The sequence below is a fragment of the Varanus komodoensis genome, unplaced genomic scaffold (genome assembly GCF_004798865.1).
Source record: "Varanus komodoensis strain SLA01 unplaced genomic scaffold, ASM479886v1 scaffold21, whole genome shotgun sequence".
NCBI lineage: Eukaryota > Metazoa > Chordata > Lepidosauria > Squamata > Varanidae > Varanus > Varanus komodoensis.
This window is the reverse complement of record NW_025335589.1, coordinates 10,479,107-10,623,285: the sequence shown is the minus strand read 5'-3', so window position 1 is coordinate 10,623,285 and position 144,179 is coordinate 10,479,107. Positions and strand designations below refer to the sequence as shown.

Sequence of the window (144,179 nt, the reverse complement as noted above, 5' to 3'; positions counted from 1 at the left end):
CCCCCGGTCACCTTCTTTCCCATAATGCTGAGGTGTATTGCATTTCTATTTAAACTACAATAATAACATCTTAATTTGTATTACATATAAATTATCACATGCAACTTGTGTGCAAGTGTGTGGGCTTATGGCTGCTCTTTTTGTTGATACCAATCCTTTTTTTTGGCAGTTGGTAAGTAGCCACTCTAATCTGAAAGTGTACAAAATATTTCTAATAGGAAATATGGGCAAATGTTGTAATCCAGTAGTTAATAAGTTATTTAGACTATATGATTAAAAACATGTAAAGCTTCACAAAAGACCATTTTATATTTTGCTTTCAGGATTTGCTTTTTCAGCTTACACTGAAATTGAATATCCTCTGCCTATTGATGCAAGCTGTGTTTGTTACAGAACTTGATAATTCAGTCTTTTGCTGCATTTCTGTATACATGCTTCTCTGTGAAGGTTTATTTCATGAAGCGAAATTTTAAAGAGCTACAGTTTTAATTCAAATCACCTTTTGATATGAACTAGTCAATCCTAGTAGCAGACATTTTACTAGGTCAACACAGACAAGCACGTTCTATGCATTTTTCCAGTCCCATTTAGTAATATTTGTACTCCCACACAGATGACCCCAGAAAGTAACAAGTTTGGACATTAACTATTAGCATAATTTGGTGTGTCAGGACCAGAGAAAGGGCAAATTTTCCCAATAGGAAAATCCAAACGTGTCATTTTTTTTACTGCCCACAATTCTAGTACTTCTGTGTCCTTTCTAGTTTTTTCAGTCTCAAATAAGGGGGAGTTTTTTGATCACTTTGAAGATTCTGCAACTGGAATATTTTTGAACCATATGAGGACAGAAATTGATAAAGTGTTCCAGATTCTGTGATTTAGCAATTGCTATGGAACATACAAACCTCTTATTGGGGCATCTTTTTAGAATCTAGGTTGACATAGGTTGCAGGATAATATAGGTTGATCAAATGTCAGAACTGGTAGTATATCTTCTCATAGGATGCCAGTGTTGTTAGGTCCTTAGTCCTTGTGTGGTTGCAGGAGGGGATTTGTCCTTCCATCCCTGTAGTATGAAGGACAAGAATCACATGTTTTGCCTGTTAACTGATCTACTTATTCCCAATTTCTAGAAAAACAGAAATAATATTTAGCCTGGTTATTAAATTGCTGACACATGAAGGAAAACATTCAGCTCTATAAGCTCCAGGAACAAAGTGATCAAACCCATAAAACTAGGATTGGGTATGGATGAATTTTATTGTTAGTTTATAAAATGAATTGCAAAATCAATGTGGTCTTTGTGATATGAAGTACTGCTGAATTTAGAGTAACTTTTCAGAAGCTCCAGGCAATTTACCCACACTAACATTATTATTTTAACTATGTAAATAATATTTTAGCATAAATGAAAATGGACTATGATATTCACAGGCAAAAGTAGGTGTTTGGGTTTTTTCCCTTTAGGACCAGTTTTTACTCGATATGGGGAAGCAAATATCGGTACCCCTTTTTTCCTATGTGAAATGGTTAGTCTAATAATTCAATAATACATATAAATTACTGTCTGCTTTCTGTAATCTATGCTCTGGTAATCTCTAACCTAGATCACTACAATGTACTCTATGTGGGGCTGACCTTGAAGACTATTCAGAAGTCGCAGATTAGTAACAGGACCCAAAGGGGCTGAGCACATAACACCAATTCTGGCTCACTTACACTGGCTGCCCATATGCTTTGGAGGCTAGTTCAAGGTGTTGGTTTTAACCTGTAAGGCCTTCAATGGCTTAGAACCACAATGCTTGACAGAGCGCCTTTCCCAGTCATAAACCACCTACACACTGGTTAAAATCTGGGGCCTGTCTCTGACTGATGCCTCCAAGAGAGTCTCAAGTGGTGGCAACAAGGAGAAGAGTCTTTTCGGTGGCAGCCCTCCAGTTATGGAGCAAGCTCCCCACTATGGATCATCTGACACCAACCTTGATATATTTTTGGCACCAGATGCTTGTCTTCTATGACAGGGCATTTAAATAGTTTTAGATTATGTTGGGCATTATGTCAACAGTTTAACAGGTCACTCAATTTGGGAATGCTGTGACTTAGTTTGGTGATGCTATTGTAGCTTTTTAAAATTTTATGTCTTTTATTGCATTTTAATATGTTTATTGCACTTTATTTTATAGTATTATTATTATAATGCTTTATCTATTGTTCTTGTGATCTACCCAGAAAGTTTCATGCTATTTGGGTAGTAAAGAAATACACACACACACACACACACACACAGAGAGAGAGAGAGAGAGAGAGAGAGAGAGAGAGAGAGAGAATATTTATATTTGTATATTTGGCAGTATACTTGGATTTGAATCAACAAGTTCTCTCTAAGGCAGTATCTTTACACTTTTTTGCTACTTCTGTACAAAACTGTGAAACATTCATTATTGATTATGGAAAAATGATTATATTTCATGAAACATGATACATTGCTGTGCAAAAGAATGATTTAATATCTAATTTACAAGAAAATCAGACTTATCACAGTTTTGCACAAGCTGGTTGCAATTAATCCATCACAAAGAAATGAGGTGCAAGTTGAACATGATTCAACTGTTCAGCAGACAGAATTTTCTAGATTAGAACTTGCAACATATGTATGTTCATGTTTAGATTTTCCAAGTGTTACTAATCTCAGGTTTAAATCAAGCAGCAATATGGCAACCTTGTGCCTTGCTTAAATAATATTATCAACAACAACAACAACTCCCCCTCCGCCTCCTCCTTCATCCCCTTTGCTTGTTTTCTCTCCCTTAAAATTGTCTCAGTTCTTTTAGATGAACATAATATTGGAGAGTTCTGAGAGGAAACACACTAGATCAAGACTGAGTCTCAAGGACTTTGTAATATCCAGCTTCTTATCATTTAACTCGCATCCAACTATGCTAGTTCAATCCATCTCAGAGGTTTATTCCATTCCACTTCCTTAAGAATAAACCTATTGTTTATCACAGTACTGAAGACCACATGTGCAAGATGATACATCGCTTCCACATCTGCAAATGCAAAGGCATTTCCATCAGCAAATTGCATGACATGGGGCACACAGGAGAACAATTAGCTATGCAATACAGCTTGCGTGTCGATGGAATTTATTCCTCTCACACAACATTCTTGGGAAATTTTTTATGAGAAGTTAATATAACATTCTTGCATGCAGAAACTGTTCTTCCTTTTGCCTGCATATGCAGAATGAAATCTGGCTTTCAGTCTGAATCTTGGAGAAAGTAGATACAGCTCTTCATTAAAATACATGGAACTCATGTGCAGCAGGGGTGAGCAGCTGGTTGTTTTCTGCCAGGGGCCACCTTTTCTCATGGATGCTCTGTCACATGGTACATCATGGTGATGGGCAAGGAGAGATCCAAATGTGGTTAGGACACCCCTTTTCTTCTCCTTCTGTCATCCCTCCTCCTTCTTCTTCTTCCTTTTCCTTCTCACCTGGCAACTTGCCAGAGAATGGTCAGGTGGCTCCCCCCAGAAGTTCACATCCCAAAAGATTTTTGAAATGAGACCAAGAGCAACACACATCCCTAGGAGCAGAGGTTGCCCAACCAGGATGTACAGAATGCTGCAAGGTTTTCAATCACAGAAAAACAGCAGGAGATTATAAACTAGATTCCTATTATAGTTAAATTTCTAGAGCATATTAATTTTTGCCCACCCTGTATGAAGTTCCAGGATCAAGTCCTCACTTCCATCTTAAACACTTCTCAGGACCAAACTAAACATGGTCTAAGTTCTCTATGCTCAAGTTGTTATTTTCCCTTTTCCCTTACGGAAATACACATGTTAATCCTGCTTTATTGGGAAACAACACAGATCTAGAAGAAGCCTTGAGGAAAGGGTCAGTGACATATGATGTAGAGGAATGTAATAACCCCTCCTGTTGTTAGTTTAAAGAATCATGAGAAATCAGTGACATATCACTGGCCCTAACTGAAAGAACTGAGGCAAAGTTTGTATCAGTTCTGCTTACCAAGGAAAGGTGCTATTTGGAGAAATGACATTACAGCCATTCTTGAAGTTTGGGCTGATTGACTAAGACAGAAAGACAATTCCACAAACTAAAAGAAAGCAATGAAATCCTAGTCACCGATTACATCAACTCTGTGTTAAGCTGTTCAATGCCACATTAAACCTATTTATAGACTTTTCTAGCCTAAATAGGAGAAAAACAAATGCATACTGCATTATGCATTCTTCAAGTGCAGTTGACTGAGCACAGATGGGATCTTTGTGCTCCATCCCTTCCCTTAAATCTCATTGTAAAAACTTGATCAAGCAAATAACGTTCCTTTTTCAAAGAATGGCAGGTAAGTGGTATAAAATAAATGCGTATTTATGAAAATTGCAAGTGTCTTCCCTGCCAAATAACAGGAAAACAAACTCTGGCTCAAAGTTAAGATTCACAAGGAATCTTGTGTGAATATTGCTACCCTTGCTTTTAACAAACTTAAGAACAGTGCTGACAACTCAAATGTCAATAAAATACCCCCCCCCCCTTCGCACCAGAACAAAATAAAACTTCTACTACATATTATGCAGGAATCCAAGCCATAGCCTTACAGAAGTCTGCAATTACTAAATAAAATATTAATTCAGGTAAAGCAAATTTGCCACAATTAAGAGAAACGTGTTCACTCTCTCTGAAATAGACACACACACAGTTTGGGGTAGCAACTGACAGACACCACAGTGATTCTCTCCCCTTTTCTATACCTGTTGAACTATCCAGACTGAATGACTGAGGATGTTCAGTGTGTAGGACCCAAGTACATGATATGGGTCTAGGTTACAATGTTTAGATATGCATTCTAAGCTCCAACAGAATATGGTGGGATTGGGAATGAACAGTCAGAATCTGTCTGTGGTGGGTGTCTAGCATCTCAGGCATGTGGGTCAAATCCAGCTCTCTGGCACTCCCCTTCTGACCCAATGAGCCACCTCCCTCCCTAGTGCCTCACAGAAATATACATGTCAGTCCTAACCATCTAAATCTGGCTGGATCCAACCCTATCTAGCCCTCCAATATTCTCCAAATGGCTACACGTCTTCTCCTTTCTCCCAGCTATATGCATGCCCTCTACACAACTATTTTTTCATAAAATTTCACATGCACATCACATGCTCTTTTAAGGTTGCTTCCACCCTTTATTAAGTACTCCCCATGCAGGGGCGTGGGAGGGAGGTGGAATTTCTCAAACAAAGCTGGAGGGGAAGGTTCCATCCTCTGACCACGGCACCACAGTCCCAATCTGAATCAGGCCTACCTGTGAAAGTAGACAAAGCTAGCAAGCATCTATTCGCATCCTCTCTGTGTGTAGGTTTCCTCATTCAGAAAGGCTGAAATTCTCCTCTGAAGGCTACGTCACTGACAGTAACAGCTTTGTCCTAAAATATATTGGGATTCTGGATACTTCCTGATGATCTCAGCCCTGTGCACCTCATGTAGAGTCACCAGTTTAAGCTGTCTAAGTGTTTTGCCCCAGAGTGCTAGCAGAGGAAGTTGAGGTATCCCCAGGATGCTGTGATGCTGACCGCACTGGTTTCTTCCCTTCCCTCCCATCAAAACGGTGTCTTTGAAATGGCTCTTGCAACCTTGAGGTAGCAGCCAGAGCAGTTCTTTCCTTGATGGCTGCAAGGGAGAGTGGAGCCCCAACCCTGATCTCAGAGAGAGTTTCCAAGGTGGCAGCTGGGGCTCTGAGTAGTCCCAGGACCATCAAGATGCCATCTAGCAACCATGGGTCACAGCATAAATCGAGCATGATTGATAACTGCAGGTGAATAACTCTCATGAAATGCATTATAAATGAAATATGCAGGAGCTATTGTTGAAAGCTACAATGATCAAGTGATGAATACACCATCATGGTAGAATTAAAATAAGATGATTTGTTACATTTAGGAACAAATAATTCCTAGAGCTTAATGGTATTTAATCATGTTTTAAAATTCAGTCACCCTAAATGGTGTGTCATTGTCTTCCACTTTGAGTGTTTTCTAGAAAATCCAAATAGAAATGTTAAAAATAAATAAATAAAACAATATATAATTTCCCAAATGACCTTTAGCCAATACAAGATTAACAAAGTAGTACAGAAATACATAAAGAAGAATAATTTCTGTGAACACAACATAATCTTAATATTCTGAGGAAGCAAACCACTAAGCAAGCTTTTAAAAAGCCATTAATTGCACTTTAAAGAAAACAAATGAAGTGAAAAGTGCAATCTGTTCTCTAATAGGGCAAAAATATTTGCATAGTTTCTAAAACAGTGTAAAACAAATTCTGTATTTATTGTGAGTGCAACAAAACAGAAGTACCAACAAACAGGAATAAGATTTCAGAGAAGATGAATGAATTATTAGTGTCCATCTTCACTGCAGAGAATGTAAGACATAAACTTATGCCTGAACTTTCAGAACGAGGCAAAGGAAGTGGGACCAAAGCACCAAAACCACCAGTATCTTAGCTAAGCAGTTTTATTCCCAGTAACTAAGCCTTTTAGAATGGTGTCAGGGAATCCTGTACAAAAGCCAGGAAACCACCAATAAGAACAAAGGAAAGGGACCGTCATATTTTGAAAAGCCCTAGAGGACAGGAATGGGACTCTAGTCTCCAAAGGCTGAGGTTCAAAGGCCCTTATTTTAAACCTTATGGACCATCTGAAGCAAATCCAGGTGGCATCCATCCAAGAATTCATAAAGAACCCAAGTGTGAAACTGCTGATCAAAAATGTGCAACATACATCAGATTGGTCTCTCTGCCCAAGAACTGGAATGTGACAAATGTCATTCCTAAAAAGAGATCTAGAGGGGATCAAGAAAAGTGCAGGTTAGTTAGCTTAATGTTTTTTCTGGGCATACTAGTGGAAAATATAATTGAAGGTTAAATTATCAAGCAGATCCTTGTTGAAGAAAATATAAACATAGCTTTTGAAAGGGATGTCCTGTCTCGTTAACTTTTCAGAGTTTTTTAAACTCAAGGGGCCCTTTGAGTTAGGGCTTGTAAAACTAGCCTCTCTTGAAATTTAGTTCCAAGACTGGCATCTCGACTGAGTAGGATGTCTTCCTCTAGGCTTCCTATCCCATGGAAGACCCTGCTTTTTAATTGAGGATCAAACAAGGCATGCCATAGGAAATTCATGATTTTATTTTTCTTATGTAATGTTACTTCCCTTGAGCAGTTGGGGGAGATAACATAAACTCTGTCCCTCAGTGCCACAAATCTGCTCCCCATGATTGCTTTTGAGGTTAAAAAAAGATGTTTTTAGAAAACCCGCTGCTTACTGTCAGATCTTGTTTCACACTTGGCTTATCAAGTATTAGTTTATTCTATTATGACATTCTATTGTGAGTTTGTGTCTTCAGTATTTAGTGAATGTTCAAGGTACATTGCTAATATTACGATCAGTTCATTTCTTCACTCTAGAAAGGCCTTTATTTTGCTTTAATGAAGCCTCTTCGTACTGAAAGAAAATGCATATGTTCTCACGTACCTTGCATTTACCTTTGGCTCATTATCTTTCTTTGCCTCATTAAACCATTCCTCTAAGCACAGAAAACTCAGACTTGTGCTTCTATGCAAATTATGAATGATAAATGTTACTTAGTTTTCCAAAGGATGTAAGTGTTATGCATTTATTATTTACAAGAAAGAATTTTGATAGCATGGAAAGTATTTTAATTAATAGTATATTACATATGAATTGTAGTTCTTAAAAGAGGTACATGTGGAAAAAATGGAAGTTAGAACAATAACATGAAGGTAAGCATGAAACCGAAAAAAGCTGCTTTCATTAGAGCAAGTCTACAGAAATAAATCTGGAGACATTGGAGTAAACATAGGCAGATTTGTGGTTATTCTTCTGACTTCTGAAATGCACACTCACATTTTATCTCCATATTCCAGACCACATACTGCTTCCAAAATTTTTCCAAAGCACTCTCACACAGAGGTTAGATGCTTGAGGCTACAATGGCATCAAACATGATTGCCATATTGAAATTGCCTTCCTCCATGTATCAAATGGCAAGCAGCAAAAAATAGCAGGAGCAGTCCCAGCAATTAAAAACATAACAGAGAAATGGGAACATTATGTAGCACCATGGCCCTGATTCTATCCCAAATTCTGTTGCACTTTCAATATTTAGAGGAGATTCTATTGCCATTCACAGTCTTACCTAAAGTGAACTGAAATTAAGCATTTCAAATTCCTCCTTATACCATGTTTCTATGGCTTATCTTTTGGCAACATTACTCATTCCTTTACTGTTATACTGAAATATAGTTGTTTGTTGTGTTATATCAACCATCACTGAAAATTATGGCAGGACTGGAAAGAAAGAGTGCCATGTTGACACCAGCTATGAAAATAATTCCATCCTTTGACACAACGGTGGTAAAGCAGACATCATCTGTCAGGAAGTTACAACACTCCAGCTTCCCCAAAGATGGGGAACTAAAACATTTTCCCAGAGAAGCACAAGGGAAGAAACAAGCTAGCTGTAAGTATAGAAACAAGCTAGCCGGATTTCATTCTCTACCTAGGTTATTTATGCAGTGCTCAGCTGTCTTGGTAAACATGGAGAGCTAAACCAATCAATATTAATGTGTTAAAATTAAAAAGAAATGCTTCAGTTATCTGTATAGTTTAATTAATGCCAACTACGCAGGGAGTTTTGACTATTGGGCAGTATAGAAAAGGAATGAATCAATATATAATAGTTTGATGCATGCTATCCTGCTGAATTCAACAGGTTTAAAAACACATATTCTGTGTGGGGTGGATTCTGATTGCACTGAGAGATGCAATCTCTCCCACAGAGGAGGAGATGATCTAAAGCTGCACTAGGGGCATCCCTTTGATGAACTACCCTGATTGAACAGGCTTCTCAACCACTGGGGAAAAGTAGGTATTCACGAAGCATGCAGACCAATCTCCAAGATCTGGACAGGCCAGTCACAAAAGATCTGAACAGCAGTAGTGGTAAAGGCAGCAGAAAGTTAACAGCAGGGCTTGCATCAGGGGAGCCAGCGTGCCTTTGCACTCTATGTGGCCATACCTGTGTGTGCAATAATGCCTGAACAGGGCTCATAGAGCCATAAAGTTGGAGGTGGCTGAGCAGGTGGCCTGTTCGGATCCCTGCTCTAACCTACCAGAGTAAAAATAGCAACTGCTGGTTGGGTCCCTCAGTTAGGACCAGGTGTGATAGCCTCCCAAAAGCTGAGGTGTAAAACGGTTTTCTGTCCACCCAGGCTGGATCACGCGTCATCTCACACTAGCACAGCCTCCTGTTGGAAGCCACTCCTCATTTTATATCTCTGCTCTTTAGCTTAGGAATCCTCATGGCAAATTTTCCACACATGTCCCATCCTGTGTCATGGGGAGGCCAGTGTCCCTCTTTACAGTGTGTGTGTGTGCCTGCGCATGCACACACACAAACACACACAAATTTGAAGGGTGGGCAAAGGGAAGCCCTATATTTAAAATGTCCTCTGAAAGGATGCCCAGTCTAAGCCTGGTTTAAAGATAAAGAACCATCAGAAAGAAGAACTGGAGTGCTGAAGTTTCCCATTAACGGCATCTGGAAATTGAATGAAACCAGCTAGTTGTAGATTCTCCTTCTAGGGTGGGCATTATGTATTTCTGTTTAAAACATAGTAATTATTTTTAAATTTGCATGTATGCATATAGGCAAGTTTTGTGTCAATATGTCCTCTTTTGTTCTCTGTTTTGGTGATGCATTTCCTCTTTTTGACAATGAGAAAGAACTCTAACAATATATCCTCCAAGTCAGGCGATCCTACCCTAAAAGTTCCTAATTCTCCTACCAATAAATGCCTTTATGGAATTCACAGTCACAATGGCAAATTTAACAAAATAACAGTAATGAAGAGTGGGAAACTCTCAAAGGGATGCCAGCCACTATGACAGGACTACCACCTAACCTACTTCTCTCTTTTTCCATTTTGTATCACTCATTGTTCAAGGATCTAGTGATGTGTCAGTGAAGTGCCTGAGGATGGAAAATAGGCATTTATTGTGGCTCAGGTCACCATGCCTGAGCAAAGGTTTGAAGCCATGCCTCCCCAGTCTTAGCCACAACACCTCACTGTAAAACAAAGAACCAAGCAAAGGCTTTTTAACTCCTCCCACCAAGTGTATGGTGAGCAGCAATAATGGTTTCAGCATGCCATTCCCATAAACATCTGTTGCTTCAAGAGAAAGGGGAGAGCTACATCATAAGGGAAAGCTTTTGCCAAAAGGTCAGTTGCTATTCACATGGGAAGGGACAAGATTACAGTGTCCATATCACAGTTCTCATGAGAGCCAGACCCTCAGTTCAATGGTCTTTAGCAACACACAGTACTGCATAATTTATCCAATAGGAACCAGTTCTGATAATGGGGCTGGCTGGGATGCTGAACCTTCACATAATAATAGGAGGCACAGCTTGTTTTGTTCCATCAAGGAAATAATATCATATCCATCCGTTGGTTTGAAGCTTTCAGCAGAGAAAGTGGGCACAGCTGGGAAATAAAAGGAGCAAAGCAGAGACCTGCCTGTAGAAGTGTGACTAACCAAATAGCTAGGGACAAGAATGTTTCATGTGGTAAAATGAAGGCTGTATTCCCAAAATTATGCCTCACTTCCTATAACCGAATAAGACATTTTAGTGCATTTAGCTAGGAAGTAAGGGAACCACATCCAGAAAGAAAGGAAGTACATAAATCCATATGAAATATTATTCTTGGATGTCTCCGTTTCCTTAACTGGCACACAATTTATACTGGCTCATAATTTATTTGAGAAAAGGGAACTTTGATATAAAGCACTGTGTGGGGAGGGGGAGCCATTGCATGCAAACTGCCATGTTTCATCCTCAGCACCATCTTTTGCTCTCCAATATGCTCGGTCATGAAAGTAAGAAGGTCACATTATTCTTCAACAGCAGACAACGCAGCAGAAGCTGCTGGCTGATTTTCAGGCTTGGAGTGGCACATTGTCACCTCAACAGGGTGGCTAATGATGTTGCCATCTCTCCAGAAAAGTTCAGAACAGCTAGCAAACTGGAAGAGAAATGAAACAAAGAGAGACTGTGACACACACAAACTTTTTTGTGAAGGCTAGATTTAATAGGGGCTGAGAATATGAAGCATACCTGTGCCTGAAAATTTAAGGCAACTTCCATTTGCTCAAATGTTTGTGAGATGTCTGTCTGAGATACAGAGGCCTAATTATTGAATACTATGCTAAACTCAGCCAGTTTTCAGGTTGTATAAAGCAGCTTGGATGTATGAACTGTATTGCAAATACCTCTGGCTATTATATTCACTCCTGAGTGTAATAAAAAGATCAAAACCATACATGGTTTTAGAATATTAATAAACCTCATAAGAAGCCAGTGTTCTGCATTGCAGGAGATGCATTTCAGTTATTCAGTGCTTGTTGCAAAGAGACACATTCATATTGTATGGCATCTGAATTACATGATGCTGCCCTGACCATTGCTTTCTTCCTTATCCTTCTCCTCTTGGCTAGATTGCCAGCTTTCACCAAGCCAGCAGGCCTCCATCTCTGCCACAGTTTTGTTTCCCCATGAAGTAACCTTTTGTTCCCTGCTGGTATGATCCTGATATATAATGCATGTGACTGGTGCTTCCAGGAACAGAAGCTTCCGAAACCTCCAAATTTTACACTACCAGGAAGAAGTGTGATACAATTTCTTGACCTTTTAAAAGTTTAGTGCAATCACAGGCAGCAGCAAAGTCACTTGCAGCAGAGGGTGTGTTTGTAACCATTTCTGCCTGCATCATTTCCTGATCAAAAGCATCAAAAGCTGCTTTTACTCTAAGAAGGGTTGAAGGAAAATCCCTCAGGTGTCAGACTAGACAACTCAAGTGGCCAAAATGTACAACATAGTCCATTTGCAGAACTGTGGTTTGTCATAATCTTATGCACAGAGTGATGCTCAGGGCAGCTGGTTCATAGTGAACCATATCCTCCTTAAAACTGAGTTACTTACATAATTTTCTTCTGTAATATCTTTGCAAGGTACTTTGTGAATCAAAAATCACAGGGGTGGCACAGTCTGAGCAGAATCCCAGCCTAAACCGTAGAAAGCTTTCCAGTAGTTTTCACAGTCCCAGCCTGTTACAACATTTCCACTTTGGTTGGTCAAGGCTAGTTGAGGGCCAGGTTTGGTCCATTCTTACTAGGGGTTTCAATAGATGCGCCAATCATGCATCTTCCAATCCCCACCCCATCTTTGTTCTTTACGACCATTCCAATGAAAGAGCAGTCTCTGACATACCTGTCTTCTTAGGCATGTGCAGCTGCTGTCCACCTCTGTGCTTTCCTGGATGAAACATTCTTCCTCAACCAAGCTGAAACCACTTGAAGTCAAGATTTGGGGTTCAGACACTCTAAGTAGCTTTGGCAGATTATCTTTGTTTGAAAACTAACAGGAGAGGAAACATTTTCCTGTTGATCCTTCTTCTAAGTATTCAAAATATACAGTAGCCAAGCATTCGAAGGACTACATGGTGAAGCTTCACTTTTTCCCTTTAAAGAATGAGGCTCATGTGACCAAAGTAGGCAAATGAAGGATGGAATGGACTGAAACTGAATGTACTGAAGGCACGGTTGTCACTGCGTTTCTGGAAAAATGGGCAGATTGAAAATTGACAAGATCAGAATAAAAAATGATGGTTTAAAACTGAAAAGTCTTCCGAAACAGGAAGGTATGCAAAATAAATGATAGCTAATAAATGATGGCTAATATTGGCCTATTTATGAGTGTGTGACTGGGTGCAAACTGAATGAACACAATAAATCTGTCTGGAAACAGACAATTCTGTACTCTTAAAGGTCAGATCTGTGCTATCACTATTTATAAATAACCTGAAATAAAGAATGTAACTTGATTCAAAACTTCAAAAGGAAAATATTTTTTCAAATCTTACAATATCAGGATGGGGCTGTGCCAGGGTGGGGGCACAAAAAAGAGCCCCTGTAGACATTCAGTTTGTTGAAATGGGTATGCTGAAAAACCATTAAGGTAAATAGGAGATGAATCGAGTGCATGTTGTTTATCCTTTTTCAAATACATAACTCAATGTTTCAGAGATAATTTCTTGTAAGAAAATTCCAGGCATCGGATGACAAATAAAATTGAAAGATTAATTTCTTCATAATAAACAGCTACATATCTCTTTTTGATCTGCTGCTGTTACAAACTGGCATTTATCATACTTAGGCAAAATGAAACAAAACAAAGTAAAATGTTTTAAATTAACAGCTTAATTATGATTAATGGGGTCTATATATATCCAGTGAAAGAAAGAAACCCACTAATTTTGGACAAAAAGGTTTGTCCTACTTGATGAGCTCTTTAAAAGGCAAATAAATTAAATGACAAAAGGCAGTATTAATCCCTCTAAAGTGAAAATGTATAACTGCTTTAAGAAAAAAAGATGTATTACAGCTTGCTGATAACCTATTGACTAATAAAGAAGCAATGCTATCCAAGAGTGTAAGTAATTATGTATTATTATATTATTTCTTTATGGAAAATATTTTTCAAGTACAGTCAACCCTTCAGATTCATGAGGGTTAGAGGTACAGAACCCCCATGAAAGTGGGAAAACTGCAAATATCTCTACCCACCCCCCCACAAATTCTTAAACCTAGTCAGCGGCTAGGTTGAATTATTTATTCAACCAACTTTATTTATTTAACCTTATTGTCTAACATATTGGACAATGAAGGGCAGCAATATTGATAAATACTTTAATAAATTACTAAATTGTGTCTGTATACAAATTAAGTTCTGCCTTGTTATACATTCCAAACTGGTTACAAATCGCTGTCTTCCTGAAATCCTGGATTGACATCTTCTCTCAGCTCTTGCCCAATCTCTCAGCTTGAGCCACTGCTCCAACTAAGAGGCTGTTGTTAGAACCAAAGCTGAGTCATTCTATCTGCCCTGCCCAGAAAACCCTATGAAAGCTTGAGAAACTTCAGAATGCCTCTGCCCTTTGGCATTTTTTCTCAGTGGTTTTTGGCCATGTAGAAGCATGTGTTTAGGCATTACATGCTTTAGTTTTAAATATTAATTTGGTATTCTTGCTTTAAACATTGATTTTGTATTACTTGAATGCTGTATTTATATACTTTTGAAACTGTTGCATTTATATCATGTACTTATTTATTACATTTATGTTGCACCCTTTTTTCTTTCAAGGAGCCCAAGACAACCTACTTGATGATCTTCCTCCTTCATTTTAACCTCACAATAGGTTTAACGTGATAGATTAGGTTGAAAGTCAATTACTGGTTCAGATTCACCCGGTGAGCTTCATGGCTGAGAGGCGACTAGAACATGGGCCTCCCAAGTCCCAGCCCAAAGCTGTAAGCACACCAGACTCGTTCTATTTATATGTTTTTGTGAACTGTCTTGAGGATCTTTTTGGCTGAAAGGCAACAAAGAGAAAACCTGGAAGATAATGTAACACCACACAACATGACCTTCTCATACGTGCTCAAAACCCACCTTTGTCATGCTCTGGTTATCTTTCCACTCTTTTATCTCAGCACATCCCTCCCTGTGGACCTCACTCATCTAGCCCCACTAACTCTCAGCCATTTGAAAATCCTATATCCCCTGAAATGACATTAGACCTTCCCCTTTGTCCAACCATATTTCTGAAAAACACCTGTGTGTTCCAATACCCTACCACATCCAAGCCTCCTATTGCATTGCACAGAAGCCGTGACCTCAGCGGCTTGCAGTCATCCTATGCAGAATGGAAAGAACAGTGGAAGCAGTCTTTCCCTTCCTGACCTCCTTCCGTGCATCCTCTGCTAGATGTGCTTTTTCACCCATCTAGCTGGAATATTTCAGAACAAGAGGTAAGGAAGCTGAAGCAGCTTTAAGGTACTTGTGCCCTGGCTTCTTCTGGTTTTGTTTTTTGCCTCCCTGGCTCCAAAATGCCCCCTTTTCCATCTTTCCCAAATATGAAGAGCAGGCAGCATGGTTTTTTCCATGGCAGTTGCCAGAGGACATCAGAGCATTGAGCCCAGCTCCAAGTTCAGCATTTGATCTCTGGAGCTGGGGACTCAAATGATCCCCTGGCTGCCCAGGTGGTGTCTGTGGGTCCTAAGATTGTTCCCTTCCTAAATGTAACTGAAAAAAGAATCCAGATTCTTCCATTGCTTCTTCTTGTCTCTCTTTCCTTTCCCTTCTGTTGTTTTCATTGGGATATGAAACAGTTCTCTTCTTCTCTGAACAGTGCCATTTTCATCATTACACCTAATAACAATGGTGTTGTTTAAAAGATAAGGGCAATGAAGCTAATTCCCTGGGGTACTGTGCATCAAATAAAATAAAAAGCAATTTCAGTATTTGTTAATCTTTCCCATTACTATAGTCAAGATATTTGGTGGATTAAGCATTTAACAGCAGAACTGTAACAAATTTGATTAGAATAAGCAAATTAGGTCACCATTGCTGGACAGAAAAGGCATAATTTTCAGTTGTAAGTTCAATTTTACATCCAAGCTAACCAATTCATGTGTGGGAAATTCATCATTTCATTAGTGAATAGTGGGTATTTGGTAACATTTTATCTGACATTTGATATTTCCACAGACTACCTGTTCCAGGAAGTCATCAATCCAAAATGACAATTCAGCTGTATGAAAAAAGCATGATTTTTTTTTGTCATGAGATGCAGCAAACCACAATTTGCATATAATTTGGATATCATTTCGGTAACAGCTATTGGATTCACTTGCCTGCGCAGGTAGAGAAATTTAAATAAGCCAAACTGCATCATTCATAACTAGACCTGACACATTCATTCAAATAATTGTGTTTGTTAAATCAACAATACTTAAAGCAGAACATACAATTATGCACCACATTTCATCAATCAGGTTAGATAGACATGTCTAATTTTAACCTAAGTACATTGTCAATGTCATAATTTCCATTAGCGGAAATGTGGCCAGAATCTCCTTGCTCTACATAGAATGGGAAACTTTTACTAGTTTCTGGAATATGAACAGCTCAAAAATGGAGTTCTTAACTGGCTGTTATAGGCTATGCTATGTATTCTAGCTTGAACATTTGCACAAAGTTAAATGTAGGAAAGCACATACGCTTAGGTATCAGGTCTATTTTTAGACAACTGTTATATATGTAGCTATTTCTGGGAATGCTAACACAAAGAGTGTAAGAAGAATGTACACTTGCTATTTTCGCTTCAACAACCAGTATTAGAATAACTAAACATCAAGTGTCCCCTGATGCAAGCCTTGGACATGTGTCTCCAGTGACTGGCAAGCAGAAAATGTGTGCTTGCTCCTGAATTCTAGTATAAGATGGCTATAATATTAAAACTCTGTCTGGAATCTATTTTCTTATTTAAGTGAAATCTAACAGTTTGATCCCATGCATAACTATTCAAAAGTATGTCCTATAGAGTTCAATGAGACTTACTCCCAGGTCAGTAAGGGTTTGTAGCCTTACCCATTATATGGCCATGTGTGGTGATCCTCTTGATACTCATATCAACTCAGCAGAAGTGGAGTTTGGATAGATACCTCTACAATATAAACATCCATTTTTATCTGTTCATTGCCCAAACTGATATAATTGCCTATTTTAAATATGCGTCCTTCCCTGTATTAAATGTAACATACACAAAAGTGTTCCTTCTTTGCAGTCAGTGAGCTATTGTGTTTCTCTGGTCTGTTGCCGAGTCACCAAAAATAAACTGGTGATTCTTTTCCATAAGCATGTACATGTGTGTGTGTATCTAAAAGTTGTGTTTTTAAAGCAGCCTTCAGTGATCACAGTAAGTGAGCTAGCCTGCAGAAGAGTACAAACAGGAAAGACAGAGAAGGGATGTATTTATTTGTGGATTTGAACAGTTACCGTCTGCTGCTGCTTTGCACTGCAACTGTTATGATCCTGAAGAAGCACACCCCTGAGACCTTGTCAGACAAACCACTTTGGTCATGCTGCTTTTTTCAAGAACTGTCTATTTGTTTCTCAGCTTTCACAAACAGAACAGATTCTAATCTATGTTGGCAACGCAATGTTCACTGCTCACCACTAAAGTTTGTGCTTCAGCATTGCCTCTTTTGAAAATCCAAAGCTTACCTTCCAGAAGGAGGAAGACTTTTGAAAATGGGAACTCTTGAAAGATGCATTTCTCACTATTAGAGACATTTTGAAGGGTGCTCCATACATGTGTGAGGCACACTTCTCATCAATGAAAATCACCCAGGGAAAATAAAAAACAAAGAGGACTGATGATAACCCAGATCAGCATTTACAATCTTCAAGCACTTCATACACTTCCAATTATGAGAAATTTGTAGAGGACCTTCAGCCATCTCACAAACCTGGAATCTGCATTCGCATGCATCTTACACTTTACCTGAATTCATATTTCTATTTGGCTTAGCTTTTTTAAAATACTGTCTTACAAACAGTAAGCTCTTGGGTCTCCTGTCTTTTTTTCTGTGCTAACAACACCTGCACAGCCAGATGTTCATAGCAGCCTTCTTCAATATTCAAGACGCTTCTTCAAAATTCAAAATGTGTCCATGGTTCTTCAGAAGTTACCTACTCCTACTTTATACTCACACTGATAGTTTTTCAGTGACTAGAAACCACAAGCCATTTCTTTTTCCTATACATTGTGACTTATGCATAGGGAAATCATGTATATACCATCATGTATAAGGAGCATATCAATTTGACATCATAACTTCTCAAGGCAAAATGTCTTTGAGACCTACAACCAATCATGGCATTGTGCTGTGCATAGACATGGAATGAAATAGCCATGCATGTACTTGTCATATATACCTGTGTGTGACATCATGTGGAGTTGTGTCCATTTTAAATCTATCTTACTAGCCAATTGTTAAATATGAGCCTAGGATAAGAAAACCAGGTGCAAAAGGAAAACTTTTAATATTGACCAGCATTATAAGAACTTCCCCAAAACAACATTAGAAAGATAAGTCAATTAAACTGTCGGTCAAATACAGAAATAATGCTGTATATTTAATGCAGTAAAGATCACTTAAATGCACCACTTGGATGCACAAATGAGTGTACTTCAGTGGGTTTGAGTGTGTCAGAGAAGTAAAGAGCAACGCCACCAGGAGGACAGACCGACTCTCTCAACAGTGTCCTAGCAGGGACACCTGAGGCAGAATGGCGGAAGCTGAGATACCAGACCAAGGTGCATCCACCCTCTTCAGGAGTAATGGATAGCTCTACTGGTGATGGTAATGGCCAACTACTGGAGGGGTAGCTACCTGAAGGGCAACTACTGGACAGCAGGGGCAGTTAAAAGCTGTCCAAGAAGTTGGTGAAGGATCTTTCACAGACAGAGGCAGTGATGCTAAAAGAAGAAAGAGAGAAAATTGGCAGAAGATATATCAATAATTTAAGATATGCAGATTATACTGGCAATGAATTGAAATGACTCCTGATGAAAGTGAAAAGGCAGTGCAAAAGCAAGACTCCAGCTGAACGTTAAGGAAACAAAAATCATGAGTACAGAAGAACCACGCAACTTTCATGTTAAAAATGAAGAAATTGACATTGTGAAAGATTTTGCAAACTTTGGCTCAGTCATCAATTCAAAGACATTAAAACAAGACTAAGACTTGGAAGGCAGCAATGAAGGAATTAGAAAAGATCATCAGTTGTAAGAATGTTTCACTGGAGACCAAGGCCAGAGTTATCCACACTATTCTATTCCTGATCACTGTATACAAGTATGAAAGCTGGACAATGAAGAGAACTGAGAGGAAGAAAATTGAAGCATTTAAAACATGGTGCTGCAAGAGAACTTTGTGAATTTCCTGGATGGACAAAGGATAAACAAATGGGACCTAGATCAAATCAAAACAGAACTTTCTCTGGAAGCAAAAATGACAAAACTGAAACTGTCACGCTTCAGGCACATCATGAGAAGGTAAGCCTCACTGGAGAAGACAATCATGCTGGGGAGAGTTGAAGGCAGAAGAAGGCCAACCATGAGATGAATTGATTCCATAAAGGAAGCCAAAGCCTTGAGATTATTAAGAGCTGAGCAGGCCTAGGAACAACAGAGGATTTTGGAGATCATTCATTCATAGGTTCGCCACCAGTCAGAGAAAACTTACCACCTTGTAACAACAAAAGTCTCTTCTAGTTGTCCTGAGAAGATTCATTCCTCTCTTCCCTGATCCATATTCTCAAATGCTGATTTTAAAATGCACACAGTTAACTCAGGATCTCATCAGTTTTTCACTGAAAATCATTATTTAAAGTAAAATTGAAGTTTTTAATCTGAAATACAATCTTGGATGGTTGTTTTGCATACATATTTCCACTTGTTATGAATATGTGTGCATGCACAGAGCCCTGCAAAGCAGCGTTGGTGGAAGAATCATCCTTTTTTGTGATTTGTTGCCATTGCTGCTTGGTGGAGTCTCAAATGATGATTTCATTGAACTAAGGAAGTTACAGACACACATTTTGGGAATCTCTTATTAAGTAGAAAATTGCTAGAAAATTGTTTTATCACAGTATTATACTTTAAAACCACCCAGGTTCTCTGGACACTGTATGATACCTTAGAAAAAACCTGAAGAAGCACCTCCTTCCCTATGTGCCTTTCCGCCCCTTCAGATCTGAGGCAGAGGTCCTTCTCCAATCCTTGAAGATTGGGACAGTTACCCAGAGAAGGGCCTTCTCTGTGGTGGTGCTCCAATTATGGAATACACTCCCAGAGAGGTTTGCCTGGTGCCAATGTGTTATTCCTTTCAGCACCAGGCAAAACCCTTTTTATTTTCCCATTATTTAAATGTTTAATAGGTTTTTAATGTGGGTTTTATTATACTGGAAGTATTGGATGCCATGCTCCATTTCATTTGTGTTGCTTTTACTGTAAAGCCATCCTGAGACGCAAGTAGTTGGACGGGTCATAAAAGCTTTAAATAAATAAATATTTTTTCAAAAAATTTAAAATACAAATGATAAGACAAACAAGTAAAACAATACAAAGCAAAATCAAGGTAATGCCAGTGGCAGCAAGTACACACTACCCAACATAGAAACAGCAGGATAATCTAATACAGATGTGGCCAACATGTGAGCCCCACTGCCAAAACCTGCAGTGCCACTAAAAAACCTTCCAATGACAAACTGCTATGGAACAGCACAGTGGCCAGATTTAGCTTGCTTTTAGGCTAAATTTGGTGACTGCAGCATTCCTTAGCAATTTACCACTGAAAATCAGCTGCATCTGTGATTTTTCCCCAGGGCTCCACAGAATAGCCCAGGGAGCAACCAGTGGGTTGTGACCTCTCTCAGATGATTTGTTCTTCCTGTTTTGTTTGCTCTAATAAATTTTCCACCAATCACAACAGATACCCAAATATATATGTTATTTTAAAAATACTGTTTCCACTTGTAGAGTTAGTATCTTTACAGTCTAAGATGCTCTGCTATATAAATGAGCATTTTTGTTTTCTTTGGAAATAATGCTGAGCCCTGGCCTTTTTCATCCTGCTAACCATACACTCAAATTATGATTGTGCAGAGAGCCAGCAGATATGAATATTGGCAAGAGAATGATGTCTCATCTCCTTGCATCTTAGCATAATTGACAATTGCTTCAGTGGACTCTCCCTAGTGCATGTTAATTTTGTAGTTGCTATTGACACATATTAAACAAGTAGGCACAATAATAATGAATCCTTGCTAACCTGCTACAAATCATCAAGAGATCTGCCGATAGATTCTGATCTGCCCTCTGCTCACCTCTCCTCTACTGTACAGAATTATTTCTGGTCATACCTTTATTTCAAATGCAAAATGTTGTTGCCTTCTCATTCACCAATAGGGGCAGGGTTCACATGTTAATGTGTTGTCTGAAGCTGCACACACTTCCCAGCTACTGAGCTTATAAGCCGCCCTTAATTCATGGCTTGTTTTAGGGTCTTTTAGGGTCTGAACCCAGATGACACAACAGGCCTAGGTGGAGCCAAAACAACTGCAGAAGCACTTGGCAAAAGCTGCAAAAGAGGATTGCCATTCACTCTGGCCAAGCAGCTCTGGGCAAGCACCAGTGATAGCTACCTGAAATCCCAAGGCAGCTCTTGCAGAGGACTATCGGACACATCCAGTGCAGCTGCAGGAATGAGGCTGAGTGCCGCTTGCCCCCACCCCACCCCACTTGCCCCCATCCCATTGGAGCTGCCAATGCCAATCCTGGCAGAGGAGGTTCCTTGCAAGGAGCCAGTCTCTGCTAGGATTGACAGCAGCTGTCCTCCACTGCCTGCAACCCCAGCAGAGCAGGCCTGTACCAGCACCACAGCCACTAAGGACAGGGAGGCGAGCCTCATTCTGCTTGGACACCTCTAAAGGAAGTAACACCAGATTTGGTGGGGGTGGCATAAACCATGTTCTGCTCATCATCCTCCACAGGAAGCCAAACAGAATGCTGCTCCTTCCCACATCCCAGCTGAGAGGGCTTGCTTATAATCTCTCTCTCTCTCTCTCTCTCTCTCTCTCTCTCTCTCTCTCTCTCTCTCAGGAACACCAGCAACACAGGGCAGCTCCTGGTGATGGTATTCCTCCTGCTAGCACCACGGACACTTGAGGCAGAGGCACCAGGTGAAGGGACGGCACTCTGCTCAGCCTCCTGTATTGTCTGCTCACCTTTCCCACTCTCTTTAATGTTTAGTGGGATGCCTGCTGGAGGACTGAGGGGAGAAGAGGCGAGAGCAGATGCTTCAGGACACTTGGTGTCCCTGATCCTTTGTCAGGCACACTGGGGACCCCGGGCTACAAAACTGCCCAGCTTTGCATAGAAGCCACTAGGGCTTAAAGTGTCATCTTAAGCTGGTCAGGGATTCAATTTCAGATGCAACATGAATAATAAAGCCTGCTATATCCTTTCCATTTAACACCTCCTCTGTGAGCCATGCTGCTGCAGAGACAGAATGAGAGGGAGGGAGGGAGGAAGGGAGATCACCAATTATCAGCAGAAAAATATATGCTTAGCATGCATAAAGATAATGCCAGATTTCTATCAAAGTGCCAAAATTATTTAACAATACAATCCTATGCAAGTCTAATCAGAAGATAGCCCCACTGCATTCAGTGGGGCTTACTCCCAGATAACTAGTCACAGAATTGAAGTCCTTATTATTCATTACATTTATGCATTGCCCAACAGCTGAAGCTCTTACAGCAGCTCACACACAAAAACTTAAATACACTAAAATAGTAAAACATAATATAAACCTTGAATGTATTAAAAATACAATGTAAGACCATAATATAAAACCTGCAGCCATTTGATGATGTGTATTTAAGCTTAAGATTTTAAAAGAAGGTGAAATTCTAAGCCAATGCCATCTATATACTTCAAACCACATTTGGTGTGCTTGTCATGGCCTGAGTACATTTACTTGTACCTCCCTTTACGGAATGATATCTGAAAACATTTTTGTCCAAGAGGCTGGCGGCTGTGAGCTTCATATTCCTGTCGGTTTCTCTTTCTCCCTTCTTTGTTCCCATAGGCACAAAATCAATTTGACAGTCAGAACTGGAAAACCAACATACTTCAGCTAAAGCCAAGACTGAAGAGAGAAGAGGCATGCACATAGGCACAATCCTATGCATATTTAAACATAAAAATATACTACGATGTACTACCATTGCTGACTGCAGTATGCTAGGAAATGTAGGATTTTTCGGTTTAAACATGTATAGGATTGTCCCCTTGAATCAGTAGCAGCCTATGCAAAGGAAGCACTACATTTCTTTTTCTAACAAAGAAAAACAAAGTTTTACTCCACAAAATAATTATGGCAATGCAACATTTTGTCTTATTGTGGCAATATAGTTAACATGCAACTATACAACATGCTAAATGATTATCCCAAAATTATTTGTCATGCTACTATACCCAGAAAACACCTATAAATACATGTGGATCTAGTTTGTTCACTTTACTGAATAACATCCTAATGCATCCTAACTTCAAGTAGTTCTGAAAAGGTTGTGTTCTGCTCCTTGAAGGAAATACCTAAGTCTTGTGGCAGGCTTTGTTTTTGTATTGTTGAAGTGTTTTTTATTTTGACTTCAGATTTTTAATTCACGTGGTAACTCTGAGCTCTTTATAGATGCAATTTTATTAACTTCTCCTGTTAATATTCAGAATACATGGCTGAATAATTAATTGTTCCAAATAAAAATGGGATTCAATTGAAAGCACAGTAACTGAACCATAGAAATAAGGAGCTGAAAACGTCCCACCAGGCATTTTGCCCATTTGTCTTTTTTGGCAGGAGGCAGTGGGTGGATATGCATGAAACTCCTCTTCAAAAGTCTTGCTTTAGTTAACTTATTTTCTATTTTAGTTCTGTAATGTTTCTAACTGAAACTGTTGCTTTTGGTTCTTACAAATATGAGAGGGAGGGAGGGAGGGAGAAAGGGGGTAATAGAAGTCCTTGAGCTGAACAATGAGTAATGGAGGTTAGCTGTTGTACATCAGCATAAAGGAACTTTCTATAGGATTTGGAAAATATTCTCATCTCTCCAGTGGCTTCCTTAACTACTAACCTATTTAAAACAAGGACATGTTAGTCCTAATCATATGTTGGTAACTACGTCATGTAAGCTTGATGGCCACAAGGGACCCAGCCATATTTCCTTTTTGCCTTTTCCAAAATCAAAACTCATAAATTAAATAGAAAAAATGCCTCAAGACATTTCAATTTTGCCTTCAAACTATGCATAATAGAAATATTGTTTTTAATGTACTCCCCAGTACCTAAAGAAAGTGTGGAACCCAATAAATCTGGAGATTTTTAACTTCTCCAGTTCAAAGTGAACATGTTCCTATTTTGGTCAAAACACACTGGAGGAAGTATTCATTTTGAAACTGGCACCCAGTCCCAAGCAATGTAAGGCCTATTAGTAGCTGATTCATTTTGGCTTGTGACCTCAAGAGTTTCCAGCTAGCCTGGTCAAACTTCCAGCCATGTGGCTATACTGAAGTCATTACAGATGTGCTTTGGCAACCAGTAAGAATTTTTCAAGTTGCAGTCAGATGTCAAAAACTAAGCTATTTAGAACTCACCCTATCAAATCAGTATGGGCAAAAGTGTGTCAGCCATTTCCAGCTGACAGGTTGACAACAATCCTATGGTTTGCATGGATTGAAATACCATGTGAAACAGTCATATGAAAATGTCACTACACAGAGCAAGACAAAGGCACAAGGTTACAGAGTGGGCAACTACACCTAAGATTTATGTAATTGCCTGTATCACTGGCAGTATCATATAGTTACATATATCTGGAATATTCAGTTTGTAACCATGCACTGTACACGATATATTCACTGCCACCCAGCAAAGTCCTCCAGTGAAATTGTCAAGCCCCTGGTTTGCATGCAGTGGCATTAATACCTTAGTCAACCAGTGTTAGTAGATTTGGATTATACAAACATTTATTGGCCTGAAGAAATTCACAAACAAATGAACAAATCTACAATCGCATTTATTATTGTAGATTTAATATATCAGAGTAAATGAAATATATATTACATTCCTATCTGAATAGTTCACTCCTGTGAGCAACGTTAATATATTTTTTCCCAAGAAAGTAAGGTAAGACTCCATATCAGTTCTATGAAGTACAGTATGAAAGGCCTAATTTTCTCAGTTTGTATTATATTTGTTTGTATTTCTCAGAAGCTATTGTATTATCTTCCATTATACCAAGGCCAGTACAACCTTTATTCCTCATGCTATTACTCTGTTCCCACAAGTAAAATAATTTTGATACAGCTATATAGTTCATCCTTAGACCACCTTGACCCCAGAAAAAGACTGACTTCACTCTAGATCTTCTATTCAATGTGGTTTAGCCTGGAATCCATGTATTTTTCTGCTGTTGTTTGTTTAAGAACAGCTTGCTTGTTTCAAGGTACATTGCTGCCCCCATGTGTCTAGCAGAATAACTATTTTTACTTATTAAATTTTAAAGTCTTTGCATAGTTAAATTTCTACTATATAACTTCAAACCCATAAGGAATCTGGGAATCAGATGAAATTTCTTTGTCTGAACAGCACACACATACACAGAGAGATTAACATTTTTATGAAATAAGGGGATCTACTCTTTTGGTAAATAATTAGAGGTGAGCAATTTCTTCAGTGAGGGCTATCTTTGCTCACTAAAAGAGGAATACATGGATAAGAACTAAAATGAATATACAACCCACTGGGATGACTATATCAGTTACCAGTAACTTGCAATTGCAGCTGATCCTTTTATTGGTTGATGTGTCATTAGCAGATCTACATCAATCAAGTATGTCAAGTTACAGGAAACTCCTAACAAGTCTGATATTACCACTTCCAAGTATTACGCCCACAAATATTTAGACACATGGGGCATTGAGAAATAATGTTGTATATCTGCATTTTGTTTCTGGAAATGGGTTTCTGAGTAAAGATAACAGCCACCACAATTCAACACAGAATAAAGGATGCCGTAAGCCTACTTGAAGTTAGCTCTGTACTGGACAGCAGCAAATGTATGAAGCTGCCAGCCTGGGCGATCACAAGCCCAGGCTAAAGCTCCCCAAGCAAAAAGGGAAACTGATGTAGCTACTGTAACATAAAAAGCTGAGCAGGCTATTCTGTGTTCTTTCATCCACAGAAACCCCTTTTCCCCTCTGATCTGCGTATATTTAACTTTCACCAAAATAGCTAAAGTGGGAGATGAAATAATTACTTAGGTATTTGGCTATTTTCTAAATTGATATCTTAAATTATTTGAAAGCTGGAAGCAATGCTGCCAGGACACAGCTTTGGGACATAAGTCCAGTGGCTCCAGGGGCCCATTCAACAAAAGGAGCAGGAGCAGGCACTGGTTTAGCACACGCACAGCCTCATCGGATGAAGATGAAAAGGAGAAAGAGGGCTGTGTGTCAGTAGCACACTGATGGCAACACATTCCAGATGACCCTACTCAGAGGTTTCATATATGTGTTAAGTAGCACTTTGGTGCTGTGTTTTAAATAGCTAGGGGAAAGAGTAGACACCTGAGGAATTCTATCCTAGACAACTCATGGGACTGAACAAGATTCCCCAAGAACAACCTTCTGCAAATGGTGGAGAAATAGGACTGGAAGTACAGCAAGACAGTACCCCCAACACAGAATCCCTACAATATTAGACGGTAATTTCCTTGGGGCAAGGACCTGCCAGCTCCCACTCTGCAAAATATCCTGCACAGCCATGGTGCTATATCAAATAGGCATTGTGAAGTGTTTATAAGGGAAACAAACCCTATAGGAATTACTACAGCACATAGCAATTAATATGTGTGCATCAGATAGAACCTGGATGTTATTTTAAAAGATACTGTCATTACCAGCATTACCAATATTCAACACAGCCTGAAGGAGGAAAAAGTTCAGAGCATCCTGCCCTCCTTCTCAGAATCCAACAACATTGCAACTTTTCTGGTTTAACCTTCCCGGCACAGCTCTCTCGTGCACAGACGCTTGTGTGGCCTATTCACATTGTTGTCGTCCTCCAGAGACATTCCCATGTTTTCCTGCCTTACTCATGGCTGGGGGGGGGGGGTTGTTTTTGTTTTGAGCAAGAGAATTTCAAATTGCAAAAACAAGAACAAAAATCGTGAATTATAGCAAACCTGCTATACTGAAGCTATCGATGTTCACTTTTTGAAGTGCCCAGTTGAACAATGTCAGCAGCCTAGAGACAGATACTTGGAGCCCTCACATTCAGGAGTGTTAAAGGGCGGACCACCAGGGTTGAAGCCCCAAATCTCTGGAAGGCCACTTGCTGAAATAAAGGCACAGGGACACTGACGATCTCTATCGCGTTGGATCCCCCTGCATTAGCTAGCTTTTGGTGCACATGCGCTTCACCTCCTTCTGCCCCCCTTGAATCTTTCTTAAGTTTTCTTCCTGAAGTCAAATACCTTTCTCTGTCCTGTCCGTACATCCCTTTTTACAAACAGGTGACCTGAGAGAAAGCAGGGTTAAGGACACGCACACAAAGATATTTCAGGACAAATGTAAATCAGCACGTGCAAATATTCCTGCACCTAGCACTGCTCCGCTCCCATCCCGCCGCCCGCGCCTGGTCCCCTCCAAGCCGCCCAACTGCTTCCAAGGGGAGCCTGCGGAGTCGGGAGTCGCTGCGGATCGTGCAGCTGCTCCAGTCCAGCCGACAGCCGCTTGAGGGCCGACTGTCTCCCGGGGCTTGGCCGCCTGCCGCTCGCGGCCGAGGACGAGGACGAGAGGAGGGGCCACCAAAGCGAAAGGGAAACCCTTCGCCGGACGAGTGCCCAAGACGCGGCAGGCGCAGGAAGAGGCGAGAGGGATTCTCTGGCCGGCTCGCCATGAAGCTCTGGCGGTGGCTCCTCTCGTGCTTGCTCCGCTCTCTCGCGGATGGCGCCTGTGCCGAGCCTGCCGCGGCGGAAAAGGGCGCCGGAGGCAGCCCGGAGCTCCCCTTCCCTGGCCCCAGTGCCGCGGGCAGCGCGAGGGAGCGCGAAGACGCCTTGCGGGTAGGTAGGAGGGGGCGCGCCACAGGAGGCGAAGGCGCCCACCTGGCAGGAAAGGCGCCCGGGCCTGGCGCGGCCTCCCGGGGCACTCGGGCTGGTGTCGGGACCCCGCTCCCGCAGCCCCCTCTGGAGCTCCTTTGGAGCGCTCAACCCTAAGCGCGTTTGAAAGGAATTAAGCCCTACTACTCCCATCATTCCGCGGCGTACTGGCTGAAGGATGCTGGGAGTTGTAGGACTTCTCCTTTCTGTCCAGATAGGTATAGGTTTGTGAGCGAAATAGGTATATCTTGCCTAGATAGGATTACCCATGGACATGGCAGTTCATAGAGTCGTCCTGGGCGATGTCATCTGGAGGCTTTCAGATGAGACTTGTCTCTGCTTCATTGGCGGAATTTGATGAAGGGCCCTTACAATGAGTGCTCTCAGTTTTGTAGCATCTTTGCCATGCTTCATCCCTGGAATTTTATGGTGCCTCCAGACAGGATAATCTTACTCTAAAATCCTTTAAAAAATCTCTTTTGAAAAGATAGGAATTGCAATGCAATGCCTTCTGATTAGCCTCATGCATATGTATTTCCCCAGTCATTAAGAAAGAACACAATTGGAAAGGAGCCAAGAAAGCCATTGGGTCCAAATAATCCTTTCTGCCAGTTGCTCCCACCAAATGAAGGGATGAGATAGCCTTTTTAGTGCTGGCATTCAGGTACTGGAATAGCTACTAAGGATAGGGACTTTACTGTGGTAGCACCAAAGGTGTGGAATGCTGTTTCCAGAGATGCCAGTCTGGTGTCTGCACTGTGATCTTTCAAGGGCTAGGTGTAGACACATTTTATTCTGCCAAGTATTTGAGGAAGTGTTTTTACTGTTTCTACTACTAAATATTGCTAAACATCATAGTTTGATGTTGTGATAGTTTGATTGTTTGTATCGGTTTCTGGTTTTACCTAGGTCTTATTCTGTTCTGTTTTAATTTTTGTTTTAATGTTTATACTGTATGTTTTAATGTATCATACTCAGAGACCTCACATTATTGGGCCATTTAAGCATACAATGAATAATAGATATATAAATAGATAGTTTCTGTTGCCAGACAGCCTACAATTTGAAACAAACAGTTAAGAAAGCAACACAAGGATGGGAAGGAGAGAGATAAGTCAAGAAGGAGGGATATGGTTGGTGCAGTTAGGTGTACTTGCTTACAATTGAGATGAACATGCCATGTCGAAAAAGTGGGTTTTGAAGTAGAATATACATTTGAGTGCAGGAAAATAGACCGAATTCAAATTCGAAATGCATTTCTGAATGTAGATTCCTCTAAAGCTGATAAATGATGAAAAGCTGCCACTACACTTATTTTTGTTCCCAAGGCAAGAACTGCAAAACAACACAAGTAGCATCCATGTTTTTTAATAGGCCTCAGTCAAGTAAGTGTATTTGGCAAACATGTAGACAGATACAGCTACATTTCAGGAGTGTAGTTCTTTATTATTATTATTATTATTTTCAGAAAAGCTTTAAGAGAATTATGCATTTGAATTTATTATCCTCCAATGACAACATTACTGCTTTCTATGGAATAAATCAGTTTTCCCACTTGTACCCTGATGAATTTAAAGGTACAGAAATAATAATAATTATTGTTGTTGTTGTTGTTGTTGTTATTGTTGTTGTTGCAGCAATTCAATAGTCTCCCTAAAGTTCAAATACTTTAGATCATAAACTGCCAACATATTTCATTATGGATGTAATCATGACAGCATTATATACCATCATTTTCTCCAGCATTCTCGTATGTGATATAATTCAGATCCAAGAATTATGCAAACCAAGCTCTTGCACAGAAAAAAGATAGGTCAAGCTTAAATATTACTAATAAATTAATTCCTGTATCAGAAGAATGCAGCCTGGGGTCAGTTAGCATGGCAAGCAAACAGTATGAATTGATAAAGTGTTGCTATGTAAAAGGGGCTATTAATGTAATTACTAAGAAAGAACACAATTCCTAATGCAAGCCAACCATTTGGTACAACTCTTTATGGTTGCTAGAACATAAAGAGTTGTACCAAATTGTACCAACTGTTCTGCGGGACAAGTTACTAAACAATGGTTTGGTTAAACTCTAAGCCCATTCCTGGTTCTGTTTATTGAGTTAAGAACAAGTATCAGGCCCAATCAACTTTCTCTCAATTCTTCCTATCATTAGCTAGTTTCATGTCTGCTAGCAAGTTTTCTATCATTTGCTCTTTATGTCTGAAACAGAGAACTTGGCTAATGTCAGTTTATTAACCTGGAAATTAATCTCCGTTGAACTCAATAGATATTGTGCCTCAGTACAAATATATAGGGTTATGCTGCAAATCACAGTTTGTTCCCTAAGATCTTGATTAGTAAATGAAATTGAAGTACACTTCCCCATTTTAGATGCAATGGCAAACTGTGGTTTAAAGATACCAAGACTGAAGCACAGTTAACAACCTGTTACTGGAAGGGAGATGGGGTGAGGTTAGCGGGGTGGGGGGGACTTCTTCCCAGCTTTTTTCCACCCCAAATGTTATGTTTTAACATAACATAAAACTCATTTGTCAACCAGCTATTGAGATAAAAGTGCACAACATTTAGTGACTTGATGGAACTGGAACTGCATTAGCTGAATAGAAAGGAGACAACCGTCTTCTGTTTAGAAACAAAGTATCTGAACTAGTTATAGAAGTGTCAAAACAAGAAGATGATAAATCATTTGTTTTATTTTAAAGCAATTTACTTGCAAAGTAGACCTTTTAAAGTTCCCAAATATACACCAGGAGTTAGACTAAATGGAACAGAGACACCCTTACCAGCAAAGTTTGATTGGAGAGACCATAATGTCGTCACACAAGTGAGAAATCAAGAAACGGTAAGTTCTGTGTTTCATTTAGCTCAAATCTAGAACAAATCTAGAATTTGTTCAGGTATTTCCCCCTCAACTATGTGGCAGTCTTCAGATAATAAAATGAGGACTTCAGTGTCCTTTCTAGACAAGCATGTGTCTTCAGTGAAGTCACGGCAGTATTCTAATAAACCATATATTTGTAGTGCAGTTTCTCAGGTTTATGCAGACTGTCTTTTTCATGACTTGCAAAGAACTATACATTTTAGATTAAGACGGTATCAGTGTCTGTGTAGTCGCAGTAAATAGCTGCTTTGGAAAAATGAACACAGGATTAGTTTGTTTATTTTTGCATTTATAAACTGTTCCCATAGCCCTATTCAGAACTAAAAATGTGTGTGTGTCATGTGTGCTGTATTAAAATACTTTATTAAAAGAGCAAAACAGGAGCATAATGACAGTAATGGGTGGTGGTGGTGCTGATGATGGTTTTTGTTGTGCTTTTCCTTTCTAGTGTGGTGGCTGTTGGGCTTTCAGTGTTGTCAGTGGAATAGAGTCTGTCTATGCAATTAAAAAGAAAGTTTTGGAAGAACTCAGTGTTCAACAAGTCATTGACTGTTCTTACAATAATTATGGTTGCCATGGTGGCTCAACTGTTCAAGCTTTGATTTGGCTGAATCAGGTATTAATTTCTCACAAATTACAGTCTGTGTTAATACATGTAAAAATTGCTAAAAATTTTGCTCTGTTCGATCTGAGCGGAGATCTGCCATGCCTGAAATGTTATGTCTGGTGTTGGCCAACTAGATGCCTCACCAGAGGTCACAAGCAATACAATTTTGGCAATAGCTGTACCTTTTTATTTGTCTCCAGCGTCCGGTCATCAACTGGGTGTTCAGATAGGACTTCTTTCACTCCCTGCAATACTGGAATGCAAGTTGAGAGCAAGAACAGATCTAGGGCTACCTGATCCCTTTTCTATCCATAGTAGAGTTTCATTCTTTGAATGAAATATTAACAAAACCCTTCTATGTGGACCTTGCCATGTCAAAGGCAGCTTTTGTGACTGTAACTGTGCTCTTGGGTAAATGCTTCAAAGAAGTAATAGACCTTCAATAAAAGAAAAAAGAAAAGAATGTATGTTTTCTTAACATGCCTAACTTTAGAAAACAGATTTAGAAATAGATTTGCAAATCTATTTTGTATTGTTTAAAAAGAAACACACAATCCTAGTTCTCATGATTAAAAAAGGAGAAAGGTCTTAAAACATTGGGTAGAGAAGGTTAATCTACCCTGAGTTCAGTAAGATGCAAAGCTACTAGGCAGAACTTCCAAGGGGGAGGCCTTTTCGGTCCCACACAATTATTCCTCTGCCTACTCCTAGGATGTTTAATAGTGAGAAACGGATGGACACACTTCACTCTTGCAATGAAAGCTCATAAAAATCCAGGTTGCCCTTTTAATCTGTGCTAATAAATACAAAAACAACTTAGGGTGAACACTTCCAGAATTATACAGAAGGAAAAGTGTTATTTTCAGTAGCCATTTCCACTGATTTGGGTGATCAGAAGAGGAATATTAAGGTTGCCAAATCTATGCTATTTGATATTTCATCACATAGTCTAAAGCAGGTCCAGCTGTCATATTTTGTTGTAAACTACCCAGCAGCAGGCAATATAGAAATGAAATGAAATGAAATGAAAAAATAAATATAGTTTGGAGTTTGGTTTGATTCATCTTTTTGTAGACAGGTGAAAAACTGGTGAGAGATTCAGAGTATCCTTTTAAAGATCAAACAGGATTGTGCCATTACTTCAGTCAGTCAACTTTTGGAGTCTCGATCACAGATTATGTCTCATATAATTTCAGGTAACTAATGATTACTTTAGATGTTTCTTTTTCTAATTAGCTCAGTAGTTCTATATACAAATGACTAATGCACCAAATGCACCTTGTAAAAGCAACATTGTTATTTGAGGTTATTTAACTGGATGCTATAGCAAAAAACATGCATTCAAACACAGAATAGAAAAACAACTTTAGCATGTTTACAACAACTGGAAATCAACTGTTTACTTTTCTCAGTTCCATGTATACCAATATTAAGTAAGAAAAAATAAAGCCAGAGTGTAAACATAACGCAGTTATGTAATTGTTCCTGCTTTTTCAAAAAGCACTTTCTTAATTTATTTCCAGTTTATTACGTATTGTAAATCACTTTGTGATTTTCAAAAAATTGTTAATTCAGGTAGAACCATATGTACATAAGAGGGCTTCTGTACACATCCCTAGCTTTGCAAGGACAAACAAGAACTACTTGTACAGTTGAACAGATTACATAGCACTGAGTAGCTGTGCCTGTGAGCAAGCAGTCCTAGTCAGGTTTTCAGTGATAGCACGGACATTACTGGTTCAGGGAAGGGAGATCCGGGATCTGGAAGATCCAGCACTCTCCCACTACATTCGAATCATCTGCTTAGTTCTGATTTTGACTTGACAACTGATACCGTACAATCAGCATTGGCTGCTGGACGATGGCATGAGATCAGATCCAGTGCTATGCTGGTGGATCTCAGCTAGCACAACAAGACTTCTTCTGCCTCTTCTTCTTGTTCTCTGAAGGGGTTCCTAGTCTTCAAGAGCAGATTTGGGGATATGTGGGGGGATGGAGGAGAGCCAGTTCACAAGGATCAGGTTATAGCAGTGCGAAGCAGCCCATTGCATGCTTATAGCTAAACTGGGTGGGCCAAGGTCCTCTTACCTCTTTTAAGCAAATGATCAAGAGAATATCTGGCAAGTGTGTTGTGGCTGCATGACACTGGATGGCTTTGCTCTGAACCATGCATGCACAGACCACAGCTGAATATGCATATAGTAGATAAAAACTAAGGAATGGAACATACTCATATTTCCTGATTTATTTGAGCAAACAGAGAATTCTGCATAAACAGCTCTGCATCTAGCAGCACATTTACTAGCTACATTTTCACCAGCACAAGTGGTCTGCTGCTTTTTAATTTTTATGGATAACTTCTTTGACATTCTACTATTCCTGTTGGCTTAATCCAAGATCTATATCTTGGACCAGGGGTGACCAGTTTCTTCAACCTGACAGGCCAGATCCTTCACAACAAAACTGCTCAGGACTATTTAAACTCTTTCATGGTGCATTGCTTTCTGAATATGGAAGATCTTTCCTTGTCTTGCAGCGGCCAAGAAGATGAAATGATGAAAATGCTTGTTGAATGGGGCCCTTTGGCAGTGATTGTAGATGCAGTTAGCTGGCAAGATTACCTTGGTGGTATCATCCAGTATCATTGTTCCAGTGGAGAAGCAAATCATGCTGTTGTCATTACTGGTTTTGATCGGACAGGTAAATTTTAATCTGCTAGATACTTATTTTGTGTCCATTCAGGGACAAACACCTCAATTGCAACTAGATTTGTTCAAAAGTTTCAGCGGGATTTACTTCTGTCCAATTAAGTACATGCTAATATTCAATAATAATTATAGTACTTTAACATTTTGCCCATTTAAGTATCAGAGAGGAATCCTTTTCAAGACACAACAAAATAATGCTTAAATTTCTTAGGTTGGCTCAGACCATACCCTGAAATTAGCCCCAGAGTGTCCATGGACAACTTGCAACCTTTCTGAGTTGGCCTAGAACCCCCATCATCCCTAGCCAAATTAGCTGGTGGGAGGGAATCATGAAAGCTGTAAGCAAGAACATCTAGAAACCACAGGTTGTCCACTCCTGCACTACAGTATCCAGGGAACCAGGAGCTGCATGTATGCATGCCACACGTACGCACAGCATGGACTGTGATCAAGATAGCTACTTTCCTGCCTCTGTTACTGACATACAGAGCTGCTTCAGGATTAATGGAGGACCATTGTTTTCCTGCTACCATTTGCTATTTGGCAATATACATTGCAAACATCCAGCAATTGGAGTTAATCTAGATCAAGACCTGAGTAGAGTGCGAGAGGTAAAGGCCTCTGCCTTTCATTCTACGGTCCAGATTGGACCACCTGGACTTACTCAAAGTGAAAAAGAAAAGGTGTTCCTAGCTACATCTTTAACTGATGCTTTGGCACGCTGAGGCCAGATTTTATACAAGCTTCCATGAAGTTCTGCTTTAGCTTTCTACACCTGTTTGCCTAATGTAGCCTTTCCAAAACAAATCCAGAGATTTTGAACTATAGCTCCCTGCATTCAATGGCCATGCTGGCTAAGAAGGCTGGGTAAATGTCATAAAAGTTTGCCCAACACTTTAATCTTTTTGAAAAGTAAACTTACTGAACTCACTTTTCAGGTGACATTCCCTATTGGATTGTACGGAACTCCTGGGGACGTTCATGGGGAATAGACGGCTACGCTCATGTAAAAATAGGCTCCAATATGTGTGGTAAGTTGAGCAAGTGGCACTGTGGTTCATATTTAATGAAGAAACAGAGGACCATGTAGAGGCAAACTTTGAAACCCCTTCTAAGATCTTAACTGACTCTCTAGGCAGCCAAGCTGTAGAGTCTTGACTCAACTTTATTGTCTCAGAATGCAGTGGCAAACCACTTGCTCAAAGGAACTGTAACAAAACCCTCTTTCTGCAAGAGGAAAATGAAGATACCTGATCTAGTATAATCAGATCAAATGCCCTACATCCCTGCCTCTGAATAGTCACGCATATGCTATGTTACATTTGTTAAAACAGAAGGTTCTCAATTCAGCCAATTATGGTGATTAGTCATAAGGTGGGAAAAATTAAGTACATGCCATTATGAAAACACTGACTGTTTCTCTGAAGTAAATTTCCATGGACTTCTAATAGAGTAATTCACTCAGAAGAGCAACTTTTCTGATGGGATGCCTCTGCTGAGAAAACCTGAAAGACCCCTATTGTAAACATAAAATGAAATGAAAAGAGGTGATGTTTGTGAGGTGAAGTTAACGATTTAAGAGATGTTGCAAAAATGTTTTTCTTTTAAAAGGACAGAACATTAAAATCGCTCATTATCTAATACATTTGGTCTCCCCCCACCCTTTTTTTCTTTTTCCTTTTTTCCCTTTTAGGAATTGCTGATGAAGTTTCTGCTGTGTTTGTGTGAAATGGATGTTTAGATATTTCAATCACAATTTTACATAATGTGAAGGCATTTTATTCACAAGAAAGGACACTCTTTGTGGACACTGAGACTATATCAAATCTTCAGTCCTAGAAGAAGTGCTGTCCTGCCGCCATTACTGAGCCATAGACATTTCATTTTGGGCACTACAGACAACCTTTTAATGTACACATGATATGCACCAGATCCATAAATTATGCAGAAGGAAGGTATTTTATATTACCAGTTCTAGCATCAAGTTTGGAAATCTTGATTCTACTCAGGGATATGGTTTGGAGGATTGGGGGTTTTTAGGGGGGGGTTGGTGTTTTTCTTTGGTTTTTTTGGTTTTATTTTTTGCTACTGTGACACAATAGATAGGTTTGTATCCGGGAAGCCTGGGTTGATCAGGTGCCCTGTGGTATTAGGCAAATCATGCTTTTTACCTCACTTCTACATCTGTTAAATGTAAATACCCATTCCCTAAGGCAGTTGAGAAAGCAATTCAGTTTGCAATCCAGTGCCTGCTTAACTGGGAGTAAGACCCATTGAACTCCATGGTGGTTCTAAGCAGAAATAATTAGGACTGTGCTATTCAGTTTATAAGCTATTTTGCACAGTGAAGTCATAATTATGCATAGTTTAAACATTTAAGGAGCACCACTCTCCATCCCATGGTGAGTGTAATTATACTGATATAGCAGCAGTGCTGCAGAAAGTTTGAACCGGCCTTTAAAGCAGTCTTCCAGAACCTGTGTCCTCCAGCCGTGTTTAACTGCAATTCCTGGCATGGCTTGACCATACTTGCAGGGCATGGTAGAAACTGCAGTCAAACCCATCTGGAAGGTGCACGTTTGGGCAAGGCTGCTCTAGAAGCATCATTCAGTACCTGTATCTCAATGATGTTCTGCTATTCCTGAGCTCTCCTTGCATTCCTGTTCATAACCTTTATGCTGTACTAGAACACGAAATAACTTTTTCTATTTGGAGTAAGCTACAGTAGATCCACAGTGTTCTTTTCTTTTTCCACATTCTGAGCTTGAATCAAGCTGACTCAAGTTCGACTTGCCATCAGGACTGTAGTTCCCTCTCCTTTGCTGCTCCTTTGAAAAGTTTACAGTTATCACTTGATCACAGAATGTAACATATCTGATACGGAAACCAGTGGCGCTTTAATTGTTAGTTTTGATTAAAACATGTCTAAATGTTAGCTGAATTGTAAGACTATTTTATATACTGAATGGTTATCAATTTTTGCATTTACAATAAAAACTTGTTATCTATTTGCATTATATGAAATGGTTGATTTTTCCGAAACCAAATTAAATTCCTACTTATTGTCCCAGTATAGCTGGTAAGTGTCATTATGACATTGCCATTTCCATTTTATGGCCCTGGTGGCAATCTCCCCACAGTGTAGTAAGAGGCACTACATATTATTTTGGATATTCTTCTCTTGCAAAGAACCCAAGGCAACTTACAAGATTATTTCCTCTTAATGTTATTCTTGCAACAGATTTGTGAGATAGGTCAGGCTGAGAGTCAGTGACTGGTCCAAAGTCACCCAGTGAGCTTCATGGCCAAGCAGGGCTAGATCCAGATCTGAGTTCCAGCCCAGCACTCTTGACCATCACACCACACTGGCTCCTGCAACAAGATCACTTTTGTTTAAATAGATCATGTCATCTTATTTCTGGAATACCACAACATTAAAGTTTATTGATATTTATAGTATATTTGCCATCTTCTGTTCTGAAGACAGCTCCCATACAGAATTAACAGAAACATAACTGAAATAATATCTTTACAATTTCTTACAATATCTTTATAAAGCTAAAACAGCAACTTGAACCATACTGTAGGGCAGCATAGCTATCAGATAAAAAATTTAAAAAACTCTGCCATACTTTAAACTTTTTTGTTTTGAATGGTGGAAGTTCAACAAAGTTCAGTGTGAGCCAATGCTCCCAAGGGATACCTGGAATGCCAGAGGATCATTCAGATTCCCAGCTCTAACCCTGGATTTCACTTCCCCTACTCATAGCTAGCATGGAAAAAATATGTTGGCTGCATTTCCAATGTGAGAAGAGCAACCTTAGAGAAGGCAATGAAGAAAATGTTGTGGAGTCAACAAGGGAAGGAGCCCCAGCATCGTAGGACACATCACATCCTCTTTCCTTCCCTGTCCATAACACCCCAGATAGGCAGCAGAGATCAGACATCTAGACATTTTGCAGGGCAAGAAGAATGTGGAGGCAAAGGTCACATTCCTTCTGCTTTATGTCCCTCCTGCTCTGTGTAGGAGACCCTTAATTTTCCCATTTCAGAGTGTAATGGCAGCCAAATTGGATTGCTTCCTCAGTTAATTATCTCATCTCTAAACTTCATTTCTGATAGTCAATCTAAAATCATAGATTTAAATGATATGGGACATTGTGCATCATAGTGTGTGTCCCTTAGGCTTATGCATAAGTTATCCAATATAACAAATAAAAATGGGATATAAATCCAATATAAGACATAATATTAGGCACCAAGCTTCTCAGTTACAATTCAGTGATTTACAAGGACAGTCCAAAGAAGGTTTTTAATCTGAATCATCACTGCTGAAGTAGGAACTGTCACAATATTCTGCTGTGTAAAGGAATTTATGAACAGTTGGGTTCATTCTAGGAATCCAGTGTCTTGGCACCAAATATGTTGAAAGATTGAACAAATCCACAAACACTTTGTATCTATCACTGCAAAGAAAAAAGTCAGTACATTAATGAGGAGTAGTATTTTGTAATACACTGTTTTCTAATTTGTGTAGTGCTCAGTATATTATTATGCCTAGACACCACTTGGATTGATGGCTTGTGCAACCGGAAGTTAGCAGTTCTAAAGGCAACCTGAAATGAGCAGATACACTGGTTCACAGAATGAAGCAGATCAGCACAGCTGGGGCTCCACTGACCTGCCCCAATCCGGAAGCAATTTTTTGCTTGTTTCCAGGGTTACTTTTAGAACCACTGGGTTCATGTTGCACAAGCAGTCAGTCCTGCTAGATGAACATAACAGAAACACAGTGACCTGGTTAGATACTGCCCAAAATAAATAACCAAATCAGTACATTAACTTTTAATGGTCTGCCAACCTCCAGCTGAGAAGGTTCAATATAGAGTTAAGCATCCTTCAGATGGATACTCTCATTTTTTTGCTGTCCATTCCCATCAGCTGCAGCCATCAAGAATGGTCAGGAATGCTGAGAATTATGAAGTATCTCAAGGGCACCAAGCTATAAAAGGCTGAGCTTGAAGGGGCCAGCTAAAAAATGGTGAGTTAATGACATGATTATCAAGTGAATGCCTACCGGTAGGGATAAAAAAGATCATTTTGGAACTCCACATGAAAATCCTGCTCATTTCAGGTTTTGAGTTCTCCTTCACATAATTTTAACAAAGTTCACCAATAAAGCTATTTACCAAAAGCAGAAGCACCAGAAATAACAAATGACAGGCATATTCTGTTTAACTGCAATGTCATTCACTGCCTACCTTGAATCTTTGCCATATGTCTGCTTCAACAAGCTTGAGTGCTCATGGGCTTAGGTCAGGCTGCATAATTTTAGACTGACATAGAAAAACCTGACCCCACAGAAATGGATGGACTACAATTGCCATAATCCCAGACATTAGCTATTTTGGCTGGGACTGAAGGAAGCTAGAGTCCAATGCCATCTGTAAGGTCTCAGGTTTCCCAGCATGCATTAATTTCCCTGTATGTTTAGACACACCTAATGTATGTAAAATTAATTTCTGCAGTCTCTTTCTAAAACTAAAGTATCTGGTACCTTTCTTATTTAATTTGAAGTATATGTTCAGACCTCTTAATAGATTGCTGCTGCCAGTAAAGACAGCTTTACTGTTTAATCCATTGGTATAAGCAGCTGTTAAAACCATGAGGGTGCTCCTGTTCACACCATCACAAATCCTCTCTTTCAGCCTGAGTCAATAGCCCTTCCCATAACAGATGACAATAAATTAGCAAGGTGATTTATGCATTCCTCCATTATTCCCAAACTCATTGCTAATCATTTAACTCAATGACTCCATAGCAGTGAAAGTGCAATTTCATCATACAAATGTGAAGACTTTAAAAGAAACATCCCTTTTGTCAAGTTTGATGTTCTGAATCTTTCATGATGTGCATGGGTTCCTGGCCATGTACACCTGTAAAGTTGCACTTGACTTCCTATAGACTTACCTCACAGTTGAGCGTAAATACTGATATCCTGATGACCCTCCTGTCCCAGCTTTGCTGCCAATCATTCTGTGTACCATACACACATGGTTATCTAGGTATAAAAATACTTTGTTTTAGTGCATATACAATTTATGACATAAAATGATCCCCTAAAATTGTATTGTTTTATCTGTAGTACAACTATGAATGTTTTTAGAAACCATGCTTTTCTTCCCCTGTAATTTAAATTGTCACATCTATTGTGCTTTATAATGCAATCCTATACATGTCAAGTCATTCAGACATGAGCCCCACTGAGTTTAAAAGGCCTCAGTCCTATGCCATTAATCGCTATATAGGATTGCAGCTGACCCTTTGCAGGAACTGTAGACAAAGTGCAGATTGTTAGTATCACCCAGAGCTGTCCAGAGTCATACAACTTAACAGCAGGGAGTAGATATTCATGCAATTTCTCTGTTTCACATTAAATCATTAGCCACTCCCTTCATTAGCAGCACTCAGCCATAACACATTGTTTTATGACACAGTAGCAACCTCAGTTACAGCATTATGGTAGTTGTAAAAGAAAACTTACATCTCCATTTAGTCATCAGCACATCAATATCCATGAGAGAAGTAAGAAGCTGGAAAGGAATCTGAAAGCGAGGTTCCTCTCTTAACAGAAGAAAACAGAAGAGAACTCATTATCATACTTAAATTCTTCTATTTTACAGCATGTGCCAAATTAAAAGGAAAAGACATCCTGATAATTATATATGTTATTCCCTCATATATTTGTATGAACTTGAGCAATAGTGGTCTGCTACTATTGAATAGTTCAGAAATAGTCAATGATACAGTAAAAAGAGACTAATATGCTTTTCAACCTTACTTGGTTTTTATTGTTGCTAAATGTGAACAAATAAAAACTGAAGAATGGGAGTTTCACACTGATAGTCCTGTTGATTTAGATCAGTTTGCTTTCAAGAACTAAATTATAACTATATTCCATATGCAATAGAAAGATGAACAGTGCAATCTGATGCAGAAGAAAGGTCCACTTCATTCACTGCAGCTTATTCCTCAGTAAGTTTTCTTAAGATTGCACTCCAGGGCTCTAATCCTATGCATATGTATTTAGATTAAGGCTGAGAGTTATCTGCGACTTGAGCCCTGATACTGAAGGTTTTGAGGTTTAGAATTTAACAGTGGTTCCTTATGGGGTCAGGGGGATAGCAAGGTACGGACATCAACTTGACTATGGGGCCTTGGGAGGGGAGATTGATGGGCATTATTTGGGGTAAAGTGAGCAAAAATGCAAGCCAAGTAGAGAACAGCATGTTCTTTTGTTTCTGGTTCTTCATTCCTTTTACTAGCTGACCAACAGAAGAAGGCTAATGCTGAGACCTGGGAATCTTTACTGGGTTCAGTGGGAGGAATTTCTTAAGATGTCTTAGTTTGTCTGCCTTATCGCACACCTACAAATCATGAATGGAACAAAATATGAAACTCTAGGTTTAATTCTGAAGAACAAGTGAACACTGTGTACATTTGCTATTTGGAATTAAACTTCATATTGGTTCCAATAAATATCACTATAGAATCTTTGATTTTTTAAAAAATGAGTTGCTTCACATGAATATGTGGAAATGGTTTTATTTAAAACAAATTTCCTCTGGTATTTGCAATGGAAATTCAATGAAACTTGCAATGGAAGTTCAGTTACCAAGTTGCAGAATCTTTTTTTCCCCACATAGGATATTTCACACTACAAAACATCAAACCCCAAGAACACTTGCAAACAGATGGTATGATTTTGTTTTGTTTCTTAAAACACCATTCATATGGCTCAAATGACTTTTAATGTACCTGTAGAAATAAATCATTAAAGCGCCTTTCAGTGCTTGATAGGACAGCCTTCTTTCACCTGCAAAATTTAATATACATTAATTTTATCAAAAGCATTGCAGCTTAGTTTCATGTGATATATGAGAAACTGGAAGTTCACACCTGCATGAATTTAGATGCCTACCTACCTTTACTAAGAAGATGTTCATGGCGTTTTTCATCAAACAATGAAATAAGCACATCTTTTTGTTTCTGAAGTTCCATGAGTTGGTCTTCTTTTTCCTCTGAGTCTTGTTTGGCCTTTCAATCACAACAATGACTGCTTCAGTTACAAGATTTAGTTACAAACAACTAGATTTAGTTACAAACAACTAAAAAGCTTCAGTTTGTTTATTTACATAGTATATTTTCCCTTACATTGTCCTTCTGAAATTTAGGAATTAGCCCATTTTTTAATGTTTCCTATTTAATGCATGATAGGGACTGCAGGTGGCGCAGGTGGAGTTCCTGTTGCTCCATTCCAGCTCCTGCCAACCTTGCAGTTCGAAAGCATGCAGATGCAAGTAGATCAAAAGGTACCACTTCATGATACCCTCGTTCAGTGGTCATTCCATTAAGAGTAATTTAGTTATGAGATTAAAATCACCATTGTAGACAGCACAGCGTTGAGTTTACAAGAGTTGATCAGGACTGTGAAGGACAGAACCTTTTCTAGGGCTTTCATTCATAGGGTCGCCACAAGCCAGAGATGACTTGACAGCACATGACAGCAGACAGGATCTAGAGACTTCCCCACCCTCTGAGTGTAGTCCATAATTGGAATACTTCTCAATTTAGGTATTCAGACTAAAGTTCACTGCAATGCACCAAAAACTGGGCACCATTTTCATTTGTCCTGCAGTGTGTCAGCTCTTTTTCCTCCTGACGGGATGACTAAAGTATGTATTGGTTAGAAGGCAATACAATCTTGTCATTCATTCTATTTGGCCAAGCTTGAACTTGCAAATGTACTCCAGTTCTACACATCAGCTCATGGTAGTGAATGCATCAGTGGGCTCATGCATTCACTGGCAATTGTCTCCCTGTGCAATAGCTGCAGAGCTAACCATAGCATTCATTCTGATTAATAAGGATATGTGAATAGTATAATCCCCAGTATACACTCGGGAAATGCTTCCTCACTGAAACATGAATGGAGAAGAAAATGGACCATTTTCTTGCATTAACATACTCCCAATTTTTCCATTAATGTTGATCTCTATTTAGTTCTGTGACTGGACATGAGGAAAGATGATAGGTGTTTTGGCTTCCAACTCCCCTCAATGGATCTTCCAAATGGAAGTTCTGTAAATGGCATTAATGAACCATAGCAAAGTACACTTGGATTCAGTACTTTCACAGAACTGCATTTCTTTTGCAGCATGGGACTCCCTCAGGCAAGGTCACTGAAGTGTCACTGAGCTCACTTTCAGCAATACGAAGCCCTACCCAGGCATTCAGGACTGGTGTACAATCAGTGCTCCATTCCCACTCACCCTTCAACCAATTTCCATCCCTCTGTACTTGTGTAGCAGGGTGATGAGAAGCGGAAAGGCTATTGTACCCATGGAGGATCTTCACATAAGCCAAGATGTAGCTCTAATTCCACACAGATCCTACAGGTTTGTGGCTCTTGGCCTGAGGTTTGTGGCTCTTGCCAGTACATCTCTTGCAAGGGGAGGGGGGACAAGTTACTTCAGAATGCTTAAACTGCCTTCCCCACCATGAATGGGGAATTGCCCATACAATGGGGTTTCTCACATGGTGTCTCATGCACCTGCCCAAAGACAGTTTTGTTGGAATGGCTACCACTGGCTGGATTGATCCATCTCTCCAAGATAATCGCTGGAAATTATAATATGTACCTGCACTGTTGCAAATTCCAGTTCTAGTCCATTAAGTACATTCATTTCAAATTTTCCCCAGAAATTAAATCCTTCTGGCTCCAGTCCTGGTGTCCTTTCCAGCCATGCCTTTCAAAACAAAATAGATTCACTGTCAGGTTATACATTGCTTATTATTTTATTATTTCTATACTATTTAACAGCCAAACAGAATATAGCCAACCCCCTCCCCCTCCTCCACACACACACAATAACTGTATTTGATATTTGGGTTTAGTCATTGGTAATGGTGATCTTAAGAAGGGTTTGTGGAGATACATGAACTAGAAAACACATCTTCTAGGAATTTATATGCATGCTTGTCAGTAAATACGAATACCTCTACCAGACCTCAGAGGTGAAGAATGTGTGGGCCTACTACTGCACTGTATGCTGCACTGTATGCTACTGCACTGTAACTACCATGTGACAGATTTTATTTTCCTGGGGTCCAAGGTCACTGCAGACAGTGACTGCAGTCAAGAAATTAAAAGATGCTTGCTCCTGGGGAGGAAAGCTATGGCAAATCTAGACAGCATACTAAAAAGCAGAGACATCACCCTGCCAAGTTCATGTAGCCAAAGCTATGGTTTTCCCAGTTGCAATATATGACTGTGAAAGTTGGACCATAAGGAAGGCTGAGTGCCAAAGAATTGAAACCTTTGAATTGTGGTGCTGGAGAAGACTCCTGAGAGTCCCTTAGAGTGCAAAGAGATCAAACCAGTCAGTTTTAAAGGAAATCAACCCTGACTGCTCTTTAGAAGGCCAGATACTGAAGATGAAACTCAAATATTTTGGCCTCCTAATGAGAAGGAACAACTCACTGGAGAAGCCCCTGATGCTAGGAACGATTGATGGAAAAGAAGATGGCGACAGCAGAGGTTGAGCTGGCTAGATGGGGTTACTGGGGCAGTGGGTGTGGGCTTGGGTGGACTCTGAGGGATGGTGGAGGACAGGAGAGCCTGTAGGAAGGTTGTCCATGGGGTTGTGATGGGTTGGGCATGACTTTGCGATTAAACAACTACTTCTACCATGTGCTCAAGCCAGCAGAACCAACAGTGAGGGATGACAGGAGTTACAGTCCAACAACATCTGAAGTACCAAGCTTTATCCATCCTTGATATACAGAGTACCTTGCCAAGCCACAAGGGTACGTTCCGAGTATATGTGCATGTAGGAAGGAGTAATTCTTGACTAGCCAGTACCAGAGAAATTGAACTTTCGTAATACTAATATGTTCACAGGAGAGAGGAATGTCTGAGTATTATAAAAGTGTCAGACAAATAGTCATACTTATTCAGCATTATACTTGTCCACCTTTTCCCTGATCACTTTTTAAGTTCTTTTTTTAAATAAGTATTTTATCTGAGAAATGCAAGATAAAAATGTTGTAACAACAAAACCTCAACACATGCTGCTTGCTTTATATTCTTCATCTCAGGTTCTGTAGATAATTTAGGATTGTTATCCCTGAACATACCCCTGAAATTTACATTTTAAGTTCTGTTAGAGCCACAAAATGATCACTTTTCAATCATTTGCCTTGCTCATTATCGCATCCTTCCAAAAATAGGAATGTACACTTGGTGGATGCTCATCGGCAGACTTTGAACTAATGTATATAATTAAGTGGAACCATGTTTCTAAGAACAAGTCCTGGTTGACTATTTCCTACACTGGTTCTGTTGTGTTTGGTTTTCAGCAAGAGCCACCTTCCAAACACAGTGTGTCCTATTTTCATTTCCATTACCATGCTGTAACTATTCTTGATGCTGCTAGTATGATTAGGATTTTACCCCACCTTACTGGCAATTTTTTTAAAAGCTAGTTAAATGCCACCATCATGTGCTTTGATAAGTGCCCACCCACTATGTTATAAACATATTGTTACAAAATATAAAGTTATAAGGTTTCTATAGCTTAAAATGTAAGTTTGTAAATACTCCTGTGCAAGAAGCAAGGTGTGCTGCAAATGAATCTTTATTGTGCGATTGCCTTGCCTCATTCATGGAATTTCATGGATGGTCCAGTTGAAAGTACCTTAAATTTGTAACCCTCCCGTGTTTTCCCACAATTTCTTCCCTGTTTTTTCCTTGTATGAGAAAAACCCATTATGGAGAAAAGGGCAGATTTACTGCCCAATGGCCAGGACAGCTTCTCCAGTTTCCAAATGTGCCCACAGCCCTCAAAAGTGGTCCACCTCCAGGATAAGCATCTTACCTTACAGCACATTTATCTTAATGATTAATTATGAATAATGATTGGGGGTGGGCTTGCTTCCATATACTTGCAGACAGTGGTAAATTATTAGCTATTTCAAACTCCGCAGGCCAAGAATAAGTAGGAGGAAAATGCTTACTTCCACAAGCTGCAGCAAAGTTGGCTCTTGTTCAGATCTGAGCAACAATTCATTTTCTTTGCCCTTGAAATTATCCCGATAGTGTCTTCTGTTGTATGGGACTCTCAGGCTCTGAGGGACACCAATCTTATTCTCCAGTAATCGAAATTGTAAGCTCTGAAATCCTGATGCTGGGCTCAGGTAATTTCTTTAAAGACAGGAAGAGAGTACATCTGTAGCTCATTACAGCTTCATCCTCCCGAGCAGCCTTCCCCAACCTGGTGGCCTTCAGAGGCATTTGGACCACAACTCACAGAATTCCCATCCAGCAGGGCATTGACTGGGAATTCTGGGTGTTGCTGCCCCAACATGTCTGGAAGGCATAAGGTTGGGAAAGTCTCCTCTTGAGGAAACCACTTCCACCACCAACAGGTAGCACCATGTAATAACTCAAAGGAGATACTCAATCAAACAGTTACAAAGTATTTAACTTTAACATGAAGAAATACTTGGATGTAAAGGCTATGCTTAAAAAAAAAAGTTCCATGTAGAATTAAAAAACTGTTCCATGTAGAAGATCCAGAGTCTACATTTTAAAAAGCAAATATCCCGTAAATGCACTTATTAAAATTTATTTATTCATTCATTTATTTAAACAATTATATACCATTCCCTCAGCACATCACTCTTGGAATAGTTTACAAATAGCTAAACATTAAAAAAATAACAAGTAATACATAACAAGTAATTACATTAACAAGTCTATGGAATGTGCTCCCTAGAGAGGTCTGCCTGGCGCTGTCATTATATGTTTTTCAGCACCAGGTCATGACCTTGTTATTCAATCAATATTTAATATGTATTAATTGGATTTTATTGTTTGTAATTTATTAGATTTTCAGCCAGTGTGGAACAGTTAATGTATTTTATTCTGATTAATGCTGTAAGTCATCCAGAGATGGAACTAATGGACGGCATACTAATTTAAAATTAAAAATAAATAAAAAAGTCATACATTATGACTTCCAGGTATAATGTATTCCTGGTATATAATTTCAGGATGAAGAATCAGATACCATAGATCCAAACTAAATCATACTTAACCCATTGAAATGTCATTGATTTCAATAGTTCCACTTCAGCTATCACTACGAGGGGTTCTAACACTCATGTCATTTTGCATGTTTATCCAAAAGTAATTCCTAGGAAACTCAGAGGGGTTTGTTTTGAACAGAGCATTAAGCATATGTTCTGTGATCTTAGCAAATTGGGTTGGGTACATGGACATCAATACTTAATAATGCTTTGGCTTTAGTCTATTTAGGCCACTGCCCCATATATCTGCAAGCTGATGTGCTTTCTTTTACTTCATATAGATCCCTCCTAAAAGATTACCTTGGGAAAAAAAACTAGTTATCATGCCCTTCCACAAACCTGAAGTGAAATAATCATGCATTCATGTGTTTACCCCTTTCCCCCTTTCTTTCCCTCCTTCTGTTGCTTCTCCTGTGCCTATCACTAGATTATAAGCTGCTCAGAAAGACCTGTGTGCATCACAGGCAGCGTTAGGGAGTGGCCCACTAGTTCTCTAGCCCTAACTCTAAAGTCCTAAATCTATGGGAAGCCACCTGCCCCACCACTCTGCTGTCCATGGATACTTGCAGAAATAAAAGGCCCTGATTATCTCTGTTCCAGTTGATCCCCCTGGATTAACTGATATGTGGCCCACACATTTTTGCCCTCCTACTGCACCCTCCCTGGAATCTTTCTACCTGAGAGTTTCCCACAAAAAACACCCCCAAATGCTGTCATTTCCCCTGTCGGTACATCTATTTTTACAAAATAGTTTTAGGAGATGGGTTTCATTAAAGACAAACACAGAGAGACTTTAAAGCATATGTAAATTGCAGATTGTGCTTTTTTAGTCCTATGGGACTGAGCCATCCCATTACACTTTGATGACCTCATTATCATCAATTCCAGTCTGTCCCTTCAGCAGTGCAATCACTGTTGTCAGGAGATACATTCATTTGACAAATCTGAACAAATTAATCCAGCCTTCCCTAGAATGCTATCCTTCAGAAGTTGCTTAATAACTTGCAGAAAATCACACATGATTGTGTTAAGGACAGAGTACTGTTTACCTGAAGTCAAAGAAGTCCAGAGCTGTCATAGTTTCTAGAACAGAAAATTGTTCCACAAGTAATTTAAGAATTATTGAAATTCTATGTATCCGAGCAACAACTTTAAGCATGTTCCTTTCATCTCTCACCTTGTCAGAAAAAAAGGAAATGATTATTATGACTTAGCTGATGAGATGTAGCAAAGAACAGTAGGCTGCTTTAATTAAGAGCTGTCACTTGATTACATACATTTTACTTACAACTCTCTAATCATGAGAGTTTTAGTTGATTGACGGATTAATTTACAATTTATATCTGCTGAATGATAAATCAGGGGCACCATTTTAATTGATCCATTTAAAAAAATAATTTGCTATTACTGCAATTAAGGTTATAAATCTAGTTCTAGTCAGCCTTTAAGAATGAATTGTTCAATCAACATTCAATGAAAAACATTATGTTTGGGGTGCATAAAAAGCCTCACATTTCCCTATATGATTTATGACTGTCCTCCAAGGAAACATCTGAATTAAAAATTTGGAAATATAAGTGACACAAACCAGAGAAAGTTAGGTATGCCTGAATTTTACTGGTAACTAAAGGGATAGCTAGATGTAAGTTTCACTGAGATCGAGTTATTTCAAGTGAAATAGGGACATGGCAGAGAAAACACAATTTCCTAAATTCTGCTGGCTTGCACTGGCCAAGTCAGAAGATGGGAGTGAATATTTATTGTCATCTCCATTCAGCCTTGTTATTTTCGCATCCACTGACACTAACAAGGAGAAGGTCTAGCCTTGGCATGCCTTTTTGTCCTTCCTGTAGCCATGTTGTAGAAACAAGTAGCCTCTGAGTCTGGTGGATCCAAGGCCTTCCCCAGCCCCCCAGGAGGTCTTCTTTTCATCTCTGTTGCCCAGAGAGTACTGGAGGTGCTAGATTGATAGGAGCTGGGCTTCCCACTGTGATGCCAGGGAAGCCTCTAATAGTGGGCTCCTTTTTTAGTCCACAGAAGGGGAGGTCTTCAGCCTTCAGCAGCTCCTCAGCAGTTCCCTAGGAAGTTTAGGACTGCTCAGTAAGTGGGCATAGGACTGATATCTAAATAAACATGCATAGAATTTGCAGGTTGTCAATGAGTCATTGGCATACCTCCTCTAAAGGAAGCTATGCTGAGTGTACTGGGTCTTGTTCTCAGGGAAGTGTGTACAGGATTGCAGCCTTTGTTATTGTTCCTGTTGTTTAATTAAGCTCCAATTGTATAATGAGTGTCCTGGGATTTAGGAATGCTCAACAATTTCTAGGACATGCTGTGCTTCTGACAGAAATGGATGACTTTACTATCTAAAATATTTTCACAGATATTCAGGGTTTGATGAAGAACAAAATATTAAAGGAAATTTTTAATGAGAGTAATGAAAGTAATTTTAAACAATTACATTTATATCCTACTTACGTGACCATTTTGAAATATCACTCGGACAGAATCCAATTCCCACAGGATCTGCTTGAACCATAGTTCATAAGCTAAGATCAAAACACACTGTTAATTTCTCTTCTTAGTCATAGTAATATAGTTACATGTATGGAATATATTAATCAATTCCATAATTATTTTGGAATCATGCTATTAAAATTTTATTTATTTGCTTGTAATAAGAATAAAACAGCTTCACATCATAGCTTCATTTTTCCTTCCCTGGAATTATCCTTTTATTGGCTGGCTGGGGAATGCTGGAAGTTGTAGGGCTGCTTGCTTATTTGTTTGTTTGTTTGTTTGTTTATTTATTTATTTATTTATTTATTTATTTTGCTAAGCATACATAGGATTACACTCTTTGAATATATGCCGAATACCTACACATAGTGTATAAAACTACTGGAAATTTATTCTCACAAAACATTCACTTAATCAAAGTAGAGCAAATTGCTTGAAGGCAAATCATAAAATGCAAAAAAATATTTAGGGTGGAAAAGCTGACCTTTGGTTATAAATAATATCTGTCATTTAAAGTGTGTGAATTTTTCTTGAGCCACTTTGGCAAGCATAATTTAGTAAGGAAGTGCTAAGAATGTGGGAGATTCATGGATATTTCTATCCTGTCCTTCTGCCAAGAATCTCTGTGCAGCATACATACTGTAGCTCTCTCCTACTTTTAATCTCCACAACAAGCCTGGGAATGGGGCTACCTTTAAAAAAAAAAGCAACCGCCCCTAAGTCACCCAGTGATCTTCATGGCTAATGGGAACTGGAAATCATAGACTCCCAATCCTAGTCTGGTGATATCACCACTACATTACAATGGTCCTTTCTGTATTTAATAGCTGTCTCTAACAGATAATTCTCCAGCTTCCCTGCAAGTGAACTGAACTGGTTTGTCAGCTGAACTGGTTTAGTTCCTAGGAAACTAGGAGTTCCACCCACCCAGACTGAACCTTTGCTACATCTTTGCTATCCATGTATTCAGATATGACAGGTTCCTGAAAACGTAATAGTGGATATAAAGACCAAAATCCTGCATGTGTGAGCAGTTTCACAAAACAGCAGTTGACGTTTTTCCCTGTAGCCAGTTCTACATGCCCCCAGTTCTGTTCCAGCATAGTCCCCCGACCTTCTAGAGCAGATCTGGGGGAGTCGCAGGCTGCAAAAGGGAGCAAAAATATGTTTCATCAATGTTCTCAGTTCGACCAGCAGAACAATACCATGGGGTCCATGCCATAATATGCCTATGTGATCTTATTTGTACTTTTGTCTTATTTATGAGTGAACCAGCCTGACTTTGCATGGGATGGACTAGCCTCTAGTTTAATACAGTGGAGCTGCAAAGTTAGACAGGTCCCAGAATTGGACCTGTTGTGCCTGTCCCACCTGAGTGAAGCCATACCTGCTGGCATCCTTAGGTGTGACCTCTGCCATGATGCACCCCTGTAGGCCTCTATTCTCCTAAAGTGAGTTGCCTCACAACAGGAGGAAGGGGCAGCCAAATATCTCTGCCCCTTAGAGTACGCCATGTAGCTTCAAACAAAGCTATATGATAGTCAGGAAGGTCTGTTGCTTGAGCAGGGTACTTCTTCCTCTAGTGCTTGAGGGGGGCTTTTAATACAAAGGGACACATTTAAATATTTTATTTTGAAAATTGAATCACCATCAGGTGCAAAGCCCTAGGAGCCCTTTAGTATGCACTACTGGTTTCAAGTGTCTAAGCTTCATGGTCTTTATGCCACGGTGTTTTATTTATTTATTTATTAAAACATTTTTATGCTGCCCCATTCGCCGAAGCCTCGGAGCGGCTTACAACAATAAATTAAAATACCATTTTAAAATATATACAGTAAAATGCAAATATATAATACAAAACATACAATATATAGTGTTGACAGACAGCCAAAGCTCTCAGTGGCAGGATGCCTATATGCACCAGTTGCTGGGAAACATGTGCAGTGCTGCTGCATGCATGCCCAACTTGTGAGTGTCCCATAAGTCACTGTGAGGATAGAGTGCTGAGCTAGAAGGCGCTTTGGTCTGATCCAGAAGGTTCTTTTTCTATTCTTATATAGATCCTTGTATTATTATAGGTAACTGCCCATTTATGAAATATAATTTCATCATGAAATAGTACTTTTCAGAAAGATCACCTTGATGGGTCACAATAAACAGATGCTCGTCATGGATCTTGTTTCCCTTCTTTTCACTCTGAAGCTCCTGAGCATTCAATATTTTGTCCAGCTTTAACAGAAAGAAGAGAAGGCTAGACCTTAAAGATGAATGGTTACTTCCAACAAAACTTTCCTTAGTTAATGGTGCTTTTTAATCATCATACTTTTTAATAAATTTTAATTATAAAACAATCAACATATACATGCACAGTTCTAAGTTCAGGAATGTCTTAGGGTGTGATTGTTTATACTAAGAAAAGAGAAAAAGGGGAGGGGAGGGGAGGGGAGGGGAGGAACAATGTAATTTGAAATGACTCATGACACAGTCATGTCTGTAAACAAGTGTGCTTAACTTGGCCAATTTTATCTTGGAGCAAAAGGAGCTGCAGTGTCCAAATGCAACTATGACCTCAAGGAGAAATTAAGCGCACCAAGGGAGAGATGACTTGCCCCAGGGCCCTCAGAAACCTGGAAGAGGCATTGCATTCAAAACACAAAGAAAAACCTCAACCTGCCAACCTGCTTGTCCTCAGAAAGAGGCAAGTTGTTACTTTTTTCCTGGTAGGAATGCCACACTCCTTTATGCACTGCCTCAAGGAAGCTTCTGAGGGTCCACCTAAGCATCTGAGGAATTCTGTGGCCAACTGGATGACACCAGTTAAAGCATACTTCAGCGCTGAGCCTCTCTTTGGCTGTAGAGGGCTTAGAGCTTTTTAAGAATGTTGAAAATTTTATTTATTTATTTATTTATTTATTTATTTATTTATTTAAAGTTTTTATATGCTGTCCCCTTGCTTCGGGACGGCTCACAGGCTTCATTGTCTATGACATACTTAGTTATATTTCCCCAGTCTTACCATCCCATGCTGACAAACTGGAGTTGCAAGTATTTGTAATGTTAAAAAAAAAAACCAGAAGTAATTGCCCCCGGTTAAAGAACAAGCCTCACTGGAGGGCAAATGCAACCTGATAGGTATAAACAAAACTCACTGGGATGGCTCCTAGGACTGGAATTCAACTACTGAAGGGTATAACTTGCTCAAGAACAGATGGAGCAGAAAGGGCTGTGGAGTCACAATATTTATCAAAGATACATATCTTTGCACAGAGATAGAAGAGGATGAGCTTAGTAGCTCCATTGAGAGCATCTGGATTAATATAAATGGAGCAAAGAATAAAAGGAACACAGTGTTTGGACTATATTACTGCCACTCAGTCAAGGAGAAGACAAGGATACAAATTATAAAAAGCAAATTGCCAGAATTTCAAGGAGGCATGATATTTGTATTTATGTGGGACTTCAATTTCCCAATATCTGTGGGGAACAAATTCTGACAAACCCAGCTCCTCCAAGGAATTCCTAACATATATTGCTGTGAACTTCCTCTTACAGAAAGTAGAGGAAGGAGCTAGAAAAATGGCTATCCGTGTCTTGAATCTAACCTACAGGGAAGACCTAGTGGGCAAAGTGGCAGTTACAGGATTCCTGGGAGAAATTGAAAGCCAAGTGTAGACAAACACATACTCTGAATTTTAAGAAAGCTAATTTTAATCAATTCAGTATGATGATGAGGACACTCCAGTGCAAGTGACTCTCATGAGAAAAGGAATCCAAGAGAATGGGGATTTTTTAAAAAGAGAAATTCTAAAATACAAACAATTCCAATGATGAAAAAGAGTAGCTGACAATCAAAGAAGCCCATGTGGCTTCACAAAAACCTTTGAGATGATCTGAAAACAAAAAAAGCACATGTACAGGAAGTGGAAGGCCAGGCTACAAAGGAAAAGTATAGGCAGGTAGCAGGGAATGGTGGCATGAAGGCTAAAGCTAAGAATGAAGTGAGGCTTTCAAGGAACACAACATACAAGCTTCTTCAGATATGTCCAAAGTAAAAGACAGAGAAAAAAATGGGGGTTCAACTGCTCACCATGTATGGCAAAATGATAACAGATTACAAAGAAAAGGCGGAAGTGGTCAATTCCTATGTTGGCTCAGTCTTCTCCAAAAAGAAGACTTTGAGCTTCCTGATGAAGGGGAAATACAAGCTGAAGGAGCAAAATGGCAGCTCAAGATTGATAAGCAACTGGTCAAGGGCCATCTAATTAGGTTGAATAAGCTCAAATCTCCAGGGCCTGATGAACTTCACCACAGAGTCATAAAGGAGCTGGTGGAAAAACTCTCAGAACGACTGTCCATTATCTATGAGAAATCATGGATGACAGGAGAACTGCAAGATGTCTGCAGAAGGGCTAATATTGTCCCCATCTTGAAAAAAGAAGAATCTGGGAACTAGAGACCAGCCAGTCTAACACCAATCTCTAGGAAAATTCTGGAGCTGAATGCAAAGCAGTCAGACTGCAAACACATTAAAAATAATGCACTGATTACTAGAAACAAACCTGGGGTTATCAAGAACAAATCTTGTCAGATCAATCTGATTTTATTTTTTGATTGAGTAGCCTCCCTGGTGGACTGTGGAAATGCTGTGGACATAATCTAATTTGACTTCACAAAAACTTTTCACAAAGTACCCTGTGATATCCGGATCAGCACAATAGCTAAAAGTGGGCTAGATGGAACAACTATCAGGTGGATCCACAGTTGGCTACAGAATCGAACTCAAATAGTGATCATGAGGAGAGATAGCAAATGGGTTCATTCCTGGCCCCAGTGTTCTTCAACATTTTCATTAACGATTTGGATGAGGAAGTACAGGGAACAATTATCATATTTGCAGATAACACAAAACTGGGTGGAATAGGTTTCTATGGGTGGAATTGTTTCTGGAAGACAGAAACAATACTCAAGGTGAGCTTAATAGTTTGGAGCACGGGGTTGAAAACAACAAAATGAAATTATATAGGGACAAATGCCAAGTCCAGGAAGAAGAAGAAACCAAATGCATTGTTACAAGATGGGGGATACTTGGCTCAACAATACTGCAAGTGGGAAGGCTCTTGGGCTTGATACAGAACACAAGCTGAGTATGAGTCAACAATGTGGTGTAGCTGCAAAAAAGCAATTGCTATTTTAGGCAGCATTCATAAAAGTATCACTTTCCAATCCCATGAAGCCCTAGTTCCCCTTTACTCTACACTGGTTAGGCCTCTTTGAGGTACTGGGTGCAGTTTTGGGCACCACAGTTTAAGAAAGATGCAGACAAGCCAGAAAGGGGTTAAAGGAGGGCAGTAAGGATGATCCAGGGACTGGAAACAAAGCCCTGTGAGGAGAAATTGAAAGAACTGGGCACATGAGCTTATTGTTACTGTTTTATTAATTTTATTGTTCTACTGTTTTATTGGTATATGTTGTTTCTTTAACTTTGTTTGCCCAGACAGCCTTTCAGCTACTGGCTGGTAAATAAATAAATAAATAAATAAATAAATAAATAAATAAATAAATAAATAAATGTTCAAGAAGAGAGGAGAAATACAGCCAAGAGAAGAGAAGAGAAATTATAAAACTCTACAGGTACTTAAAAAGTTGTCACAGAGAGGAAGGACACAGAATGCAGGACACAGAATAACTGTCTCAGGTTATAGAAAGCCAGATTCTAGCTAGATATCAGGGAAAATTTCCTGACTCTTAGAGTGTACAACAATGGAACCAATTACCCTGGGAGGTTGTAGGTTGTCCCACACTAGAGGCATTCAAGTTACAACTGGACAGCCATCTGAGAGGGATGGTTTAACCCCAAGTCCTGCACTGAGCAGCAGTTGACCTGATGGCTGCCTTGCCCACTTCCAACTGTACTAGTTGGAAGTACAGTTGCAAGTGATCCTAATTTCAGAATTGCTACTTCTACCAGTACCTTAAACTCTTAAATGCTATATTTGTGGGCGAAAACACATTATTTTAAATCAATATTTAGCAACTACAACTTTTTCCATGCTTACTTGTTGGAGTAGGTAGGTCCCTTGAACCTAAGTCAAAATGGATTGCAAGAATGGAGGAAGACATAACTGCTATATGCAATATGAAAGTATTGTCTCTTTTGGCCTCTTACCCTGACGCAAACCAAAAATCAGCAACAACAAGGTCAATGCTACATTGCTTTTAGAGTGTTAACAACTGAGTATCTACTCAGAACCAAGTCCTGTTGAGTTCAGTGAACTGACTTCAAGGTTAGGGTATATAGGACTACAACCTTAGCTCAGATAAGACACCTGAACAAAATATTAAAAGCTTGTTTAAAATAAACATGCAAAGCATTCCAGATTTTTCCAGGGCTCACAACTAAAGGCGAAATATATTAGCATAGTAAAATGTTCAAAAAGGATATATGAACTATCCTAGAAGGTGGGGGAAACAGTTGCACATAACCACAAACCACCTGATCATTTGCAAGAGGAAATCCCTCTTCCATCATTTCTGAAGTGGTAACATGATCTCACACTTACTTGTAGATAGTCTCCATAGATAAGACCACCTTTGCTAGCTTTATTTAGCCCTTCTTGTGACTTGTCATCCTCATCATCTTCCAAAGACAACTTGTTAAAATTAAACCTAGAAATAAACAAATTACAGTAGCACTGAATAATACCAGTAGAAGTGATCAAAGCATCCGCACTTCTTCAGATGTTTTGATGGCATGAGCTAGAAAATAACTTAAGGAGACTGGTTCAGTTATTCAATCCTGAAGCATATGTAGCACTATAAATATGCCACATCGGTAGCTAAAAGCACCCAAAGTAGTTTCTTATGGTTGTTTAAAAATAAATTGCATAGTTAACCATATCCACATTAAAGAGTACATATTCCTTCTTTTTGCCAGTTTATGTTTGGCCATCCAAATGTGTCTACTCTAACTACTGTATTTTCTCTTAGAATTAGAAATTTACTTACTGGAATTTGTTCTCCCAAAATGGGCATCCACTCATGATTTCAGAATGCACTGAGTTACAATCCCCCAGAGGTAAAATATATTGTCATTTCCTAACCTAGAGCACACCCTTTTTGTGTAACCTGAATCCACATTTCAGGCCCAGCCCTTTCTTTGCCTACCCATTCCTACAGACATTCAGCTATCATTATAGCGGATATCCTGAAACAAGCCCCACAATGTATTGCTTTTGATGACTGATCATTTCCATGGTTCATCCCAAATGAGAGTTGCAAAAATACTCACAAAGGTCAAAGATCACAGATTCAGCTTTCACTGCAGTTCCTCCAGACAAGATAGTTTTCAGTTATACACAAAAACTGGAAGAACAAAATTTAGAAAGGAGAAACTCAGATTGGTGGGGTTCTCCCATGGGCATCTTTAATTGTCGAAGAAGGGCTGTCATATTTAAGATTATTGGGTTCAAACTCTGAAAGCAATTCTAGGAAAAAAGTCATAATATATATGCTGTGACACAGTAATGAGAACTTCCCGGTGCTAAGCCCATCTCAGTAAATCAAAAGCCCATATTTCCAAAGGAAAACTGAGTATAACTTCTTAATCTTGTCTTTATTTGTCTCTGAAAAAATAGCAGTTTAACTTTTTTTAAAAAAGTTTTGAACTCTCACACTAGTTTTCCAAGTCCTTGTTGTATTTGTTGAACATCATTACTCAATTCCATCTAATCATTAACAGAACACTTGTCAAAGAGAGTAGTTTTGCATCACACCCCAGTTCAGTTACATCTTTGACCTGCCACAGAGGACTCATGCTTATCTGCATTTCTTCCATGAGTTATAAGCAGAGGCAGCCCTTTCCATTTCTTAATATTTTACACAACACACATCAATAAAGCCTGTGAATTCACAATATACTGTGCTTTACCAGAACGCCAGGAACTTGTTTTTGCCCTTTCAGTAAAGGATGCTTGCACAAGGATGCTTCTACGTTCAAAGAAGGGGCATTGTGCAACCCTAGAGAGCATGGCAGTAGAAGCAAAGGGGAGCTTGAGCTGTAGAGCTGAACGTGGTTGCGAATGGACCTATTCCTGTCCTGCCCAGGCTTTGTGTCCTGCCTGTGACACCTGAACCAAAATCTGACTGTAGAGAAACAGACACAGTCTGCCACAATGGTGCAAAGTTTGTTCCCCCTTTCAGTTGCTGGCACTCCCTGCCTAGGGAGCTAACTTCTGGACCAGTCTCCCAGACTTGTTTACTTCTGATCCTGTTCATGCACAGAGTTTGGACATGTTTTTTTAACCAAAGTCCAACTTGCAGCCTTTCTGTTTTGAGGTCCAAACCATCTGGAGAGTGCAAAGCCAGGGAAAGCAGCTTTGCAGTGTCCAAGGGAAGCACCACACAATGCATGTAGGTCTACAGTTTCTGGGGGTGTCAATGGCAGAAGGGGCTGAGATTGCTTTTCCATGATATGGCATGAGGCTGCAATTACGCCTGCCATGGGGAATGCAGTGGAAAGGGAATTTGCTCTTTGAATTGCCTCATCCTGCCAAAAGCACAGGAAGCTGCCTTCCCATTGGGCAACAGAAGAAGGATGAGGCATGATAATCAGCTCATTTTGACACCTTTTTCTTTTGCTTTTGTTTACTTTTGTCTAAGAACTGAAAAACAGATTAGGAAACAATCTGGTGGCTTCCTGACATCACGTGTCAGGCCATGGGATTATTCGGAGAACCAACTCTGAACTCCTGTGTCCTCAGAGCTGGGTCACCAAAGGCTGAGTCCCTGAGTCCCAGCATTGCCTGCCTCTCCGAGGATGCCACTGGGCCTCAGAGAAGGGCAGAAGGGCTGTGCTGGCAGTGGGAAGGAAGCGGAAGCCAAGGACTTGAACAGGTGACAATCCACATCCCAGCTCCCTCCTTTCTGGCTCCCTGATGCTTAATGGAGATGGCCAAAAACGGCAATGGCAGCCTCAAGAAAAGGCCTGGCATGAGGCACAGTGTCGACGGCAATGGTTGTTCTGGGGATATTTGCATGCCAGCCAAGTTGCGGCACTTCTGTGCTTCAAGGGTGCGGCACATAGGAGTACACTTTTTTGTGTTACTGTTGGTAGAGGCGAGATCCTGTGCCAGTGTCCTTCCTCCACAGGCCTTCAGTCTACGTCTAAAATGCCCCATGCACAGCCCTGGCGGTGCCTGACTGGAATGCCTGGCCATGTCACACCACTTATGAGGACATCCTTGGGCTTTCAGATGAAACAAACCTTGGGGCTCTAGTCAGCTGAGCGGGTCATTACATAAAAGCTGGAAAAGGGAGCCTCCTTCTGGTTGAACCAATCAGAGCAGCAATTGCCTTGGAAGAGCAAATTGTTCCTCTTAGAACAAATGTTCTACGATGCAGGCGGTCAAAGCCGAAACTCATCAGAAGGCTCTTTATGGCACAGTCCCATGTTTAGACAGAAAACAGTCCTACAGTTCTCAGAATTCTCCAGCCAGTGGAGTTATTTTTTTTTCCTGTCCAAACGTACATGGGATTTCACCCCTAGTGCCCTAAATGCATGCAAACATGCACACGCACATACACAAATCTTGCTCTGGCAAAGTAGCATTTTGTCAAAAATTCTACCAAATTATTTTTCTTGGCCTTTTTGGTTCTCTTCTGCTGCTCCAGTTCAAAAATAAAACAAGCATAATGCACATGCCTTTGTTCCTAGTAATAGCTGCCACATAGCAATTTCCCTGAGTCTTTTAACCAGCATGCAGCAAACTAATATTGCCTCAGTGAAGGAGGCACCCCAGCAACACAGGATGTAATTCCTACCAGTCTCATTAGGCAAAACTCAGCTATGTTCCAGCCCAACTTTAGCAATCTGGATTCGGTTTACAAGATCATGTAGGGAAACTAGGCCATGGTAGCTTATTTCAGGCATGACAGCAACCCCTGCTCAATGACAGTAATTATACTAAGCAAGCAGCTCATGATTGGTGCGTGTGGAGAATCAAAATAAGATCTCGTGGCTTATTTTCATTCTGTGATTATGGCAATCTCCCCATTAGATACACTGTGTTGAGAAATATTAGCAAATATATTTTATTTATTTAGAATATATCTATTCCACTTCACATCCAAACACATTCTGGAGCAGTGAACTATATGAGGTAAAAACAAATGTTCAACTCTTTCCCATTCCCAATTGCAAACCCTTTTTGTGATGGTGTTTCAGTAGGAAAAGTGTGCACTTGGGGGCACACTTCCTCCTCCCCATCAACTGAAGCAGGAAAAACTATTTCTTTCCAAGAGCACAGTTTCCCAATTAATGTTTTTTGCAAATGCAAGCTTGGGAGTGTGCAAGTTTTGCCCCCAAAAGTTCTTGCAATGTGAAGCAATGTCATGAGTACCAACACAAAATGGCTGCCAGAATTAGAACCTACCAAGAAAAACAAAACAAACTTTACCTGCCCATCTGCAGTTCTCTCTATCACCCTACGGTCACTCCATTCTATCCACAATCAGTCTAGATGGAAATCCACCTACCTAATCCTACAGCCTGTATCGTAGGCATATGCAAATGCTTAGAAAGCCCATGCGCACGTCCCTTTTTCTACTTCCTCCATGATCTCCCTGCCACCCAAACTGCTTGTTTCCCCTAAATCCAGCCCCAGAGCCATGTGCTCCTGCTAGCCACATCCAGCACCCCATCGTTCTCCTCCTCTCCCATGGTGGGTTGCCACAGCAGCTCACCCCAGCCAGACCGTCTGCCCTCCCAGCCTAGTCTAACAGCAGGTGTGCATGCAGTCTCTGAGCTGCTGCCCATCCCCATGGGACGTGACAATGGAGACACAACGTTGCCCATCCCTGCTCTAAGGATTGCTGAGAATTGTCCAGAGAGCTTTGGCTATTGATGTGGCAGAGTTAAAATTAATAAGTGATCTGAGTAGCTTCATGCATTTTATCACATTAGGAAGAGACTGAGTGAGTGACTGGACCATTTCTTCAACAGCTAGAAAAGCAAACCTGCATGGACGAGTATCCATTCGCTTATATCCTTAATATGGTGAGTGTCTAGAAACCGAAGGACTTAATTATTATCTCTCACTCAAGTGCAACTTTCCTGTCCGTAACCACAAGGAAGTAGCCCTGAACAAGCACACCAGGTTGCATGGGATGGACATGGGACTTTCCACAAGAACACCAGTGACTGATAACTTCTCCAAAATGCTAACAGCAAGTGCCTTGTGAGCATGTTCACCATACTGAAAAAATATTTCCACCTTTATCTCATGGGAACTATGGACAAGGAAGTGAAATTATATGATTTGTTTAACACACATCTATTTACTGGCACATGCAGCTATCTTCCAAAGTTTTTCTCATTCTTTAAAATAAATTAATAAAATTCAGTCTAGCTACTCCACAGTGTCTCTTCTGCTAACAGGGACTATTTAAATATATTATTTTTGGAATTTTAACTGGAAGGGTAGACTATTTTAAATGTTATGCAATAAAAAATCTGCCCCCGCACACACACACTCACATGCTCTGCCACTAAGTTTAAATGTTTCCTGTGCTTCCTGAGCATTTTGTAATTTTTGCAGACACGGTGCCCTTTACTTGTAACCCCCATTTGCAATTAATAGCCTGCTTTAAGTAAATGGGAGATCCAATAACTCAAGGTTAGGCAAATATGGATAACTGGTGATGCAATATTAATAATCCAATCAGAAAGTCAATTGCAGTGGGAGGAATAAAGTTCAAGGTTTTACAAAGGACAAGATGATGCATAGCAGAGAAAGAGAGCAGCAGCCCACTGTTTTGATACAGTGTTCCTGGCTCAATAACCCAAATGGTATCTCTGGGGCATGGTCTCATCCTGAAGGAAGGGAGACCACCCTTGTTGCCCTGGACCCACCTCCCAGCAGACAAAGTCTCTGCACACTCTGGCCCCGCATTCTCTCCAGAGCTCTGGCTGGAACGTGCTTCCATATTCAGTCCTCTTGCAGGAGAAAAATTCCTGTACACAGCAAGCCTACAGAAGACTTTCTCACTTTGCATTTTTGACTCTGCTGTGTCAAGCAAAAAAATACTGTGATTATAATCTATCCTGATAACACCAGTAGCCTACACAGCATGCCAGTAAGGCATGGGTTACTGTGGCTAACTCATTCTAAGTAATAATTTGCCTTCATTTCCTTTTGAGCTGCTTAGAGTGGAATGGAAGACCTTAGTAATGCCTGGGTGAAGCAAAGAACATTGTTGCAAGTCTGACATTTGAAATAAAAGAGAAGCAGGTGCATCCTAGATATTAAGTGAGCTAAGTTATGGCAATTGCAGAAATTCAGAAAGGCCATAAAAATAAACAAATCAAATTCTCTTAGTTTGACAACTTTGGCATCCAGATAATCCTAATGAAGGCTCCCTTTTCAACACATGTTTACTGCAGAAATGCAGTAAATGATCATCTGTATAAGGCTTACATTTCTACCACAGTGTTGGCATCATTGTTAAGCAGTTTCACAAATACCAATGAAGGTGTTCAGCAGGTAGATGTTTAGACACCTACTTAGTATAGGCATCTGCATTACAGAGAGAGATTAATCAATACTTGTTTTCCTCCATTAATGGCCTCTATAATGTAGAGTTTGTCAAAGGATGGCCAATGTGCTCCCTCTAGTGTTGTTCTTGGAGATCAGCATTATTTTTCAATTTACTTTCTGGGAATGTAAATCAAAAGGAAGCCAACCAGGCCCATTAGGTACAAAGTATGCAGGGCAAATAGCAAATATTGATTTCTGAAGGTCTCATTCTCCAAAATAATTATCTGATGGACTATGACCATGTTGACTATATTTAGGGTGGGAGCTGGCGGGGTGAACAAGGGATCTCTTCCTCATCCTCCACGTGTTCAGTATATGTGTAGAAAGGAACAAGTGGAGACAACTTATGTGATTCCTGATTAGATTAAATCACCAATATGACCAGTCGAGGAAGCTTTGTCACCCACTCTGAATCAGCATCATTGCTCTGTTATATTAGCACGAAGCCAGATCTGATTTACTTATTCATTTATTTAAAATATTTCTATGCCGCCCCCATCTCAACAAAGCCTCAGGGCGGCTCACAAAAAATACAAAAAAAAAAAAACATACGTAAACAATAACAATATAACAATTTAAAAGAATTTTTTTTAAAAAACCCCTGGTGCATTCTCGGCTAATTTTAAAATCCTAATAAATACAATAATTTAGCAATTAAAATAAGTTTTAAATAAAAAGGTCTTATGAAAATAATGATTACCATTATTTTCTTTAGACGTGATTAAGGATGTGGTATCTGACTAACCATTACTTCTCGGGTGGGAGCTGGCATGAAAGATCGTGTACCCATGTATACAATTGCTGTGAACTGTGAAACGAGTGAATTCTTTCATGCATTTCAGTGGAAACAAGCCTCTTTGAGTACCCATATAAGGAACTAGAGATTACAGCTCCAGATCTCTTTTACAGTACTGAACCTCTTCATTCATATGACTGGTAATAATTCGGACCATAATGAGAATGATGGCTATCATATTGGATCTATCACTATAATGTTGTTTATACAACATATAGCCATGGGCTGGTCCTTCTGGTTCCCTTCTGGCTCTAAAAGTCAAGAGAGTCCTTTGAAATGCCACTCCTTTATCAAAGCTCAGCAGATAACAACATTGTTTGAACTCTGAATATCTTTATTGCCAACGTTAAAAGTGGAGCCCCTGCTCATGTAAACAGTTGAATCCAAACTGGAAACTTTCCATTGGTCCCTCCCTTTCAGTAAGGCTCTAACTCCACCTTCATGGTGGTTCGTGATGCTGGAGAGCAAGGCAATGTGAACAGCAAAGTCCTTCCAACCATGCAGTTCATTTCTCCTGATGCCACCTCATTGGATCAAGGCCTGGGTCTACCACCTGATTCCCCTCTCCTGATAACACTTCTGCCCCTTCCAAAACAGGCTGATTCTCATGCTGTGCCTGAGAAACTCACTAGGCAACCCTGAAGGAGCTTCAAAGGCTTTGCCCACCCCCTTGTCCTGCCTCTCCTCCTCCTCCTGTTCAAAACCCAATGATGCATGCAACTCAAGTCTGTAATGTATGAATGACTGGTCCACTCTTTGCAGATACACACTTATTTACAGCTGCTAATTCCATCCCAAACTCTGTGCTTTCACACAGTGGCAGTCAGCATGTGAAGCTGGCCCTGTTCACAGAAACATTTGTCCCCATGTTATACAATTATGAGGAATTTATCATGGTGGTCAGATGTTAAAAGAGAGAAAGTGAAATTTTAAAAGTCCTGCTGGCTGAGCAGAAAAGCCCAGTTTCACATAAACTACCCCCATTTCATACTGGCCTGACACTTTGGGAACTGACCTGGGATTAGGCATGAATAGTGAAGTGCCCGAGTTTGCTAATGATACCAAATTATTTAGGATGGTTATTATTAATTATTTATACAAATTATATTTATCTGTGTTTCATAGAATTGTACAGTGCTAGTGTTGGAAAGACCACAGGGCATCAGGTTCAAGCCCCTGCTCAGTGCAGGACTCCACTTTTGTCCCTCCCACTTGTCTGACAAAAGATTTAAGACAAACAGATGGTGAGGCAGTCCCAAATAATCTCTCCAAACTGAGAAAATGAACATCAAAATTGCAAGTGTGATTCAGTGTAAACAAGTGGAAAGTGATCCACTTTAGGACCAAAAATCCAACTTCGTGTAGAAGCTGATGGGTTCGCAGATGGTAGTGATTGACCAAGAAAGAGATCTTGAAGTAGTGGTGAACAGGTCGAGGAAAACGTCACGTTAGGCATGATTAGGAAGTCATTGAGAATAAAACAGCCAAGATCATGCTGTCTGTATACAAAGCTATGATGCTGCACTCTCAGAATACTGTGTACAGCTCTGGTCACGGTACCTAAACATGGATATTGTGGAGTTGCATAGAGTGCAGAAAAGGGCAACTAAAATGATCAAGGAGCTGGAACAACTCCCCTGTGAGGAAAGGTTTCAACAGCTGAGATTGTTTAGCTTAGAGAAATAAAGGATGAGTAAAGAGAGACCTAATATAGGTGCATGATGTGGAGAACAAACAAGTGGATCCTAGATCAAATCAAGCTAGAACATTCCCTAGAAGCAAACTTGACAAATCTGAATCTGTCATACTTTGGGTACATCAGGACAAGACAAGATTCACTGGAGAAGACAGTCAATGATAGAGAAAGTTGAAGACATAAGAAGAAAAGGAAGACCAAATATGAGATGGATTGACTCCACCAAGGAGTTGAATGTATAAGAGTTGGGCAGGGCTATCAATGACAGGACATTTTGAAGGAGACTCCTTCATAGGGTCACCATAAGTTGGAAATGATTTGATGGTACATTGCAACATCATGTTGTGGAGAAAATTGATAGAAAGACACTTTTCTACCTCTCTCATAATACTAGAATTTGATGTCAACTCATGAAGCTGAGTGGTGGGAGAGTCAGGACAGGTAAAAGGAAGAATCACACAGCATATAGTTCAACCATGGAATTCACTTCCACAGTATGGATGAATCCACAGTCACTCCACCGAATGGCTTGAAGAAGAAATTGGACAAATTCATGGAGAAGGCTATTAGTCCTGGCAGATATATGCTCCCTCCATTATCAGAGACGCTATGTCTGTGTACAGCAGCTGCTGAGAAACTTGGGTGGGAGGGTGCTGATGCATTTCTATCCCACTTGTGGCATCCCATGGGCGGCTGGCTGGCATCCCTATGAAGAGAAGGCTGGACCAGATGGACCCTTGGTCTGATCCCACAGGGTTCTTCCTATGCTCTTAATGGCTTGATTAGTTTTCAGTTCTAGCAGCTCTCCACTTTTATCTGCAAGGCGTTATGTATAGTTAAACAAGTGTGTTTTATCTAGTTATTTACTTTGTAAAAAAAGCTGAGAGTATAGCAACACAGGCAGGCAAATTGCCTCCTTGATGTGTATTTAATATAATCCCCACCCCTTTCCTTATTTTATAAAAGCAATTAGCAGCCAGTTCTGTTTTTCAATCTTCTCATATATGCCCAATGGAGAAACTTAGAAAATTAAATGGATTTAATGGCAGAGGTACGTAACAATAGCTTTTACAATGAGTTAGTTTTTCTTTTTCTTTGTTTTAAATGATACTATTCTAGATACAATAGTTCTGCATTTATTAATTATCTATTGACAAAATGAAAATACTGAATGTATGAATCCTTTGCACACAATTTGTAGGTAAAATAGACCATGGGGACGGTTCTAGACATACCACTGAGATGCTCTGATCTACTCAGTGGAACTTATGTCTGACTAATCATGCATAAGACTGGACTATGCACACCAGAAGCACACAATGATATGAGGTTGTACACTTTAAAGTAACAGGAGTAGTAGGAAAATATGCTACTTCTTTAGTGCTATTTATCATGTTTTAAATCTACTAGACTATCACGAGATAATCTTCTGGAAGGACACAGTCTTTTTGCACAATAGATGCTCATTTGTTGCTATTTTTTTGCATGAGGTCCAGACATCTTCCCTTGAGACTGTTTGTTTGAACTTTATATGTGATTGAGAGACATGCGTCAGTATGTAAACACTTGTAGAAATAGAAGAAAAAATCTGGTAATATTACTGTATGAGCTGATATTAGTAAAGAGATAGTGTTCTAGATTATTTAGAATCTACCCTGAAGGAGTCTTTTCATTTGGTTTTGTAGGAAACCTATTTGCCAATAATTTTTCTTCTTATCAAATGTTAAGGATTTTTGGAAAAAGTCAGGCTCGGTTTAACAAGGAAACCACTGCCATCACTGGAAGAAAGGAAGAAGTATGATTATGAATTTGCAACTTCCACTTCATTCCACGGGGTGCACAATATTGTTCGTACCAAGAGCAAGATGCGTAAGGCACTATGGATGTTAGTTGTCATGGGCTCCATCGTCCTTGTTGCCTGGCAAATTTGTAATCGCTTCATCAATTATTTCAGCTGGCCCACCACAACTTCAGTAGTAGTTCAGTACGTGGAAAAAATTGAATTTCCTGCTGTAACATTTTGTAATCTGAACAGGTAAGGGACCTTTCATTTCTCTGTGCCAATATTTAAACATCATTTTAATTGTTAACAATATTTGCTTATCTATCTGGCCAGGACGACTTCTTTTATATTTTATATTTTATATTTATTTTATATTGTTAATTTTAATTTTATATTGTTATTTTTGTATTTTATTGTATTTTATTGTATTTTATTGTGTTGTAAGCTGCCCCGAGGCTTCGGCAAGGGGTGGCATAGAAATATTCTAATAAATAAATAAATAAATAAATATTAAGAGTATGTGCATTAGTCTTCCATATAACTTATGTACAATGCACTGATGGTGCCAGATATGCAATGGCCCCTAAAAGCATTGTTTTCATGTATCTTGGGAGCTGCCTTAGGGCCATGGCCAAGAACACCACAATTGACTCTGCATTTCTGGTTTGTGCTGACAGGTTCCAAACTGAAGCAGTAGCTAACCTAAGCATCATTTTCTTCCTGTGGAGCATCGTATCTGGAGTCCTTCATATGTTTGATATTGGAGAAAAGTTTGGCCAGGAGTTACATTATTTTCTTCGTGGAAATCAAAATTTTAGCATCAAAGAATTTACAAGGAATAATGGCTTCTTTCTCAACAACAACACATTGCTGAATTGTGAATATTTTGGGAAGCCATGTTACCCAAAGGTAATATGTTTATTGCAAGAGAAAATGTAGATATTGTAGTTTGTGGGAATGTGAATGGGGGCACTGGAAGGGTCATAAACATTTAGAATGATACTGGAACAATACATCCATTATCCCTTATGAGGGAATGCACTTTTTGTTCTCAATATATTATTATATGAAATAATGTCCTCATGTTGCATCCTCCATAATGCATGTGCTTCGACTCCCCGCTTCTCTTTCAAACAACAGACCATCCTTTGACAAAGACTTTTTATTTCCAATGTATATCCTGCATGATATAGCCTGCAAAGAAAGGTCTCTGAGCATGCACAGAGCAGTTCATTAAACCCAAACTAGAAACTATTTCCAAGAACCCTCCCTTTGAATAATGCCGGACTGCAACCCTCTGGGAATGTCCCCTGGAAACCTGTCATGAAGTCAGTCCAAGAAGATGCTGTTTTTGATGGTGTCCAAGCCCAATGAAGGATCGAGCAGAATTAACAAGCATCACGTTTCCATGTCCATCTCTTAGTAATGATAATCCATCAGATGACCAAGTCTGCTTGTGTCCCATCACCAGGCCAGGACCCAGCTCAAAATTGATCCAGATAAATAATATCCTCTAAGAATCCTTTCACTTGCTCTGCCATGACTGTCTCATGACCTCTTTCCTCAAGAAAAGGGTGTTCACAACCGGGTGATATCTGTCAAATGCTTTGGGTCCAGAGAGGGTCCTCAGAATGAATCATTCTACTGCCTTCCTAAACAAGACAGGAAGCATCACCTTCACCTAGGGATTGTTTTTAATGGCTCCCTAGACACAGCAAGTCAATGCCCATCTGGCTGGTTCTTATTCCCCAGTAATTGCCAGGATTGAGAGGTACCATGGTTAGTCACATTGCCACAAGTAACCTTATCCACACCGTCAGACCTCAACAACTGAAACTGAACCCATGTGGTAGCTGTAAAATCTTAAACGTCAACCAGAGATGCTGGCAATCCTGCAAAGACATGTAACCATTTAAACAGTAGGGACTCCATCAAAGGAAGTGCTTGATCAGTTTCCTAATTCTTTTGCTTCCTCCATGCAAATCTGTCATGACCAAGAATGTAAGCAATTCTTAAAGATAAGAGAGAGGTTAGTATCTCTCAGTTGTTTAAGAACACTAAGTAATTTTCCACCTTAGCCTTAAGCAGGAAACAGCTGGCTCATTACAGAAGCTGGCAGCTGGGGCAGGGGGAGTGGAGGGTCAGAGCTGCAGTTCCTTGTGTTCCTTCTCCACTATCCGAATGGCTCCAATGCTCTATGAACACATTAATTCAACCTTTCTCTTGCTTTCTGCATTAAAGGACTTCGAACATGTCTTCACTGAATATGGAAACTGCTTTACTTTCAATCATATTAACATTCCAGCCAAAAGAAGAGTGACTGTCTCTGGAAGGGGCTTGAGTTTGCTATTTGATGTCAAGCAGGTATAAATATCACCTTATTTACCATGTATTCAAAATAATTCTGAAATGTGTCAATGGAAATTTGATGAAGAAGAACAGAGCCTGTGGGTGACCATAATGGTGCAAGATCTTTTTCCCTTATACTTGTATGCTCACATTTAAAAATATGTGTGCTCTCCTTGAGCAAGGATGGCAAAAGAGGATTAGCATCACAGCCAGCTGCCAGATGGTAGGGTAGCCATATATCTTACATGACAGAGGAGAATCCTAAGAAAGAGCAAGAGCTTTGGAATTCTTCATCACTAGTTAACATCTGAACAGCAGCCACACAGTTCACTCGACTCCTCTTCCCTATTATGAAGAACAGCTACAATAAGACATGCTGTATTTCTAATTCTAATAATCATTGCCAAGACAGCCACTGTGAATGCTCCACCTGCTCTTGTATAGCAGCTGTCCATCTAAAAGGACCAGTGGCTTTTGATGCAGAGCTTGGTTTTCCCTCTTTGGAGTTGTGCTGTCTTGATCAAAGAATGCTTCTCAGGATCTTGCTGTTCCTTGGAGTCGGATGGTAACAGTACTTCCCCAGGGTCGGTGTATGGGGTGCAAGATTTAGGGCACAGGGCCCTACTCAGGAAGGTCTGGGAGAACAAGCCCATCTCCTCCAAAGCGCTGTTGCCTGATGATTCAGCCACCAGAGAAGGAGTTTTGCATAGAGGGCCAGTTGAAAGGTGCCAGGGATGGGCGCAGGCCGCCAAGGCGATGCGGGCAGGGGGCACGGGCCGGGTGGGAGGGGGGCATGAGTGCGTGCATGCAGAAAGGCAAGGGCATGTGTGCACAGAGATCTTTTTCTCCGAGCGAGTCCAAAACAATCTCCTTGCAAGTAAGCCGACACATTGCCACATGCGCACACATGCGCGCACACGTGTGGCGAGCTATGGTGGGCCGGATCAATGGGGATGGCAGGCCGGATCCAGTCCATGGGCCGTAGTTTGAGGACCCATGCGCCAGGGTTCATAGTCCTAGGCCATGAGAGGTGACAAGCTTAAATATTCCTCTTGCACAATGTACATGTATTTATATACACAAGCAGCACCACTTCAATTAGCCTTGCAATCTAGGGATATGTTTCTAAAAATATTGCTAGACAGCTTACTCTTCTTAACAAGTGAATCCTTCACAGCAAGATGTTTAGCTTCTGCATTTGCCAAAATTTGTAGCCAAAAAAAAAGCTGCATTAAAGCTATTCAGGCTGGCATATATGCTACTCTCAGTATGGATGGGGTATCTGAAAATAGTTCCTTCTTTCCAAATTGAAAACAACAAAATGGGGATTTGGCAATTTCTCTTCTCTCTTTCTCTCTCTTTGGAGAGCCTTTCCTTGAGCTTCTGTTCCTTTAAACCGAAGGGTCTATTTTTCACTTTGGAGTGTACGGAGACATTTTGTATTTTTCCTCTCACAGGAGCAATTCACAGAAGATAGGAGAGAACAATAACCTTAATAGCAGCCTCTTTCTATTCATTCTATAGAGAAATCAGTGCATGTGACTCATATTGTGGCAGTGTTTCATATTCATGGAAGACTCACCACACATCTTGGACACTAAAAAATATGGCCTAAATTCCCCCTTCTCTCCAATCCTCCTGTTTAATAACCCTGGGGTGATAAAGTTACATTTCAAAGTACAGAATTTATGCAGTGCAAGGCAAGTGGAATTTCACTAGAGTGGGGTGGGCAAATTGTGGCCCCCTAAGACGCTTCAGCTGTCACAGCCCCAGCCAGAAACAGCAATGCTGAGAGAGAGAGGGAGCTGTAGGATAAAACCTATGGGGGCTACGTGTTGCCCACCATTGCTCTACAGCACATGAAAGCAAGAAGTCTGGGGAGATAGTAATGGCTTGGGCCATTCATTTCCTCTGGGGCTGTTGTTTTATATGTACTTCAAGCCAACATGCCAAAAAGAGTGTCATTGATAGAGCTCCAGTTCAAATATATGGAAGTCTGAATTCTGTAAAAATGTCTGTGTTTCTTGGAAGGCAGTCCCTTAACAGTAGCAGTATTTCTGTGTTCACTTTGATCACGTCAATGGTGAGGCCACCCAGGGCAGAAGCAATAAACACTGAGTCTCTGGTTGTCAGACAGTAAAGGTTATTCCAGAAAGCACCAACTATGATTCTTACACTTCCCAGTTAATCATTTGCTGCACCCACAGAAGAGAGGTCAAAAGGAGAGGACAGGAAAATGATGGTAGAGCCAAAGGGCACCTGTTTCAGAACAGCAGGGCGGACGAGGCTTGCTTGTTTTCCTGACTTAGGAACACTTTGCCTGTTAGAAAATGTGTGGGTTTTTTCTATTAATGGTATCTTTACCATTAGAAAGATTTAAAGCATCTCTGGCAATAATGCAAATTTATCTCTGGGATATGGAGAAAATTGAATATGTTTGCAGACCCTTGAACAACATTAACTCCACTGGAAAATTGGTCAACATGTGTGGATGCCATTGGATTTAAGAACAGTGAGGAATTCTCTGCAGAGCAAATCATTCCCTGTCGGGACGAAATCCTACCTACAGTTGAAAGAGTCAACTTGTGTATTAGCTTGGGTTGGCTCCCGGGCAAGTAAGTTGCACTGGGGATTAAGTCTCTTCTTGATTTCAAAGGGTACAATCCTATACTGCACCCCATGCTAGCGGAATGCACAGCAAACACAGAAAGAAAGAGTGGTTCCTGAAGCAATAGAAAATGAGCAGCAGCACTTATTTCTGGCATGAGATGGATCAGCCACATTCCCATAAAGGAACTTCACCAATTTGCTCTGATTTGGAAGCAAGCATTTCTGCTCACTTCCATGTTTCTTTCAGCAATGTTAAGCTCCTCTTGCTCCAACACCAGGATAGGATGCTCCTCAATGGGCCATGGTACAACTAACTTTCCCAGGGTTCAACTCATAAGGTATGAATGAAAGCATGAGAGGAATGTGGCCATAACTCATATTTCCATTCTCAATTGCATTGTTCCTTTCTTTACAACTATTGGTGGTCGGTTTGGTTTGGTTTGGTTTGTGATACCAATATAATTGCAGTCACAGAAATGGTTGACTATATTTCCACCAACTTCTTTGGGATGTGTGACTTCTGCTAAAAGCTTCAGAGGTCCCCAGCTGGAATACGTCAGATCACAGGATGCCCACTTGTGCTTCACAACATAATAACGCAAGAAAACCAATAAGGCAGCAATGGCTCAGGCCATTCATTTCCTTTTGGGCTGGAGTATTATTTGACATGCTGAGTGCAGTGTTATTTATAGTGTCACCATTCAAATTTATGGAAGTCTGAATTCTGTGAAAGCTTCAGTGTTTCTTGAAAGACACTCCTTCAACCGAAACTGTATTTCTAGATGTCAGCTCTAGTCACTTCAATAGTTTTGTCATATAAGTCAAAAAGCAATAAACACAGCCCATGTGGCCATCCATCACTGATGCTTAACTCTAGAAAGGACTAATTAACTGTTATACCTATGCCTCTCTGTTAATTATTTGCCCCACCAAGGAGTAGAGGGCAAAAGGAAAGGAGAGAAAAATGACCTTTTATGATCAACCCATAAGGTACTTCCTTAATAGCAACAGTAGTAGGATGGACACTGCTTCTTGGCATTGATGGGGAGCATTTTGCCTCTTTCAGGAAACATGGCTTTCTGTTAACGAAATGCAACTGGGGTTAAATAATGGAAGTAGTTTTTGGAGAACTGTAAGCAACGTGGCACAGTGAAGCAATTCAACGTTCACTGGGACTACTCCTTTGAAACAGGCAGAGAGTTTATCCAGAGTATTCAACTGTATCTCTTTAATGCTTTTTTCTACCAGAGCATGTTTACTGATGACCCTACTCTTGGTTTTGTTGATGCTGGCATAACCTTTGCCATCCATTCACCAAAAGCACCTCCCCGATTTGATGGTTTAGGTGTATCCACACCAGTAGGGATGCATGCTCATGCTGCTATCCAACAGGTGAAGGTAAGCTTCCACTTCAAGATGTGAAAAAATAGGAGTGAGCATCTTTCTGTCTTTTATTTACCAACCATTCAGTGAGCAAAATTCTCACCACTTAAGTCCCCTGATCATCACCAGCAGCACCATATTTGCTGATCTGTGTGGCAGCTTAAAGTATCAGGCTATAGTCCTATGTTTCCTGGAAAGGTTTCCTAGGGTTTCTTGGATTTTTTGGATTTTATCCTTCAAGAGATGGAAGGCTGGTCCACCCTTGGATGGAAAGCCTTCCTTGGGTCTTCCCATTCCCAGTCTCTGTGGTAACATCTGCAGCCCTTTCTTCCATGGCAGCATTTGGGCTCCAGCAGTGGAAGGAGGAAAAAGAGAGGGTCAGGAATGTACCATGAGTGGATCGGGGACTCCCCAGCCATGTCCCCAGCAGGGGGAAATGAACACCAGCTCAGGATGACGTTATTCCCATTGCTGGAGGTGAAATGGAGATGGAGACATACAGATGCACAAGCATACCCTGATTCAGACAGAACTTCCCTTCTACCCTGCTGGGCTCAAAGTGGCAGGGCTGTGAATGTGTCAGAGGCTTCAGCAGTGGTGCTTTTCATAGTAGCATGTAGGATACTGCTGAAAAGGAGCAAGTCCAACTGAAATCAGATCACCTTACTTCTGAGAGTGCAGCCTTAGGAGGTCATTGTCAATTATTCAATTTACATTATTACATCAAAGTATTCCTTGACGATAGATGATTTTAAAGTCAGGAGGGGAAATAACAAAACAGACAAATAAACAAACAAAAAGCAAGGGGTGGGCAATTAGATTAAGGTAGGATTCCAATTCAGTTTTCTGTTCTATGTGCAAAACTCCAGGGAAGGGGAAAAGAAACTCTTTCAGCTCAAGGCTCTAGTTCTATTTCAGATAATCTCTTGGTGGCCTCATTTCAGTGATGGGTCAGACCAGAGGGAAACAGAGGTGGGCCAAGTAATAAATCCTACTATATTCTTGCTGCCAATGGAGCCTTAGGTGATACTTTTCAACCTTTTAGAACTACGCAAAACTAGGAACCACCCAATGCTTCAGTGCTTGGGGGAAATGAGGTGGGGTCTGGTGAAAAGGCACTCCTTTCTGGGACCCCCATAGGATAGACATTTCTTCACCCTATCCAGCATATTCTCAGATTTTCCTACATAGAATAGCTTTCCCAGTTGTTTTAAAAAGGACTCAATCCACAATCAGGTGCATGTCTAAGCAAACACCTTGAATCAAAGCAATTGCAGTTTGCTTTTCAGAAGATGAATGCAGGGTGGCCCAAGCTGTCCTGCAGGGGCTGGCAGGCCTGCAAGGAGATCCATTGAGAGACTTTGCAGTAATTTGTTTGGTTTAGCAGCAAACATTCTTGTGTACTATTTGTCTGCAGGCTTCCTTGAACATCCCAAGAATATTGTTTTCTAAAAACATAACGGGTCTCCCACTTCTTTTCCTTCAAGACAATTGTCCAGGAACACCCTTGGGGACAATGCAACCCAAACATCAAGCTTAAGCACCACGAGAGTTATAGCACCTATGGATGTCTCCAAGAATGCAAGGCACAGCATATACTACAGCAGTGTGGATGCTTGCCATTCCTGTTACCAGGTATGGCTTGATGGAGGCTGGACTTGTTTGGCAAAGGGTATTCAAAGAAATTCAGTGAGATGGTGGCCTCTCTTTACATCTGGCTGAAATTTGCTTTCCTGGAATTTCCACACATTCATTCTAGTCCTGCCCTTGGAAGGAACACAGAACAAACTGCTCCTGCTTCTGCAAGACAGCCATACAGATATTTGAAGATTGCTGGCATGTATACTGCCCAGAGCTTTTTAGTTATTGGAAAGTAAAGGGAAATGCAATTAATTAATTACATGCCCTCTTTTCTTCTAGCTAAATATACTCTTTCTTCATAAAACTTGGTTTCTATAACTTTCTCTTATAATCCTGGTTACTCTTCTCTGGAAATGCTCCCACTTGCAAACTAAAATGCAAACAGATGCTTCTCAACTTTGCAAAGTATAGATTATAAATATACATAAGGGGAAACTGCTGAAAAGAACACCATATTCATTGTGTGCCATTTCCAATACTCTTCCAAAGGCAGCTCAGCCCTCCAGAGCTGATGGTTTATGCCTAGAAGTTTAGAGGGGGAAACATTTTGAAAATTATTTTGCTGATGCCTTCCATCAGCAAACTGAACACCACACTTAGGAAATGGCACCATAAAGAAGTCAAAACTGAAGAAGAAGCCCTTTGCTTGGGATGTTTCTAAATGAAATATACTTATATGGCTCAGGCAAGGGATGCTAGAGATATCTGCAATGGATTCAAATGTGTGAATTTCTATGGTCCTGACCCATGGCTTCTGTATTGAATTTTTTTTTTTCCTGAGTTGTATGGATTTTGCAGACTTACAAACCAAATTTTTACTTTGAAGGAGGGATTTGCCCAAGTGCACAAATGTGCTTTTTCAAATAAATTCTTTTTCAAAATACCTAGTTCCGTCAAGGTACCAGTGACACAAAGCAAGGTTTGTTTGTTTGTTTGTTTATTTATTAAAACATTTTTATGCCGCCCCATTCGCCGAAGAGGGCCAACAATCTGTGAAACATAGATGGGATAGATTAAATAGATCCATCACCCCTAGCTCAGGCTAAAATGTTTAATGTGTTTTAAGCCAAGTGGGCATCATTTTGGACAACTTTTTGTGATGAGATAGTGATGTCACATACTGCCTTCAAACTAAGGCATTATGAATAGAAATTAAAGTAAAATTACTGAACCAGAGTAATCATTTTCTCACCAAACAGTTAGATTAGTGAAGAGGTAGCCTCAAACGTGTGTTTTTTATAAGTTTGTCTTTCTTTTTCTCACTCTAATCCGCACTTCTGCATACCTGTTGAAAAGGAAATGGCCCAGAATGTGACTTGGAAAAATTCTACAATTGCGTGTCTCCTACGCTGTGTGAGTAAAACCAAACAAAATTACCCGGAAGAAAACAGACAGTTTGAGGCCACCAATTTGGCACGAGCACAGTTTCCACACGGCCCGGTCGTCATGTTGCAGTGGGAATGCCTACCATGGTTGAGCCGCTGGATTTATTAGCTGGCTCCCTTGTTTAGTTCCTACTGCGCACTAGTGGGGTGAAGAGCTGGAATGTAGCACAAGGCTCTCCCCAATGTGCGGAGTCTCAGAGCAGCATCTGCGAGTGAGAGCGGGTCAGGCAGGCTTAGGCTAGCAGTTAAGCAGAGCCTGATATGTGCTGCTGTGGGAAGCGAAGTGGAACAAGTCTGGATGGGTGGGTGGTGCCTGCAGAGAGGAAGGGGCTTGGCTTTCCAGAATATTTTCAATGCTCCAACCAAGTGCCCCCCAGATGTATCAGTCTATAATTTCTACCATGTCTGAAATAATGGGAGTTGAAGTCCAGCCTATCTGAAGAGTACCAAGTTGGGGAAAGCTGTTCTAGATGAACTATAACTAACCCCATCTGATTGTTTCTAGATTTATTGTTTCACCCACTGCATGATTTGGCTTTGATTCCCAAAGTTCCAGAGACTTTAGATAATTCAGTGAGAAAAACAGGTGCTTTGTTCACTCATCCTGTGATTTATCACTTTCCTTATGTAAGGTTGTTGATATATATTCAGCTTTTAAAAAAAGAATGCTTTAATATGCTTTATTAAATCTGTGTTTTGAGGAGATTTATTAGAGCCAAGTTCTTACTGATATCATTAACATTCTTTGTGAAGGGAGAAAAAAAGTCCAAGGGGCCTTGAGCAGGCATTTATTTATCAAATTGTTTCACATTTTAGATAACATGGAAATCATGGGATCATGTTCAGTAGGAACATATAATTCTACTTGTCCAGTACCTTGTGAGGAAACAGATTATCCAACTACTATCTCCTATTCAACATTTGCAAGTGAAAAATCTTTGAAATTTCTTTCCACAAAGCTGAAGAAAAGTTCAGACTATATCAGGTACTTTTATTCTTAATCCTTATGGGGTCAAACAATGGGCTGGTTCAAGATTTAGTTATATGCAGAGTAGACCCACAAGTGAAAATAACTGAATTTAAGTGAATCCTAATTGATTGCAGTGGACCTATTGTAAATACTGGTAAATTATTTTCATATGCATGTGAACAACCACCACTAAAATGTCTGAAAGTACCAGCAGTCATTCCCAAGAGGCCTATTAGTCTAGTGTAAGAGCACACCTATTTTGGTCTGTATAGCATTTAAATTTGAGCTAAATTTGGGTGCAGTGCCATGCATGTTTAAGATACACATAAGATGCTCGGAGTTTTGGGGCTTGCAAAGGACTGTACATTTGCAAAGAGCTTACCCTAGATATGCTACATGAATATAGGATCACAAAATAATTATAGTGCAATTCTTATACATATTTACTTACTGTATGTGATGGGATTGCTCCCAAGGCAGTACGTATAGAATTCCAGCCTGAATTTACTAGGCATGTGTAGAGCTTTGCCAGCCCTGGAAACGGATAGAGGGAAATATCTGTAAGACTTTAAAGCATACATAGCTGGGTTTTTCCATTTTGCACAAAAAATTGGCTTAAAATATTTATATGAGGTATCAGTTTGCTGATGAGTCTCCAGGCAAAACATTTCAAGGGCTTTTTGCTCTTGCCACATATTTCAGGCTCTTAAACTCTTTGGAGAAATGTCTCTGAGACTTTTAGTGCTAACAGACTACTGCCGCAGATCCTCTGTAATCCCCTGCCTGGGCCATTGTCCTACTTTCATAAAAGAGTGTTTTGTAAAGTTGATGCCTGCAGAACAGGATTGAATAGCCCATGGTGAGGCATGCAGTTCAATGGTGGCTTGTAAGTCAAGACATTTGAAGGGCCACAAATTGGTCACCTTTGCAATTAAACAGGAGTATGGAGCTCTTGCATGTTTTCTTCAGTCTTGCCAGGCCAATGCAAACATCCACTCTCACCAGCCCTTCACTCTCAATTATAAAAACTCGCCTGTCTTGCTATGGCCGGTCCACATATCCTGGTGGGCAGGCCCATGAGCATGGCTGGCTTAATGTTGAACTCTTTCTCCTTCTGCTTCTTTCTGATCTGGTTCAGGCCTCTTGTAAGCATGACCAACTTAAGCTGACACAAGGGGGTTTTGTTGCATATGGTACACAAGCGTTGCTCTTCTATAGATGAGAACCCCATAAGTCAAGAGTGGTAAATTTGTGGCCTTCCAAGTGTTTTGGCTCAGATCACCCATATACTGGCTAGGGTTCATGAGAGTTGTGACCAAGAGCTACAGGTTGGCCACTGTGGGAGATAAACAGAAAGCTAGCGGAGCACTGCAAGAGTAAAACAAAAAGGCAAATAAACTGAACTTTAGGAAGTATGCATGCATAGGGAGGAAAACTTTAGAAGATTCCTCTACCAGGCATCACTTCAGCAGGAAGAGCAGAGAACGAGGATACATGAGAAGTTTCTGTTGCATTATAATATGTAGCTATTTCTTTGGATGCATTAGGATCAAATATATATGTTTGCGGTGCATTCCTGCTATACGACCCTAATAGAAGTATAAATTCTTTGCTCAAGTCTTTGTTCAGGGAATCTGCTCTTTCTTATCAGATTATTCGTGATAATAGATCTTGCTGCATGCCACAAACATTTGATCACTTTGTTAACCTCCAAGTCCACAAACCGGAGAATTACTTGCAAAATCTCTATTTTGAAGTGCGAGTGAGATTTTTACAGTTCCTACACCACCACCCTTATTTTAGATTTAGATTTTAGAACTTGATTATCCTTGAAAAGCTCTCAGATTAATGTCAGGCCTAACAGCATTTTTATTACTGATGATATCATATGGGCCAAATTACATGAGAAGTAGAGGATCTTAGCTCCCAAGTTTTCTAATATTGCTGTATAGCAATTGTAGAAGGCTCAGTTTTTATTATTAGAGCTGGGAAAGGGTGAAGGAGTTAACGCTTTCCTCCTGTTCTATTTTTCCCATTTGGCCAAAACAGACATAACTTTGTATCTGTTTCTATAATCTGTCTTTTTAAACACTTAAATAGTTGTAGCAAACTCATCCAGATCTTAAAAGCCTCGTATCTGCCCCACTAGGGTTCAAATCCAGACTGGGGACCCTGGGAGCACTGTGAAGTACACATTTGAAAAGATAGCTGCTACACAGGGACCAGACTTCCTCCCAACAAACATATTTGTTCTACTGGGGTGGGAATGAAGTAACTGTACAGGTAGCTATATATGTTTTTCCCTCTCAGGGGAACGTGGTAGCTTTGGTATGGGAAGATTTAGGTTGTAAAAGAAGTGATGTGGGGGGCGGGGTCCCACCCAGAGCCACTGCTCTGATCAAAATTGAAATAGCTTTTAACTAAGAATGGAAATGCTGCAGTTATTGTTCTCAAATGGGGTGCTATCTAGTAATTTACTCAGTGAAGCATAGCAGATTACAGGAAAATCTCTCTGTTCCCAAGTGAGTAGCCAATAGGAACCAAGCAAACATATTAGTGAGTGTACATCATAAACTGCTTGCTAGTGTCAACTCATTTTTCAAAAATGTAAAGGGTAGACACAACTATTTACAGCGTTATGCCAAAGATGTATAATAGTAGTATCTCGGTTATGTCAGGTAGCCTAAGCTAGGGGATCTGTAAGCAAGATCATTAAGGTAATTATAATCCAAAGTGCTTAGAAAGGAGAATGTTCTTGAAGAATGGAGTGTTCACATCAATTAATCTTTCATTTTCAGAGGTAAGTAAATATGAGACAATCTTGTGTTGTCTAACAAGGTTTTTAACTGAGGGTTCAGTAACTCCTGGCATGGTCTGGGAAGGGTCATAAGAATATTTGGAGTCTCAGCTCCAAGGTTATATAGACCCGCCCTGACATGGAGACCTGTTCCCATCAGTGCTAGAGTGGAAAGAACTGGAAAGATCAGAAATTGACCCCAGAAAGACTAAGGGGATGAACCAGGAAGAGCAGGCTAATGGCCTATAGCCCTCCAGCTTCCTTCCCTCTTCTTCCATGTTGCTTTATCTAGACAGCCAATCTAGCCCCCAGAGGGTGTCTTTGGCACACAAAATGCATCAACTACAATCCATTGATCAGAATTAAAGTGCCAAATTCAATTGTGTTATTGTATTGGCTCAGATCCAGGTTTTTTTTACAGCCCGTGGGAGCATTTCTTTAAATGAGTTCTGCTCAGAATGAGCTCACTGATGGAAAGTGGAGGTGGGAAGAAATATCTCCTGATTCCCTTTTCTTTGCAGCTTCCACCACGACAGCTGCCATGTTCCAGAGAGTCCCCTAACCTTTTGGAGATCAGTTTGGGGAAGGATAGTGGACTGCATGGGGAGAAGGATCAATGATCACCCCCCTGCTCCACAGGATCAGAAGCCTTCTGTAGAAGGAAGGGGGTCTTCCATTCAGAGAAGGACACCCATGGATTCAATGCATTGTGCATACTAAGAAAAAAATTGCAGATGTATACCTTAAGCACACCTTCCTTAAAACATGATACAATCTTCCTGCCTATTTGAATATTCAACTCCCAGGCACAAGTCTGGGCTATCTGTTGGCACTGACAACCTTTGCATGAGCAAAAATCTACACTCATATGACAGGTGTGTAAGAGACCAGTTAGACTGACTTCATAAGGTGCTAAAGGACCTAAGTATGCTATCAATTTTCTTGTTTTCTATAACTTAGGATCTGTGTTACTTTGTGTAGTATCCAGTGGTGCCATGTGTTAACTTCCACCACATGCACACATTCTGTTGTTGTTGCACAAGTTTCAAATCCAATACTTAGGCTCTGGTTCTGCAAGCTGTTGTATAAGCCATTACAGATGGCATTGTACAAGCTGTTCCACAAATGATGCAGCAGGAATTGCAAAAGGTAGTTCACAATTCATTATGACTTCATTACAACTCGGTGTCGATGGCAGTATTGCTCTAGTTTTGCTACTGGTTGTACAACCACGTTCAGAACACTACCAGCATTTGCAATGTTTCTGCTACTGTAGCTTTGAATATAATCCTTGCTTGCTTTGCTCAAAAATATATTAGTTTTCTATGTAATACTAAACTAAACACAGATAGGAACAGCTGAAATAATATCTTATGATTGATGATGATGATTTAATTAAAGTGTCTACTATTTCCAGGAATAATCTTGTATATATTGACATTAAGTATCATGATTTGAATTACAAAATGACTAAACAGCAGAAGGCACTGAGCGTATCTGAGTTGCTTGGTAAGTAAACTTCAATTAACATTTAAACACCAACTAACAAACACCCCCCACCCACCCCTGAATTTCTGGTTCATTGGCATAATTGTTACTGTGCTGCCTCAAGGATCCTTACAGTTTTTCAGATAAGCATAAGCTGGTTCATGATAGGCCAGGATATGTAATTTATTATGTGGATGTTTCTAAATTTCAATTTGCTTGGGAATAAAAGAACCAGCTCTTGTATTTCTTTAGGTTGGAACCATATCAAGTTAGTTGTGCTTGAAATCGGTTAGCCATTGATTTTAATTAGTCCTGGTGCGACTAGTTTGAACAGGGTCCAATTCATTGTGTAAAGCATTAAAATATGGAGGAAATGGCCATCGTACATATTTTTGTTCCATATCATAAACAACATAGAAGACAGTGGAATACACTGTGCAGGTGACCTCATGAATGAAGGCTAGCATCCCAGTTCTACATAAATTGGTTTAGATTTAGATCGTATATTTGTTTAGACTTTGAAAAAGACTTCTTTACAAGTAAAGGTGCACAGAATCACAGCCTTTAAAAAATAAATAGAAATGCCAGACTGAAGTGTTTGTTTCTTGCATTTCAGCTGACGTTGGCGGTCAACTCGGTTTATTTTGTGGAGCCAGTATGATTACAATCATCGAGATTGTTGAATATGTTTTCACCAACTTTTGTTGGATGTGTGTCTTTCTTCTGCTAAAAGCACCAGAGATGCCAAACTGGAATGCCTCTGATCAGAATCAACAATCACACAAGAGAAGAATACAAGAGTGTTAAAGGCTTGCCAAAAGAAAATGAAGAAAAGAAAAAAAAACCTGAGCCTTTCTAGCCTGTAAAGGATATTGATTTTGATGATAATGCAGGGAATGTAGTACTCTGCTCTCTTGTGTCATTTTGAAGAGGTTTTATGGAGCATGTGTATATAGGGATGGGGACAGGGTAGTGCTGATCCTGGAAATATACTCTATTTTTGCCGAGGGAGAAGGGAAGAACTGTGCAGATCAAGCCTGTGGAGCCCTTTTGACTGCTAAAAGACTAAGATGACAGCATTGGAAGGATAAACTTGTGCCTGTAATAACACAATGGGCAGAAGGCTTATGAAACTTCCAGTTTTTGAATGGGTGGCCTTTCGGTGCAATCTGCAAATGGAAAAGTATGCAGATATTTGGAGTACCTTTGTTGAACTTTATGCATAATTATTTTTAATAACTAGTATGCTATTGATAAAAATGGATCTATAAGCAATGGATTTTCTAAAATGTATTCAAAAATTATAATATTTTAAGTTGCTTTTCCCACCTTCTCGAATGATGCAGTTTCATGGTTTTCATATTGCACAATCAAAACATAAATATGGGAAGGCCCCTAGAGCTCTGTGCTGGGCAGTTGTCTGAGCTACTGTGCTGCATATGGGCAAAGGGCCAGGCACACACACAAGGACCACTGCTCAAAAAGTAAATACAGTGGGCTGTGGAGAGGCCACCGTTACAACCATCTCCTCCAATTATAGGACTAATACGATGGAAGGGCTGACACAGTATGTTTACCACTTATACTGCATGAGCCAGGATGTGACCAGTGCAGTTTGGTGCAGTATACTTAAAAAGATTTTGCATTGCCTTCTTCTCCCTGCCCCCCCCCCCCCCCCCGCATCTCAGGACTGAGGTACCCAAAGATATATGCATACATGCAAAATAAATTAATGAATTCCAGAATCTTGGTATGAATACAATGAATGTGTGTGGCATGCTATTCTATGCATCTTCTAATCTTAAATATTATACTGCAGTAAAATATTGTGCTTCATAGGGTCAACTGAAATCAAATGAGCTTATCCCCAGGTATAGGATTGCAGTATTAGTGCTCTTCATAATTACTGTCAATCATCATTCTCAATTTGTACACTCTTTTCCACAAGGGTTTGGCAGAGAACTGTACACTGAACCTTGTAGCATTTGCATCACCAGCTCGTGGCTGTGCAACATTACTTTTGCTGGTGTTAGATTCTGTTCAGTATGTTTCCAGTGCAGGAATGCTTTCACTAGTTAGCTGCTTGAGTTCTGCATTCACCCTTTTCTGTCTTCAGACTGTAAGTTCAGAAACATTATCATGTTTCAAGTGCATGTTATATTCCATTTCCAAAACTGAAGTCATATACTCCTTCATGCACTCTAAAACTTGTCCTAATGCCCATTTTTTTCACTGGAACTCAGGCATGCCGAACTGTCACTGTGTCAGGCCCCATCACCCAATCATCATTTCTTACCTATTTTCCACACACACACACACACACACAATCTTCTCCATTTAATTGTCACAACAACCCCATGGACAGAGTCAACCCTGCGGTGGGGATCCTGTCTCATAGATGGCCCTGTCTTTTCCAGTTCTGGAGGACTCAAACAAATGGACTTGGTTTTAGAATTTCCCAAACTTATTTTATTATTAAAATAAATATATGGTCTTACCTGCTAAAAAGTCATCAAGTTGGTGTACAACAATTTAAAACAAGAAAACCTCAAAACAGTAAGCAGAAGATTATTTAAAACTACATTTTGGAAAGGCCACATTAAAAAAAAAACTGACTCATTTTATCATTTCTAAAGGCCAAGCTCTTGAAGGATTCTAAAGCTCTTGAGGGGGAACATGGAAAACTCCCTTTCACATGAGCTTGACAAAAGGTAAAGGTGCCCTGAAAGAGTTTTCTTGGCAGGTTTCTGGTGAGACAGGTGGTTCCTTTGATAGCTCAGACCTAATTATTCGGGGTTTTAAAGGTTAAAACCAACACCTGCAATCATGCCTGAAGAGTATCTGGCAACCTGTGCGGGTCTTTCAGGACATATATAATGTGGTCCTGATGTGGTACTTGCTGCTTTTTTTCTGCTTCTTTCTTGACTGAAGATTTCCAGTGCCTTTTCCTGCCACCCACTTTATAGGCCTCCGCCATATTTCCACTTTTTTTCTCTTTAGAATGAGGATAATAAGGTATTACATTTTAAACTAGAACAAAAATTTCCTGCATTTGGCACAAATGTGCTATAGCACAGCTATATTACAGCACCACTTTGTGGTGGTTCACATAATATGTAGAAAGATGGAGCAACTCAAACCCTGGATGAAAAAATCCATATAAAGGATTCACTTTTTCCTCCTGCAATGAAGCCTCAGTGAAGCGGTGGATTAATCCTCTCATGTAGAAAAATCCTCTCTGGCAAAGGGACCATTGCTTGACTTGAACAAGCAATGTCATTCTTGCTTGCTCAGGTCAAACCAGCAAGGGCAGAATGTGTGTGCGCACACGTGCTTTTGTGTTTCACATTTCCCCCATTTTTAAGGCTTATCATCCCTTTGAGACATAAGTGCACCAGCTCTAGGATTGACATACTTTTTCACTTTCTCTGGAATTATTTCAGGGACATGATGTGGTTCGGTTTTGACAGAGCCATGGCCTCCCTCTGTCCACTCCCAATATACCCCTTTTCCTCCTCCTGTTCCATGACACACTGCTGTTTGAACATCTACCCTGGTACACATTTCTGCTGACGTAGCAGGGGCTTCCAGAGGCACAGGAACCAGCTCATTGATGGAGTTTCTCTGCATTGACAAAGCAGCATTTCTCCAAAATCCTGCAACCCAGTGGAGGGTAGCTAATGGCCTGTAGGACTGCAGATGATAGAGGTTTACTTGGTCTAAGGACATGAGGCTTGGGGACTAGGTCACCAGGGCAGTTGTTGCTTCAAAGCAGGTTTGAGCCCTGGCAGTAGTCTTTAAAATGATTAATGAGAAACGACCCTATAACCCATGTGCATAAATGACTTTAGACTTTATAAAGGTAATAATCCCTTCTTTATGGATATCCTGGGTGGACAGAAAGATGAACAAGTGTGTCCTAGATCAAATCAAGCCAGAGCTTGCCCTGGAAATTAAAGTGATGAGACCAAGGCTGTGGTCTCTTGGGCATATCTTCATATGGCCAGATTTACCAGAGTGGACGATCACGCTAGGGAAAGTCGAAGGCAGAAAAAGAACAGATATGAGATGGCTGGATTCCAGGAAGGGAGCCACAGCCTTGAGTCCACTGTCGAGGACAAGGCAATATGGACGGCACCTGCTCATACGGTTGCCATGAGTTGGAGATGACCTGACAGCACTCAGCAACAACACTGATACCTTCAAAGAAGAAGAAAAAGTAGGGGAGAGCCAACACACTTCGCATGATGGCAGAGCAGCTTTACTACATATTTGAAATATGTAGATATTGACAGAGACGTTCAACACACAGCAAGAGGGAAATTGTTATCCATTTGGATAGCACCCATTGCAATTCCTCACCAGCAGATGTCCTACTTCCTCTTTCTAAATGAGACATTTTCAGAATGAGAAAACCAAAGCTGTCACAATGAAAATTAAAAATTGCAATACACACATATTCTTTTATATGCTTGCAATGACCCCAGTCCAGTGCAGCTGAGGTTGTACTCTTTAGCAAGGGTAGAGGGAAATATATCCAGCCCCCTTTCCGAACAAAGGACAGGCAGAATAGCTACCTTTTAAAGAAGCTTTTGTATACACAGTCCTGCCAGCTGGACCTTAGAAAGAATCCCAGGGATTCAGAGCACCCATTTGGGCTTGAGGTTTTTCATGCTGTGAGGAATCAGTTTTCAGTGGAAGACAAGTGAGCTCACAGATCGAATCCATGAACTCTTGAACTACATACTGAAGTCCTGTTGACTTCTGTAGAAGTCAAACACAGGCTTAACTCTTCCTTGGACATCAGTGAGATTTGAAGTGATTCTCCTTCACTAGGGATTACTAGGAAAGAGATTAAAAAAAAAGAGATGGGCAGCATTGTAATGCAGTGACCCTCACCTTCTCCTCTTCCCATCAATCTCTCAAATTTGCTCCTCATGAACATGTGGGATGGGGGTGGGTGACAGAGAAGCGGGAAAAATTCAGTGGTTTCCATTTTCAGGCAAATTGTCAGCACTGGCTGAAACCCACTAATACCAAAGTATCAATGATGGCCAAGCAATTGAAACACTTTACTATGAAGAGACTGTAGTCTTCACGGATTATATGAAGATATGTTTTCTTTGCCCTAAACTCCTGCCAGTCCATTGCTTGGTGACTATGAATTCTAGTGTGATGAGAAAAGAACTATTTATCTACCCATTTTCTCCAGTCTGTGCATGATTTTATAAATTTCTGTCATGTTCCACCTTTAGTTGATTTAAAGGCAATCCTGGGTCTTTTCCATAAGGAATATATTTCAAGTTGCTTCTTTTGTACATGGACTTTTTGTATCTTTCCAGCTCTCCAATATCCTTTTCAGGAAGGGGCAACTGGTGAGCATTTTTCAATGGATTTATAATGGTTGGGGACCCTGCAGTGTAAATTTGGGGCATGGGAGCTTCATGGGAGAGGAAAGCAAGGGCATGTCTTGTCACACAGTTGGAAATGAAAGTCCACATAATGCTGGATGTAATCCAGAGTAGAACAGGAAGATGGCAGCCTCCTCTCTCTGGAAACTGCAGACTTATTTGGTGTGAATGGAAACGGTTTGTGCTTTGATGAGCACAGCTGATGAAATTGGCCATTAGTCACCCTCTACACACACATGTGCACACAGCTTGTAGATCCACTCATTTCCTAACAGATCTCTACCATTTGGTGGACATCTTGGTAACTATAAAAATGCTTCCTGTCATTTTTACTGGAAATACTGTAGCTCCAAAATATTTACATGATTCAGATTTAACTGGAAGTGTATGCAACAGTGTTGGTGAATATTTAAAGCAACACAGTGGGTGAAGTTTTGAATGGTTTTAATTTGGATCCTGAACTGTATTATGTTCAGTTGACAATACCAAGTTACACTACATCCTTCCCAGCAGCCACACACAGAAAAAAAGCAAGAAGGCTACCAAGGAGAGCAAGGATGAAACTGCTGTTTCTATTTCCCCCAAACTTAGAGATATGCAGAATGTTATCTGATTCCGCTGGTATCAGTCCTTGCTTCTGTGAACAATGCTGTTGGACATCCACAAGAAAACAGGCAGCTGCTGGAGGAAATGTGTGGTGGTTTTTTTTTAAATCTTTCTGCAGTTTCAGTTTCAAGTCAATTGGCAAAGAAAAGGTTTTTAAAAATTTGAAGCCTGACTGAATGGTTCAAGTGCCTGAATGCAATGTAAAGGCATTTGGCATGCCATCCACCCATCTTTAGGTCAGGTAATTTTTGTTGAATTCACAATCAAGCAAGAATTAAACTCTTTATATGATCGTTCAGGAAGTCAAGAAGTCACACAAATGCAACCAGTTTTAAAGGGATCTTATTGTGCAGTAATCAATTTTTTAAAAGTTTAACAGACTGAAAACCAAAGAGCTGCAAACATCCCTTCACCTTTCAAGGTATTCTTGCCACCAAAGTTGTTTATATTACACGAAATGTTATTTCTGAAAGCTGGCATTCCCACAAGACATTTAATCCAGTCCTTGTTTTGAAATAAATATTAGAAAAGTACCCTTGCATATGCAAGTGATGTAAGCTGTCTGACTTCCAGCAATACACAAGAAGCTTCAACCTTGTAGATCACCCTTTTCTTAGATTCTTTCATATTCAAAATCATAACAAAAGCATTTCTATTGTGCTCAGCTCTGTTTATAGAGATTGAATGTCATCTAGCTTCTGTATTCAGTTACACATCAAATTAGTATAACCCTGATTTTATAATTCAATACTGGATCTATCAGTATCATGAAGACCCCTTGTTTTTATAAGCTCACCACCACACAAAAGGACATGGACTTATACAGTGTGCAATACAAAAAAAATGCTTATGAGGACTGGGTATTTCAGCACAACAGCACACATCCATTAACAATGACAAAACCATAATGACAGCTCAAATTGATCAGCTAGAATTTGAGATGACAAAAGTCAGTGGGCCCGATCTAATATGTATTGATTTTCTGCCTTTCTAGGTTGCCACTGTGTTTTAAATTGAGTTCCTTTGTGGTGTTGAGCTCTTAATTATATAACACTGCGGTAACAGATAAATAATTCCTAATTTTAAAATGAACATTAAGAACTGGAGGTTGGCATGGAGTTTGTTATTTTTTGACTGTGCCAGCAATAAGCATTGCAATTATCTTTTAAAATAAGCATTACACTCATCTTCATTGCTGCACATGTGTCTGATCTCTCTTTAAAACATCTACTTTTGAAAATGTGTCTTCATGTGGTTTTTAATGTGTGTATTTTTTCTTCAAAAGGAAGTGAGCTTTCAGAATAAAACTTAGTGAGGAAGTGATAATAGCCATTTTTGGTATCAAGCTTCCCCTCCAAACTTAAGCAGCATTTTCATATCAGCGTGTAATGATTCCTAGAGACTTGCATATACTCCAGCTGAGCAATAATTATGGAAAAGATGGGAACTATCTCCACTGCCTGCAATGCATATCATTTGCTTAACAATTTCACCAGAGCTCAATCAAGTTCGTAAAATAATGGTGCCTCAGCATTGCACGTATATAATACCCCCACCCCTCGAAGTTACTCATCACCTTTTAGTTGATATTTATTTTCTGAAATATAAACCCCCCTCTTCAGTTGTGAATCAGCATTTTTAAGGCATCTATTGATATGCACAGAAGTGGCTACTTGTGAATTTTTGTAGAAATGAGGCAAGAAAATCCCCTTCCAATGCTGCTTCAGTTGCAGATTGCTTACTATGGAATAAACCATAGCATTAGATGGAAAGATGTCGGGGTGAGAGGCAGTGGCAGCTCCTTTTGGCTGTTCTTCATCAGGTCTCCTTCATCCATCCCTGCTCTTTTAAGCTGGTGCCCTGGTGACAATCCTTCCAGGTTGCTGACTTGAGACAGTTGGCTTGTTCCATGTAGTCACGTTCTCCTTTTGCATCACAGAGCGAGATGGGGTCCTGCTTATTGAGAATGCCACAAGACAGCCCAGGGTATGCCTCCAATGCTCCTGGGATGCTTGCTGGCATCACCACTGCTGTCCTTGACCAGACAAGTGATGAGAAGCCAGCAGAACTGTGAGATGTGGGGCTATACAGCCCGCCCACCATCCTCGGGTGCCCAATTGCCAGGGCTAGAGGAAGAGTCAAATACTTTTGTACATGAAATAGAGAAGCAACTAACACGATATTGCCTCAAGCATCCAAATAGTTCCGGCTGGCCCTACCTGCAACTCTGTAGGATAAACACAGAGGATGCTTTTAGAGGATCAGTTTAGAGAATGCGTTTCATATGGTTATTAAGGCTAGGACATGATTGATACAAGCAGAACTGCATGGACCAGGCTGCCCAGTCAGCATACCAATTATGCAATGTGGGAATGATTACAGCCATCTGTAATAAACTGATGAACAGAAGAATTCTATGTACACAAGAGTAAGCCTCATTGATCTAAATATGGTTTACCTCTAAGTAAGCATGTATAGAATCATACTGTTAGCCCTACTGATTTCCTGGTTCTCTCTGGTTTTAAAAATGAATTTCAAACATCTATTTTCCAAGGGTTCTTGACTGGAAGAGCTCAGTCATAATAAGAATATGTGTAAACTGACCCAGCCTGTAATGCGTAATAGGTGGGCACCAATGTTATAATGAAACCCTGCCAGCTGGAACCTCTTGGACAGTGCATGCGTCACGCCTCCACATCATGTACCCACCATGTGCTGTTTCTGGCAGCCACCCATCTCTGCACCATGTAAAGCCACAGCTTATTTCTTAATGGCATCTACTTCCGGCATTCATCTCCTCTGTATTACTGCTACGATATTCTGGATTTCACTCTCAGCAAAATACAATACAATATCTATCTCTCTAAACCTATGTTATATGTATGACAAGGTTTGTAAATGCACCAGATTGCAGGATTGGGTAATAATAAGTGTTGCCTTATTACAAAAGATCTATTCAGGCATGATTAAATGTGATAAAGTTCACTAAGTAGGCAAGAAGGGAGCTATGCTGAGTACCCTCACGCCCCGCAGCATTCTATGTTAAGCTCCTTCCCCAGGTGTCCATACGTGCAACATGGCCACCTGTAGCAAAGGACCTTACATAGCATTTTGGGTGAAATTCATAGAGCAAAGTAAAAAGATGTGGCTCAACTTGGTATTATCACAGTGCAGGCTGCAAATGGAAGATGGCTTTGAACATTCCACTAAGTGATGGAGGAAGAAGGTCCGCCTTTAGGAAACAGAAAAGCAGAGATGGAGAGAGCACAGGTCATACATGCTTCCTCCATCAAAACCCAGCCTAAAACAAATTGGATATAGTGTATGTTTCCTTTCCATAGAGTGTTCCCTGTAATTCATAATCATGCTTGGGTCATTATCCATAGTTTTCTGTTGTCTGGACAGCATCTGTTAAAATCTCAGGTCAACATTATGCAACAGTGCACAGTTCACAGAGTCAATGAATCTGAGGTAAAGCCACAGATTAAAAATTACTTAAATGACATAGACGGTATATGGAATATTAGAGATAAGATGTGTTTATTACAACATTTTCAAAATTGACACATATTTTTTCACCGGGAAAAACCCCTTCCAACATCTGTGAGAAATGGCCTATAATTTAAAATCCTTCCTTCTACACATGAACGTAAAACATTTATACATATATTTTGTGTTGATTAGATATATATATATTTATAAACTAAGTACTGACAAATTTTATACATAACATTTATATTTATGTATATATACATATATGTACACATTTATATCTTATAAACACACATATATTTTTAAAAAACAAATAGCTGATGTCTTTTCCCTACAGTATATCTAAGCCAGGCTCATCAGTTCTGGCATGTTTAGAATACAGGATAGATAATCGGAGGTTTATAAAAAATACAAGTGCTGTTTACACAGCAGCTACATTTACACAGATCTATCTATATGAACACATCATGAATCTGGATAATCAACTTTCTTTACAAAATGGTGGACTTTCTGCTTCCCCACCCCCTCACAAGCAATATCCCAGTAGCTTGTATTAGAGAGGAACGTTAAACAATTATATTTTAGCCCCTGAAATTCACCCAAGCAGCATTCAGACTAGATTTTGGGATTGCACACTTTGAAATGGATTTCCAGGAAAACTTACAAGCATCCACAGCAAGTTTTGGTGGTTCTTACCAATGTGGCGGGTGTAGCTAGACTTGAACAGAGGACTCTAGTCACTGGTGTGCTTCAGTATTGTAAGCGATATGCCATGGACCACAGCTTAGAAACCTTTCTAGCACAGTACAGATGTGATCCTTCCTGCCATTTTACCACTGCTGAGATCACCCAGTGAACAGGGCCACGGTGAATAAAGTTCTCCGGAAAAAGCACATTTGCTTTTTCGGGTATTCAATCCCCCTAGTGTTGACAAGGAAAGGGCCCTTAGAATTACATATAAGGCACAACCTTTGCCAAGCTTTCTCTACAGGTCCAACATGGTGGAGACCTGAAACTTGTGGTCCTTCATAGGTCCCTTAGTGTTAGGATAAATCTGGTCAAAGATCCGGAAATTTCTCACTATGCTGCTTCTCAAAGTTGACCACATTTTTCTTTGGAACTCCACACACACCATACACCTACTCGCTCACCCTATCATTAGGCATGATATAAACTGTTGTCCAGCAACATAGTAAGCATGAATTATCTTTACCACTAGCAATCAGTAAGTGCAGCAGGAGAGAATAGGATTAGACTGAGAATAAAAATTGGCACACATTTCCCACTAACCTAACATCAAATAACCTACTTTTCCATGTACCAAATGTATACATTGCATCAGGTGACAGTCAATACATAGTAAAAGAGCAACAGACAGTGCACAGAAGCTTCTAGAACAAATTGCATCATTTCACAACAGCAGATTGGAAGGAAGCAGATGGATAACTGTAATAAGCTTTACAACAAAATGCCAAATCATGGTTATAAAAATATCTGTTCTTTGTTCTCATGATTCTTGCTATCAATTAGAATTTCTTGCACAGCTTTGAGTCACATCATCATAAAGATCATGGCGATTAGTCATTAGAGATGGAGATGAAAAGCATATGTATGAAGCACTAGATTTGTTATGGTTCGCCAGAGCACACAAGACTTAAAGTTCATCAATATGTTAGATTTTAAGATACAGAAAGAAAGACAAATGATCTTGGGATACACATAGCCAGAGCAGAGATACTGTCATATCAAAAGCCAAGTGAACAAAAACCAGCCAGCAGAGAGCACAGAGAAGCCTGGTGAAAATGTTAGTATTCGGCCCAGATCAAATGAGTAAATGCAAGAGATACAACATGTAGCAATAGCAGTCACATCTAATTACTACCAGACTATGTTAGTGTCAGGACACAGTGTTCCACTCTGTTTCTTGTCCTCTTGTATTTTGCCTGGCTCAGTTAGCATCATGCGTTACTTCCTTGAAGGCATGCAAGAAAATTTGAAAAGGACTTGAGCTTATAGTAATAATGTGCAGTAAGCAAGAAATATTCATATATGGGTGAATTGCATAGACACCAACACTGTTATGTGCTTAAGGAAGAATAACTACTATTAGAAGCTCATCATCATTTCATGTTTTATGTTTCATGGTAGTGTAAAGATGCCATGAACCACATAAGAGCCCATACTTAGCACTGAAAGTTATTTTCAAGCATATTTGATGGTGTCACATTCCTATGATACAATAAAAATATTGTATCACTTTTCATGTTTGATCCTCTGCAGTTGATTCTCAGATTTCCATGAGATTCCCAGGAGATTCTGCTCCTGCTTTGTGTATAGTATTTGTCTGCTTAACTGTGCTTTGGTCTTTGCTTGTATCCAAACCATTCATGCCTTAGGACTGAACATTTTGTGTTTAAACAATTGTCTGATTGCCTTTTGGACTGCCCATAACATGCTCTAATACTCAGACTGATTCAGCCAAAGCAGGACAGCTATCTGTTTTTAATTGTTTCAGGGCAGAGACAAGAGAACAGAAAAGGGTTATTAGTCATGGTGGTGATCCTATCATTGTGCTTTAAAAGCAGGTTTAAAATGCAAGTGTGCACAGGAACCAAGATGGGGCCACGGCTAGACCTGCCATAGCAACAGTTTTCATTCTCTTTGAAAGTGGGTAAAGTAGTATCAGTAGCGTGCAAATCTAATAATGGACCTTGTGAAAAATGTCTTGCTTAAAACAGAGAGCATGGATATTAGAAGTTGACATTGCTGAAGGCCAAAACATGAGCATTAGCAAGTCAATACAGTTCAATTTCTGCCTGCAGGACTGCATGGCCTGAAACCTCCTCTTGTTTGATCTTAAGTCTCCCATGGGTTCATTATCAACATTTAAGTCTCGCCCTGATAGCTACTGCCTACTAGCAGTATACTAGTACTAACTAACTAGTTAGTACTAACATTTCAATATAGTAATACAGGCCTGAGTGCTATTTCAGTGAAAAAGGGCATATATCAACAAATTGAATTACTCTTAGCTCAAAAATTACGTATCAAAGCATTAAGACACCAGTTGTTGGTAAAACCTGGCTGATTCTTTTTGTTTACATTTCATGTGTTCTTTTGGATTTTCCCCATTTAAGAATGATGCTAATTTGCAAATGAATTTCTATGGCTGTCTTACTATAGTATAAGCTAGCTGTGACAATAAATATATTTATTGTTCAAGAGACACCATCAGCATAGCTACATACTTATGGTGCTTCTTGAAATTAAGCAGCTTGTAGCTCAAAAATGCATGTTTATTTTTTGGGCCCAGAGTTCCATCTCCCACATAAAATTCAGGTTTCCAAGTTAAGCAATTAGTTAACTGTGCTTTGGTATAAATAATGTTGTTGCTAACAGTATAAAATTTAAGCAGTGTAAATTTTAACATTTGTTTGCTAGAGCAACCTAAATATATTTACACAACATAAACTGTAGTAATAAGCAATATTTACTACCCACTTTAGTATTTGGAACTAAGTTGGAGTGAAATGCTTTTGATGTTAGGGCTAGGGCAAAAAGTGGCTTCCAGTGTTAGTCGAGCCAAAGTGCAAATATGCTTTGAGAAAATGGAGCTCTTTCAGAAAGCAAACCATACAAAAGGGAAGCAGTGTGTAGAGTCACAGACAGTGCAGTAGCTGCTCAACAGAAGCGAGGGTAGAAATGTCCAATGGTTCAGAAGATCATTGTCAGTTAAACAAACCATGTTGGTTTGTTTCAGTGCAGCACATGCCAAAACATGTTAGATGTGATTTTCATAATCATCTGCTTAGCCTCATTTGGTCATATCATCTGAATCTGGACCGCATGGTCATTTTACAGGGAAACAACCCTGAAATAACCCACAGGATGTTATTTAAATGTTGCTTCCCTCTCAAACAAGGCATGTTGCCAGAATTCAGACAACATAACAAGCCAGGAAGGGGATAACTAAATCTTGCCCAGCACATGCTGCAGCTTAAGCAACACACTGTGGCTTGTTTAGCTGAGAAGAACTGTGCAAACTAGTCATGGTTGGAATGTTACCAATCCTAGCATCATAGGAATTGCATGTGAAATTGATATTTAATCATTTGGCACTCTCAAGGACTTTCTGAACTATTTAAACTAGTTGCTAATAAACACATAAACAAGAGGGGTACAGAACAAACATTGGTTTCCTTTCAAGATAGCAAACGTATTAATGCTCTGTTTTTAAATGGTTTATTTTTTGAAGGGACATTCAGTTCTTCAGGGAAATAAGGCCCTCATGGTTTACACTGTTCATATGTATTCCTTGGTGATTTTTAATTAAGTCATACCTCTGTCTCTGTGCACTTTCTGGACAGAAACCAAACTTGCATTGGTTCTTTTTTACCCTTCATGGAAACAGGTCCTCTATGTTCCAGGTGGAATTGTGGGTCTGAATTTTCTGGAGTCATCAGACATCTGCAATTAAAGGCAAACAATTAACAGCAAAAGATATATTTTTTGCGAAGTGCTGTGTGGAGCAGATGCTATTGGGCTAGGAAATGTCTTTAAAAGCCTATCACAACTTATTATATTTCCCACCCTCCATTTAATGCTACTTTAGTACACTTTGTTAGCATGAGTTCATTCAAACTTTTTAAATAAGGAGTTGACTCTAAAATCAATGAAAGAATGAACCAATTGCTCTAAAAAAGACAATTTAGAAATGGTTACTTTGAAATTAATACAATCAATCAGGAAACTCAATTTCTTACCTGTAAGTGTATTCAGAAACATTGATCCTTCCCTTTTCCCCAGTGGTTTCTGTTCTGCTTGTTAAGTTAACAGTGTTTCCAAAAAGACAATAACGGGGCATCCTTTGGCCAATGACACCTGTGACTACTTCTCCTGTGTGAATGCCTATTGTTATCTTTTTATTTAGAAAATAGAAAGTAAAATGTTACCAAGTCAAATGCAATGTATATGGCATTGCAGTTCACAGCTTAGGCTGATATAAACAAGCTAATAAATCACTAGCTTCATTACCCAGGTAATTAACAAAAGACAACAAATCTATTAGTACTTGTAGTAAGGTCCAGTACCCTAGCCCTAACCCTAATTTTTCGATAATCATTCTATCCATTTCAAAGGTCATTTTGTCCATATATTCACAATGATGGATAGATTTCTTACCTGGAAAATTAAATTTAGCTTTTATATCTTTTCAACCAATGCCTAAGTTTTCATAGAATGAAGGGGGTTCCTACAGTGACAGAGGTGAATTCCCCTGTGAGGCTTCTCATTGCAGTGATGGCTGCCAGTTTGAATATTTGAGTCACTGGAAGAGCATGCCATAGTTTGTTGCTATATAACAAACTCAGCAAAGATGCAATTTGTGGTAGTTAACAAGTCACCCATAACCTAAAACAACCTATGGTCTAAAATAATCCTTAAAATCACCCCCAGTAGCTTTTCATTATATGAGAACCAGAATCCCATGACAAGTTACAATAATGGACTTAAGAACAACTTGTTGTTAGGTGGTCTCCACTGACCAGTCACCCATATGCATCAAAGCCCCAGTACTGGTTATGCCCATTACTATAATCTTGCCCCCTTTTGTGGGAGGAGGACGATGAGAGAGCATTTGCTTGTTTTAGACGTGAAGATGATATACAAATAAACCTATAGACTATTGCAAATTACTAACCTGTACAGACTCTCCATCCACTTGCACCTGTCCCGCTATCTCCATCATATCCAATGCTAGGTGGCAGATGGAACGTGCATGGTGAATGCATGGCTCTGGCAAGCCACTGACTGTCATATACTTATCTCCAACTGTCTCAACCTATCAAAATATGAAATTAGCAGTTATTCTGCTTCCTTGGTTTTAGGAACACTGGTATCTTGATCAGAAAGCAAACTATTATTAATTATATGAGAAACATATGAGAAATATATGAATCTGTGTCCCATCACACTAGTCTGCTTTGACTTGCAACTAGAAAGGCTGGAGATAATTATTATTTATTTTATTATTTATTATATTTTACACTGCTCATGAGCAGAAAGGCTTCCTTGGCAGTTCACAGAATCAAAGATAAGAGCTAAAGTAATGACTTGAGTAATCACACTTCGAAGTTATGGGAAAATCATACTGGAGATAAGCAGTATACTTTTCTTTGCCTTCACGGAAGCATGTGTGGCAGCAATTCTGACTGAATCATGCGTTCCTGAGAAATCAGGGCTGTGACCACTTATACAAAGGTGAAGAAAACTATAATGCATAACTCCGTTACGTATGATTACTGACATATATGGTTTAGCCCTCAGAAAATTGCATATGCCTGCATGTAGCAACTCCAGTAATCTGTTGCCTAAATTATGTGGCTTTCTTTGGCTTCATGACAAGCCCACCTCGGGGTTCAGTTTTAGTTCGATTATTTATAGCATTATTCCTTTTGGACAGGCCCTCCACTAAACTGGGTAAGTACTGTGCATAGCCCATCAAATTGAATGACAAATACTGCATCAACATCACTGAACACTTGACACTTAACATCTGGATTCAGAATGAAGTTTCAGCAAAATGTTTTGTAGTTGCAAACTATTTCTCTGATTTCTGTAGTTGCAATTCACTCAGATATTTCAGTGTGATTTAAGAGTAAGTGCTTATATGTAGAAAATCTTCATCAGATAACACCCATCTGATTGAAACTTTTCATATTTTTATAATTAAACATTATGGTATGTGCATAATTTTCAATTGGAGCAACAGTGTTTCTAACGCAAAGTTCAGAAATGGAGCAGTGCAGCTTACCTTATAAACAAAGGGATTCCTCCGTGAATCAGTCAGAATATCAAATCTTGTGTAAAGATCATTTAAAAGATTGACAATTTTCATGGCACCCTCTCCAGAGGCATGTTTGCTGCAGAAGGCATTAAACCCAACAATGCCACTAAACAATATGGTCACATTATCATAACGCTTTGCTGGCACAGGACGCTTGTGTCTCAGCTCGTTGGCCACAGATGGCGGAAGCACAGAATACAACAACCTAAGCAGACAGAGTAAAGAAAGGAAAGAAATGGAGAAATTTTTGTTTCAATAAAGTTCCCATATGAAAGGTGATTTTATATGTTATAAGCTTCTAGCAGTAAATGATTCAAGATATTAAGAGTGGTTTTTATAGATATAAAAAAACACTGCTAAATGCTTTGTGCACAATTCAGGCAAAGGATAGTATTTTAACACTCATGGATTAAGTATATACATGATCCTCTAGAAATTAAATTGATAAGTCATAAAATATTTTTCTTTGCTTTGATTGTATCCTTAAAATTTTCCACAGGAGTCACTTCTTTCACATATTAGTTTACCTGAACAAGAGATTCAATTTTAGGGGAAAACAATTCTGCGTATGTTTAAAAAGAACCAACTTAAAATGTATGTGTTATTAGTCATGATGTATATATGGTTTTGTCCCACCAATGTGTTTGGTTAACTTACAATGTTGGCATGAATGTACACACACCCACAAGCATTGATACCTTTCCATAGCTCACCTAACTCACCTACATTCTAGATGAATTATATACAGATTTTACAACAGATCTTCAGAACCAGATGAAGGCAAACATATTTCTTAAATTTGATTATTAAAGGCATAAACTTATGCATGTTTAGACAGAAAAAAGGGGCTTCCCAGCTTCCCACATAGCTAGCTGGCTGATTGGGGCATGTTGGGAGTCGTAGACATTTTTTTCCTATGTAGACATAGGATTATGCCTTAATCCAGATAATCTGTTATTATTCTGATAGCTCAAATGAGGTGGGTTGCAGTAAATAAGTCATGTACATTTAAACAAAAACTAGTGTCCAAAACTGAAAGTCAAAGTTATGAGTCAAGGGGGGAAATAGCCAAGAAAAAGCCAAGCTAATAATAAAAGCTTCCTTTAAAAAGTAGCATGTAATATCTTCCAGAATGCCTTGAGTTCATCAAAACATACTTTATACACTCAGTGACCTAATTTAGTTTTTTTTCAGTTGAATTGAGTATGGTCTGATTTTTATTTAACAAGTCTGTTCTTTTATTTTCATATACCCACTCTTAATCATGTTCAGATTGTCGGAAGGCAAAAAATATATTAACATGAGCCAGTAAGTGAAGGATTTTCTACATGAGACGCATAATTCCTGAATCTACTTTTGGCTCTGTCACAGAACTGATAGCTGAGTTGCATGCAAAAAGCTTTTCCTTTCTTGCTTTTCCACTGCATAGCCTCTAGGTGGAACAGTGCTATAGCAAAAAAGAGCAAATGCTCAAGTAGCAATAGCACCTCTGAAAGTGAGATCTAATTTCTGAAACAAAAACCTTGAAAAATAGAAGATCACATTACTGAAAGAACCATGAGGAAGGAATCATAAGCACACAATAAGGAAAAAGCTCTATGAAACACCACAGGTATGCCACTAAAAACAATGCTCCAAACATTAAAAAGTTCAGAACATTTCTCCAAGTGAGTTGGCACCATCACAAAGAGACTTTGTGATTGCTGTTTTGTGTGGCATTTCCTAGCAAGTGTAACATGAGCCCCAAGGTCATTGATACAAAGACTGAGCAGATTATTGCATTGCTGAAAGAGCAACTTCTGAAGAGACTTTAGTGGCATGTATCACAAGTAGGTGTGATAATAATTTACTCAATGATTTCTGGAACAAGAGGATGAAGGATGGAAACTAAAAGAGAACCCAGCTGGGTGAGGATGCCTTTAGGGGCCATGCCTAGAATCCTCTCATCCTGAGGGAAGGCTATTCCACAGGCACATTTTACTGGAACAGTGCCAAATTATGAAACTGAAACTCATTCTTTGTTAAATTAGAAACTCAGAATGTAAGTACATCCTCAGTAAACCATAGAAACCTTTCGTGTAATGTTATGCATGGACATCAGAAGTCCAACTGGTGGTGACTATTGCAATGATGGACTGTATTCAATAATCAGATCAACAGAGCCTATTATCAAACAGCTGCCTAGAATATTCCCCTCCCACTAACAACTTCTAACATCACCACCTTTAATCTAAGAAAGATAGGACAGCAGCAGCCTTTAAAGCACAGGACAGAAAAAGCCCAGAAAACCACAACAGGGCAGCAGGACCACAGTGGACTGCTTTCAGAAGTATATCCAAGTTTTAGTACTCAGTATAAGTAGAGTGCCCAACAAAATGTTGAAGTGTAGAGGGCTTCTGTTCAGGTTTCCAACCATTCCATTCAATTCTATTCCATTCCCCATTGGGTCTACTGTCTTCTTACTTGAACAGTAGGTCAGCAAGCTCAGGCTTCATTGGCTTGTTTTGCAATCTCCCCTTTGATTTTTTTTTAACACTTCTGTAAACCTTGGATTCCTGAAGCTTTCCCCTCTTGTGTATAGAATCACAAACTGTAGAGCTAGAAGGGGCCATGAAAGCTATTGGGTCCAATCCCCTGCTGTTGTAGGACACCAAGTTACACCATCTCACTCTTTTTGAATGTCTCTAGTCTGTGAGAGCCCACAATCCACAACCAGGCAACAGGTTCTACTGTTGTATTGGTCTGACAGTGAAAACTTTTCCTGATATCTAGCCTGAATCTGAGTTGCAACTTGGCTTGATAGTTCCATGTCCTACACTCTGGTATCAGTGAGAAGAGCTCTTGACCTTCCAGTTTGTGACAGCTTTTGAGGTACTTACAGAAGGATATCATATCCCTCCTCAGTCTTCTCTTCTCAGGGCTGAACATTCCCAGTTCTCCAGTCTCTCCTCATAGGGCAGTGTTTCCAAATCCAAATAAACAATCATTTTTGTTGCAATACCATTTCAGGAACGTAAGGATCAGTATTCAGAAAATGTGTTTTTTGTTGGCATATACGATATATTCAATTTCTAGCTATAAAACCTGTTTTGCCAAGGGACACTATTACTCTAAGTAGTTTATATAGTAATTTTGAAATACAAATAACAATGAAGGCTCTAACTAAATTTGCCACAGGCAAGGAAGATTCTAGAACTGGGAAGCAGTATTCTAAGAAAAGCAAATAACTTCCATAACCACAGGGAATCCAAACAGAAGGTTTTATTCACTGAATTGCTTTGGTTTCTAATATAGTCTTGTTTATTTAATTCTAGGTTATGGCTTTAGCATTCATATTATGCTGATTACTTTCCCTATCATTTTCAAGTTTAAATGATGATAACACTGACAGAACAAGACTTCCTGGATATTATTTTTCTCAGTTCAACTTCATACAACATGCTGCAAGATTTTTCCACTGACCTTAATTATACATGCTGTGTATACCAGGGGCCCAAAACTGTTCTGAGCTGGGAACTAGATTCCCCACCCCCTGTGGGCTCAAGTGACATCAGGGAGAGTGTGACTTTTCTACTCACACTGAAATCAGAAGCAATGCCCCTAATTGTATGGGAGAAAGACATATTAATTTCAACATGAAAAGTTAGATATTCACTGTGTTTTTCAGGTCACCCCCTTAATGTCACTTCATATGAAATAGTTTCATTGACGTCAACTGGACAACCCCAAAACAGAGGAGTCTGTGAACCTATGTGAAAGCAAGACTAGTCTGTGAAAGCAAGACTAACAAACCTCCTCACCACTGTTTCTTGCCTACATCTGGAGAACAACTCTTACGTGTCTGTCTTTTTCTTTTCATCCTCCAGTGCTCTTAATGTGTGCTGAAGCCGGTCTGTTAGTATCTCCAATTCTTGCGTCAGCTTGTATTCCTCCCTGAACTGCTCTCCCAAAAGGACCAAGTCACGGGTAGCATCATGCAGTGGAATGTCACTCAGGTATAACCCTCGTCTGGTTAAGTCATCCAAGTTCATCACACTGTAAGACAGAGAAACAGTCAAAGGAAAGATAAGAAAATGGTCGGATGCCATCTGCCTTGCAATAAACAATGAAGGGCATAATCCTATGTGTGTTAGGCATGGATCATGCTGGAAATTGTATAACCTTTTTCCATCTAAATCTAGATGGGATGGTGCCCTTACTTTGTAATTATTTTTAATTGTCAAAAAGCGACATGCTTTCCTATTAATATTTCATATGCATGAAATATTTCACTTTTTCTGCTCAGCCGGTGCAGTATAACTATACTTTAAATCTATACACAGCTTTATCTAAACAAAACTTTTTAATTTTTTTGTTTTTTAAATTTTGTAGTACATTTGATGTTTTATTGTATCCACAGTATTAGGTTTAATTGCTTTTTTCAAATTGTTGTTCACCACCCAGAAAGCTCTGACGACTGGGTGCTTTATAAATGGAATATATAAATACATAAAGTTACCAGAAAAATACAGGTGATGTGGTGTTACACATGGGTTTATCCACTAGTCAAGGAAATGGGATTTGTTTGTTCAATTTATTACAATTTTAGGATTAGCGCTGATCTGTTCACAAATATTCTCTGGGCAAATTGCAAACATTTTTAAAAGGAGCAATACGATAGTGAAAATATAAAATGCAATGCAAATATGTAAAACAAGAAATTATAAAGATGACCTGAGGGTCTGAGCAGGTACATACAGGGCGAGACATTTCTTTAGAGATGTGGTCTATATTGTAATAATTGATTGTAACAGCCAATATAGGCAAAAAGGAAACAAACACAGAGCAAAAGCAGCTCAGCTTTGCTGTCTGGTTACTATTAGTTCTTCTCTCAGCAGGCTACTACTACTGTGATAGAATGATTTTGATCCTGACCGGACAGCCTATCAGAGCAGCAGGGATGAAGGAACTGGTTTCACCATTTGGCTCATGCCATTTCCCAATTCAAATATCTTGCTGAAGTCTTAATTTTAACCTCTGCAAGAAAGGGGGGCACCGGTACTTTTCTCCAGCAGAAGTACTTGTGAAGGGCACCTAGATCAGCTGATAATATAAAAGGCAAGGGTTAAGTATCTCTCCACCAATGACCACTGATCAAAACTGGAGCCCCTCCACCCCATGTGGCTATTTTAAAGTAAGACCAATGCACACAGCCCTTTGCATCATGGTTCTTTGGGCCCAAAGACTACACTAACTTTGTCACAATGCCAGTGCAATAGAGACTGATCTTGTTTGCTTACCTTGGAGAACAAAGAAAGAGAATGCTGTCTGCTTCAGGCAAGTAGATCATTTGACCCTTGAGGCGTAAGCAGCTGATTTCTGTACCAGTTAATTCATCCTCACACTCCAGCTTTTCCACATCCAACAGCCCTTCCTTGTAAAGATAAAAGTCACTGCAACTAAAAATGCCATAGCCACATGTATATGTCATCCTTTGAACCCACAAACACTTCTTAATGCAATCTGCAATCACATGTAGGTTTTATTTCTGTTTTTGTACCCTTGGACCAAACTGGAATGGGTCAAGAAAAAAAAAGTCTTCTGCTTCTTTCTCCCTTTCAAAATCATGTCAAAGTTTGGAGAGTTTATTGTTCATACAAGTACAGCATAATTACGCAGTGAATATGGCAAATGAATAGCATTTAGGTTACCTTGCTCCTCAACACAAAGACTGTGTTGATATGTGAGAGAATTCCATGGAAACTAATATCAATATGAGGCCGAACCAATGAAAACACTGATAATAGATTGCAGTATCCTGGCTGGAGCTGAAATAAATGTAAATAAAACAGGAAAATATCATTTTTGAAGTCTTGCAATCTATAAGTGACGATACTGCAATAGACTGTTCTTTACTGATTAGTGAGCTAATTTATCAGTGCAATCTTGATGTGGGTTTTTCCCTTTTCAGTACCACATTTTAGCATAATGTATTCTATATTTGGAAAATATAGAATAGTATAGTGTATTTCAATTGTGAAAAACATATAATTTCGAAGGCACAATGAAGGATACATGGTACTATAATATTCCCATGTAAAATGTTTTCTTATTTGAAAATTGAATGTTTCAAAAGGATTCCAAAAGAAGTTGCACTACCACACCTGTGACTCTCCTTTTCTTCATTGCTCATTTCCAAATTTCACCATCAACAATTGAATCAATTAATAAAATTCAAGGTCATATTTTCATGTGTAGATGTGTGCAGAAGGATGTTTACTTTACATTGGCATGGAAACCGCTCACACTGCCCAAAATTTGGGGGTAAAGAAAATAATGTGACATTTATTAACACTGAGCATGAATTGACTTTTCAGGATGTAACAACCCTTGTAATTGATTCAAGCACCAATTCCAAGAGCATGAATTGACTTTTCAGGATGTAACAACCCTTGTAATTGATTCAAGCACCAATTCCAAGAGCTACAATGATATATAAGCACATTACAAAATGACAATAAGAATGGCCTGGTTCATAGGACTCAAATATACACTGACTCAACCAGCACAAGCTAATATATGTTCAAATACACTTCTTAGTTACGTTAGATGTTTCACCAAGGGAAACTGTTTTGTTGCACCACCTTGAGATGTGCTTCCCTCCATACCGCTAGTCAGACGGGGTGGAAGGGAACATGACACCAGTTCATGCGAGAATTTTATTTTGCCCATATGTGCATTTTCAGAAATTAGTTTCTGAAACCTTACTCAAGTTAGGAAAAACAAATTTTGGGTGCATACTTTAAAAAATATACAGCCAAATGTGTTCTTTTCCCATTTGAACATCAACAAAAGATTGTAAATGGGACTACAGTTTCAAAGTGGAACAAGAAGAGCATTAATTAGCTCAACGTTGATTCTCTCAAGCATAGTCATTGGCTTCAAAGGAGTTCAGAAAGATCCCTTTTGGGGCCATTCTGGATTTATGAAAAATACCATGAGGAAAAAGGTAAGAAGGAGCATGCTGACTGATTGTCCAATATGAGACTTTTTAATTCACACCTTACAATGTGCTTAATGTATTCAATCATGAAATGAGAACTGATCAACACATATTTATAGTGTACTAGACAAAGCAATTATTTATGCTTCTTTCAGATTGCACATGGGGATCTTTCAGGGTTAATGGATTTAGAAAAAAGCAATTTTAAAATATTGATAAAAAGACTGCTGAAAGAGAGGTTTCATGCAGACCTAGATGAAAATGAACAAAGGCAAATGACTTTCACCATCCAAACAGTGCATGCAAACCGACTGCCAGTATGGACAAATCACACACCCATATAAGCCCATATAAACAAGTGTATAGTGGTACTTGCATACAGTGAAGGAGGGGAGAAGAAAAAGAAGTCTTACCTGTGGAAGGACTCTGTATATTGCATTGCCACACTGGGTGACAACTAGATCTCTGTCAAATATAATGTGGAAAGGGAAAGCCTTGCAAAAAGTATAAGGACTGATGCGAGATTCTTGAGTCCCATTCTCTTCAAATCTGTCCAAGTCTTCATAAAAGTCCTCTTCCTTAGACTCCTTCTCTTCAATTAAAAACTGAATATGATCACAATCTTCATTTCTTTGTTGAATAACCTTAATATAATAAAGAAAGCATTGTGAATAATAGTAGAATGCTCTTTGACTTGTGTTCCTCCCGTTCTTCTTCCATAGGGATCAAGAATTGCTCTGAAACTGCATGATCAGTTCCAAATTTTGGTACAGGGTTTTAGAGTTGACCATCTGAACCAAGTGAAGTTCAGACCTGGCCTGAAATGGTCTTGAATATTGAGTCCTAGGCAATAGTATGTCTATCCAGAAGCATCTGTGCCCTGGCATGAAGCAATTACCTTACTGCCTGCTGAAGAATAAAAAACAACTGTAGTCTTCCAAGGCTTCAGAACCAATACCATTTGCTCCTTAGACCAGGTCAGTAGGACAATCCAGTTTACAATGCAGAGGGTCACAAGAAGGCGCAAGTGCCACCTGGCACCATGGCAGTTGCCATTCCCATGAGGCTCAGGTGTCCTGGATATGCTTTGATTTCACAAGCGCATCCTCAATGACTTGCAAAAGGTAGTGCATGGATGGAGGCAATGGAGAAGAGCTAAATTGAAGACCTCTTACGTAGCCTGCTTTACTCACATTAGTAGGATTGCAGAAAGCCATATAAATGCTCTTTTGACGTCTAAGATGTCTACATCAAATGCTTCAAACAGCATTGATAAATCACCTAAGAGAAAGCTATCACTGGCTTAAGAAAGCTATAAAAGACTATAGTTGCTTTTGTAGTTGCTTTTAGGACTGTCACCTCATCAATCAAAGTTTAGTTAATTTTATTGAGCAAATACTCAATTGATTAAATCTGCACAGATTTGCAGTGAAATAAAACAATGCTACTTTATATTCTCTTCTAAAATTGCTATAACATGTGCATGATTGTCTAAGACTGGAAATGTATGCTCGTTATTGTTATTAACATTTATTGTTTATTGTAAGACATTATTATTTTAAATAACTGTATACCACCTTGATAGCTTTTGGCAAATAAATGGTAGATAAATAATGCAATAAAATATCAGAAAGTGCAGTGAAATGCCTTCTTTCTTTGAAAATGGGGCAAAACAACAAACCAGATCCCCAAGCTTTATACATTTTCTGACTTGTTCATGTGTGTGTGCTAAAGATCTGTGCGTAAAATGCTTAGTAAATGAAAGAACAACACCTACAGTGACCCAGCCAGGAATCACGTGTGATTCTGGTCTCCCTCTGTGGATCTCACCAGCAAATGACGTCAGCCAGGCATGTCTACGAACTCCTTCACCATGGCAACAACAGCAAAAATGAAGACAAATCACCCTTCAGGTTTCAAAGAGAGACCCAGCAGATCCTCCCTCCTGTAATTTGTACCAAAATGGATGTTCCGGCTCAGCTCTATGAATAGTGACTTCAACGAGGAAGGGAGAGTTTTCACAGTGCCATATAACAAACCCCAAAACACTGCTGCTCGATTTTTTAAGAAGCATAAATCATTCCTATTGAGTTCTATTAAAGTTGCCTTGTCAACATTCAAGCTGTGTCATAATATGTTCAATGTTTTCATTTTTTCCAGGCAAGGATAGGCAGAAGGCAAAATGAGATCCATTAGCAGCTATTTGGGCGATCCATAACAAGGGTTCCTGACTCGCAGTTATCTAATGTTGACCATTACTAAAAGGCTGCCCCAACTTAAAAAGTCGTCATCGTCATCATCTTACATTTATATCCTGCCTTTTGACTCCTAAGAGGAGACCAAGGTGGCTTACATGGTCCTCCTCTTTTCCTTTTTATCTGCACAATCCAGTGAGATGGGTTAGGATAAAAGTGACCTAGTGAGTTTCAGGGCTGCATGGGGACTAGAACCCAGATCTTTTGAGGGCTTGCAAGCCTGGTTCTGGTAAATGATCAACATGTTTGGACTAAGCATATGTATGGAGACACCATGCAGTATGGTATAACTGCAGGAAGTAAGCAATTGTTTATCACCGGGGGACTGGAGATATGAGCAAGAGGAAAGATATCTGCTATGCAACATTTTCATAGCATTTGCCAGTGTTTTTCTTATGAGAAAATGAAATCATCTGCTAGAAATAGACCCCAAAAGAGCTATTTGTTTATTTACAGAGTATCTCTCTCATCCTAAAAACAGTCCAAAACAATAAACAGAAACATTTGTTGTTGATTCATATCTTAAAAGCATTTCAAAAAACCATGCTTTTGTCCTATACAACTGGAAACTGTGGAAGAACAAAAAAGTTTAACTCCTTGTGCAGTTATAGTTGTTTAAATCAGTAGCAACTTCAGGAGACATGTCAGGAATGGCAGGCTTCATCAAAATAGATGGCCCTTCAGGAGAGAAAAACCATAAAGTCTTCTGGGACCTTACAGATTGAGGATACTTCATCAAAAAAATTGGCCTCTAATCATCAAAAATGTATAATGTCACAAGACGATGATTACTTCTCCTCCTTCCCCATCATTATTCATCGCTGCTGCCACTGTTATTCTACTAGTACAACCACTATTGTGGCCATTGTAGTATATTTACGACTTAAAGAAAAGCTGCACTGGGATGTCTGGACAAACCATAAAACTGCCACCAAACTTGCATTTGCACTGGTCAAACTATCTTGCCCTGTCCATTCTGCAGCTGCTACTGCTTATCCTACCTGGAACTACATGTGACATATGATTCACCATGACTTCCATGTATTTCAGCAGGGCTGTTTTCTTAAGATAGCCAGATGACCTTATATGCAATTTCTCTGACTGTGGTGCTATTGCATAATTTTCTATGAGATTTAACCAATCAGAACAATCAGATAAATTACCTCCTTGCCAGTACAGGAGGGTACTGATTTCATGTTCTAATGAGATACAGACCATTTTTGCTCATTTCTTTAACTTTTTACCCTCTCAAATCATTACCAATTTGAAAAATATATCTTTATATCAAATCAGTGCACAATACATATCAACTGAGGTATTTAACATACATTGACTTCCACATGACATCTATTTGTGGCAAATTATAATGTGATTTAATCATAGTTTTCATAAAATCTGAAGTGCCTGATCCTGCCTAATCTTGGAAGCTAAGCAGGGTTGGGCTAGGATGAAATCTGGATGGGCGACTTGAGTCTTTCATTGAGCAGGCAGTTAAACGTGATGGCCTGCCAGGCCTCTTCCAACTGTATAATTCTATCATTCTATATGTGTCAGCTATGATATATGATTCATGTACGTTTGAAAATTTGGGGTTCGTGATGCAAAAGTTCCTCTGCAGTAGTGTATCATGTTCTCCACTGAATCTTCCCTGTTTATAATACACTAGGAATGGATTAAAGACAGAATTATGTTATATTATTTATCCACTATAGACAAAATTATGATAAATGGGTGATAATAAATTGTGATATGAGTGTCTGCAGGGGGATTCTTCAGAAACCCAGCTCTATGATGCTGCAATCTCAAAGCCGGGATGTTGAAGGCCCAGACAGACAGACAGATGGCATGCCAGGAGTGGAGAAGGGAGTCCTCTGTCAGTTCCTAGCCTCTTTTCTTCTTCCTCCCAAAGTGCTAAATCTAGACAGCTGAAAATGGAGCAAGATGTTGTAGCAGTGGACATCACTGCCTCCCCCCTTGTGCCCTGAACTGGATGCTTGCAAACCTCCAAATTCAGAAGAGCTTCTGCCATGGGTGTGACAGCACGGCCTTGTGCTGTTGAAAATCAGCTGGAATTCAGATGTGTTCTTCCTTCTCCACTAGGTGCAGCACTGATGCCACATTTTGGGAAGACACAAAACAGCAACATACTAATTTTGCATATGCATGAGAGACAACAAATCTATTACTCCACAGGTGAAATACCAAGAGGGAAGAAACACATATCCCTATTCTTTTTCTTCCTTTGAGGGATGACAGCCCTCAAGGTTATCCTAATGAATATGTAGGGTTGATAGTAGCATGATACCAGGCTGGGGGAAGGGAAAGCAGCAAGATCTTTGTACATCGCCAATAGATAAGATTCTTGAACTGGTAATGAAATATAATAACCTTTCTCAAACCAAATCTACCCAGAAAGCACACTGAACATCTGAGGCCTTTGTCCAAGAGCCACTTCTGAGGGAAGCTCAGTTGGTGATGACAATGAAAAAGTGGCAGCCCCTGATTGTGGAACAACTACCTGTACTAAATCTCTCATCTGTCTGGTCCCAGATTAAGATTACCCTTGGTATTGAGACATTAAATGGTTCTAATGAATTGTGTAGACTTATATCTGTAGGTATCTAAGGCACTCTGCACCTTAAACGTTTTTTAAAAAATTCTATTTTCAAATTTTGTATTAGATGTTATGCTTATCTGTAATTTAAAGCAAATTGTTGTTAACCACCCAAAAAGCTATTGGGGTGTATATGAATAAAATTAATAATAAATTACACTAATGATAATAGTAACCACAATACTCTATGTGATATAAAAGGTTCTTCTACAGGACACACAACCACAATCTAACAAAAGCAGAGGATGGGTCTGTGACTATTTCACTTAATGCTGGTGTGTTAAACATTTCTCCTGGTAGCAAACTAAGGTGGCTGAGTGCTTATCTACTTGGAAGCAAAATAGAGCCATCCCAGAAAAAAGTAGTTCCTTCTACATATGAAGAGTGTTCCTAGAAAGATGAGGGATACATGCTAGAGTGCTTTTTATGTCTAGCAATGGGAAAACATCACCTTGGTAATGTGGTGCTTTTTAAAAATAGAGAAATTCCTATAAAAAATAATAATTTTAAGATCAACAGTATCTCCCATAAATTAGAGGCATGTCAATGGCTGATAAGCCATTACTTTTTTAAAAAAACTTACCTTCATATCTATTTCTGTTCCATGGATTTGTTGGGCAACTGTTTTGATGATTCCAATGACAATATCTTGAAGGCCTTCTCTCTCTGAATAGTAATGCAGAATAAGTCCCTTCCCCTTCTCTGCATCAGTACATCTAAAGGAAGGGGCACGCATGCCTGGGTATATTGTAGCAAGATGGTCATGCAAAGCATCAAGGTTCTGCAAAGAGATCATTTGACAAGTTAGAACCTACTTTTCCTGCATTTCTACTGCGTAACGTATTCCAATTGAATCTGAGAGTGAAATACAATGAGTATCAGCCACTGATGGAACTGCTTCTGCCAGTGATTTCCACTCTGCTTGCACTGTAGTGTGCAGCCTCAAAATCCTTACGTGTAGCAACAGGAACCTAAAAAGTAAGTGTGTTGGAAAATCAAGAGATATATGATGGGTGAGCAAGTTCAGAAATCATATTTGGACTGCAAACCTGCAATTCCTGACTTTTCTGTTTATTAGAAACATAGAAACATAAAAACTGAGCGAGTCAGAAGCGGTCTCCCAGGATCCAGCTGGCTAGGCTCATGACATGCCTACCATTACTCTTATTACAATTTCCAAGGGAAAGAAAGCAACATAATAATTGTGTACAAATAATTGTACCAAATTTGACTTTCCATACAATGGATCAGAGTCACTAGATCATCCCTATTCCTTTGGCATTTTTAAGGCCAAATCTTTTTAATATTTGTGTATGTGTGTGAGAGAGATTTTTGTTCTTAAATATACCAAGGAATGCAGACATGTTGTAAGTGCAAGTTGTATCATGCCTTTGCATAGCATCTGCATCTCCTCAAAACTTTTAAAATTGTTTGGACTTTATCTCCTGTGAATTATAAAATCCTTAACAGCTGCTTCTTCTCTTGGGAGGACTCCAAAGGAAACGAACGTCTTATAAATTAATTCTTTAGGCTGCACCCAGGCTAGGAGTTCCTGCTTCTATTTGTCTGAAATCTACATTTAATTAAGATGGTATGCTCCTTACAAAATTTTTGAAATAAAAGCATGTGCAACAACCATCCAAAGAACTCGCACATGGCAATGCAATAAGATCACTAAGGATATAATCCCAGGGCTGATAGATGTTGCCTTGCTAGGCATAAGAAAAGATGAAGACCCAGCACTTCTCTTCCACCCTCTCAGCCAGGGCTGTTCTTTCCACACCAGCTGAGACTCCAAAGATGGAAGACAGTCTTCCGGATGGGTGCCACAGAAAGTTGGGGAAGGGTGGGGTGGTGCTTTAGGTTCTCCTCCTCATGAGTAGAGGGAAACCCTTTAGACAGCCAAGATCAGCTAACCAAATGCCTTTAAAGGCCAGGGAAATGCAGAATCAGTCCTTGCCTCTTACTCTTGCCATGCTTGATTAGATGCCTATAAGCTTCCAAATTCAGAAGTTTACAAGCAGTCCCATGGGATGGCATCCATGAAGAAACTGACTAATTCTATCCTTTAGTTTTCCCTGGGTGTGCTTGTGGAACAACCAAACAGCTTAAGGAAAAGTTCACTATCCAATACAGGCAGTGCAAACAATTCATCTAATGTGTGTGTATGGTTAATATGATTGAGAGAGAGAGAGAGAGAGAGAGAGAGAGAGAGAGAGAGAGAGAGAGAGAGAGGGAGAGGGAGGGAGAGAGGGAGAGAGAGAGAATATAAGCATTTATACTTGACTGGAATTGGATCAGAACTTTGAAGGACTTACACATGGAAACAAAGCCATATAAAACAGGGTTCCTTGCATGTTGAATGTGCTGAGTAAATTTATACATATGGATGTTCATCAAGAGCAAACATAACCAACCCTGTCACTTGTCTATAAGTGCTTACTAGGGCAGGGAAAGGCCAACCATTCCAAAAGCTCTTCGGAGACTATTCTTAGAGACAAAAGAGACCATGTGACTGTAATCTGACCTGGGAGGCATCTGCCAATTGGACAATATAGAACTTTGATAAATCAATGAACGGATTTGAATGAGATGAATGAAAAAAATCTCCTGATCATTTGAAGTAAAAAGTGATAGCAGGAAACTGACATTTTTCAATGGTAGGAGAAAGGTCTAATTAACCATTTTCCCCTTGGACATTTGTCCACTCAGAATCACTGTCCTTGAATGGCATTTCTCCTGGCAGAGTGGGTAGGTGGAAAAGCAACTTCAGGATGCAAATGGAATGCATATTTCTTCAAAATGGGATGCAGAAAGAAAATAACAGGAAGTAATAGAGTTCAGCAGCACCTGTTGCTTTTGTTCTCCCATTTTCAGTCTCTGATGCCACTTATTATCCAAGAAGTATAAAAAGGAACAACTCCCAAGATGCTTCCTGCCACCCCATGAATGTCCCAGTTGTACAACTAATCTGTAAATGTACTAGAGTTGCTACTAAAGTGATACAGCAAGATATCCAAACAAATCAAAGCATTCTGAGATCTTTCAATAGGTAAGAGGCCTGGGATCTCAGTAGGTTGGCTAGATACAAGAAGGGACACAATTCCTGCACCTTTAGTGATGTGTAAAGAGTGAATTTAAGCAGCCATCTTCTGCATTTGGTCACCTTAAGTCCCAGTGTCTTTGATGCATAGATGAATTGGACCTGGAGTTGTATGTAGCTTTAAAGATATGTTCTTGAGCATTATCACAGACATAAAAACTAACCTAAAATTCATTGTCGGGTTAACTCTCAGTTGTTTAACCACAAAATAATCCACAGTGTCTGTATCTGGACATCTTACAAACAATTTAAAAGTAAGGCTATCATAGGTTGTTAAGTGAAAGCAGGTACAATGAGCATGTTGGAGGCAGTGTACTCACCCAGTCTTGCAAGATTTTGTCAATTTGTGAGCTAATTAATCCACAATAGCCATTACCTTTGAACTAAATCATTTTGTAGGCCGTACTTTTGAGTGCTATAAAACACCAGAGCACAAATACTATGTTCCCATTTTTAAAATATGACTTGAGATACAGAGTATTCCCCAAAGTATCTTAGAATAACCACCACTTTGTGTCTGATTGATTTTCTTTGGTTGTTTTAATGTAAACACTCCCTTGGGATTTCTCAAATTGCACTTAACTATGAGCTGTCTTTCTTTTGCATACTGCTTTGTATTGCCATTAGCAGTATTTTCAGATTCACATTATATAGAAACTAGGAATTACATCTTTTAAAAATGCCTATTTTAATTCTCTTCTTTCTTGCCTTTCAAATAAGTTTTACATGCTTAAATCCCTGAAATAAAGGCATATCCTTTAAATAAATTCTTTTCCAACTCCTTTTAAAAGTTGAAAAAGTATAAGCATATATTCCCACCGCATTTTTAAAAGCTTCTTTGATTTATATGCTGATATCAATCTGGACATGTAAACTGAAACTCCATAATCTTCTTGTATATTTTCACTTTTAAAAAATAGGGATTTCAGTCAGCCAGGGGCCTTTAAGCAATTTCGCCTTAAGAATACTCCAGCCCCATTTATCATATTATCCAGTCTGTATAATTAGAACACCAGTTTGAGATTTTTCTGAAGTTTATTAAGAATAATAAAGACAATTCCATCTCTACGTACCCCCAGATTAACAGAAGATATGAAATCAGCTTAAATTGGATTTAAAAATAGTTCCATGCAGTTATTTTATATGTTCTTGGTGTAATTAAAATCTTGATGCCTAGCATAGATAGCTTGGCATTAGTGCACAACTGTAAGTTTAATCTAGATTAATACAAACCCAAACTGGCAGGTACGTAGGTTTTCCTGAACAACAGCACAATGCTATACATAGTAACCTAGAGGCAAGTCTCATTGTGTCCAATGCAACTGACACTCAGGTGAAAGGGCACACGACTGACGCCCAACTGTGACAGCTTTCTCCTCAGAGGCAATTTATTTATGTGAGAGGTAGGTCATAGAGTAAATCAAACACTGGGGTTCAAGAGTACAGACAGATTTCTCATTCTAGATCCAGATCTGTACTTGCATAGGGGAATGCCCAAAAGAAAGAGACTCCCTTCTGTGCTGCCAATCTTTCCTGTAAAAATCAGACTGAAGCTTGCCTATTAAAGATTTGCCAGTGGTCTCTTACCTGCAAAAATTCCCTGACATTTGAGCCCAACACTCGCAAGATGGTGTCATAACCAGATTCTTGGCAAAACACGAAAAACATCTTCCCAAACATCTGAAGGATTTCTCCGGCATTAAGGTCTACAGAAAACCAAGAATATTGCATTATTTGATGGCATCAAGGCTCTCTTGCTGGGCCAACAAATCACATTTAATACTTTCTAAAGATGTAAGTGCAGCATTAGGAGAAGGGAGTGGTGGCAAAGACCAAACCAAAAAGACAAGCAGTGCCCTAGTGCTTCTTCTCTAAAAGGAACTGATATATTACAGAATGTGTCCACTTTTTAAAAGAAATTCCTTCTGAGAAGCTGATGCCACAGACCCAAACTACTCTTCATACTTTTCCACTGCTCTTAGGAGCATTCCAGAGATTTGGCTTAAGAACTCGCATACATGCATGCCTCAGATTTCCCTTTAATGTTGTTGTTGTTGTTAGTTGAGAAGTCGTGTCCGACCCATCGCGACCCCATGGACAACATTCCAGGTCTTCCTGTCCTCCACCATCCTCTGGAGTCCACTTAAGCTCACACCAACTGCTTCAGTGACTCCATCTAGCCACCTCATCCTCTGCCAACCCCTTTTCCTTTTGCCACCTATTGTTCCCAGCATTAGGCTCTTCTCCAGGGAGTCCTTCCTTCTCATTAGGTGGCCAGAGTATTTGAGTTTCATCTTCAGTATCTGGCCTTCTAAAGAGCAGTCAGGGTTGATTGCTGTTAAATCCCGCCTTTTAACTTGGAATATGTTAAAAATCCTGTTCTTACTTTTTGCATCCTAATCCACAAACCTTGGATACATTAAATCAAAGAAGGCAACAGCCTCAGCTGCTTGAACTGCAGTTTTTCCTGAAGAATTAATCGACACTGAAGAAAATCAAGATATACTTACTAAGGACTTTGCTTGCTGCAGCAACCAAATCATATGTTTTGGAATCATCATAAATAATTCTGACCAAAAATTGCCCTTCTTCATCGAGTTGTGCCTCTCGTCTACAACAAAGCACATCAAAAATACAAAACAAAGATGCATTTCTGAGGGAAGATCTGCTTAAGATAAGAATATGCTCTGTATACAGATACCATATGATTCTGAGGATCATTCAAAGAATTTAAGCAAAAAAAATCTCATGGTGCTATTTCCTTACACAACAGAAATTAAAATAATAAATAAATAAATAAATCCAACTTCTTTCAAAATTAACACTGGAAAATTAAACATAGGTCTATAGACAGCAGACAGTGTTAAGCACCAGGGAGGGCTGCGTCCAGCCCAGTGGTGGCGAACCTATGGCACACGTGCCACAGAAGGCATACAGAGCCCTCTCTGTTAGCACGTGAGCCAAGTCGCCCCAGCATCGCCCCAGCAGCCGAGCATTGGATAACAGCGCACACAGGGGCCATGTTCATGCTCAGAAAGGAGTAGTGATGCCAGGCAATGACGTCATGAGCCGCAACACATTAGCCGCAACTCGTCCGAGCTTTCACATGGCAGGTGCGCTGCCAAGGATATGGATATGGGTATGTATGTATGTATGCTTGGACTGGCTGTGGGTTTTAGGTTACAGTTTGGGCACTCGGTCTCTAAGAGGTTTACCATCACTGGGTTAAGGTAGGAAAAACAAGGTGTCCTGGCATGATTTTGATGGTTGGAATGTGTTTAGAATGGGCAGAAATGATGAGCAGTGTAGAAAAAGCTACTCAAGGAAGGCTTTTTCAAATTCCCTCTGTTTTCAAAGTTATTTTTGCCCTATATTAGGGTTAGGGTAGGGTTAGGGTAGGCACTACCCTCCATTAAACCACTTGTAAAATGGGCATTTATTAAAATGTAGAAAAGGAAGGAGATATCTTGCTGATAAGAGGAATAAAAATCCATTTTTTTTCTATGTTGACATGAGAAGAAGTATGAATGTTAACCATGGGATAGATTTTCCAAATATATAACATGTAGAAACTAAGTTTTCAACGTACAGACACACTGTGAAAGCATAACAGAAAGCAAGTATTTTGATATAATTGCCTTTTAAAGAATGTAATTGTAAAAGTTTACATGCTAACACTAATTTTTTCCTTATTAAAATGTATTTTAATAATTTAAGTTAATATAAAGCATTAAGTATAACCAGAGGTACAAAGCAATCGCCTCTCCTATGGAATATGTATAGATTTTATACATTCAGTCAACTGTTGGCTATTATCTTTCGGAAGCAGAGGTTGTACTTTGGAATATATGTGAGGCAATTTTGTACTGATTTTAAAAAAAAGAATATGTTGTGGTGTGAACTGATTTAGGTTAAGGAAGTTATACAGGATAAGTATAAGGAGATTTGGATTGGAATTCTAGTTTATCTAATAATGTTGAAACAGGTGTTTATATTTTTTTAAAAAGAGAATTCTTGTAATCATGCTGTTTGCACAATATTGAAGCATCTATGAGTTAAGAGTAATATATATCATGCAGGTATATATTCCATTATTGCAGAATAGTACAACTGAAGAATTACCTGGAAAACTGGAAAGCAGAAGAAATGGGTTCAAGGGATCCTGCTTTCCTTGAATGTAACACACACCCTCAGCGGGGTCCTGTTTAGCTCAAGCCCTCCTGGCTATTGCCACAGCCTCCTATGTTAATATGGCGGAAGAGTGCAGAATGCCTTATTTGGGGGCCATAAGCGCTGCAGAAAGATCTGATATCATGATTGTGCCACCATCATTCCAATGATTAATACTTCAAGATTAATATTTCTGGTCTGGTCATCCAGCAAGTTGATCCTTTACTCTCGATTATTTCCAAAGCAGCTTTGGAGTGAGTGGGTGTACAAAGCAGGGAGAGCAACAAAGCACATTCTGTTCAGGACTGTGGCCACCTCTGGCATCCTCAGTAGTGGTATGGGGCTGCATCAAGAAGGAAAGGTTTCTCTGGGGAATTAACACCTAATTCCTTTACAGATGACACCCCCACATACACACATGCACGCATGCACGCATGCACGCACACAGAGCACTATGTTAGTGCAAATCAGTGTTCTCCAGCACATGGCAATATTATTCATCCTCATCAACTGGACACAAAGCACCCTTTCTGCACAAGGCAGGCAGCAGGCCCAGGTAGTTTCTTGCCACCTTTTATGACCAGACAAGAAGCCCAGGCAGTTGGAGCACACTGAAGGTTCACACAACTAAGGGGCAGAGGAGGTGTAATAAATACTGGAATGGGATGAGACTACTGTAGATATTCCAAGGAATGTATTTATTTAATGCATTTCTTTGCCACCCTTTAAGACTGCAGGCTTCCTCCCTCTCTCCCCCGATTGTGTGTGTGTGTGTAAACAGCCCTCCCAACAATGCACAAATTTAAGCACTGGCAAAATAGCATTCATTCTCAACGTTTAGATACATTACAAAGATAACAGTGTTTAAAAGTTTCACAAAATATACTGGTGGAGGAGACATTTTTCTCATTCACAAACATCAAGTTGTACATTGGATGTGACACGTCTACAACTCACACAGTAGTTTAAACAATGTTTCAGCCAAGCAGAGGAGGGGACTATTTTTGCTAGCAACAAAATATTGTTGCTGGATTTGAAAAACTTGTAGAATCTTCATTTCTGTTGAAAAACAGTCTTATGTTGGTAACAAATATTTTACTTCCTTCCATAAATGCTTTACAGAAAGTATTTATCCACAAGCTGTCTTCATTTTGATCAGAATTAACCATTTCTAAACAGACATTTTCTACCACTGTATTTCTTACCTTTGAAAAGGCAACCCTTAAACAACAATGCTCACAATAAGTGGAGTTAATTATTAAGCTAGCTATTTTTGCAGGCTTCCACGCCTGCCTCCATTGTTGCTTCCTCCAGTAAATCAGAACACACCAGTACTGCAGCTTGAAAGGCCATCAGTTTATTTGTGCAAACATTTGGAGCTGAGGGTGAAGCAGGTCAGCAGTGAAGCCTGCCAAGCATGCCACTCCCCATGGAAAGCAGTCAATCATATTCACAGTGCATAGCAAATTTTCTAAGACCAGTGCATACTGATTCCTGTTTCCTCCTCCAAACATGGGCAACCTGATATTCTCCGATCGCTGATTTCCTACAAACTGCATCTCCAAAGTACTTGGATACTAGAAAATATAAAACACAGTCACTGGAAGGTATTTATCAAAAAAAGGAAAGGGTGGTGGGCAGGTTGGACAAATTTGCTAGCTGAATGTAGCCACCAAAAGATGCAGCTCACAGATGAATATCACTTCAGCCCATGATCACCTTTCCTGCTGCACCTGCAACCTGAGCTGAGGAATACGGCCGTGAACAGCTTAAATTAGCATGCAACAAACATGAACTGCTTCTGGCTGCATTTTAGCAGCAGCAACACTGACTGAACTGGTATGGAGGGAAAGCTATGCAACAATCTTTTGCAGATACAGCAAACAAGCTGGTATGCCCTGACATTGTGCATCTGCCATACACTGAAAAAGCATGATTTTTAATGCTACTCCATGTGTGTTTATCTTTCTTTTACATAAAAATTGTCACTGTGGATGCCTGACTTTGAAGTGACATCTAGCAGCGGAGCTGTGAAAATATGGCCAAAAAGCTAATTCTAGAGTTAAAAATAAACCTAGCCACTTGAAGGTTTCATCCGGTTGAATATGAGCTTGATGTTTCCTCCCTATGCCAAAAAAAAAAAAAAAAAAAGTAACTTATTTCCTTTGTTTATTTGGTCATTACTAACCTCTGGGTACAGCAAGGATATAAACAAGAAAAGCTCAAGTATTTTAAAATGATTTTCTTACATAATGTGTGCATACTGCATTACAATATACAAGTTACAAAATATGAAATACAAACTATTCCTTTCCTTGTTTCTTTTCATACTAAATATGTTCCAAAATTTAACTTTTTCCATTTGAAAAGAAGTGCAGAACATTAGAAGCAACTACCTAGCTGAAATTAAAATCTTTATAAGGAATTCCAAACACAAGTGTTATGCTTATGTTTTTGTCATCTACCCTTCACTTGGATAAGACTTTTACCTGCATGGAACATTCCTACACTGCACCATTTCTATCGTCTTCTCTGCAGCTGGAGGCCAGAGATCTAAAGAACTGCCACCCCCTTGCCCTTCTTTGTCTCTTTTCCATTTTCTTTCCCCGCCCCCTAACTTTTGTAGGAAAACTAAACTGTTTTGTGTTTAGTTTTCAAAAAATATAATCTTGGGCTTCAGCAAGTAGCAATTAGCAGTTGTGAAGAACAGAAACAAACTTGTTTTACCTTAGCTATACTTATTCAGGGGAGGTCATGTGGTGTTAAAGATGGAACCTACCTGGCTTCCATTCTGCAGACTGCTTTATGTAACATCAATTGTGCACCAAAGTGACTGTCTATTTTGTGCAGAACCACTGCCTGCTGGGTGGATATACACTGTGCACTCCACCAGTGCAATTGTGTCAATATGGAGTCAGATCTGATATTAGCTAGGAACATGCACCAACCTGAAGATTCAGTCTGGACCCTTCTTTAGCAATTCAGAAAGCAACTCAATTCAGCTCATACTCTTTCCTTTCAACCTGGTTCTAAATTATGATCTCACTTAGAAAATCAAAAGCTTTGTGACTCCCCATGGGTTACCATTTTAAAATCAGCAGGGATGTAACATTTTTCACATTTCAATATATAAATGTATTTTGTATAAACGTTGCAGGTATTGTTGCCTCTTCTAAGGGGACGAATTTTTGTGGAAGAACAGCCTTTAACATTTATACCATTGGTTTCCTTTGTGACCAGGTTCCCCTATGGAAGAAACATTGACATTTGAGGAGGAAAGGCTCTGGGACACTTGTTCGTCCAAGTGATGTGCAAGTGTACTTGCACAGTGCCTGCCACCCACACAGGAACAGCACATGCTGCGCTAAGCCAGATGCTCAGCTAGCACTGGGGCAGAAGCCCCTCTGCTCCCCTAGCACGGAAAAGAGAAAAATGTCTAAGCCAAGGATGGTGCCAATATAACACTGATGTTTCCTGGGCTGTGAGAGGCCTGGGGGAATGCACCCTCTCCTATGCAATCCAGTTCTGCTTGCCTGACTTACAGCATCAAACTCACTGACAAAAACATGTCCCCAGATGGGCTGTTTGCTTCTTCTGAGCCCTTCTGTATGGCTCCCACAAGGCAAGCTGGCATCCTCCTCCTCAAGATTGTAAACTTGCAGGCAAGTGTGCTCCTTTTAAACATTCAGTCTAGCATTTAACAATAATAATATTTTTTTTAAAATCAAATTACTATCTAAGCTTGTATAAATATTTATGAACTGTTTTGAAACAGACTTCTATTAGTTTATAGGCTACTGAAATTATTTCCTCTGTAGCATAATATGAAATTCTAGAGTACCTTAAAAATGTTCCTTTCAGCAAAAACAATGAAAGAAATTTCCGAATGAAGCCCTAAGTACATTTTCTAGAAATAGGAAATATAGTGTAGTGCTTCACATAATGGAAAGAGGAAGGGAGGAAAGCAATCTGAAATTAGGCCTTCATCTTAGGCAGTCGCCAAAGAAAACAAATTCTGCATTTGTCTGAAGACAAAATACTATTAAGACTAAGCAGTGGCAATGCTTGGGGGAGGGAACTTTAAAGCAAATAATAGTCAACGAAAATTGTGTTCATCTATGGAACATTATTCTCACATCACTCTCTTATAAAACATTTCATCTAATAAAAGTTAATGTACTCTTGGACCACTTGGCGTGCATGATGGATTTGCTTTTCTTCTTGCTCCCTGCCTTTGCTTTGTTATATACAGACAGCAATGGTATAATCTAAGAGTCTGACATAACTAGCGTATCCATCTATGTTCTGAGAGAAAAGGAAAATGATGAGAGAAACAGAATGATCTTTTCAGCACTGCCCTCAGTATTCCTTGAGGCATCACAGCTCATGTGCATGCAGATCTGGGGAAATGGAAGATGATATAAATTGAGAGAAAAGCCCTGTGCACCAGATCCATCCTGGGACAAACAAACATACACAAGCCAGTGTGGCTTTTAAGCAAAGGAAAAGGCATGAGGAGGGCCAGTCACAGATCTTCCATGCCTTGTTATTTGATTTGGGCCCAACTGGCTTTGTGCAAGCAATAGATTTATAAATCTATGCCATAGCAGAAATGATGCAGCATCAGCATAAATAATTGCTAGTGGAACTCCAATAGTAATTGCGACATTGACCAATCTTCTGGAGAAATCTGCCGTACCAGCAAGTGCTAAAGGCATTGTGCTAGAGCTAGTTTTTGTTACCACAACATCATTTTCTGCCCACAGTTTTGTACATGCCAACATTCTACTTCAACAAAACACAAGTAATGGAATACACAAGACCTTTTCTGTGTTGGTACCACATTTGTGGAATACTTGAAGCAAAGGGAAGGAAGTATGGGCAGCCCTGTTCCAACCTGAACATTTGGAGGAAATGTTCTCCTGCCATCCAAATGCAACTGAAAACCCTTCCTATACTCCCATGTAGGAGGAAATGGCTATGTGAAAACAGCAAGCAAATTTTGGCCTACCATGAATATCTGAAACTAGAGCCATTATGTGGCTGATCTTTGGGCTAAACCACTGGACTGCCTCTAAATTTCTGCAAATCTGAGAAGTAAAAGGAGTTAAAATTTGGGCAAGAGCAATAAGTACTCTGAGAAGACCATATGAAAAAAAGTGTGGCAGCCAAATACTCCCCATTCTGGACTTGCCAGAAAGTCAGTGAACTGTAAAACAGGAGGAGGGCCATTAATTATTTGGTTCTCTTCTACCTTTTTTTTCCCTTTTGTTTTTTTCTGAATTTCCCAAATGGGTTTCCTCTTTTTCTTGCTATTATTTTTTACCCTGGTCCTTCACAACTGGGTCCAAATCAGCCTATATACAGTCTCACATTGTCAATTTCCTTGTTACCTACTCCAGCTCTCCCTTTGACAAAAGAGAATGTACAAGGAAATTGACAAGGTGAGACTACACATACCCAAAAGCCGAATCTGTGCCCCTGCAAAGGACTGGATGGGAAAATATGACCCCATTGTGCAGTTGAGAGCCAGAGCAGTGTAGCAGTTACAGTGTCAGATCTGGATTCAGGAGATTTGGATCCTAGTCCCCACTCAACCATGAGGATCACTAAGTGACTTTGGGTCCGTCACTTACTCTTAGCCTAACCTACTTCACAGGGTTGTGAGGTTAAAAAGATGAGGATTATGTAATGCCCCTTTGGTTTCTTGTGAGTGGAAAAGAAGTGGGATTGAGGCACTTTTTTAAAAAAGTAGGTGCTATTTGAGCATTGCTGGGGTAACAGCACTGGTGTGGGAGGCTGGAAGTGGCACTGGTGAGATGACAAAGAGATGCATGAGCTTGTTTTGCTGCTTTGCCATGAGGCTATGCAACCACTTGGCATATGCCATTGTGCCAGGTTCAGACGTCACAGCAAGAAGTATCCTCAATAACCATACAAGCCATAGATTCTCAAGGTGGGTGGGTCATGAAAAAAACCCATGCTGAAACACTCACACTGGGTTCGGTTGTCACAGTAAGCCATGCTGACACCAACAGGCTCACAACCGACCATGACATAGGAACCAAGTCACACTCGATCTTTCTCTGGCATGCACACACACACACAAACATACACTTTCTCTTCATCCCTGTTAACATACAAGTCCCCGACAACTCATAATACCTAGACAAAAACAACATGGACACAATAAATGACTGCTTCCCAATGCCATTCACAAATCCAAAGGGGTCTTTGGAGATTTCTCTTCAGAAGGCATTACTGAGAATATCTCAACACCAGCAGCAATGGCAAGAAGACATCGCTCTGTGTAAGATGTAGCATTGTTCGTAAGACCAGATCAGATGCTGAAGACTTTTAACTATCATTGCATGCACCATCTGCTTGTTTTCTTTCCATGGGAAAAGGGATTTTTGTTTTAAAATACACTGCACATTTCACATTTTAAAAAGCAATGTTTTCAAAACTCTCTTCTTGGGAACATGGTGCAATTCCCACTGATTAGAAAAGGACTTGCAGACTAAAATGCCAGTCTGGCCAAGCAGCTAGATCATGGGATCTAGCAGTTGTTATTAATACATTCAAGCGGTTAGAGACAGATATTTCATAAACAGTATAGGGACAATCCTATAATCATTACCTGGAAGTTAGTCCCAAGCAGATGGCTTCAAAGTTTCTGGAAATTACTGTACATCTCTGCCTAAGCAACTATTTGTTCAATGAATGAACCTCGGCTTGGACTCAAGCATACCCAGTCATCAGTACCATGAAATAAAACTCAATTCAACTCCTTCTACTGGCTTTATTAAATACTGGACTAGGATTGCCTTTATTTTGTTTTAGAGCATAGCTAAATTGCTTTGCAACTTCTACAGACCTGCTTTCTAACTTTCCGAATGACAGTCAAAATTTAGGGATAATTGTGCCAATGAATGTAAATTCTTGAGCAAATTCTAGAATCTAACCACAAAGGTATTTACATCAGTAACTATGAAGTGGTTTTATTAATTTGTTTCTTGGAACTAGCCTGGGGCAGTGATCTTTGGAAAACTCCCATCTGCAGCTGGCATTGTCTCCTTGTGAATTTCAAGCAATATAGTAGCAATCTTTTAATGTCTGTATGTGGGAGGTTTTCTTTGAAAATGGCTGCCAAATCAAACAAACAGAAAAACAATGTGATTTCTGACTGATGCCATCTTCTCAAAACAAGGTGTGCTTCAGCCATAACTAGATAAATGCATAAAAAACCAGTATGGAGGAGTAGGGAGCTTAACCGTAGCTTGCGCCACATAATCTACAACTTGTCCTTTGAAAATACGCCAGTATTTGAGGGAAAAAAACATATTATTATATGCATCAAATGATAACTGTGCTGAAAATAAATGATCTGTATTGGATCTCTACAATGTGGTAAATTCCTGCCAACTATCTGAAACAAGTCATTGGTAGTAGAAAAAATAACTTACAATGATGAATTAATGCTTGACAACAATATGAAAAGAGTTATGCTAACCTGGTTTGTTATATGTCACCAAAACATGAGAATATAAAACATTTTTAAAGGAACTGATTGGTTCCATTACTGTACCCTGCAGTTTTCAGAACAAGTCTTCTAGGCAGGCATTGGCCATTAACAGAAAACTGGACTGGCAGAGAAAAGAGAAGGAACCTGCAGGCCGCATCTCATGCTTCAAAGCTTTTTCCCATGGCCCATACAGCCCCTGTGTTTCTCCCTTTCCTAGCAGGCAAGCATGAGTCATTATTTCAGCTCTGAAGATTTGAGAGAACAGTAGAGTTCAGATATAAAATTGGGAATGCATCGTTATTTCACCCTGGAGAAGAGGGATAATTTAAACTGCAATCTTAGGCACAGTCACTAGGAAATAATTCCCATTAGGTTTGTCTAAACCCCGTGGAGTCATAAATGAAGATGCATAGTGGTACATGGTGCCCAATCAGTCCCACTAAAAGCCAGCGAGACTAAAACACCAAGAGATTCTCTATTCTTGGATCGTTTAGCATGACCAGGAACTTTGGCTTGTTGCTTACTCATCTCAAATAATCCTATTTTTTGTGTTTTGCTTTGGTGGCTGGATATGACCTGTCAGGCAGGCCATTAAAATATTCTTAATCAGCTGCTTAACACCCATCCAACTTTCTTCCCAGTGCCAGCCCATGTCCTTTTGCTCCTTAAGGAAAACACCAAATGGAAGCCCTCTGCCCACTGCAAATAGTTTATAAACTCTTCTAGTAACAGACAGTACTGCCTGCCATTATCTGTTCGCCTAAATTCTACCACCAAGGGCAGACAGTTTCACATTGTGAAATGCCAAGTCTGGCCCTGTTTTCCCCCAGTCATATCTGGTTTACCTCACCTATCTCCTTTTATAACTGGTTTTCTTCCCCCTTCTATTTGGTTTAATATGCGGAAGGCTGAAAGAGCATGAAGATTTGCTTACCTAGTAACCCTTGAATCAGACAGATGAAGAACTTGGTGCTGAACTTAGTTCTAGTTTCTGAAATAGAGAGGGGCTACACAGCGATGTAACTTTATAGAGGAGGGCCAGCAGTACTTGTGATCACATACCTGCTTTATTCTTTTGGATCAGGGACAGAAGGAAGCTTGCAGACTACACAGGGATCACAGCTCAAACAATGGAAAGGATCTAAACAATGCTAAGCACAGTTAAGCCCCATTCAAGTCAAAGGGAAAGTTTTAAACATATGATAAATATCTAGCTGCAAACGATGAAACTTAAAAGACCTTTAGTTTTATAGGAAGCATTATATGAGAGTATTTTCTAAACCAGATTTCCTAGATCATAAATGTGATACAAAACTAACTGTGGGGTATGAGCTCCACAATCACAACAAATCTAGTGAGACCCAAACACCATTTCCAGGTAAGCCAAGCTATTCCAGATTTTTTGCTTACATCATGCTTGTTTTTAAGCATTAGACACAGATGACCAGAAATTGCAAGGAGCTGAGTAAGCAAGCTGGCACAGCTCTTTCACTCCTCTGTGGCCAGTAAGAAATAAAGCAGGCCCTAGAAGAGAGAAGTTGCCACTACCTCCTCCAAAACCAGCATGGATATACAGATGTCAGCCAGATCCCAATAGGCTGCTAAAATATTTTGCATGCTACAGACTTCTGCAGGCTTCTTCACAGGGTTGCTTTTCACCTGCCAGTATCCACATTAAAAGCAGACATCAATATATCTTTTGTTCCGATTGTGTGATGGTTCAACTTCAGGGGTAGTTAATAGTGTGTTTCCTTACTTTGATTTACGGTCATTCAGCCTATGCGACACAAACACCATGACATTTGATGTAGATAATGCATTTCCTATTCACTATGAAAATCCCTGCAATAAAATTTTAATATAAGGAGGAAGAGCCCATTTGTAGGAATACTCTCAAGAGAACAATGGCAAAGCAGAAAGGATACAGTTCTGAGCAGGAAAAAAGAAACTGCTGCATGTTGTCACCAGTGTAAGAAGCTGTGAGTTACCTTGGATCAAGTTAAGCACAATGCTGGCATGAACAATTAAAGTTGCAACCCCTTGTGATTGCATTTTCCTGAGTGTGTAGTTACCACTTTAAACAAAACTATATTAAAGAAAAAAACCTAAGGCTGTTCCTACATGGTAGACATTGTTTCTACTGGGCGTTTTGCCACTATTGTGTATAAGAAGCCCTGATCATGCAGCCATTCTAAGGCATTTTTAAAGTCATCCCCATATGAATTAATGTTCATCTCAGAACAAACCCAGTGCAGCTCAGATATTGGTCTTGATACTGCAGTCTGAGTTCCCTTGCCTCCTGCCACACAAAGATACTATTATTGAAGAACAATATTCGTTCAAGATTCGTCAACATAGGGAGACATGGACTTGGAACAACCTTAAGTCAATGTTGGTTGTTGAAACCTTTTTCTGGGTTCATTTTTAAACATGAAGTGATCGCTTCATAAACTCTGGAAATCTCCTTAATTAAGCAGTGTTTTGGAATATCTTCAGCACTTAGCACTTCCAGGCTAGCACTATCTATCACAAGACATTGCTCAGCTATTCCCCCTCTTCCTCCTCAATGCCTCCACCCTCCCAGTAAGAAAACAAGGAAGAAGATGCAGTGGAAAAGGACAACTTGAGGGTAAAAAACATTAGGACATTGTCTGAAAGCCCAATTAAAATTCTGTGGAACAAGGCACTGTGAGTACACAGTAAGGGTTTCTTTTAGAAGCACTGCTATGTTATGCCTCTAATATAAATACAAACACCGTAAGAACTACCAGTTCCAACAATTGTGGCCCACTCTCAAAATGATAAAAGAAAAGGTGCATTTTTCCTGCTGCCCACACACAATTTTTCATACTTTCCTCTAATGTAATCCCCTGAAGCTCACCAGGGAAAACCACTCCCTAGCTTAACTGATCTCACAACAGCACTGGCTTGGCATCATGGGAGTTGCTGACCAGGGCACTAGGCTGAGGAAGGCTGCCTTAGAAGAAGGGCAGAATATGACTGCAAATTAGATCACAGGAAAACATTTCAGCAGACTTTTGTATCAATAAAATGAAGTGACGTTAAGGCAGATGACAGCAGTCTTCTCCATGACTAGACTCACCAGGGGCAAGAAACTTGAAAAGCAGCCCCATTCTTGAAATGGGTCACCCTTTTACTTTTCACTACAGGAACAAATAGCCGTCATTTATTCTATGTCAGGGGCAAAACCTGCACTTACCAATGCTTTTGTGGTGAGGGGAAAATGTTTTTGCAATATTGGTGGCAGTCTCTGACTGAAAAACAACTCAAAATGCAAAATATCTTTGCACACAGATCTGTTGCATTCCCTCCTCCATGCATTACCTACAAACTAGAGTGGCAGGTATGTTTCGCTTACCAAAAAGTAGAATTCCCCATAGCAGACTCATATTGCACTGGCATCATTTGGTCACAGTTCAGAGCCACTGGCCACTGTCTACAAATATCATAGAAACATAGAAACAGAGTGAGTCAGAAGGGGCCTCCTGGGCCACCTAGTCTGACCCCCAGCTCCAGCCGGCTCCGCTCACAACATGCCCACCATGTGCATGTCCAGCCTATCTTTGAACACTCTCACTGATGGGGCCTCAACCACCTCCCGTGGAAGCCCATTCCATACCCTCGGGGTCCTAACTGTCAGGAAGTGCTTCCTGGCATCTAAATGGAACCTTGGCTCCCTGAGCTTTGCTCCGTTGGAGCGTTTCCTGCCTTCCTCTGCAGGGGAGAACAGGTCTCTACCCATCTCCATGTGACATCCCCTCACATACCTGTATGTCGCCAACATATCCCCTCTGAGTCTCCTCTTCTCCAGGCTGAAGAGACCAGTTCCCTCAGTATTGCCTCATACCCCATCCCCTGCAAACCAGCCACCAACCTTGTGGCCCTACGCTGCACTGACTCAAACCTGGCTATATCCTTACTGTAATGAGGGGCCCAAAACTGAGCACAATACTCCAGTTGCAGGTGCACCAGAGTTGTATAGAGGGGTAGTAATACCTCTCTTGATCTAGAAGCCACACTTCTGGCTATGCAACCAAGGGTGGCGTTCGCCCTCTTGACCACCGCATCACACTGCTGACTCATGTTTAGCCTGCAGTCAACCAGCACCCTGAGGTCCCTTTCACAAGTGCTGCTCTCCAGCCACTTGTCACCTAACCTGGACTTACATCACTTTGGCAGCTGTGATGATCAGGCACAAAAGAGGACAGGGCTCCAGTACCTGATGTGTTATGTACCAAAGGGCATTTCAGATTCTCTTGCTCCAAGGAAAAGCTTTGTCTGCCAACATACCCTCTTTTATACGACTATTAGAGCTTCAGAAAGCCCCTTCTACGTTACCTCCAATTTTACCACCAGGGAAGCACAAGGCCATCTGGGCTTGATAAACTGGATGTACTGGCTGCCTCATTCGGCAAACATTGTCAGCATTCAGTTGGTGGAAAAAAATTATCATGAGTAATAAAATTAAACAAAGCGGGAATCTGTTCAAGGAAGTGACTTTCTGCATAAAGTAAACAGATCTATTTATAGAATTCAGAATGCATAGCTATTTTTTTCCAGTTCCCTGGACAGTGGATGAGTATGTTTAATGCAGGCTTTCAAAAAGATCAAAACAAATGTAGCATATATAGATTTGTTAGTATTCCAAATACAGGTACTTCATTCATAAGAGAAAACAATTAACATGATCCATAGAAATTTTATAATAATCATATGTCTATAATCGTGGTATGTTTGATTAAAAAAAAAACAAGGATGGAGATTAAAATAAAACTACAAATTTGTAGCCATCTACTGCCCTTATACAAAGCTTGTTTGAAATTAATAGAAGGTATTGCACTAGTCCAAAATCAGTCGCAGTGATGCAACAGGAGTGCTATTTCACAAGCACTCAAAATTCAACTCAAAATTCCAAGGTGCTTGGAAATCACATACACAGAACCCACAGGTTCACAACAACTTAAATTAGTGTTAAAAATAAAATTTGACATTCCAAGGAAAGCATGTATTTTATTTGCTGATAATACAAAACCTCCACTCAATGACAACAGGCCATAACAAACTTAAACAAATAAACTTTCCTTTATTATGCTGAAGGGGTCTGGGAAGGGGCAGGCCCTACAATCTCAGGAATCACCTAACTTTATTGCAGCCAAACATACCTTGCAAATTCATTATTGCTAGAGACCTACAGACACTGCTGTAAGTACATGGAGCTGCTGTGCTTGCAGGTTACTCGATTTATTTAAACAGAGTAATATAAATGGAAGTATATTCACCTGGCTATCCAGATGTTCAAAAATCTGGTGATATCACCTAAGAATTGCTATAGATTTTCTACCTCTGAATGAGGAATGGCATCTAAGTTTTGAATGCCAGCTCTTTACATACATACATAAATATAATAATCTAAGTAGCAGGGAAGCATCAACAACTTTTGCAGCTCTGTAGGAAATACCACTCAATGAATCAATCACTCACCTCTGTGTTCACAATAAACTAGATCTGGATAAACAGCTGGCATTTAATTGTCAAAAAATATAGCATGAATTTATTCAAGAAGCTGTTTGACTCAATGTTGAACTAAAACTTGTGAAAATTTCAATTGTGCTCAAGCAATGGATTAATTTTTGTAATTAGTCTCTAACATACCTTCCACCCACACAGCATTTAAGATCAATTCAAATGTAAAGAATTTTTTAATAATTCAACTATGCAGACAAAAAGAGTTAGTTGGGTTTAAAAAAAAAAAACATGGCGGGACTAGATGGTCCCCTCCAAGGGAGTTCCATAACTGCAGTGCAACCACAGAAGATGCTCAGTCCATGCATTTACAGATATGGCTTTTAAGAATGTAAACATGGAAAGATCAATTGCTAAACTCAGCAAAGGGGAGACCTTAGAACAGTGGTGGCAAATCTATGGCACGCGTGCCACAGTGGGCATGCTCTGTCGACCCTCTCTGTCAACACCCAAGCCAAGTCATGCTAGCATCGCCCCAGCAGCTGAGCATTGGGTACCAGCGCACATAGGGGCCATGCACATGCTCAGAAAGGAGTAGCGGTGCCAGGCAATGATGTCACAAGCCATGACTCATTAGCTGTGACTCATCCAGGCTTTTGCATGGCCGGTCAGTGCGCTGCCAAGGATATATTATATATTTGCTTGAACTGGCTGTGAGTTTTAATGCATTCGTTTTTATTAACACAAGATTTTGGTTTTGAGTTTTCTTATGAAAAATTGAAATTTAATATCTAAGAGTTAGCAAAGAGATGTTCTAATTAAGAAACTGAGATTCCTTTAATGTTGTGCTGTCCCCCTGGCATATTTGAATCTGCAGCAACATATTTAGTTGTTTGTGAAGAATTATGAAAACAAGAGCAAGGATATATATATTTGTTTGGACTGGCTATGATTTTAGCAGAAGCCCCCACAAGGTAGGAAATGCACTCAGATGCCTTTTTCAGAGAAGGCCAAAAGCTGGTGGTCAGTGGAACATGGCCCCTCCAAACTAACGAATATGAGCCAAGGTTTGACAAATCATCAGCATGCATGCAACAACAAAGACTACATTAATTGTGCAAAAGCACGCCAAATGCAAACTTTTACCTAAAGCTCTGTTATTGTGTTTTAAGACAAAAGATGTTAATGTATGAGTTGTTTTTTCTAAACTAACACCTCATTATTCAGGTTTTATTGCAGGGTCGGCACTTTGTGATAGATAAGTGGGTTTTGGGTTGTAGTTTGGGCACTCGGTCTCTAAAAGGTTCACCATCACTGCCTTAGAATATACCTTCTTTCACGTGATATGCTGCATGATATGGTACCAACCAGCAACACCAGGACAAGGCACACAGGTCAGCTGATGAGTCTTATGATGAGGCATCCTATATTTCTATAATAATAATATCTAAATTTGCACCTATGCATCTAAAATGGTTCCATGCCATCAAGTCAATCTGATGAATGAGTGCTTTCCTGAATGCCCAATCCTTGTCAGCACTGCTCCATTCTTGCCAACTCAAGGCTGTGGCTTCCTTTTTGGGGTCAATCTATCTTTTGTTTGGTCTTTCTCTTCTTCTGCCTTGCAAATTTTATACAAATAGGTGCCCTCTTTTTGGTGGGGAGGGGGTACATTTTCTCTTTTCTGGCAATTCACAAGGGTCCACCCGATATACCAAAGTTCAAGACAAATGTTGGATTATTCAAGTGTGCAGAGGTAAAAAGTCCATGTAAAAATTGTAGTACTTATAAAATCTTTTATGAGAGGGCTTGATTTTCTTTCTTTTTCCCCCATTTTTAAAAACTTTTAAAATAAACTATGGTTCAGTACGAAACAGTATATGCTTGGAAATCAGGCTGCTAATGCCCCTAGGAGTATTTATTTATTTACTGCATTTGTATGCTGTCCCATAGCCAAACACACTCTGTGCAGCTCACAGTGCAAAGATAAAAATAAATAACAAACAAACCATAAATCATAGTAAAATTAAAATATAAATACAACCATACAAATAGGAAACAGGAGGAAAATAAAAATAGAACCAATTATAATAATCAATAAAACAATAAACCAGCAGCAAACCAATAGTCCAACCAAAAAAGAGATACTAAATAAAAATGTACTTATACAAGATGATGGATCATGGTTACCAGGGTCAGTAGGGGGCTGGGGGAAAGATGCCTGCTCTCAAGCCGTATCATCACACAGAACTGTTGACTGGAGAATAGTTCATCTCACAGGGTTGTTGTGAGAATACAAAGGAGAGGGAGATTATGTAAGCCTCTTCAGGTCTCATGCAAAAGGGGAGGAAAGTAAAGTATAAATGTAATAATATAGCATGTAGAACCAATGCATGGAAGAAGAGAGGCCTGCCCACACTGTCAATGCTTCCTGTATTCACATTCTGGGGTAATGCTTGAAATTCAAATGGCATGAATTGTTCTACTGATGTGTGTTTATTAAAGATTATGCAAAGCCATTAAAACTCCACATGAGTTATGCCTTTCAGCTCAGGAAAATATAAAGAACAATAAAATAGACAAAATATTCTACCTACTCCCTTTCTCAGCATATGCAAATATAGTAATTAGTATTTGGGATGAGCAAATAGAGCAGTATTTCTTTAGAATATAATTGGACTACCCCTAAAGTATTGCACTGACAACCAATAATCCAAGAGTTTGCCTGTCTGTCCATTTCCCACCCACCTCTCTCCTTTACACATACACACTTCACAGATGTGAGTTGTAAAAAAGAATAAAAAGCAATCCTGTGCAAGTTGAGACAGAAAAAAGCTGGCTGGACATGCTAGGAGTTGTAAGCCTTTTGTTTTCTAAACAGGCATAGGATTGTGCCCCAAGAACATTAGGCATTAGTGAACTCAGACTAAGTTTATATCTTGCAAAACAACTCCTCTTCAGTACCATGAGTTTCCACTCCTTTCCACCAAGCACATTCCCTCACTATGTGGATGCAACACTCTTTTTTCAAAGCACAAAGCAAGGCAAAATGCCCCTGATCTTGCAAGTACTAGATTTTTTTCAACTCCCCTCTGACCTACCTCTTAAATGGATAAATAAATTAAAAGCTAAAATGAGCACAAGGGTTATTATCCAGAAGAAACTGGCTGTACAAACAGGATCTCATGTGGTAAAATTAATCTACTGATGACAAAAAATACTTAAATTATATTTTTTCTCCTGACTTGCACTTGTTGATTGTGTTGATTGAATCTGTTCCAAGCTTATATTTAAGAGAACAAAGCTGACTGTAAACTGAAACTGATATTTAATCAAAGAAACTGTAATGAAACCTACTGAATATTTGCCTTGCACTTATGCTAAATTCTAATGACACCTTGCCTTTGAAAATAAAGTAAAAAGTTGATGGTGACTTATTTATTTATTCGGATATTTTTATCCCATCCTATACCAATTGTCTCTGGACGGCTTACAATGTAATAAATACCCATTAAATACAACAATCAATAGCAAGATAAAATACGGCTTAAATCCAAGGCTAGCCCTATTTATAATTAACCTGTTGACATAACTAGGACTTAAGCCCCATTGTTTCAAAGGGATCTACATGAAGTAGGACTAGCATTGGATTTAAACCACTGTTTCATAAATATATGAGATATGCAGACAGTTCTCCTCATAAAATGTCACCACATGCCTCAGAGCACAGTCTAGATCTGGTGAAAAAGGCCTGTATCAGGTAGATCATCAGTTGAGAGAGCATTTCACAACCAGGGCACCACCACTGAGACGGTCCTCTCATTTGGAGAGGAAGGCCTCAAATGTTGATCACAGAGTCCAGGTAGATGAAGTTAACATGCATTTACCATTTACCTTTTGGGGGGGGGGGAATTATTCAATTTCAGCTCAGTTCTGGAGCTTCTGATTCAGATACTTAAAAAGACTTCACATCTTGCCTTGTTCATGTTAATTCATGTTAGCTGCCTCGTCATTTTGTTGTTCATCTTGCCTGGCTTATTTAAATCCATTTTAGCTTGCAACATCCACAGAAGTGGCAGATATGTCAGGAGAGGCACAGTGCTTGCTGGTAAAAACTAATTAGGAAAAGGTAGAACCTCAGCTGGTTACAGTCGCTGAATCCTTGTTCAAGAGGAGCGGGCACTGAATAAACCCAAAATGCTTTGTGAGAGGTTTGGACACGGTTATGAAAATCAAAATTGATGCTGACACCATCCTCCCAACAAGACAGTGACTTATTAACAACCTCCTTTATTGATTTTTTAAAGATAATGCTGTGATTTCAAGCATCTCAGTGTTATCCATTTTCTGGACCTCTGCTATCCTGGCTTTCATCATCATTTTTCACTACTTTCTCACGGTCAGCAATCTCCTGCTAGAAATCAGTAGGGGAAATTTGGCCCTAAGATCCCATTATATCTGCTGCTGTGGGGTGAAAAAGATTGTAAATATAAACTCACCATCAATAGATGCAATTTTGTAATGAATTTCCACATGTAGCAAAAGAGAAATGCAAAGACTGAAGTATACTTCTTAACAAAAGATCTGTAATTTTTTTACAAAAACCCTAATTATTCACAGAGATATGTTTTTGAAACTAATTGAATCATTTGCACTTACATAGTTAACTTTTTCTGAATAAATTAACTACAATAAGTTAGTTGCAGCAATTGTGGCCCTGAACAGATGACTTGTTGGTGTGCAAAGCATTACAATCATATGCTTAATATATTTGCAGAAAAATAGATGGAGTACTGTCAAGCATCTTTAGAGATTTTGCCATCTATGGAAACTACTGCTTCACAATCCTTGAACCCTTTAAAACAATAAAATGACATGTTCCAATTTTTTAAAAGGAGAATCTTGATAAAATATAATTCTGAATTCCAAGAGGAAAATGAAATGAGTACTGAGAGGGTAGCTTGAATGAACCTCCAGGAATTAGGCGAAAAATTTTCGTGCTCTGGAGTTCCATTTTTTAAGATATGTATTTATATATTTATAAAATATGTATTTATATGTACCCATGCTCTGGAGTCTCATCTATGTATATATTTGGCTTCAGCTCCAATTCAGTCTGCTACCATTGCTGGATTGGTAGGTGTCTCCCCCAGTTTGCCTTTGTCAAGGTTTTTGGGGTTGTTATTTACTTTCTCTTTTATAGACAAAGTAGCAAGACAATTAGTATGTGAAACTAGAACATGATAGCTACCAAAACTGACTTAGCATTAGGTAAGCAACCAAGGTGGCATGCAGCAAGAACAATAGTTCTGTTCTCACTGATGGCAACTGGCCACATAATCACCTTGCAATGTTCAATTACTCTTCTGAAATCCTGCCCCACTTTGTCAGGTAAATGTTATTAAGAAAATTAATCATGGAACCATGACTGATATGAATCAGACATATTCATATGGACTGATGTGAATGAGATAGAATTTCCTACACATAATGTTGCTCTCTTACTTTACACAAGGACAGCGTTACCAGCTCATTTTCCCATGTGCCATTCTAGTCAGGGAAATAATAGAAGCTAGTTTTTCACCTCTAGACATCCCCGAATTTAGCAAATTTATGTCTTGCAATCTATTTTCTGCTCTGGCCATAGCATCAGAGAGAACTATGCAGTGGAACAATGTTTGCAGTAGCAGGAGAAATCAATATCAATTGAATGCTTTTTTGCGTTTCTAGTGCAGTAGTTCATGATATTATATCAACCCACATTTTGATAGAAATGAAAGCTCTAATATTGTACTGGCTTCTGAAATGGTTGGGCCTGAAGGTTCATTCAGAAAAAATATGTTTTATTCTTTAGAATGTGCCCTTCTGCTTAATTTAATTTGCCCTTCTGGTTTGTGTGTGTGTGTGTGTGTGTGTTCACTAATCAAACAGAACTTTGATTACAGGCCACTTAATTGTGAAATTTTAATTGATAAACTTTGCATATGCATAAAATCACAACTTTTGATGAAAAATGGCATTTGTTTGAACTCAATCAGTCTTAATATCCTTCTTACATTGAGAATCAGTATCTTTATTATCTGTCATATTACAGCAACTGCTATTGCTGAATTCTTATCCTTTTTTCACCCCAGCTTATATTCTAGGATAAGTTGCCTCTATAGGTGGAAATTAGTGTTCTTTAAAGAAGAACCACTTTTCTGGGTAACCCCAAAGGTCCATCTTCCATAACATCCTGTTTCTGACTGTGGCCAACCACATCTGCTGAGTTGTGCCCCGTCCCCCCCGCAATTTTCCTGCACCGCAATGATTTTGCCTGGGTTGGGAAAAGAGAAAGAATATGCAGTGCCTGTCACCTAGGTCAATCTTTACAAAGCAAACATATGTACTAGCAAAACTGTTTTTCTTTTTTTCACCATATATTTGTGTAGTGGTGGTAGTAGTAGTAGTGGCAGTGTGATCCACTTTAGGCCAGCAGTGAGTCCCAGCTCTACCTGTTGACCAGAAGCATGTGAGACATTTTAGATCCAGAAGAGTGGACAAAGGAGAACAGGACAGTGCTGGCATGCATCTTTCCCTTCTCCCTCATGCCTCATCTGCTTGCTACCAAGTAGCAGGAAGGTCTTCCGCCACTGATTTCTATATTAAATGCCTCTATCAAGACATCCAGGTCATCTTCCTTTACAAATCTTGCTTCTATCAACAGAACAATAAAAGGAGCTCTTTTCTCGGGCCAAAATGTTATCGCTGTCTCTCCAGGGCTTTAATGTCAGGGCAGCTCGGGTCATGCTGTAGATTATTTGATCCTTGGATCTGGTCTACTCTTCTTCACTTCTGCTTTACATTCTGTGCATAGCTGCATCAAGGTTTAATGCTCCTTCATGCTGGCATTGGTTTAAACCAAGGAACTTAAGGGATCCTGTAGCTTCTGCCATATTAGTTACTCCCTCATCCATTAGGAATGGAGCTTCACTTTAGCTTGGCAAACACAAGGTAAAAGAAAGGCAAGGAGTATTTGCAACTTAGACCTTGCACCGTAGTCATGAACGGAGCATATAATACATTTTGACACAATTCTTTCCACCAAATATTTTTCTTTTTATTAGAATTATTTCCATACCTTGAGTTTAGAAGATTTGAATATGGCTGTCTAGGACAGGACATTTTGGAAGACATTCATTCATAGGGTTGCTATATGCTGGAGACAACTTGATGGCACATAACAACAATGGGGAGAAGTTACAAGAACAGTTCCACACAATCAACCATTCAACTAGCTAACACAGATTCTTTTAGCCGGTGAAGGACAGAGGTGTGTACTGGTCCAACACAATATTTTGGCTTTGCTCCTTTGTACATGTATGAACTAAGGTGCCCAACTCAAATTCTGAAAAGGTAGCAAAATATTAATTGATTTTTGGGGGTTTCATATTGTATTTTTACAATACCATATGCCATGGAAAGGGTGATATATTAGAGGCATTTTCTGCCACAGGAACCAAGATAACTTGACTGGGTACAGGTACTATGAACCTTGACTTGCCAGGAAATAGGAGCAGGCAGGGGTACCATGTACTGTTCTGCCAAAGGCAGCAAAGTATTTTGCCAGTCCTGAGGTCCCGAGCTTTAATCTCTACACAGCATAGCTAGCTGGGGCATGCTGTGAATTATGTACATTTTTCTGTCTAAACCTGCATAGGGTTGCATCTTTAATTGTTGAAGTATTTTCCAAATCATTCTTAGGTATCAAGAAAAGCCAATCAAACTTCTGCTAGCACAGCTTTTCCCAATCTGGAGCCATCCAGACGTTCTGTACTACACCTCCCAAGATTCTTGATCATTGCCCTTAATGGCTGAGCCTAATGCAGTTTAAACGTCTGGCTGCATTAGTAACTCAGTCAGATTTGGAGAACAAACGTATGTCATATGGTTTTAAATTTTGACTAGATAAACAAAAGATTATTTGAGCAATAATTCAGCCTGCATTACCAAACTGTAAATAACTCTCAAAAGAATAGGGCATTGTGAGCCTGGTTGTGTTGTTATAGAAGAGAAGAGGGGGAAAACAACTCTCTGGGTCATTTGTATATCCTGATAGTGATAGGAGATTATAAGTGTACCAGCTTCTGTTATAAAGATACCCAGCATTACTATGAACACAACTGAAGAAGTATCATCCTTGAAGAGATTTAAAAGGGACTGGGAAACAATGAACCACCAATGGCAAAACTAATCAACAACAAACCTAAAGGTAAGGTTAGGTTGATCCTTATCTACTCTGGAATACAAAAGGGCTTGTAGATGGCTGGGATATAAGAAGAAGGCTCTTTTGTGATCTCTAAGCTAACATGTGGTTTTACCCTAAGTCCATAGGAAATGATGGGTCATAGATCAATAGATTACACAGTATGCGGAGGTATATATCTACTTGCATCACTATCATTATTTCACCATTTTAACTAACTACTATCCTTATAGGTTTTGTTGAAAATGTTTATAGGCTACAGCATCATTGTCCATACAGTTTAGCAAAAAAAATATTCTCCTTAATTGCTGGTTTTATAATAATTACTAGGATATATCTCTGGGATCATGTAAAACCTTTTGGAAACTAAAGCAGGAGGTCAGGTTTTATAAGATAAGGTTCAAAATAAACACTTTGTTCAGCTTAGAACAGAATGTAGAAGGTGCTGCCTGTTGCACTCTACAAGGTGTTCTTTTGTGCATTTTTATGTCTGCTTTAAAAATAAAATGAATCTATTTATAGTACACAACTCTAAATGTTTTAAAATGAGAAAGAAAAAAGGATACTGTAGTGAGTAGTGTCAGTCCTGGAAAGATCTAGCATTCTCATGCCAGCCAAGCTGCTTTTAAGCTTTCTTTATCACCTGCCATTCACTAAGTGGTCACTCAGGGCCCACCTCAGCCATGGGGCCCTGGACTTCAACCCCAAGGTCTAGCCATAGATGCACCATTGCTTCTAACTCACTGACTGTGACCATCAACCTAGTGTGGTCTCCACTTGATTGTCACAGTTGATAGGCGGCAACTTTGTGTTGTCTGACTTTCTAGGGAAAAGTTCCAATAATAGTCCCACTTTCACACTATTCAGTAGGCAGGTTGCACAGAATCAGTCAAGTGTGTGAAGGAACAGAGCACCCAGCAACTCCTTCCTTCCTCTAAGGAAAGCATTCATGAGTGGAATTAATCTGCAAGACTGAGTTAAGCTGAAGTCCCTGACACCTCCTGGCCGTTTTCTGTCTCCTCCTTCAAACTTTATTCTGATCATCTGAAGCATTTTTATCCTGTTCCTCAGCCAAAAAGGCTTCCAGAGAAGCATATACTCCACGGATAAAACAAGACCCTTGCAGGATCATCATGGCTAACAAGGGGGGCATTCAGAGATCTGGGACAGGTTCCTTGTTCCATCCTCGTTTTTTCCCCATCCATTTGGATAAAGGAAATAAATGTGAACTGAGAGTGGGTATGTTAGTCAGTGGGTCCCTTCTCCTCCATGCTCCTCCTTGACTAGTTGACATCATGCTGAGGTTTTGTAAAGCAAGATAGCTAATGGTGGTTAGAGGTGTGGACTGGGAAGACCCAGTTTCTAATCCTTAATCAGACATTAAGTCCACTGGTTGACTTTGGGCCAGTGCTGATTCTCAGCACGACCTACCTCACAGGGTTGTTGTGAAGAAATAATGGAAAAGAGGGAAATCATGTACACTATCTTGGGCTTCCTGAAGAAAAGGCAAGATATAAATGTGACAAAGATAGTTTTGCTTGACTGCTTTGTTCGGGCTTTGATCACACATTAGTGAAAGATATGCATCCTGCACTGATCAAATTAAGGTCTATGAAGCAGTCATGCCAAGAAGCTAGATAAAATGGAACTTCATGCATGCAGACACATTCAGCATACAGAATTACACAACAAATTGGGTGGCAATTGTTGTGAACTGCCCAGACAGCTTCAGCTACTGCGTGATATAAAAAATGTAAGACAGTATGGAGAGGTAATATGAAAGAAACATGTAGTAAATTGACATCAAGATATAGGATAACAAAACAGGAAGTGTGTATTTCTATTTCTGTTAATGAAGGCATAGTTGTAGCAAAGAAGAAGGAAGTGTGAATTGAGGAGATGTGATGCTGAGAAAATGTGACAAGGGAAAATGTGTACATGGGTTTTATCTGCAAGAGAAAATTATAGAACAAAGCGAGCTTGCATTACTGTGGGTTTTGCCTTTTATGGTTACAGAAGAACAACACATTGGAGATAAAAATCAGGATAATGGGCATATTCATATGGAGTAAATACCCCTCCATGCACACACACATTTAAATTTGTACTCACAATCGCCAAGAGTCTTGTTTAAAGCTTACCCCTTAACAGCATTCAGTCAGATTTACAACCAACATATTACAAGAGTGTATTTTTCTACAGTATTCATCTTGGTGATTATGGAGTTCTAATCTGGATTGTTTACTTTAAGTATAGTAATGGGGCAGTGAATATCATCACATGTGAATTAACATGGAAGACTGTAATTACACAAAGATAATGCAGATTAAAAATTCCTCTTGATCTGTATTTATCTGCAGAAAGTTCCCTCTTGTAATTCCTTGCCCCACTTTAAGTTCCTTTTTAATATTTCCCATACATGCAACTATAATGTAAAATCTATGTTGACAGGAATGCACTTTGGATTAAAAAGAACATTCTTCAATTCCTGGCCTACATCAACAATTTACAAAAAGTGCACAAGTGTCAAAGGCTGTTCAGAAGTAATTTGCAGTCCAATTCTATGTATATCCCACAGGAGAGTAATACTTGCGTTAGGACCAGTGAAAATGTTGTGCACTCAACTCTCTTTCAAATTCTCCAGCACTCTGGTGGAGGGGAAGGAAAAAAGAAGCTGGGCAAGCACGAAGAAAGCCCAAATCTGCTCATTTGCTTCCCAGCTAATCTTGAATAACCTGCCGAGTTCTCCAATATTCGGTGCTATTTTATTTGGTCCCGATGAGTAAGGACCACATTGCACCTTCTGATTTTTTTTCTTCTTCCTGTATGAAGCAAAGCTACAGATGGGGCTGTATCGAGTGGTAGTCTTACTTCGAGTAAACCTATTTCAACGAATAAGCATGAAGTCCTCACGCACCGGAAGCACCCCAAATCTGTTTGCTCTTTCAGTACAAGTTTATTTGGGCGGGGATCCAGCTGAGCACAAGGGGCCTTACTCTCAGGCAACGGTGCAGCTGGGTGGTAACCTGAGCTGGGATGCTGGCTCAGGCCATTCTCTCACTGCAAATCGGGAGTCAGGTCAGCGGCTCCCCTCCTCGAAGGAAACGGCCATGGGAAACCTTGGAAGCTCCGGTCACGTCCTCGTCCTCCTCTCCCGCTGGGATGCCCAGCCTTACACGCCGCGGCCCGTCGTTCGTTTTCCCACCAGCTGCGCAGCAGAGCCGGGGCTAGAGGCGGCCAGGACTGTCTCTTCCCAGAGCGCGGGGCCGGCTTGCGAGCGCGCTGCGCCGCGGCGCCTCTGCTCCGGGCAGTCCCCTGGGCCTTCTCTACCTCCTGCGCCCTTCGGAGCGTGAGAACCAGGCGAAGCCGCGGCGCAGCTGAGCTGGGAAAAGCGTCCCCTCTCCTCGACCCACTGCCAAGGTTGAAGAGCGCGAGGAGGAGAGGAGGAGGGAGAGCTCCGCATGGAGGTTTGCGGCCATCTCCCCGTTCGATCCGAGACGCAAGCGCAGCGGCGCATCTGCGGCTGGACCCGACGGCGGGGCGCCTACTTACTTGATGTCCTCCCAGACTTCGGGGCCGTAATTCCGAATCACCAGCAGCTCCAGAGCGTGGTTGACGAACCCGTACTGTAGGGGGCGGGGGGGAGAGAGCGGGAGAGCCGCGTTACTGCTGGAGCCAGCGGGAAAGGGCGATTCTTAACTAACCACCGCCGAGGGCAGGGAGAAGACCGGTCTGGAGCATTTGGAGCAGGAGCGGGCGCACGTCCGGGAACACATCCGGGCTGGGATAGGCAAGAGGAAGGACAGCAAATGACAGCGATCCACCCTCCACCCCCGTCCGCCTTCACCTGCTCCAGGTGGATCGCGCCTAGGCAGAGGGCCCTCTGAGGGCGAAACCACCCAACTGGCAGCAAACGGGTGCGGACAGGGTGAGCCTTGAATGCAAGGAGGCGGGTGCTCCTTGATGTGGGGACTAGTTTGCAAGGCAAAGTGTAATATGTCAGTCCCTTCCCCCGCCCCCCTCTCTCCCGGTGGATGGTGCTGAAAGAGTTGAAACGGCACACGGCCGGCTGGCTGAGCGGCCGCATCGCCTCTCGTGCACCGCTTCGGCCCCCTCGCCCTCTCCCCCGAGGCGATTCCCATGCCAGATGGGGAGCGCGCGCAGGGGGCCCTCCCTCTCTGCCAGGACCGCGCATCCTTCCCTTCGGTGCGCTCCCTAGCGCGGGGCTCGGCTCCGCTGCGCTCCACCGCCGCTGCCGCCCGTGCCATTTTGCGAAGCGGCGGCCGCGCATCCTTCCCGCGGCGCCCATGAAGCGGTTGCCTGCGCACTCACCATCGCGCCGGCGGCCCCCCCTGCCCCCGATCACGCGGGGACGCGTTTCCGCAGCTCCGCGAGGCCAGGCGGCTGGAGGAGAAGGAGGCGAGAAGCAGCGCCGGCGAGCGGCACCTTCTCCCGCCAGCCGCCCCCGCCGCGCGCGCTGATTGTCACCGGGCCGCAGCCAATGGCGGGCGCCGCGCCGCGGGTGGCCTCCAATTGGAAGCAGAGGAGGGAATTCGGATGCTCGCGCCCCGGCCGGGGCAAAGGAGGCGGGGGCGAGAGGGTGGTATAAATGGGCGGGCGCCGCGGGCAGATGTATACGGCGCTTGCGGAGGCGCCCGCGCCTTGCGGAGAGGGAGGCGAGCGCACGCAACGCGCAGCGACCGCAGCGGCGACGGGGCGTCGTCATGTGCGGTGATGACCGCCTAGGCTCCCCCTCCGGAGCCGTACGGTACGCCTAGCCGCTTCTCGGCCTCCCGCTTACCTGTTTGCTCTTTCCTTGATTAATACGCAGGGTCACCTTTCTAGCGATGGTTTTCCGGCGACTGACAGCAGGTCAATATTGAACGAGCGTGACTGCTCTGAGCAATTTTCCCAGGGACTTTGGGGCCATCCATCACGTATTTATCAATAAGCAGCGAATGTGTATATTCCGCTTCCGAGTTTTAGATGGATTCGGCTATCCTCGTTTTATTCCTCTTCCCAGCAATAAACACATCGGGGATGATTTCCGGAGGATAGCCGGTCTAGTCTACTGCAGCAAAACCAACGAGGAGACTTGTGCTGGCTGAGGAATGCCGGCTGTTCTAGGATGTTTCCTGCCTAGGCTTGCGAGGTTAATCAGGAATAGGGTCATGTCGTGTTTTCTGTTTCCCAGAGGAGAAGACAGTGGCTTGCCCAAGGTCAACGTATCCATAAACGTCTAAGGCTCCAGTCCGAAAACACTGGCGAACGAGTCCCATGCAAGTCCACAGGCCTTGCTTCCTGCATATGATGCACTTAGGATTGCACTGTGAGTCACCTGTTCTTTCCCAGCCTTTCTTCGAACAGACAGATTGTGCATCCCATCAACGGCTTGTTGTGCATCCTTCTCTCATCTCAGCACAGTATCTTCATATCTCCAGTTCCAGGCCCAACAAGTCCACACAAACAATGCTTCTCGGTATTCTTCCCTCATCTCAAACTGAACACTGTACTTGATGGACCTTATCAGGTTGTCTTTCTGTTCAAATGCTCTTAAAGTCCTCTCAGTTCATGTTGCTAACCATCAAAGTTACTGGCTTGTTTGTTTGAGGAGTGCTGGAATCGATTCAGAAATATTCAGCCAGTGGCACATTGCCTCTGAACAGCTGGAGCTTCATCTCTAGCCACCCTGACAGAGAGCATTCTCACATGAAATAGGCAAGAGTGTTATTTGCAAGTTGGCAACCGTTAAATGACAATTAAACATTGTGAATAATGATAATCACACAGCTCCAATTCTTTCTAACAAAGAAGATAGAAGACAGAGGATTCCCTTAAAAAAGACTTTCTCAAACCAGCAAGAGTCAAGGAAAAGTCTTCTGAAACAAATGCAGGATGCTCATTAGCCAAGCCAGACCTTTACAACAAAGAATTCATTAGTGTTTCATTATTGCAGGGAAATGAAGGTTAAATAAATGCTTCTTTTGGCAGAAAGTTACCAGTGGGCAAATGTTCCCAACAACTGGCGCCTGTTGCTGTTTGAATGTAAGGGGTAAAGGTAAGAACTGCAACCAAAGTCAAGTGCAGAAATGTGGATCCAAGAATGTTAGATTTGCATGCATATCATGGTCATCCACCCTGGTGAACCCTTTGGAGCTGTGAAGGATAACCTGACTGAGTGAGGATATACTGCCCATATTTTGAGAAGCTCTACTAACCCATATAGTAATCTTAGTATAGAATTATAATTCACATAGCGATTCAGATAATTAACTGCATTATCCAGGTTTCTCATTGCCAAAATTTATTATACTGCAATGTAGAGTCAAGTAACCAAGC

The 144,179-nt window shown here is 40.0% G+C and overlaps 4 protein-coding genes across 8 annotated transcripts; 2 read left to right on the top strand and 2 right to left on the bottom strand.

Moving 5' to 3' along the window:
* The first annotated feature begins 27,464 nt into the window (after positions 1 to 27,464).
* On the top strand, positions 27,465 to 36,965 carry CTSO (cathepsin O). 5 transcript variants are annotated; one of them, XM_044430861.1, is made up of 8 exons: positions 27,489 to 27,702; positions 29,207 to 29,315; positions 30,453 to 30,592; positions 31,080 to 31,247; positions 32,313 to 32,434; positions 33,775 to 33,938; positions 34,885 to 34,977; positions 35,640 to 36,965. In XM_044430861.1, the coding sequence occupies exons 1-8, from the start codon at positions 27,538 to 27,540 to the stop codon at positions 35,672 to 35,674; spliced, it is 996 nt and encodes a 331-aa protein (XP_044286796.1). In that variant the 5' UTR covers positions 27,489 to 27,537; the 3' UTR covers positions 35,675 to 36,965. The 5 variants fall into 5 exon arrangements, with proteins under 5 accessions (XP_044286798.1, XP_044286796.1, XP_044286795.1 ...); XM_044430863.1 differs by lacking the exon at positions 35,640 to 36,965 and having other exon boundaries at positions 27,465 to 27,702; positions 34,885 to 35,631; XM_044430860.1 differs by lacking the exon at positions 27,489 to 27,702 and having other exon boundaries at positions 27,904 to 29,315.
* A 400-nt stretch (positions 36,966 to 37,365) lies between these two features.
* On the bottom strand, positions 37,366 to 56,727 carry TDO2 (tryptophan 2,3-dioxygenase). The gene is made up of 12 exons (XM_044430858.1): positions 56,624 to 56,727; positions 56,179 to 56,284; positions 51,757 to 51,847; positions 49,577 to 49,647; positions 48,148 to 48,275; positions 46,025 to 46,211; positions 43,648 to 43,755; positions 41,932 to 42,043; positions 41,765 to 41,822; positions 40,491 to 40,570; positions 39,917 to 40,007; positions 37,366 to 38,412 (listed from the first exon to the last, which is right to left on the bottom strand). Exons 1-12 carry the CDS (start codon positions 56,656 to 56,658, stop codon positions 38,259 to 38,261), a joined length of 1,221 nt encoding a protein of 406 aa, XP_044286793.1. The 5' UTR covers positions 56,659 to 56,727; the 3' UTR covers positions 37,366 to 38,258.
* An 8,987-nt stretch (positions 56,728 to 65,714) lies between these two features.
* On the top strand, positions 65,715 to 81,916 carry ASIC5 (acid sensing ion channel subunit family member 5). Its single transcript, XM_044430674.1, has 10 exons — positions 65,715 to 65,754; positions 66,432 to 66,738; positions 67,164 to 67,395; positions 68,728 to 68,850; positions 72,694 to 72,843; positions 74,316 to 74,463; positions 75,766 to 75,822; positions 76,671 to 76,839; positions 81,039 to 81,130; positions 81,726 to 81,916. The coding sequence occupies exons 1-10, from the start codon at positions 65,715 to 65,717 to the stop codon at positions 81,914 to 81,916; spliced, it is 1,509 nt and encodes a 502-aa protein (XP_044286609.1).
* Positions 81,917 to 90,642: 8,726 nt separating this feature from the next.
* Positions 90,643 to 142,269, bottom strand: GUCY1B1 (guanylate cyclase 1 soluble subunit beta 1). The gene is made up of 14 exons (XM_044430878.1): positions 142,173 to 142,269; positions 141,393 to 141,466; positions 114,927 to 115,027; positions 114,004 to 114,122; positions 109,897 to 110,094; positions 104,858 to 105,088; positions 103,153 to 103,269; positions 102,742 to 102,875; positions 101,300 to 101,497; positions 97,430 to 97,667; positions 96,317 to 96,457; positions 95,382 to 95,536; positions 94,959 to 95,085; positions 90,643 to 92,590 (listed from the first exon to the last, which is right to left on the bottom strand). Exons 1-14 carry the CDS (start codon positions 142,173 to 142,175, stop codon positions 92,567 to 92,569), a joined length of 1,860 nt encoding a protein of 619 aa, XP_044286813.1. The 5' UTR covers positions 142,176 to 142,269; the 3' UTR covers positions 90,643 to 92,566.
* Positions 142,270 to 144,179: the final 1,910 nt, after the last annotated feature.

Bases quoted from the DNA above. Each gene is read 5' to 3' on its own strand.
- CTSO (XM_044430859.1), top strand. From the start codon at position 29,027: ATGATGAAAAGCTGCCACTACACTTATTTTTGTTCCCAAGGCAAGAAC. The intron at 31,248-32,312 runs GTATTAATTTCT...ATCTTTTTGTAG, and splicing joins CTTTGATTTGGCTGAATCAG to ACAGGTGAAAAACTGGTGAG. The intron at 32,435-33,774 runs GTAACTAATGAT...CTTGTCTTGCAG, and splicing joins TATGTCTCATATAATTTCAG to CGGCCAAGAAGATGAAATGA.
- TDO2 (XM_044430858.1), bottom strand. From the start codon at position 56,658: ATGAGTGGATGCCCATTTTGGGAGAACAAATTCCA. The intron at 43,756-46,024 runs GTAAGCATTTTC...TTGTTTTGAAAG, and splicing joins CTTTGCTGCAGCTTGTGGAA to GCATGGCTGGAAAGGACACC. The intron at 38,413-39,916 runs GTAAGTCTATAG...TTTTCTTTGCAG, and splicing joins TATTTACGCTCAACTGTGAG to TGATAGATACAAAGTGTTTG.
- ASIC5 (XM_044430674.1), top strand. From the start codon at position 65,715: ATGGAGAAACTTAGAAAATTAAATGGATTTAATGGCAGAG. The intron at 65,755-66,431 runs GTACGTAACAAT...TCAAATGTTAAG, and splicing joins AAATGGATTTAATGGCAGAG to GATTTTTGGAAAAAGTCAGG. The intron at 72,844-74,315 runs GTAAGCTTCCAC...TTTTCCTTCAAG, and splicing joins CTGCTATCCAACAGGTGAAG to ACAATTGTCCAGGAACACCC.
- GUCY1B1 (XM_044430878.1), bottom strand. The intron at 103,270-104,857 runs GTAAGACTTCTT...CATTTATTTCAG, and splicing joins TATACAGAGTCCTTCCACAG to CTCCAGCCAGGATACTGCAA. The intron at 95,086-95,381 runs GTAAGAAATTGA...CTTTAATTGCAG, and splicing joins GTTTCTGAATACACTTACAG to ATGTCTGATGACTCCAGAAA.